The sequence below is a fragment of the Nilaparvata lugens genome, chromosome 1 (assembly GCF_014356525.2).
Source record: "Nilaparvata lugens isolate BPH chromosome 1, ASM1435652v1, whole genome shotgun sequence".
In the NCBI taxonomy this organism is placed as follows: domain Eukaryota; kingdom Metazoa; phylum Arthropoda; class Insecta; order Hemiptera; family Delphacidae; genus Nilaparvata; species Nilaparvata lugens.
Window position 1 is genome coordinate 22,267,231 of NC_052504.1, and position 144,179 is coordinate 22,411,409.

General features: G+C 34.6%; 3 protein-coding genes across 4 annotated transcripts in view; 1 reads left to right on the top strand and 2 right to left on the bottom strand.

Annotated features, from left to right (window-relative positions):
- Positions 1–54,739: 54,739 nt before the first annotated feature.
- On the bottom strand, positions 54,740–77,063 carry LOC111062150. 2 transcript variants are annotated; one of them, XM_039422223.1, is made up of 5 exons: positions 76,706–77,063; positions 75,021–75,260; positions 72,833–73,052; positions 70,625–70,745; positions 54,740–57,485 (listed from the first exon to the last, which is right to left on the bottom strand). In XM_039422223.1, the coding sequence occupies exons 1-4, from the start codon at positions 76,720–76,722 to the stop codon at positions 70,635–70,637; spliced, it is 588 nt and encodes a 195-aa protein (XP_039278157.1). In that variant the 5' UTR covers positions 76,723–77,063; the 3' UTR covers positions 54,740–57,485; positions 70,625–70,634. The 2 variants fall into 2 exon arrangements, with proteins under 2 accessions (XP_039278157.1, XP_039278152.1); XM_039422218.1 differs by lacking the exon at positions 54,740–57,485 and having other exon boundaries at positions 70,409–70,745; positions 76,706–77,055.
- Positions 77,064–77,124: 61 nt separating this feature from the next.
- Positions 77,125–120,625, top strand: LOC111062151 (nodal modulator 1-like). Its single transcript, XM_039434024.1, has 18 exons — positions 77,125–77,406; positions 81,972–82,071; positions 82,617–82,745; positions 83,193–83,353; positions 84,380–84,545; positions 85,093–85,350; positions 86,844–87,012; positions 90,026–90,305; positions 105,413–105,597; positions 107,278–107,459; positions 109,871–110,163; positions 110,956–111,306; positions 112,222–112,345; positions 112,631–112,824; positions 114,956–115,136; positions 117,495–117,619; positions 119,495–119,580; positions 119,907–120,625. The coding sequence occupies exons 1-18, from the start codon at positions 77,258–77,260 to the stop codon at positions 120,623–120,625; spliced, it is 3,852 nt and encodes a 1,283-aa protein (XP_039289958.1). The 5' UTR covers positions 77,125–77,257.
- A 7,566-nt stretch (positions 120,626–128,191) lies between these two features.
- Positions 128,192–144,179, bottom strand: part of LOC111061496 (transcription elongation factor B polypeptide 3) — a 20,462-nt gene continuing 4,474 nt past the window's right edge. The window contains exons 3-9 of the mRNA XM_039422235.1: positions 144,103–144,179; positions 139,383–139,582; positions 137,638–137,732; positions 135,920–136,119; positions 134,909–135,058; positions 133,906–134,062; positions 128,192–130,623 (exon numbers count right to left, since the gene is read on the bottom strand). The exon at positions 144,103–144,179 is cut by the window's right edge and continues 150 nt beyond it. Coding sequence (XP_039278169.1) covers positions 130,553–130,623; positions 133,906–134,062; positions 134,909–135,058; positions 135,920–136,119; positions 137,638–137,732; positions 139,383–139,582; positions 144,103–144,179 — 950 coding nt within the window. The 3' untranslated portion in view covers positions 128,192–130,552. The remainder of the gene's footprint in view (positions 130,624–133,905; positions 134,063–134,908; positions 135,059–135,919; positions 136,120–137,637; positions 137,733–139,382; positions 139,583–144,102) is intronic.

Below are 144,179 nucleotides of genomic sequence, written 5' to 3' on the forward strand. Positions count from 1 at the left end.
ATTCATAATATTTGTAGATACTGTCAATCATCGTATTCATGCTCGAAGTTCTTACAATCTGGGATCAGCGCTGTGGTATGAGATGATAACTAAAATCATCGACTCAAGCAGATTCGGTTGGAGCAACAGCTCATCTATACTGTATGATTCATAAAAAATCATGTTCGTTTTCTTGCAATCTATTTATAGCTTCCAGGGAAAGTAACATTCCAGAATCTTCCCATGAAATACGAATTGAACTGACGAATCATTTGATCACATGACCAATGGAATGCCAAATAACTGAATCATGGATCACAGAGGACAAGGAACTGAGAGAAGAGAGTTTATTGGGGAAGATCAGGATTTACTTGAGTAGAACAGAGGCAGTCCAGCATGCTCAACACGGATGCAATTCGTATCCATCAGTGTCGGCAATCTTTAGATTGCTTTCCGTCTTTTCAAATTCGCTCCAGCTGAAGCGCCAGGTACAGTATATACAGAGTAGACTAGCGTAGGTACAGTACTTGCTCGGCATCATTCCACTTCTGCTCTTGCTGTAATTGGATTACAGGGATCATTTGAAGCATCTGGTGCTTCCTCACCGTTCGAGACAGACTGAATAAAACAATCCTATTCCAACTTAATGGTATGATGAGAATCGGTCACACTCGACCTCGATGCTATACTATTATGATGTTCAACGTATTACAGTTCTTTTCTTCAATTTTCATAACTCCACTGTTAACGTCGATAAAGTTATTTAAATGTATGCCTCTCTGCTATGTCAAGCGAGCTAAGAGATTTTTCCATCGATCAACTAGCTATTAATAATGTGGACATAACTTTCGAATTACGGTATCACTGGCAATATTGACGTAATGAAAATACTTGATAGTGGAAAATATATGCCCAAAAAAATCTAAAAATATTGTCAACGCCAGTTTTTAGCTGACAGTACTTTCATGCCATAAATGAAACATTGATATTCGACTGGTTCTTCAAACTCTAGCAGAACTAATATGTGTGGCAGCTCTATGTTTTGGGGTAATATATAATGTGGGTCATAGATAGCAACACAGAAAAAACTATGGAGAAATACAATCGACAGGAGGTCAAGAACGTGCTTCAAAAGTAAGTTATTGAACTACTAGCTTTCAAAGGAGATAAATACTCCATTGTCTGAGTGCTATGCTAAGCCAGCACCTGTCAGTTGTGTGTTGGATGAAGGTTTGAGTGGAATATGAATGTCAAATGCAATAGAGATGTTCACGTTCATTATTCCAAAATAATCTTAGTATTATATTTTTGAAGAATTCTAAGTATGTAAATTCATAGTATCCTTTCTTTATAGTAGGATAGTTCAGTCTCATGTTCTAGAAGTAGTTGAGGTCTAGAGGTTTTTGATTACTCTACTTTGAATATAAAATCGAATATTGTATTCTCTTCCTTTTACCAGACCCAAACAGATGATTTTATGATAATAATTTTTCAAACTCCTGAGTTGACCCAGCTATAAAGTGGACTGTCTCATTACATCAATCGATCGAAAGAATCCACAGTGAGTACTTTCCCCTGAAGAGATAAGTGTAATAAGTCTCCTGAATGAAAATTATAGGAAGAAGCAATCGCCAGTATTTTTCCACTTTCTATTGGATCTGGTCTGCCCGGAGCTTTTATATTGAATTTTCATTGCCCTGGCCTGGAATATTTGATGTCAAAATGCCATTTAGGCATACCTGAGTTAGCAACTGGCAAGGGAGTGACACGATCTCCTGACGTGGACACTATTTATAGTCAAATAGAGCTGGAGGTCAAATAGAGCTAGAGGTCAATTGAAAATGGACTCATAAAATAGGTGTACCTGATAATATACGGTTGTGTCATTGATAGAGTGAGGCGAAATCACTTTGAATAACTTGTTGCATAATTTATCAGTTCCCAATCGTCATAACTGCTTAATAGCGCCACTATACCTTGTAAAATATGCAAAATATGAAATGTTCACGTCTATTCATCCGTATTATCTAAACAAAATCAACTATGTATAACCTAATCGATTGTTGGGATTAGAGGAAATCACCAACCCTGGCACTGAACCAGAGATTCGGGCTAGCGGCTAGTGCTTGGATAAAACTATGACTAAATTCATGTATTATTAATTTCCTTCCTATCGATGGTAATAAACTCAATTTGAAACTTCAAAATTCTGAATAAACATTGGAATCGACTCAGCTCACAATATTTTCTTCGTCAAATTTTCCAGCAGTATACTTTTCGACCAGCTCAAAAATAAAATATGATCGATATTCACTTTTTTGGTAAGGTCTACTTATTATGTAAAAATTAAAAAAAAGTAAACTATTTTCAACTTTATTTTTTTTACTCACGACATGTGACATGTAAAAAAAATATTTTTTTCATTTCGCTCCCTTGAAAATGATGTGTCGGTACATTTTGGGAGTGATAGAATAACGTTTGAAAAAGATTAGTTGGATTTTTTTTAATTTTCCATAAATATGAATTTATGATCGATGTTTTAATCGTTCTATAAATGTATATGGATTGTTTGAAATTTGAGATTAAGTTATTCAAAATTTCATTATCGATGTTCACAGATTGTCGGATATTATCGTCGAATCTTATTGCTGAATGAGTAATTAATTTTGCTTTATTATTGATAAGATTCAACTCAGATTGTCAGTATTGTTTATCAGTTTAATATCGTCAGTATTGGAATCAACGGCAGAAAACGTCCTTCAAGACAACTGTATAAAACGACTCAAACTCATAGAAGTCAGATGAATGAACCTCAAGAGAGTAAAAGATGAATTTCTATGTTCCTAAGCCGTATCCAACGTAGTTGGAGGCCTACATGTTGCATCTAATTCACAGCAGCTAACAACCATTTCAATTAACAAAGGAAGTTTAAAGAGACAAATTTCAAGAAACAAATTATTGTTTGATCAGATTATAATCAAGAGATAATAGAAGGCTGAATGGCATGAATTCAAAAACCCATCCTTCAAAACAAGAAACTCGATTTGGTGTCAAACAAAAAACGAGAAAATTGCAATCAACCCGTTGAAGGCGTAGGCGTGAGCTAGGCCTACAGATGAAGATGACGATGATGATGAATTACGACGTTAGATAGCGAATCTCGTTGATGAAGATGATGATAATGACGGATGTGTTGGAATCAGCAGGAAGATTATTTTCAATCAAATTATAGAAATAACTCAGGCCATCGCTTTCACAAGCGAAAGTCGAATATCAAAAGTGAACAGTCTTTTTTCCGTAGCTCTCATTCACTCTTCCAGCTCTCTTCTATGATTTTTCTTCAAGTAATCATTCAGGATTTAATAATCAATAATAACCAACTATGTATGTTATTTCTTAGTGTGAGCTTCTACGAGAAAGGTGGAATTGAGGACGAAAAGGAGAAAATCTAAAGAGAGTCTACATGTGTGATCTAGGCTTTACATTTAGCTTGATATTGATGGCTACAATCATTTGGTTTGTTGAAAATCTTTGATGGAAATCTCTTTACTTCTGCTCTTGCATATCATATATGCTAATAATTATGTTCATCTTCTTGTTCCAGGCTACTAATATGCACAAGGGTACTTTGATTTCAATTTTCATAGTTATTCATTTATATCTGAGATATATTATCTTTGACAGTGGAAAATGATTGGTAGAGAAACAAACTGCTATTTTTGAATAAAGAAACTATAGTTGATAAATAAAAACTAACGAAACTATACTGTGAGATCTTACTTTTATTAATAAAAGTGTTTTTTTTTTATTTCAGAGCTAGCCCAATCGATTTTGTGACGAGAATGCAGTAATTGATAGTAATCAGTTTCAACATTCTATGAACATTTTATCAACTTATAAGGACTACGGTAACCACATAATTCAAGTTTCCATCATCACAAGTTATAGATTTTCTTCTTCATAGCTGTGTTAACAATATCAAAAACCAACTGAACAATAATTATTTGACTTTCCCATCTCCTTTGATTTTTCTCTTCCCATAATACAGAATATTATAACCTTCAATGTTCTTATAGACAGCTTGCACCTCTCTTTTCTCTCTGATTACTGGTCAGCCACCATATCCTGATAATCAATTCATATTGTATATTACCTACTCCATGAAATAATTATTCCTACTTTCCTCTCTCCAAAATCTTCTATTTTTCTAACGCCCTAAATTTCAACTATGTTGTTTGTGTTCATCCACTTTCATAAGGATAAACCAGATATATTAAGCTTTGATTATGGATACGTTAAATCCATAATCAAAGATTGAAGTTTCTATTATAATTTGTTATCATACATTTTCATCTTTATAGCACTACTCAAAAGTCATATTTCAACAATATTCGATTTTTATTTCCTCTTCTCTTTCAATAATACGGTTTATTACCTTTACGCATGACATTCCTCTCTCTGATGACCGATTATTGACAAAACCCATCATTGCCAAATAATCAATCAATATCGGCTATCGACCCCTCCTTCAGATAATTACTACCTTCCTCTTTCTAATAGGCTCGAAACTACCTATTTTCACCACCCCAAATTTTAACGATGTTGTTTGCGTCTTGACCCCCTCACCATCTAATATGCTCCCTTGAACTCGACAGTTTATTAACAACATGCTTGCAGTGGGTACTCATCCAAACCTATGTTACAACTACTCGAATATTCAAATCTCAGAGTAATGGGTTTATCTGCTACATAGGTTACATAACTAGAGAATTTTGACCTTTAACAGAGCCAGTAAGTAGATGATAGATGTGCACAAAAAAGAACGAGGAAGGTGTATTGGATCACAACGTCTGTGCATATGTAAGAGAGAAATAGAGAAGAGTAGAATGTAGAAAAGTAAATGAGAGTGCGAGGCACTGTGTCATAATTGTAAAAGGTGGAAATAATTTGAATAATCACTTTACCAAACAGCAGAGGTCACAGGAGAGATGCTATATGGCGCTGGCCGTGCCAGTAAATGTAATAGCTTGTTCAACCCAACACTGGGCCTGCTAATAAAATACACACAACACTTTCACTCTCCTCTGCCTATTGCATTATTTGTTACATTGCCTAAAGCCTGATGCATTGTCATTGTGATGTTGTTTAGAGCTTGGACCTATTATTGACGTCATTTTCAAAAGTATGCTACCATATATAACATTGAAAGGTATGGGAGGTATAAAGGTTGACATGGAGATGAATTTATTGACCTGAAAGAGAATTGAATTAATAAAACTAGATTTTTTAATATTGATGGAGATGGAGAAACTCAAACTGTTGAGATTACGATCTATCGGATGATAGAAATCCACTCTATCTTAAAAAACCCCTCAATTTTCCCCTCGTGTGATAATTTCCCCTGTTAATTGCTCGTGTGATAATTGGAAATCGAAAATCTATTTTTTCAAAATACTTTTTTAGTAAATCTCACCATTGAGTAAGCACACCCAAGCATTCTTGTATGCTTATTCTATGATCTTACCCATTCATAATGATAATTATGAGTTGCCATTACTAGAGACTATGATAGAGCATCGCCGCCAAGATCCTTATTACTCCCAGTCCTGTTTGATACAGTAGGCTGAAGGCTGAAGCTTAATATTCTGGTTGTGTAGTATGTAGAAAAATGCTCTTGTGGCTTCTTGGAAATGCAAGCGTTAGCACTTTCATTACTAAAAACACTCTTCGCTATCAGCAAAGTCACTTATAGCACTTTCTTGATCAATAACAAGCTATGAAAGAAGCACTTTTAAGGCATCATACTGTTTAATATGAGGATTTGCATATAAGACCCAGGGTGTGAAGAGTCAGTTATTTTAGGGTGGGGATCTATTTAACTCACTGTCAGCATATTTTTCTGAGAGTTTGATAATCGATGCTTTGTTTCTTGGCCGATTCCAAATAATAATAACTAAGAATGAAACTGCTATAAAATCAGTGATAAGCCATGATTTAGACGAGTTCTAATTTCACGATAGTAAAATTTTTCATAGATTGGGAAGAGTAGTGGAATTATTCTTCCACAACAATGTTTGACAAAGTATCGGCCTTCTTTTCAGAACTGATTGCAGCTTATGTGTTTGTTTTCAAATGCTATTCAATCTGTTGAATAATGAAGCACTAAATAGACTATTAATCTTGCGAGATTAGTCAAGGTTTGGAAATTGTAAACAATGATGAATGATTTCCCAAATAGAATAGTTCTTGAAAAGTTTTTGAACTTTGGAAATGGCACAGTTAACTTTTTTATAAGGTTTTTGTGTAGTTGAGAAGTTGATATTGTGGTAATTATTCATATTGAATGAAAAAGACTAAGAAATTGTCAAATTTCTTCTTTAGTTTATCAGAGATTGACAATGGTGTAATAACCGAAACCGGTCTTTCTAAGTATCAATAAATCTGTGGTTTTTTGACAATTTCTTAGTCTTTTTCATTCAATATTTTTATAAGGTGTCTGTTCACAATCCACTCTATTATCTCCATCTAAATGAGAAGTTGCTTTTGCTAAGCATATGAGCTGATTGATTCTTGGAATGATAGAATAATAATTCCGTTATAGTATGATTATAATAAGAAATGTCTTGAAAATAATGAATAAGTAAAGAGAAAAAGTTTGGACATGAAAAAGGTGTGAATAGGAAAACTGTGAGTACGAATATTGTAGCAAATTCTCCCGTCTTTGGAAAAATGCTGACTTGCTATTCTCCTTTCCTCATCACCTGCCTCAGTACCTTGTTAACCCTCGAACATTTCCCAGCAGTTTTCATGCTCAGAATGTGCTGCCAAGCCGTAAAAAGCACGTTACTTAAGATCATCTCCCAGAATTCATATGCTTATACGTCTCAAAAGTTATTCTATCTTTGAAGCCAACCCTAGTCTCTGATTTGTTTATTCAGGCTGCCACATGAATCACCACTGTTCTTCAAATGTTGGATGGAAATGGTTATTCAAATGAGTATTCATAATGGAATTCATATTTCAAGGGAGGTTAACTAGAGAAAATTCACTTTAAGTCCAGATTGTTCCTTCATTTTGTAGTTTAAACACGGGACTTGATTCAAACATTATTGAAGATTCCTAGGTTGATGATTAGACTCCTAATTTGAGAATACCCTTTCAATAAGCTTCTAGGAATATCAGCTAACCAGCTTGAAATATACATTTTTGATTTTTATCAAAAAATATTCTACTTCAAATTGGGGTGAATATATTGGCGAACAAACAGAAAGCAGCAAGTTCCTCTGAATTCTTAATTCATCCAGATTTGGAATTCAAACAAGATTCCACGGAAAGCTCGAATGCTCATCCGAGTTACTCTTTGTTAGGATCTTTTATTAAAAAAGGATGAATTCCATTCTCTTCTATAAATTTTTGACTTGATTTGTAGATATTACTTCACTTATGAATTTGGAATGTTTCAAGTTGACATTTGCTGCATCGCTCCTTCATTTCAGAATTCTGATAATAATAATAGTGAGAGAATATTTTTAAGGACAATAAATAGTCCATGATTCATCATCTAGTTAATCAACTGTGAATATCAATAGTTTCCTCAGAAATAGTGTAATGGTTTCTTGGAGTAGTAGTGATTTGGCTTGGCATGTACCCAAGTGGTCAAGGTTTTTCCTACGAACTCCCAGAAGTGTGACTAATTAGTCATTATTGACTGACTGACTTCTTACGGACTTGTCGAGTGATTGATAGAATGCTATGTTGTTGATGTTTTATAACTCTTGATTTTCATATTGAATTTTAGAATCATTGATGAGAAACTGAGCATCTATTGGGAATCTGTTCAACTATTATTGCCACTGAATCTTCTCAGTTTAATTTCTGTTTGTTTCTAATTCACTCTAGAAATGGTGATGGAAGGTAATGCTCATTGCATACAATTGAAACAAGTGGAGCATTCCAGTGACTCCAGTGTATTAAAATCTTTACAAAAAAAAGTGAAACGCATCTACTCAGAATACGAAGAAAAAAGTATACAGTACTCATCTAATCAAATTGATCACGGAATGGGAAGGCGACAGATAATCGTATCTTGTTAAACAGTACGGTATTATAAGAAAGGGAATACAGCCTCTTTATAATTTCATGATTATCGATTGTCGTAACCAAATTCATGCATGACAATTTTTCGGTGAGAGGTGTTATATATCAGATATATCAGATATATCAGATTCTACACTTAATATGGAGGAAGAAACTTTCCAGCTTGAGCGAAAAACACCCATTTATCAACTACAAGTTGCTATGTGGAACATCTTGGAATTTTATGAGAAGAGTTTGACAATGACAATGAAACTTCACGCTATATGAACAGGATGAGCTCAACAATTGATAGTTGGTGTTTGCCCTAGTTTGAGAGCCATTTGCCGAGTGATTGGGAATGAATAGCTGCTCATAATAAAAGTTTGAACGGTTTGCTGTCCATTAATGCAAATCACCAGTGTGGAGAATATTGCTGTGGAGGTCGCAGAAGTCAACTGGCTGTCATTGCAGTTCGTTTATTATGTTGGAGCTTTTTCCGATGAGATTACCAGCTTGCTTCTGTGGAGCATTTATACTGGTCATTAATTCGGCGAACAGATTGAAAGAAGAACGGACGGGGATGAAGGCAGATAACTAGATTCCGACGCTAGCGGGCGGCCAGTTTGTTTGTTTGGACAGTTGCACAGGTAACGTCGCGGTGCTATGAAGGGGGAAGGAGGAGGGGCATCGGTAAACTATATTATTAAGGTCATGATAGTGAAGAGGAAATTCGGCTGCGTTGGGAATGTGTAACAGAATGGCGTGGCTGGGAAAACTGATTGCGGCTGCTGACCTGGAAACTCTTTCGCTCCATCTCTTTCCTTCTCTTTACCAAGTCCTATCTCTCGGTCTCTCTTATTCCATCTTCCTCACCACCCTTCCAACAACCCATCTGCATGCTGCTGTACTCGAGCTTCTGATTCAGCATCAACTCACCAAATCAATTTAACTGCTCGTGTGTTTGGTGAAGTACGGTTATGGATCTCGATAGCACATGGATCTCGGCTGGACTTTTGATTGAGAAAGGTCGGAAGGGGTTCAACATCAACCAGAAGCTCCTCTTTTTTTTATGCGAATTTATTGGTTCTTCATCTCCCCATGACGTTTCTGTATCAACTAAAAAATTTGAATGTGTTGAATGTAAAACAAATATCTAAAATAAATTCAAACAATACGGTAACGTAAAGATGAAAATGAAAATAATATCTCTGAAAGTCAAATTCAATCTCTCTCCATATCTATCACCAAACAATATCAGCAGTTTGATTTTTTTGAAGCTGAGAATCAATCATTCCTCATGACACTTTTCTAATTTTTTCAATGAAAAATATCTTGGCACTGAAGAGATTGCCAAGTTTAATCAGATCAATAATATAAATTTGTGAAAGGCTTATCAGTAAATGAATACCAATTCATACTCTAGTGATCGATCGTTTTTGCTAGTTGGCTTTCTAATCCTCCAAAAGAAGAAATAGAAGAATTGATGCAGATTATTCACCCTTATCGTTCGTCACACGGCTCCAGAAAGAATCTTTGACAATTATAATTACCAAATCAAAGTATCAAACTATTCTATCCACCCTTTATTCCATTTAATTTGAAGCTTCAAATAGCTAGGTAGCTTCCTTATAATTGCTTGTCAAGTACTGCTATCTATTAATTAGGACTGGTTCCCATCTTGGCAGAATTAAAATTGATGTAACCAGCTGTCATGTTTTGAGACTGGAGACCGGAAATGCTAGTCAAATTTGACAATAGTTTGAGAATGTTGAGATGAAAGGAACTGGTTATTGGCGTGAACCGGTTAGGGTGTAACCGAGCACAACGGAGAAGATTTGACGCCGCCGCCAACATAACTGGCTTCTTGCTGATAATAACTAAACGGTCAAATAGTACACTTTTACTTGTCCGAAAATAAAAGTGTTTCATATCATTTAACTGAAACCGGATCCTGCTACCTCTTTATCATCGCAGCAGACTATTGATATCCCTTTCGTTAGTTAACTATCCAAATTGCAGGCTAATCGTTTCACGGCTTTGACGGCTTCTCATTCACTGAAAATTTCCTGTTTCCAATGTGATGTCACACTTTTGTAAGAAATAGTAATTGCACCTTTCCATGAATGCATGTGTTAGTCATGTGAGACGTAATCAAAATCTAGATGAACAATTCTCATTTCTTATCAATGATTTTTTCATCTTATCCACAAGATAAAAAATACGAAATAATGACTCTCAACAGCCATGTCATAGAAACTGATTTTGTTGATGAATTTCTATTGCAAAAATTTCTATTTTTATTTCCATTAACTTGACATAATATAATTGAAATCCGAAACATCAGTTCCATTAACTCAACAATAAATTGAAGTCGCAGGCATAATGGTGATTTACCGGACACTCTTTCGGAATTCCAATTTCATGAATGTCGTTTATTCCTTACAAAGTCCCCTCATCGTAACTTGCTAATTCCTCTAATCACATAATTATAATATTCTTCTCTCCTGTAGCCTACTTTATGATTACAGTTGATAATGGATAAGCACTATTAGCATGTGATTGAACTCAGCCGAATAGCGACGATGTTGACACGACACCTTTACATTGGACAACAATGGACAATGGCATGGCTCCTGGTCCTGTAAATGGTTCACCTCAAGGCAACATGTACGTCTCTCAATAGGAGGAAATTCCTAACAGATTTGCGCTTGTTCCAAGAACTGGGAACAGTGGAGTGGCCAAGTATCAACGTTATTAAACAAGAAAATGTATCGTGTTCCAAATTTGAAATAATTAACATCAAGTGCTAGTTAACATCACATCTAAGAGTTACAAAGGAACTCCCACTTGAAATACTTACAAGTAATTGGAATATAATACTTGGGCATGTCCAGTCAATGATAGTCGAATTCAACCTTCATTGGTCAACAGCTAATGACCAATCATAGGGCTTCTCCCATACTCAGTGGCGTAACTAGTCAGACTGCGCTCCAATGCTAGTATTCCTGTGCGCCCCTATTCGTACACTCATTCACCCTCCCCCCCCCCACCCAAAAAAACCTCTCATACGAAACTAATGACATTTCTTTGCACTTCCACACTCATTAATTTGATACTGTTTCGCTACACACGGCATTTAGCCCAGTCAAAGAAGGGTTATAGAGGGAAAAAATTGGAAGACAATTTTCGACCCCGCACTCCTGTTTAGGGTAGTAAGGAGGTAAATATATCGAAGGTGGTTCAATTGTACCATTTTTTGGTCTCTTGCATATATCTCGAAAACTATGCATCTTATGGACATGACTATTTCATACAAAATTAAAGCTTAAATAATTACCTACAATATTTATTGTAAAACTGTTTCTATATTTCTTTTACTTTTCGAGATATCCGCTCTCAAAGGTGTGTCTTTTTTGAGAAAAAAAACACATTTTCCTTCAATTTTTCGCTATATTTTCTCTTATAACTTTTTGAATATCGATGGAAAAAACCATGCTGATCATGTGCTTACAGCGCATCAAATTCCTTTCAATTTTATGTATAATTTTACAAGTTCACGCATTGCCCCTCGACATTGACAGCAGCTTTTAAGTGTTGAGTGTAAAATCTTCAGTTTTGTAACAATAGACCAATTGACAAAGGAATCTGGAGGGAATATTTTGAACACACTTTTGGACTTTGCAGCTTTGTTGGGACCAGTTAGGGGGTGAACATACCAAAAGTCCCCATTGAGAAGGGATGAGGGTGGTTCAAAAGTTGAATTTGTCAATGTTTTGCTTACACGTTCATATCTTGAGAGAATGCGGTCAACCGACATGACTAACTATTCAAAAAAGAAGCTTATTAAATTTTTGTTTAGTATGGAGTTTTGTGATTTTCTCAACAGTTTTCGAAATATACGCTCTTGAAAATGTGAAATCGTTAAAATAACTTTTCATCCAATTTTTTGCTCTTTCAGGGCGTATGACTCACCAACAATGCATCGTGAAAATGAATGCTTATCGTAGATTTATAGAACATTGATTTCTCTTCAATTTTTATGTATTATTCCACTATTGATCATTTGGCAATGAAATTTGAGGGGAATGTCTGGTATAACATTTTTGACTTTGAAGGTCAATGAAGACTAGTTGGAAGGTAAACATAACAAAAATGCACATCTCTAGCCCGTCTGTTAAAGTTGTGGAACTGCTAAGTTGACATTTGTTGCAGAGTTGAAAATTTTACTCCCACACATTGAATCTGCTATAACAATGAAAGGAAAACATGAAATAGTGAAATAATACATCAGATTGAAGAAAAATCAATGTTCTACAAATCTACGATAAGAATTTATTTTTACGATGCATTGTTGAAGATTTATAAGCCCTGAAAGTGTAAAAAATTGGAAAGTTGTTATTTTAACAATTTCACACTTTCAAGAGCGTATATCTCGAAAACTTTTGGGAAAATCACAAAGCTCTACTGAACAAAAATTGAAGAGAATTTATCAAGCTTCATTTTTGAATATTTAGTCATGTCGGTTGAACGTAATTTTCTCAAGATATAAACGTGTAAGCAAAACATTGAAAAACTTTTAAACCACCTTCACGCTCACCCCCTTAGCACAGGGAGTAGGGATGGGGACTTTTGATATGCTATACCTTCTCACTACCTTGAACGGAGCTGCGGGGTCGAAAATTGTCTTCAAAACTTTCCCCTCTATACCCTTTTTTGAGCATTTATTGCTTGGACTAATTATACAATCTCTATTTAGTTGGAGAAAGATTAGTCGAAGGAATATAATTAATCAAATTATAATATAGATAAATAAATAAATATAATAAATTATAATAGTCCATGCTATGATATTGTTAGTATAACCAGGGATAAACTGAATCTATTGTTTCTGTATGGTATAACGAATACAACTCCGTGGCCAAATAGATTAGATTAGATAGGTATGATAATAGAAATTAGATTATTATTAGGTATAGGCCCATAATTTAGATAAACTAAATATATGGTTTTTCTATTGTATAACGAATACAACTCCGTTGCCAAATGATTCGATAAACTACAAAGAGTTTTGCTTCAATTTTTTTAAAATAATTTTTCTAGAATATCAGTTTTTCACGCCTCGCCAGGCCTGCGCCCCCTGAAGTGCTGCGCCCCAATGCACCGCATTGGTTGCATTGGCGTTATTTACGCCATTGCATACTAGATATTCTGTTGATCAATGGTTAAGTTTTCAGTCGAATAGAGATTGATAATGGTCTAACAACTTTACTGATATCTCAAATTTTAAAAATTAATTAGTGGTTCTGTCAATAACAAGTCGTTTTCATTCAATATGGATATTATCTTCCTCAACATCACCTTCACAGCAACCTGGAAAGTTGGATTTAAATTCTTCAAGCCCTTATAATTTTTTGTGAAATTGGTCATTGAATAGGGAATCTGTGAAAATATTAGAAATATCCTATATAGAATATATATCTTTTAAATAACTTGCTTTTCAATTTCAAAATCCCTTAAACCATGCAGTATCATAGTCAGTCATATTGCGATCGTTCAATTAAACTTCAACTCCGACAAGCTTTCAGCTTGAGTTTGTGATTTGCAATCAAGTTCAACAAGTTTTAATTAATTGAAGTTATGTATTGTAATCAGTATTCTGTAATTGGATTTGCATTGGAGCTCTTAGTGAATTCCAACAATTCCGTTCTGTTATCACTCGATTTTCTCCCACTGGATTAACATTACTTCTCGCATCATCTAGAGTCCAGACTATCTAGAAAATGAATCCAACCGATAAAATACGGAAGAAGACAAAAGCTGTTTTTGTGATCACATCCGCATCATTGCATTTCGTTTCTCCAATGCAATTCGATTGCTTGCTTCTTGCTTGGCCAATTTACATATTTATTGGATAGGAGACGACGCTTCTCGACAAACCTGCAGTTACGTAAAATTATGTCATAGATGTCCGAAGTGAGAAAAATATAGTTGTGAAAGAATAATAAAATGCAGTCACAGTTCTCTCTCTCAAACTCAATTTAGAAAAGCTGTCCAGTTCGAACAGTTCGAGGTGAAACAGTGTGATGCACAAGTTATTAGTTGTGAGAAGAAATATCATAACAATATTATTTAAAACTTTTAAACCTGGAAATAGAAATGCTTACTCAAATCTATAAATTTTGAAGTTAAATTATCAATACTGTAGCATATTATAAATATTCTCATCAACTCAAGTCAAAATAGAATTGCATATTAGCATCTCCTACTAGGTGCTATAATAATGATGGAAATAAATTTGTAGCATTATATCAATCCCAAAATATTATAATATTTACTATGAGTTTGCTAAAAACCTATTCCAAGAGAAGCGTGTGATTGAAGTGAATTGCAATTTTCACACTAAAGGTTTTTCTTTTCTTGAAACTGTTTGGGTTTTGGGTACGAGATAGGGCACCCATTCCCTCAATTTTGGTTTTCCCATAATTGGGTTTTCCAAACCCAAACTGTTTGATTTTAATAATTGTTTTACAGAGGTTTGTATCCTAGCTGAGGTCTCAGACTTAGAACCACTGAATGCTTCATTTTCAAACGATTTCATCACGCGAGAAGTATTGACATGGATTATTTAACATGTTTTCAAGTATTCAGACCCTCCAACTCCAACTCGAGCTACATGATTTTGGCGTGGAGCTTGCAATTATAGGAGAAATTTCCAGACTGTGTCTAGACTGAATTTTGCACGAAATGGAGCGATTTCCCTTCGCTACAATGGAGGGTGACGGGTTATGAAATAGGGGGTTGTGAGGCGCTGATTCCAGATTGCTACTTATGCTTCCAACTCCAATCAAAATATTCATTATAGATTGTAAACTTTACCTAGAGAAGAAATACTTTGAAGATAACTGTCTCATATCCACTGTTCACATTCACAGTTTGAAATCAAATGCTTTTTCTCCCACTTCACATGAGTATTATTGTATACAGTAAAACGTTTAAGCTCAATAACGCTGGTAATTTCTTAACAAAGTATCTTCCTGATATGTATATTATATCATGTTTAATATAATATACTCTTATTCAATTCCATATTATATTCTCCACATCATTTGGCGAAAAGCATAGAACATTCAACATAGTTATAAATAAAAAAAAAACTGAAGAACTAGTTTTCGATTTGAATAAAAGAGAATTTCATAGATAGTAAACACACAAAAGTATTGCTCTTCACTATGTACCTGTATTTTCTTCTCTTGTTTGTTGATGATACCCAAATAATCTTAAAGTTATTTTGTCAAGCCCTTGGCTAAACTACTATCGGATCAAACTAAACTCGATTTCAGTCTTGGCAAATATCCAGTTAGTAGTTTTCAAAGCCATAGAATTTTTGTAGTGGGATTTTATTTTAGTAAGCCGATTCACTAGATGATTTCATCAATAGTCCAGTACACTCACAAAAATTATTTTGTTGTATGATTTCTTCTGTGAAAGCAGTTTAACTCCTCAAAGGAACACAGTAGTTTATCGGTATCTTAGAATGCTTGTGATCCACTGAGAATTCGACTTATTTATTCAACTAAATTCAAGTGAATTCAGTAATTTCAGCTCCTTCATCTTCCAATGTTCTCAATCATTTCTATAAACTTAATGAAGATCTTGAAAAAAATGCTTTCTATCTTGTATGTGGGTGGTGTTAGAAAGGACCGTTTGCATGTTGTGAGTTCTGGTGATTTGAATAAAAATTTACGACATTTAATTTGTGAAAATGCGACTATATCTTGATTCAATTCATCAGCGGCTTCGATTAGCCTTGCTCTTACACGGTTGCAAACTGTGAAAACTCCAATCTCACAAGATTCTATCGGAACTAAAGCGAACATCTCAACATCGTATAGTAGGACCCATCGCCCAATGGCAATAGCTATTCCTTGTAAAGTGAATGATCGCGGCCAAAACTGCCGTTATAGCCTTGAGCTACTCATGTCAAGTCGATTTTTCACTCTACTTTGGCATGCGTTTACTGACCATCGCTGATTCAATCCATCATCCATTCAACCGTTGAAATTTATCAGGGTGCAGGAGGTTGGCTACGTATTGAAGCTCTAAATCATTTCCACCTAATCATTAACGCACGAAACAATTAAAATGGGAACAAATTGCTAAACAGCTTTCAGGTAGAGCCCAGCTTGTAATATCTGGCCACCAGCAAATTCTATCTAGTCGGATTAATTTATAACAGAATCCATTAATATTTTAAATCATTCCGGGAAGTTTGACATGCAGTTCGTGATAGTTAATTTGTTAACTAGATATGACGAGGGACAATTATTGAGTTTATCAGAATTGATGAAGATATCACCTATCGGCTATCACCCTACAACCTATGTTTGATGATAGAGGTAATCGATCAATTTTACTTTTGAAAAGTAGAATACAAGAGAGAAAAAGATAAATTTTGTTCAAAAGACTCTCACCAATCTTTATCAATGTGTTCTGTAACATTTTTAATTCATTATAAAAATACGATTCACTTTTAAAAAGCGAATGGTGGATGATCTCCTATCAAAATAAAATATGAACCTTCTTTCAAAATAAAATATGTTGACTCCGAATTGCGGTGATCGATTGATTTGAAAAAATGAAGATACAAACCTCAATCCAACAATTACATTTCCTAAGGAATTTTCTGAGTTGGCAATAATTTTATTCCAATGTTTCCTTTTCTCAATAAAAATATGTTGTACGATTCACAGTCAAAATAAAACCAAGCAAAAACGTAGTACATAGTGCATACTCTACGCAGCACATAGAGCTATAAATAGCTGTTGACTGTTATTATTTTATAGTATTCTGCATGTGTATGTTGGAGTATCTAAAGTTAACAATTCTCACCTAAAACTTGGTTACAGTACAACTGAGCCGTCATTATTTTCACCATCAAGCTCAAGATGAAAAAACGTTACTCAGTTCACACTCTATTTCTTGAATAGGTTTAACATGTTGCACTACACGAGTGGAGAGATTTCGACTTTCAATGGCCTATCCTCTTTCTGCTTGAATAATGTGCAAAGCTCCTTAGTTTCTTTTACTTCCATTTGTTGTCGAAAGCTCTTGATTGTACAGCGATGCAGGTAGTACATAGTAGAGCTAATTGGCTTTCAAGTTATAAGTAACAATCGTAATATTGTCCAGTACGGTATACAATCTCATGAAGAGTGACGCTTCATTTGTCCAACTACATTATGAATGTTGCAGACATTGATGTCTCTAATAATCAGTTAACTGTATAGGATGAAGCATTGGACAGGAAACTCCTATCAACTCTACCAACTTGTATCCTGATGTACAGTATAGGAAGCCTGTTGCCTGCACACAGTGCCCATGATTTGAACAAACCTTCCTTCTGCTTACTTTATTCATGATATTCGTTACGCTAAAAGTCACTGACCCACTGAAATATGTCGGCTCAGTTTCCATTATATGGAGCCTGCTCGCAATGCCAACGTCCTATGGAGGTTTTCAATGAAGTTCAATGACACAATTCTATTCATGGTCAATCACTAAACCTTGATCGTGCTTTTTGGAATGTTTGTATTGTATACCTTCAGGATTACCTCACACTCGATCTCCTGAAAAAAGGGATGATTTTGAGTTTAGAATGAATCTTTAATAAACATAGAGAGAATTTTATGAAATTAAGCTAGTAAGTAAACTAGCCTGTCAATTCATTATCTTGAGCATAACCATTGTGATAATCCCAAATATTTTCAATTATATTTACTCGAATAGCAAATAATGAAGTGAACACAAATGAAGCTTGAATGATAAAATTGTCCAACAAATTTCCAATGATCTGATTGGTGGACATCGTACGTAGATTGGTGGCTGGCATATTTGTGATCCAAATTGCTTTTGAAACAATCATTTGGAAAGAATGTAGCAGTAATCTGCACTTTAGATTCGCAATACTGATAGACTAGCCTACTGTGCTGGAGTTGTCAAGATAACAATCTATCTATTGTCCATAAACACTACAGCTGCGCGACTATTCCATTCCAAGTGAATTGCTTCTCAGTTGACCTGTCGAGAATAGCACGAAACGTAACTGCCGAAATCGATTCAATCTATTATTCATGCGAAATAATCCTGTTTTACTAACTTCTATGTGAGGATACATCGTACCATCGTGGTCATTATCGGACAATTGACAGGTTGCGTGATAAACCATGATTGTCCTATATTCCATAATTTTTTTGTTTGAATCGTTGATTGGGTGATGGATTTTCCTTTATATTGTACAGAAGATTTAACAATAAATTTAGTAGATTATTCATCCGGGAAAACTACTATTTTAAAATGTGAATAACATAAGTAATGAGAATTATCTAACATCCTCAATGTAGAATGGCGTCAGTCAAAACTACAGTTTTAATATGTGGATAAGTTATGAGAATCAGCTAACATCCTCAATGTAGAATGGCGTCATTCATATTTCTAATAATATATATTTATCTTGTAAGATTCAACCATTGAACATGATTTTAATTATGAATTGATATCTTACAATAGTCGTAGAAGAAGATACATGCTTAATTGACTGGTAAGATATTACCAGTCCTTGGCTGAGTAGGCCTCAGAATAAGGAATATCAATTTTCAGTTTTAAGTAGAGAAGATGCGACACGATGATAACAATTAAGTTGACTCGAACACCTTGGTAACTAATCAGTTTTGTTCTCTTCAGCTATAGATCACTTCTCCAGCAGATATTTTTATTATTATAACCTTGCTAACGATTGAAACTCGTCAAGCACGATCGATATCCTTTCCAGAATTTTCTATAATTGATAAAACCACAGGAAACTTATAATAGAAACAATAATTATATTTTTCGATTAGTTCCTGAATGACAGGAACAATAATAATTATTAGATAAGTCATAGTAACTACCACTGTTGTGGTTGATAGCAAACAGCGAATTTCAAAGCTACACTCTTAAAAACCAATCAAGTCACTGTCTCTTATCAATGTGGATCCAAAGTCAATCAGAAGTTGCTGTTTTAGTGGGATGGATTTCTGACTTCTGAGCCTACAGAAGTTTTTTCCTTCTTCACCATAGAGGGATATAGCGGTGAAGTATTTCCTTTATCGAACTTACGAATCCTGAGTCAAGAGAGGCCAATTGTCCTAAATAAAGCCAAAATCCAATATATTGTGCCTCTTGCGCATCTAATTATTATTTCAGTCTAATATCCACTTTCATTAATTAAGTAAATGAGCAGATATTATAAGAAATGCATAAAATTGTTATCTGTAGCCTGAGAACTATGTTATCTTGTTTCACTATTTAGTTATGGACAGACCTCAGATATTAATTTCATGGAGTTCTGTGTGTGAAAAATCTGCACTATCAGGATCCAAAAAACCCAGTTTAACTCTACTCAATTTAAGTTTAGGGGTGACTTTAATATACAGTGTTATATACGGTTTGATCGTTTGAAATATGAACGTGATGTAAGAGAACGTGGTGTACTGAATGTTTATTTCTGGAAAATAGCAATAGTAACAGTACAATATATAAATACATAAAAAGTATTGATAGAGCAATATAGAGACAAAGAGTTGTACCAATATTGTGACCTACAAAAAGTGGTCAGTTTTCTGATTCAACAAGAAGCAGGGACGTGGATTGTATAAGTTGATTGGAAAACCTTTCAACGTGCATGAAATAGTGACCTCAAAGTATGCAGGGATGAATAATTGAATAGTAGGAGGTACGATCGTACGATGAAGTGGAATCTGGAGGCTAACTCATGTGACCTAGTTACTGGCTCTTCTACCAGAATAAACATGATGTAGGTGAACCATGGTATTACTAGCGAAATAGAGGGAGCAGATGGATTGAGATTGTGTGACTTTTTGAATATGAACCGAGAGGATAATGCGAGAATACTACTACAAGATTTGAAGCTACTTCATCAGTATCAATTATCACATTAATGTTCAATATTGAATTAGATAACAAGGTAATGCACATCGCGGTGATTCTATTGAAAAAGATAGGGGGGGGGTCCTTCCAGGGCTTCTCCAAATCCCGGATTTTTTATAAAAACAATATGCTTTTACAATGTTTTAACAAATTTTTGTTTCACCCGTCATAACATCCAATATGAACTCGGACAGTCTGAAAAAAGCATTCTTAATAAATATCAAACTCGAAATAACACCTTATTAACAAACTTGACAATAGAAAATATGGAAGGGAGTAGAACGTTGTCAAGGGAAATAAAAAAGAGCAATGCATCATCACAAGTCTTCATTTTGGTATGTTCTTGAATTATTGAAAAATATTCTCAAAATTGGTGTGAGTTTTTTAAAGCCTCTCTCCAGGTTCATTTCAAATTATTCATTGAAATATCAGATAAAATTATTTTCAGATCAAGTATCAAATTCAATTTAGATTAGATTCTATGGCTATGGGCTGTCGGTTATTCTATTTTCATACTAGTAGGCCTACCTCTTCTCCAACATCATTGGTATTGAAGATGATTGAAATAGCAAGTACCGTTAAGGTAAATTTACACTGCAGAACATCCAATATGCCAACTTCCAATGTTCGGTACGGTACATAACGTTTCTGATAGCAAATAGACAGATACGTTCCAACGTTAGTTAAAGGCATCCTCGTTGCTCGTTTAGATCGGATCAAATCACATCGCATCATGAAATTGAAGTGCTCCTCCAAGAGAATAGTGCGCTCTTGAATCTATGTTCATTCTTCGCAAACAAGTACCGTATTAGCAAGGTCATGATTGTCATTGTTGGCAACCTTTGGTTTCAGACACGATCCGCCGACTGCCCAATCTAATCAACTACGGTCTTCTCTATTCTATTGAACAGTAAGCCAAATAGAGATGTGCTCCTTTTATTTCCCTTGATTAAAAAGTAATGAGTACTGTTCTCCCTTTGAACTCACATCAGAAAAGTTGGAATGAATCTTAATTCTACTTTTTCATGTATGTTCCAAGTGGTTGAATTGTAGTGGAACCATACCATGAGTTTGGAATAATGAAATGTTAATAAACTCTTTATTTCTGAAATATTAAAACCTGAAATATACGGAATCATCATTGTAACAATGTTCACTTCTCATTATCTTCACCTTTTCAAACGCTTTCAAGTAATATTTAAAAACTCAGCGAATTAAACCTCTAACTTGCAGAAGAAAGAAACTCAAATATTTTCGACCATTCCAGTCAATTTTTACTATGGTTTTTCCGGTAAAAATCGCAATATCCAACAGTGGAACAGAATATGAAATGACACTTTGACGAATGGAATTCCAATTTAAGTGAGATCTTCAATTTTGAAGTACAGTATTATTCCACTCGAGGTGCTGTTTCAAACCGTCTGAGGTAAACAAGGTATGGAGAACAGACATTTATCTCTCGGTATGAGTTATTTATTATATGAGACAATCTCTATATATCCAGCTCATGAAAAATGGCATTCTCCGTAGCATTTTACGAGCTCTGTGAATTACAATGATGCTCTCTGTATTTAAACCTTGTTTCATTTCATTCCATCACTTCGAAAAGAAGTCTGTATTGAACTTCACAATATTGTGCTGTTGGAGAACTGTTGTGAATTGCAGTACTAAATCATGATTGGATTATCTCAAGAAGAAAAATATATTTTACAGTCGGATTAGTAGTCTACCATGAAATTGGTATCGCTTTGATAGTGGCTCATAAACAAAATCAGTCATAGAGACATAATCTTTTGTCATTGGAATTCTGTCCAAGAAACTCTAAAATGTTAAAGTTTTTTCTGTTTGAAATATAGTGTAGTTAGATCAAGGCTTTTATTTTCACGATTTTTGAAAAGTTGTGGCAGAAGCTCAACTTGAAAAGTTCTCCAAGTATATAATTACTTTGAGAGAACTCAGACGGGCTCAAGATTTTAAAGCTAATTACTCATTTTCGCTAACAAAGAGCCCTTCTTTTGCCAAACTTTAGCCATTGTTCCAGTATTTTGGAGAGTTGAATTTTCTATTGCCTGACATAGTTAACATTAAGATCACTTCTCTGAAGTACAAAGCGGTTCAGCCTCCTTCCTCATGAAGAAGGCGTATCACATCAATCTCCACAGTAAATCAAAGTACTCATAAGCAAACAACCGAATTACTCACTGTCCATCGATGTGGCAAAAAAGTGATGAATTGTGAGCTTATCTCTCAACTCCCATACATAATTTCATTACTACTAATTGTTTCAGTAGAAAATGGAAGTGCATTTGTGATGTATTCCTGATGTCTATTTCAGTCTGATTTAATCAACGTTCCTTAAGTGCTGAAAGCAGTCTGTGATGTCTGATTTCATCTCGGAAATTCGAGTTGTCCAGGCAACGAATGTTCAAAAAACGGTATAGAGGGAAAAGTTTGGAACACAATTTTTGACCCCACAGCTCTTTTCAGGAAAGTAATTGGGTAAACTTACCATAAGTCCTCACTCCTACCCCCTGTGCTAAGGGAGTGGGGGTGGTTCGAAAGTACCATGTTTTGATTTTATGCATAAATCTCGAACAATATGCGTCTTACGTAAATTTTTGTCGAATTTCACAAACAATAATGATTCTCAATTAATGTCTATTTCATTACTGAGTGCTTAACGTTTTGCATATCACTTGTGAAGCTGAAACCTCAAAGTACATGGAAACCGATTATTGCCAATTCAGGCTAAATGGATTGGAAACGTTGTTCATTATCTGAAAAAGGTTTAATTAGTGATGAGATTACATCATGACTTGTCTTACATAATTTGCTTGATAATAAGAAAATATTTTAATGTTATTACAATCAAGTAATTCCATAACTCTACTCCACCATCATCACAATATTGATAGAAATTAAGGCGATCCAATTTCAATTTAAAATTGAACTTCAGATCGATTAATTCAAATTTTAAGATATAGAGTTTATTATAATTCAGAAGCCGAGGTGATATTTATGTTAATTATTATACCCTTGATTTTCATTCAATTGAACTGCAGATAATTCAACAAAATAAGTTGAAGTCGACAGATGTTGGTAGATGCTACTCGTATTATCGGAGCAGAGCAGCATGTTTTGTGCAATCGCCAGTTGCAGAATAAAAAGGGAGTCGAAGTGCAGAAAGCTTTTGTCGCACAAGAATTATTGTAGTCTCGTGCGGGGTGATTGTCAACACCTGTTTGTAGAATGCTCTGGCTGGCTCAACTCTTTCTTTCAGATTCACACCCGTCGCCCTCAATAGCCTACGTCCCAAGAAAGCAATGAAAACCCTGGTCTATTTTAATAAAATTGTGAGCGCTCGACAATCTATTTAAGAACTATGACAAATTGTTGACACTTCAAAGCAAGCCCTTCTCGGAAACACATTTGTACATTGAATGCAATGTATGGATCAATTGCAATGGAGGAAATTATGGGCAGCTGGTGTATCCCGTCCCGATCAATGATTCTGACCATCTGGGCTGCATTTTTCTATTATTCGCTCTCCAATCCATTTCATAGCTTCCTAGTTGTCGGAATATTATTCCTACTTGATTAAAAATCATAATATATACACTAATATCGGAATATACACTACTTGACCTACAACAGCTTTCAAATACCTAGGTCGTAATAGAATGGAAACGCAACTCATTTGAACAAAATAGAGAATAAATCGAGAAAAGTAGAAGAGAGAACAAAATAATATTAACTCCAATGACTTGATAGCCGGGATTTCATGTAACAGAGGGTTGGTGGAGGACTAGGTATCATCTTAAAATTTCAACAAATAGATTGCCTATTCGCTGTATTAATTTATTAAGCTTGCATAGAGTTGATGTCTCAGATAAGAATTCATCATCATAGAAACAAGAGATTCCCAAGTATTATGAAAAGATTTACGTAAATTACACGCACACAGTTATTATGAAATACACAACAAATATTATGGAAGAATAAGCCTTTCATGCTATGTCAAAATGATTGATAAAAATATTAGTAGTTGGTGAATTACAATACTCAAATCACAGTACTCTCACCTTTATTCCTGGAATTAACAATTTAAATTAATTGAAAAACTAAATGGATCTCTTGAAGGGATAATAATGTAAAATGTTGTTTCAAGTAAATTCCTGATATTTGTTGGCGAGTCTTGATTTTGCATTCTCAATAAATTTTCAGCAATCTCATTTCATTCAAGCACAAACTTTCAAAGATATTGGTGAAGTGAAATTGTGCTCGTTGAAGCCTACTAGAGCCTCCATCAGCAGGCAGGCGTCTTCCTAGTTTGTGATTCATTTTCAGCGTTGACTATTTACAGAACAAATTGACAGTTACACAGGCGTCGTCCTCTGGAAATCAGGTTGCCTTTAAGGCCTAATTAACAAGGGCCGTTGAGAACTGTTAATTCGACGAAGCTTCAGTGTGCTTCTAGTGTGATGGCGGGGTTGTGATGGTGGGGGAGGGGGAGTGGGAGGAAGTGCCATCCAAGATCCGACACTAATCATTCGAATGCTGGCGAAATTGGCCAAAACCAATCAGGATGAAACGGGATTTGCGAGCGCTATGATGGCCAACGTTTTGCATCCAGCAGGCCACTACTATCACTCCAAACTGTCATCATACCTCATAAACAACATCAATACTACCCGTTCAACGAATGCTGACAGTTTAAAATGAATCCCATCATAGGTACCGATGATGCTATTGCTGCGGTTGAAGCGCCTTTTGATTCGCCTACCATTTCAATTGTTTTGCCGGTGAAATCGATCTAATCTCAAGCGGTCTATCAATTACTGCTCCGAATTGAGCCAATTAGAATCGATTTAATCCTGCAAGCTAGTATGAATCGATCAGTATTCTGAATCATAAAAAGTTCTCCTCAGCTACCGAGAGCTACAAAAGTACCACTCCACAAATGGACAAACAATTTTCTTTTTTATCGTTTTTATAAACTATTGAACTGAGTTCCAATTGTAGTTTCGAACAAGCTGTAATGATAAACTCCTCTGAACGACCAATTATTTTGAAGAGCTAACTTAATTTTTTTAAAGCTCTCATAATAGTAAATGTTATTAGATTAGGAAGAAATGTTTTTTATCATTATTTCTTATTACTGTACTGGAAAAACAAACAGGTGATAGGCTGTGGGCATGTTCAAGAAAAGAAATAATGCTACTTTTTAAATTTTATTTTAGTAGCTGGGAAGTGGAAACAAACCACAAACGGAACAGGTTAAGATGAATCAGTGTAATTAATTCAAATGGACGTTGTAGCCTTTACTGTAGTTCATTATGGGCAGAATTGAATTTCAGAGATATCCTTCCACTAATTAAGTGAGCAAGTTATTAAAGAATATGCTGTATTTGATTGTATTGTAGCTAAATATGAAATGTGAAAGCAAGCTCTCACTTGAGGATTATCATAAGAGATTATTAACAGAATATCATATTAAATATCGGAGAATGGGCTATGGAGATCGGAGATCATATTGTAAGAGAAGTTCGATAATGACAGAGGTGTTTGCTGATTCATTCCAACCATTGAAAAATGTAATTATCGCTTATTTTCCTAGAAAATCCTTAGTTTCTCTTCTCACTGAGATTTGGCTGTAAGCCGGAAGGGCGTAGGTGAGTTCCATAGATGAAACTACGTAACATTCCTTGGTCAGTGGAATTCTCTTGAAAAGGGAACACCAAAATGTATTCCGAAATGCTAACAGCATTTTTATTGAGTCAGATTACTTAATGACTTCTTGTATAACATGCGGTGTATTCGTAATTGAGTTTGATTTTGCCTGGAATGTTTGAATATATTCCGATAATTTCCAGTGATGCCATGACATTGGCGTCGTGAGTAGTAAAAAGTTGAAGCTACTTTCCTGTCGACGGCGCAGGATGACTCATTCGTCAAGTAGGCTAGCATACTATAGTGAGAACATGTCAGCATTCCTTATTGAATGACATTGATGCTTATCGTTGGAACTATGCTGACAGTATAAAGTGAAGCTCACAAGCTTGGTCGTCCGTGGCCATCATATGCCAGATTATAGGGTATCCGCGGAACGGAACGGATAATTATTGTTATCGTACAGGTCCGCGCAGCTATCTCGGAGCTGCTAGTCACACACACGATACACGATCTCGCCATCCGCACGCGAGAGCCTGATCACTGATGGCGGCGGGGCAGCGTGGCAAGAGTGGGAAAGTTGTGTTCCATCCTCTCTGCATGGAGTCGATTCTGACTGCAATTGGAAAAACTGAACATTGTTCCGCATCTTCAATCACGAACTACAAACAAATAGAATTGGGAGAGTTTGTAAAAGTGGCAATTAGCAGTTGTCCAATTACTCAGGTACCAGGTACCCAGGATAGCATTAGTTTTGAGCATGTGTGGTGTCCAGAAGTGGAGGCATGAGCATGTGTGGACTGGTTATTCAATTGCCTATATTTGTGCATTTCCACTATTCTAGGAGAAGACATGGAATGGAATGGAATGTAATGACTGCCTTTATTTTATACCTGGGAGGGCGAAGTTAGGGCGCAGTCGGCCCTCTCTTACACTTAACCCTCAAAGACATGGTGGAGCGGCGAAGGTAGATTCAAGACTGAGTGTTAATTGTATAATATACATGTGTTCAGAATGCGCCATCATCGAATTACATCAAGGTCTATAGAAACCTTGTATTTATAGACCTTGAATTACATGCATTAAATGCAGCACTCTCAAGCTTCGCCGCTCCGCCATTTTTCCAACCTATATCATTATAGATATTCAATTAATAACTATAAAAATAATAATCATAACTATACAAACACTCATCTCAACAATCAATGTAATTATCAAAATTGTGAGTCGAAACAGGCAAATATGCCTAATTCTTGAAGGCTAAAAGGAAAAGAAAATATTCAATTCATTGAGAATTTTGAAAATGTTATTAATAACCTATGCATTCTCGCTAGTACTGTATGTATTTGAATGAAAAACTGCTCTAAATTTATGTCTGTTTTGTCTTCCCGAAGCAAAGATCGATTCTTTGTACAAAATGAAATAAATTAATGGATAAACTCTGAGATAAATAGTGATTCTTCAAACTCTAGATATAATATTACAGTTTATATATCATTCACTGGCATGCACGCGTTCTACCACCGTATTATTCTAGCCAAGAGGTCTCTCTTCAACTTCAAGGTACATTTATAGAGAAAAGATAGCATAAGAAGATATCCCAGCATGGTATAGGGCATTTATGTTCCAAATTTCCCAGTTAACGCAAGTCAATACACCTAGTACTAGATCTCCTATACTGTTGTCGATACTCCTATTCAAGTCGATACTCCTTTACTGTAGATCTTTTTTGTGGAGCTATGTAAGGCTGATAGTCTCTCATACTGTTCGTTCTTACACTCTACACTCTCATCCGGCTAAAACAGTAATAACAGACGGTAGTCGGATTGGAATTTGGAACATTAACGACCTATACCATGAGATATATTCTTATTCTATCTTTTATCTATAATACAGTATAACAAATTTTGTGTTTTCTTTGTTAGATGCTGACAAAAATGCGAAACAACACGAGGAATTTCCCTTTTAAAGGGAAAGCTGCTTCCTGCAGATCTAAACGATCGTATCATAATTTTCAAATGGAAATGACTTGTTTATTGACCTGTAGAAGTATAAGTTGTATTACTGAAAAGCATGTGGGTGGGTGACGGGAAGTGATCAGTACGTGTCGGAAAGGTATTGCATGGAAGGAAGCGGTGCTACCTCTAGCACTAGAGTGATGACAGCCAGCGTTCTGGACGCAAGTCTCGTACTTTGTCAATTGCCTCATATGGCCATGTTCACTGCTCTTCAACATTCCTTGTTCCTTCAGCTTTGAGAAGAATCCTTTCTGTGCACAACTGGAGAACCCTTACGGGAAATTGTGTTTGTGATCATGAACTCTTTCTCAGATAAAGAAAACACTTGTTATAATTTGCCACATAAAAAGAAAAGTAATTCTTATACTTTACTATCAGTAAATATTAGTAACAAATACTATTAGTAACATTCAATTTCTTCAAATTGATCAAAAGTTTAAACTGCTAGAATTGAATATTACATGGATAATAGTTATTCAGATTATTTTTCTTCTGATTATCATTATAGATACACTCTATAATCACCACTCCAATCACTTGGCATCTTCGACTGTACAACAAATTAAATTATTATTTTTTCTTCACATTATCGATATACATATATAGTACTATAATAATATATAATTTATACATAATACATAATTTATAATCAAAACTCCATGAAATCATTTAGCATATTTGATTTAATAGCAGGTATACTTTTTTAATGTCATACAAGTGGAATAAGTAAGATATCTCTAAATCTGTACCTATAGTGATAAGAGAATACATTTATAAAATTAAATCATATAGAATACTATTTATTCAAGATATATTTTAAAACACGTTATAATATTTTTACAACATCATAAATTCTTCCTCTTCCATAACAATGCATTGCGATCAGTAAGTACTCTTGATAAATGAATTTGAGAACAATATCCGTGTTCCATATACATGGCGAGTGGCATGCACGATATTACACTATGAGAAATTTAATAATTTAACCCTGGAACACACTTACAGTAATTTTATTCATTCCGTGTCACTTCTAGCATCCAGCACTCTGATTACTCAACATACAGTTATCACGTTATCAGTAAACTATTAGAATAGAGTGCACAATGGGAACAAAAACAACAAGAACGGAGTTTCTGAGTAGCAACATAGGAAAATAATTTAGTGTGCTGTACAAAGTTCTCATCGCTTTCACTATACTAATATGCTGAACATTGTAAACAAATGGACACCGTCATCTTCAGAAAGCAGGAGCCTCAACAATATTGTCTTCTTGTAACTCCTTTGTTTATTCTCAGTCTCACATCTCATTAGAGAGTAGTTCACGCTTCTTATCAGGTCACTATTCTCCAACTCCATAAATCCAGCTAGCATCTTTGACCGAGAAAGATATTGATATTTTAATGGAATGCAATGTATTGACTCTTGAGAGGCACTATTTTATTTATTTTTTATTTCATTTCACAATGAAATTATGATATATATTATTATTTCACTATTAATACTGCAATACAACGCATTACAATGATGCATTGGTAAACATGTCTACAAACAGAGAAGTGAGAAAATAATATAACAAATTCACATCTCAAGTTCACATTACAAATATAAAAAAAAAAGAAATAGAATTTTTTCCAATATTATATTGAATATAGATTGAAAATTGAAGTAAAATCTCCATCTATTACGTAAATTTAAATAGAATCGCTATTTATTATCCAAGGCTTCCCAAAAAAGTACTAGAATATTATGTACGTATTAGTCTAAATAGAAAGAAATACCTATCATCTGGTACGTATAGCAAGAAAGGGAAAATGAATACAGTTTTTAACAAGATATAGAAAATAGTATTTCTATTTTCATCCTAATGCAACTAAATATATTTTCATTTATTTAGGATTTCAATTATATTTAATCACATTCTTACTGAATATACAAAATTCAATTCAATTCATCCGTATTTCACGCAAACACAGTTTTATTTGGGCCTTTCCTCCAAATGTTCGTTGTTCTCTATAATTCAGATCTCTGTTACATTTGACATTTCGGATTCGATCTCCTCTGCTCTGTTGAACAAGGCCTGTTCGAATGCATGGAACATCCAACACACGCCACACGGATAAGATTGCTGAGAAAACGAAAAGGCAGGACGCAGGAGATAACGAGATGGAGGTCGAAAAACGAGAGTTTTGCTGAAAGAAGGAAGTTGTACAACAGTTTTGTAAAAAACCGAACGTGAGAAGGTCTATGACAGAAGGAAATGACAAGAATTGGGGAGTAGTGAGAGAAGGAGTGAGTTAGACGATGGAACATCTCCGATGTTCCTTTAAAAACCTGATATATTTTTGGCATCGACTTAGTTTCCACCAGAAGTAAACAGACTTCAAATCAACTTGCTGACAAACGCTCTCTCCTGGAGACCAAAGCAACGAACATAAATAAATAGAAACCGTTCGAATTTTCTTAAGAAAACCATGACTACCAAGTTGAAGTAGCTCATTCCTCATTATATTAACTTACATAGTATCTATTTTAAGTCTTCTTCTTTGAAAAAATCTAAGTCCTATTTTGAGAAAATCAAATCCTTCTCCTTTCTCCTTCCACCATCCACCATCATTTTCAAGCTTCATGCACCTGATGATCTGACATTCTATATCAATTTATTCCAAAGCAGAAGTGATTAGTTATATATAGTTCAGTTGTTAGTTATTTGATATTAGTTATATTTGCTTTACAGTTCATTTCAGTGAATGTGAAAATGATTTCATATTCTAAAACTGTGATTTGTTCAATTCTATTATATTTAGTACTCAGAAGTTTTAACGGATTCATCAGCAGAAGCTTCAATGATTTTCAAGTGAGTAACACAGATTTATCAAATCTTATAGGATAAAACATACAAAATATACAGTACGCCAATATCATTTGTCATTGATTGGGATTGTGTTTTCTTCTAGAAATATTATCATTGTTCGTAGCTTCTACTGCACATAGCCTAATATTCTTTGAGATATGAAACTATTATTATTTTATAAACTGTGTACTGTGTATATTTCTTTATAGTTAGAAAGAGCAACAAATGAATACAACCACAGCCTCCACAGCTATTAATGGTATGCGAAAAAATCCTTTCATCAAGTGATACAACCTGAGAATTATACCTCTCAGCTACAATTCTATGGATACAAGTTATTCTAATGAAAATTCTCTCTTGTGTATTCAATTCTATCATGATGGTATGATTCTATCAAGGTCATGGATCGAGAATGACATTCCTCATATATAAAAGAGCAGTCATTTATTAAAATGATGAGTTGGATGAGTATTATAGAGTTGTAACATGATGTGTAATTATTACGCAAAAGCTCAAGTAGTAATTATTCTTGAACGATTTTTCATGGCCTTCAAAAATTCAAGTAAAACGAAGGATCAAGTAAACGAAGGATCTTCCATGGGGGATCTAAAATCTCCGTTGTTTGCTCACATCAGCATGTTTGAGCATTTTCCAGCTACAAGACGACGATGTGAAAAAACGTTATTGTTTTGTAAGGACGCTCTCATAATAGGTTGTTCCTTGCTACCTCAAAAAGTGTCATTAGCTAGCTCTTGGCTAGAACTTTGCACATTATTGAAGAGCCCTCTACTCGACTCAGTGGAGTGCTGCTACTGCTCTTCAGTTGACTTGTCTTTCGTGTCGTCAAGAAACACCAACTTGTAGGCCAGCACATTTCTACAAACGTTGTGTATTTTTTGGGGGTCTTAATCTTGAACAAAGTAAAGCAAACTAAAAAACTATAGCAGATAGTGTCAGGTACGATAAATTTATTTCCATTCTCAGTGTAAGGAAGCAATCATTTCGTAGTAATACACATTGTAAGTGTATTTCGTAGAAATACGTAAGTAATTCTAGTTTTCTACAAACGGATAATTTCTTCTGATTGTTGGAAATAATGTTACCAGCTTGGCAGGTGAAATCAAGAATTTGATCTTTTTATATTTTTGTTAACATTTTAATAGTACAGTTCTTGAAAATATCAACTTTCAGTTGAATAGAATAATATCAAGATTGAAATTTCCAAAAGTTTATGTAAAAAAGCTTAGAACTCCCTCACAACAAGCGGATGATTCCTTGTTGAAATTACTATTATTTAACCTAACAATTAAAATAAGAAGATACATTTTTAAGTATATGATTATTTTGATATTTGTTAACATTTCAATAGTTCTTGAAAACATTAACATGCATTTGGATGGAAATATCGAATTTGAAACTTCCAAAAGTCTTTCAACTCGAAATGTTACTAACATTTTGGGTATTGGAAAAAGAATCACGTTTTTCCACAAAGTTTCAAACCTCTATATGTAGATAATCGAAACTCTGCTTCCTAGCAGATCCATACTGTTGAATGTTTCATCGTGTCTCTCTCTCTCCTGTTGGGAAAGTTTAAATTTAGTTCCGTACTCTGTTTTCCCTCAGCTCATCGTGTCTCTACTATTATATTGGTGGAGTTCCATTGTGATAAAAGGAAGAGAATCCAGTTGTGGAACCCGAGCCTGGCCAAAAAAAGAGCATAGTGGAATGAGCAAACTCATCAAAGTTTGCTAAAAAGCGCACACATCAATCGAAGCGATTTTAAAAGAGGTTTCGGCTCTATACCTCGAACACTCTATTTCAACTCAAACCATTCATTCACTACTTTTTTGTGAATCCAGTGTGGATGTGTGTGACCCAATACAAATCATTTATAACAATCACATCAGCACCGGAAGACGATCTATCGCCTACTGGTACTTGAGCGCACTACAATGCTTCTACTCACACAATCACCATCACTTTACACGCGCAAAAGCATTTGTTTCTTCCATTTAGATCGGTCGTCAATGGTAAACATAGAATGGAGGGAAGGTTATTGATTAGATACATCCTGCTGATTCAGTAACACCGATTGACACATTTTTGCCAACAATAATATTCCATTACACTACAGTATAGTCAACCCATAATTTCGAATTGATTCAACAATAGTTCAACTACAGTAGGCTATGATCAATTAATTTCGATTTCGATTAATTGATGAAATGTCTGTTGAACATTCTAAATTTCCCCATCTTTTTTGAGCATTTTATAGTTATACTTCAACTCACTTACATTGCAGGCCAACATATTGTGTGTGATTAACCATATTGAACGTGAATTATGGAATGACTGAACTCCGATTGCCTTATTCACACGTTGAACAAATGATAATTTCGAGTAAACAAAAATGACCTGGTCTTGAGAGCAGCCTAGAGCATTTGACATTCTCTGGGCGCAGCCTTGAATAAAGTGGAGGATCACCTGAAGCCATAGAACTTCCTACTTGCTACTGTTCACCTGAAGCAAGCAACTCATTGTCAACTTGAGTAGATCTTAGTGGGCTTTCAAAAATTGTTTCCTCCAAGATTTCTTACAAGAAAGAATTAAAAAACCACTAAACAAAGCCAGGTTCATTATATGACAACGAGTGCCCCACTCAGCTACATGAGGCGGTTCAACTTGACGTTCACTTCAGAACAAAGAGAGTTCAACCAGTAGCAGCGAGCGGAAAGTCTTGGCAAATTCCCAAAAAGCATTGCTTATTCACAACTAATCTGAATGGAAGAGTCTGCTTATAAATACGACGATGATTTGCTATGCTGAACTTCACTGTTGATGAAACAGCAAGATATAAAGATAGATTTATAGAATATTTTTCAAACCCGTATGAGAACATTTTCATTATAATACTTAGTTTGTTTATTGTAATTCTGTTAATGGAAATGCCTGTTTTCTGAAAATACTTTTCGAGAGTCTATACAAATTACATACTGAAAATATAACGGTTAGGTAGTGGAGTGTAGCCTAAAGACAAGTCATGAAGTTTTCACTACAGTGTCTCTCTACAGACTGCACTACAGTACTTGAGTACTCTGTGAGAGTTGTGAGAGATATCTGTCCCTGCTCTGAGAGATATTTTCTTCATGCTCCCCTCAATGAAAACATAATTATTTTTCATCATCTCCAATATTCTAAGAAGGAGTAAATTCATTCTATTGAAATTCGTCGGATTTAGGCTTAAGCATGAATTAGATGCAATCAATCTAGAAGATAATCAACTTTCATTAGCTTTGATTCCATGTCATAAAATAATTAATTAGTGCCAAAAATGAATATTCTCAAATACAGTACCTTCCCAACAATTCTGAATTTGACCATATTGATCAAAAGCGGCAGTGTTAATGGAAGTTAATCCTTGGTTAAGGGCGAAGCTGCTATGAAGCAAACCCTTTATTATTATTGATGTGATAATTGAAACCTCTTCTGGATTGATAGTCCATGCTGGGAAATGGTTTTTTATTGATCACATTCCTCAATCAACTGACAGCGAGACTGAAAACAAACACCTCGTATTTTTTGCCTGTCTTCTCCACTCAAAATAATTATACTCATTCTCCTATCCTCCATTACTTAGTAGATTAACTATTTTTAATGGCTATCGAATTATTTGTTGAATGTATCTACAGTCACATTTATATGGAACTCTCAAGGCAAGCCTCTTCATGATCACGATTTATTCAGACGCAACTCACCCCCCCAACTCTCTCATCTGAAAATTTGTCAGGAATGGAATAGAGGCTAATGAAAGTGCCGAACAACTACAAAGTCACTTCTCGAAAGGAGCATACTACTTGAGGAAGCATAGACTCAACGTCTCCTGCTACTTTTTTGCTATAATTGAGCAGGTTAAAACGTGCTTCTCTTCGGGCCGGTTCGCCCACTATGTTTGTCGGTTTCACAATAATAATTATTATCACACGTTAATCCTGCGATTTATTATAATAAAGCACTGTCTCTATTTGGTCAGGATCACACTGAGAAATATATAAAGTAGATTTTGAGTAGCATATAAAGTTAATTTGATGCGGAAAAAAGCGTTTACATAAATAAATTACGTACATGGATAAATTTAGAAATCATACGAGTATCTATCACTTATCTAAATCTATCCAATGATTTTCAAAACTTCTCATCAGCTCTAATACAAAATTGACTAATATTCCAACTATCAGCAGCACGGAAATTTGTAATGTTAATTTGAATATTATTTTTGTTTATTTAACTACACATCTTCAAAATTTGAATTTGAAGTGCTGAAAGTTTTATTTGATATAGTCCGTTTTGTTGTACGATCTATGATGAAGGAAAAGAATGCAAAAGAGGTATCTTCAATATTACTAAGGAAAGAATCGGCTTATGCATGTACGGGATAGGAATACACAAATGACGCATCATCACGTCTGAACTGCTGAACTGATTAACTTGAAATTTTGCATAACGATTCTGAATTTACAAAGGATGAACATAGGCTTATTTTCTTTGCTTGTATATGACTATAAGCATAAGCATGCTTGTGTATAAGAGTGGTGATATATGTATACAGAGTGGTGAAAAGTCCGAGAACGGCTAAATATCTCATACACAAAGGTAATTTGACGGTGAGTGTTATTGGGGATCCTACTCAAATTGAAAATATTACTTTACTATGACATCAAAAATCTGTTCCGCCATCTTGGATCCGCTATATTGAATGCAACTTTGTTTTTTTAATAGGGAGGTGGTCATGCGATAGATGATTTCGATACTGAATTTCAAGGAAAAATAAATGGCGAAAACCACATATCGATATCTAAAACCGTTTCGAAGATATTCACATTATTAATCAATAGCCTACTATTCAAAGCAGAAAGGGAAGAAAAAAGTATGAGAACGGCTTAGTATCTCATGGAAAATGTGATTTCAAGGTAGGTGTGATTGGGGATCCTACTCAAATTAAAAATACTACTTTACTATGAATTCTAAAATCTGGTCCACCATCTTGGATCCGCCATTTTGAATGCAACTTTATTTTTTAAATAGGAAGGTGGTTATGCGATACATGATTTCAATACAGAATTTGAAGACAAAATGAACGACGAAAACCTCGCATCGATATCTCAAACCGTTTCGAAAATATTCACATTATTAATCAATACCACTTATCTATTTCATTTCTGATTTGATGGTATTGATTTATAATGTGAATATCTTCCAAACGCTTTGAGATAAGGAAGTGCGGTTTTCGCCAGTGGTTTTGCCTTGAAATTCCGTATTGAAATCATGTATCACATGACCATCTTCCTATTCAAAAAAATAAAGTTGCATTAAAAATGGCGGATTGAAGATGGCGGACCAGATTTTTGAAGTCTTAGTAAAGTAGTATTTCCAATATGAGTAGGATCCCCAATCACACCCATTTTGAAATTACATTTTTCCATGATAAACTAAGCCGTTCTCATACGTTTTTCTTCCCTTTCTGCTTTGAATAGTATTGATTAATAATGTGAATATCTTCGGAACAGTTTGAGATATCGATATGCGGTTTTAGCCATTTATTTTCTCTTGAAATTCTGTATCGAAATTATGTATCGCATGATCACCTTCCTATTTAAAAAAACAAAGTTGCATTCAATATGGCGGATCCAAGATGGCGGACCAAATTTTTGAAGCCATAGTAAAGAAATTATTTCAATTATTTTAGTGGGATCCCCAATCATATCCACCGTCAAATTACCATTGTGTATGAGATATTAAGCCGTTCTCGGTCTTTTCACCCACTCTGTATATATGTCATTGTGTATTAATAATCATCTAATATAAATTCTCATTTTTTGTTTTATGCTAGAAAATTTCAACTCTCATAAAGATTATCCACGTAATTTTGAACAAGAGTAAAAAATATTATTATTATTATCTTTCCTGGACAAAAGGAGATTGTATTTTCAAAACCAAATTTTCCCCGGTGTAAAGCACGGGTTACATGCTAGTAATAATACACTTATGTATTATTCATAAGTATAATACTCAGCTATTTATGGAGACCGATTTGCTTATTATCTGTATTTGAATTTGCCACGAGAAATCTATATTCTGAGCAGCAAAAAAATCGGCAGCTGACCGGGATTCGAACAGGCGACTGCAACTCATATACCTGTTCAAATCAGGCATACATCGACTGGGAGTTGTGGCGCGCTCCTGTAATCCAGCTACTTGGAGGTCGGGATTTGAGGATGGTCTGAGGTCGGGGGTCCTGTGGCAGAGTGGCCCACGTTGACTGGGTGTCCGCACTAAGCTTGCCACCGACATGGTCAGTCTGGAGGAGTCCGGGGTGACCAGGTCGTCTAAGGAGGGGCGAACCGGGCCAGGGGGGAAACCCAGCAGCCAAAAGTCCCCGTGGTGAGCAGTAGTGGGATAGCGCTCGGGAGTGGGAGCTCTGTCATAGCCCGACCAATATGATTGGACCAAGTCCCTTTTGCTAAAAAAATAAAGATAGTTTTGAAGAAGATACCGAAGAAGAAGAAGGAATCGATCTATTAAAAATAAAATAATAGACTAAAAATAATATTCAATAAAAAATAAATTAAAAAAAATTATTTTATTTTTTTAGCAAAAAGCATTAAGAATAAAATACTATTGAAATAGAATAAATAATAATAATAATATCGAGTGACCTGGCTGGCTAAGGTCTGGTGTCAGAGTTTTCAGGTCGCAACTGCTCAATTTCAGAGCCTCTGACATGGCCTAACGACTGCTTTTTAGGCATCCAGGGCCGACGAATTAACGTGTCCATCCGAAACACGGGAGTGGCCCGAGATAAATATCTTGCCCGGGACGGGATTTGAACTCAAACGGGCCTCTGAATCATAAAGCATCTGATCCACTCGACTATGGCCAATAAAATAAATGAAAATTAATTGTCCGAATAAATAATGATAAATTCCACTGTTCTTCTCCGAAAAGTTTTGGAGAATATAATTATTAGATAGGTCAACCGGTCACAATGGAAAACTATTATACTACAATAAATTCAATACAGTAGAAAAGTACAAGGTTTATACTAGAAATGAACATTTCCAATGTTCCAAAGAAACAGAAATTAGGTCTCTTTTATAAGTATTGTACTCTTCCAATATAATATGGTACTAAAACGTTACAATACTTAAAAAAATGTCCTACTGTCCAAGTGAAGCTTGATTCTTGACAAGTAAAAGTAATTCCTTTCTTGCGTATCGATTTTGAAGCTGGGTTTTCTAATGTTTCTAATAGACTGATGAATTCAACGTTGCAATGCAATAATAGTCCAGTAAAAATCAATTTTCAGTACAATGAACAGTACTAGAACAATCAAATGTAAAGTTCCAGTTTGTTGTTTGTAACTGATTATTTAGGAAAACCCAGTTGCTATCTAATCGGTCAAGTGACGTCAATCTCTTCATATTTGTAGTGTGGTGACATACTGCAGATACAGCCAGGGCCAGGACACAGGAATATATCAATTAAAGCTTTCACTCTATTCTGTGGTAGCCAAGGCTGAGCATTGAACCTATTGTCTCTATGCTAACAGTGTAACGGTTCCCAGCTGAGTAATTTCTCTTTATCTTCACTTGTCAATCTCGACACTGGACCCAGCACCTCTTTCTGGAAATTACTCAACATTTCCGCACACAAACAACACACTATGAGCTTTTCATTTGATTATTGTCACAAGTTTCTGTACAATCCGGCTATGCATTCAGTCAGGATGCTGGATGATTGATTGTGTTTGCTACGACAGATAGGACTGTTTAGTTGTCACTCTGTGGTATGAATGTGAACGTAGCTGGAATTGATAGGAAGCGGTAGAAAAATTAAAATATATTCACTCGTTTTAAAACTGTTAGCCAGTTGAGGATTATTCTGACGTCACTTGGAATATTTATAAATAATATAAATCGTTACCGGTACAAAAATAGTGAGGAAATCAATGTGAAAAATCACATGTTATTTATAAATTGATTAACTTTAATCTGGTCCAGGAAAAGTGGGAAATAAATTTTCTATTTTCCATTGTCATACATCAAGAAAATTGATTTGTTTTACAGTTATTTAAATTCAAGAACAATTAAATAGTTTGTAAATTGGCTAAAATTCCGAAAATTTGTGGAAGATATGTAGACTCTATATTGTCTCAAGTGATATATGACTGAACTTGATACTTATTTTCTAGTTCTAGCTAATATTAATTAAAAAAATGAATGCTTTTTAAATATCTCATGAATCATATTCTTCGAAGTTGTGAGTAATAACGATTTTTTGATTAATTGACTCAACTATCATAATTCAAATTCATTCTAGTATTTCATTCTCAATAGAAAATTATTGTCAAGTTTTCAAGGAAAGTAAAAATTTGTTCAACTCATGACATCAATGTGTATATAATATAATATAATAATTATATCCCACCAATTTCGACAAAAAATTATTCATGTTATGTTCCCTCTCTCCTCCTAAATATAACACATTGACGTCATGATTTGAACAAATTTTTACTTTCCTTGAAAACATAACAATATTTTTCTATTAAGAATGAAGTACGAGAATGAATTTGCATTATGATAGTTGAGTCAATTAATCAAAAAATCGTTATTACTATCGTTATTGACATCAAGTACTAACCAAGACACATAATATGAATTTCCATCCTTTTTCCTGATACATACTGAAGTATACTTTGACGGACAACAAATAATTGAATTATGATTGACAAAACAAATGGATCTGACCCACATCATATTTCCTTCATTCCCATTATTGAAAACCACCAGTCATTTCACATGTGCAAAAATATATGTACTACTATAAACCCACCCCTAGGGAAATTGCTGGTTCATGCAATAACGAGTTTTGATGGATACAGCATATTGCCGTATAAAGTAGAACTCAGATACTTAAATATTAATTTTACGATCTATCAGTATGATTGCTAAATAAGGTTGACTGTCATAAATATTTCCTTCTCGCTACTGCAGAGGGTTGTATTATGCGATGGCTTCAATCGGAAAAATTAAATAGCCGTCGTTTCAAAGGCATAAGCTAGATCTCTTGCCTAGATCTATTATCTGTACTAGATCTGGAGAACAATAATAATTTGCAAATTTCGCTAGAGCTCTACTAGCTACTGTCGGGTTTCAGGTTTTGCATAAATTCGATCAAAAGCGGCAGTGTCAATAGAAGTTGAATAATAATCGTTGGTTGAGGGCGAAGTTGCTATGAAGCAAACCCGTTGTTCAGCAGTTGAAATATGTGAATCGCTACCGAACCATTCAACAAACGGTTACACATTGGCGTTCGAGAGTTGCGCAATTAGTTCCTGTACCCTAAGGTGATTTACATAATGTTGCTTGAGATGCTGAACAAAGAAAGAGGGAATGAAACCAACAAAGCTCACATTTATAAAGTGGAATTATTGCCACTTGATCGTTCGGAGGGACGATTATCTATTTCCTGGTTTGATATACTACACTGTGCTCACACGCATTCGTACATTATAATGTCTGTAATACTGGCTAATGATAGCTTATAGAATGATCATCAAATGTGAATCTTGAGAATCCTGGGGGATATAGTGTATATTTAGCACAAGTTCATTCATAGAAATCTATGTGCCGGTTGCACAAAAGCCGGTTCAATTTTAATCCGTCTTTTAAAAAAACATTCTCTGATTGGTTCTCGTGTGGAATTAATCATGGTTAAAATTTAACCGGCTATTGTGCAACTGGTCCTAAGAATTCCAAGTAAAACATCATTAAACAAACAAAACATTCAAATATTACATTCTAATTTCAGTTGGACTAGATACTAACTTGGGATAGCAACTAAAATATTACAAAGGTACTTTCAAAAATACTAAGTATTTTTACAGTCAGTTTCAAATGTGTTTCTTGGAATCTGTACCCACGTATAATTGTAAAATGAGAGGCTCATTTTTTAAAGAGTTCCTACAAATCTTCCAGCACCTAACATCGTGGTTGAAGTATGTTTGGAGAGAAATAAACATACTTCAACTTTACTCGTAATAAGTCTTATTACGATTCATACTACATACTTATGTATGGTCAACAAACCCCCAACTCTCATTCATTGTGATTTTTCACTATCACATTGGGATTTCTATTATGTGAGAAATTAAGATTTACTTAAAAATCTGATTTTATCATTTTTTGTGGAGTACTTTTGTTCTGTTTATTTCTCTCCAAACATACTTCAACCACGATGTTAGGTGCTGGAAGATTTAAAGAAACTCTTTAAAAAATGAGCCTCTCATGTTATACTTACACGTGGGTAAAGATTCCAAGAAACACATTTGAAACTGACTGTCCTTCTCTTTTTTCTTAGAAAAATGATATCGTATTTTTTAAGGGAGACTGACGCACTCCCTTAACTAGCCATCGAGCTTTTCCTAGCCAGATGAGTAGACTACGAGAAAATCCTTCCTATTTCATTAGAAAGCTTCTCAGGCTACGCCCTAAACTCTTTTCCCCTTCGATCATCTTTCATGAAGCTACGAGTAGTAAATTACCCCCAACTGTCCTTAATCAATAGAGCTTCTTTTCTATTATGAACACTTTTTGAAATTGGGTCAATCTCGTAATTTCTGTCGAGATTCTTCATCCAGACTAAAAGATAATATTCTATCTCTCAACTTTTTAGCTCTTCTTATTCTGGAGCTTATTATAACTGGCGTTTGGCAAATAGAATTACTAGTCCCTCCAATTAATTCTGCTCCAGTTGGCGTTGAATTTTTCTTGAACAGAGTTGACCGACTTTCAATTCGCTCAGTACCTAATCTTTCACTTAATCTGGGATAATTGTTTGAAAGCTCTGTCACATCTGCTGAGAGGGTAGTTTTGAATGTATCCACAAAAAAAAGAGTTGAAGAATTATATGAATCGAAGCTCCTTGAATCACAGTCCATAAGGGTTGAAACATAGTGGAGCGACAAAGGTAGTGTGGGGTAGCGTGGAAGGTAGTCTTCTTAGGGTGCCAATCCGTTACGAATGTTGGCGATCATCATAACGATCCGTGCTTTGTTTGCAGCAATCCGGAACAGTTGTGTAGATGTTTTGTTGAACCAGGTCCTGAGGTTTTTAAGCCACGATACCCTGCGTCTTCCTGGACCTCTTCGTCCAAAGATCTTCCCCTGCATAATTGTCTGCAGCAAACTGTATCTCTCCTCGTTTCTCATGATATGACCCAGGTATTCCAACTTACGTGCCTTGATTATGTTCATCAGTTCCAGGTCCTTTTTCACCATCCTCAAAACTTCTACGTTTGTCACCCAGGCAGTCCAAGGATTTTCATCATTCTCTGTATAGCCACATCTCGAAAGCATTGATCTTTTTGTTGTGGTTTCATTAAGCGTCCCGGATTCTGCACCATAAAGGAGAACAGAGAAGACATAGCATCGCAGGAGTCTCAATTTAGTGTCAAGGGTGATGTTGTGACTTTTGAAGAAGGCACTCATGCAATTGAAGGTAAATCTTGCCTTTCCTATGCGTGCTTTTATTTCCTGTGCATTGCTCCAGTCCTCATTAATAATGGTTCCTAGATAATTGTAGTGATCAACTCTCTCAATAGCGGCTTGGTTTATGAATAGTCGGCTTCCTGTGATATTTTGTTTGCTGATTATCATAAGTTTGGTCTTATTTACATTGACTTCAAGCCCATATTGACTGCTGTGATGGGTAATTTTGTCCACCAGGGCTTGCAAGTTTTCAAGATTGTCGGCAAAAACAATGGTATCATCAGCATACCTGATGTTATTCAGTCTACATCCATTTAGCAGAATTCCCTTGTCCATGCCATCCAGGGCTTCACCAAAGATGTGCTCCGAGTAGAGGTTGAAAATAAGAGGTGAGAGTATGCAACCCTGTCGGACACCTCGCTTTATTTTATGTAATCCGTGTGTTCTCCTTCCACTCTGAGGTTAGCGACCAGGTCCCAATAGAGGTTCCCGATTATTCTCAGATCTTTGTCATCGATACCTGCTTCATTCAGTATTTTGACCATCATTTCATGTTTTACTCGGTCAAATGCCTTTTGATAGTCAATCAGGCATGCATATACATCGCAATTCATGTCACGGCATCTCTGAAATAAGACTTGCACTGCAAATAGTGCCTCTCTAGTGCCGACTGCCTTTATAAAGCCAATTGAGTTGGGGATATTTGGCTCTCACACACACTATATATTCTCCTGTGGATGACCTTGAGGAACACTTTTAAGAGGTGACTCATAAGACTTATTGTGCGATACTCTTCACACTTCTTTGTCTTGTTTTCTTTGGAATAGCAACAAATTCAGATTTCAGCCATTCAGATGGAATTTTTCCAGTGTTGTAGATGTTGTTGAACACTTTTGTGATAATGCAATTGTTCTGTCATCAAATAATTTGAGGATTTCAGTTTCAATGTTATCTGGACCTGATGCTTTACCATCTTTTAACTGTGCAATGGCTGCTTGCACTTCATCTTGCAAAATTTCTGGCCCACTTAGAGTTTCCTGTATGTCAAAGTGGTCCTTTCTATGATCCTCAAACAGTTTTCCAAGTATTCTTTCCAGGTGCTGATTTTGGCTTGTTATCTACCACAATTTTACCATCTGAGTCTGTGAGGTTTCCCAGTTGCTTGTTCTTGAAATTGCCGGTAAGCTCTTTAACTTTCCGGTGCACACTGTAGCTGTCATACTTCTTTTGCAGTAATTCGATTTCCTTACACTCTCTACCGCCTCCTTATCGTTAAAACCTCATTAAACAAACAAAACATTCAATATTACATTCTAATTTCATTTAAATTCAGTTGGACTAGATACTAACTTGGGATAGCAACTAAAATATTAAAAGTACTAAAATATTAAAGTACTAAAGTAAAGTACTTTTAGTACTTCTAGTACTTTATTAAAGTATAAAAATAGTAAAAGTACTTTCAAAAATACTAAGTATTTTTACAGTCAGTTTCAAATGTTTTTCTTGGAATCTGTACCCACGTATAATTGTAACATGAGAGGCTCATTTTTTAAAGAGTTTCTTCAAATCTTCCAGCACCTAACATCGTGGTTGAAGTATGTTTGGAGAGAAATAAACATACTTCAACTTACTCGTAATAAGTCTTATTACGATTCATACTACTCATGTATGGTCAACAAACCCCCAACTGTCATTCATTGTGATTTTTCACTATCACATTGGGATTTCTATTATGTGAGAAATAAAGATTTTACTTAAAAATCTGATTGTATCATTTTTTTCGTGAGGTACTTTTGTTCTGTTATTTCTCTCCAAACATACTTCAACACGATGTTAGGTGCTGGAAGATTTAAAGAAACTCTTTAAAAAATGAGCCTCTGTGTTATACTTACACGTGGGTAAGATTCCAAGAAACACATTCGAAACTTACGGTTTCCTTCTCTTTTTTCTTAGAAAAATGATATCGTATTTTTTCAGGACGCACTCCCTCAACTAGCCATCGAGCTTTTCCTAGCCAGACGAGTAGACTACGAGAAAATCCGTCCTATTTCATTAGAAGCTTTCAGGCTACGCCCTAAACTCTTTTCCCCTTCGATCATCTTTCATGAAGCTACGAGTAGTAAATTACCCCCACTGTCCTTAATCAATAGAGCTTCTTTTCTATTATGAACAATTTTTGAAATTGGGTCAATCTCGTAATTCTGTCGAGATTATTCATCCAGACTAAAAGATAATATTCTATCTCTCAACTTTTTAGCTCTTCTTATTCTGGAGCTTATTATAACTGGCGTTTGGCAAATAGAATTAACTAGTCCCTCCAATTAATTCTGCTCCAGTTGGCGTTGAATTTTCTTGAACAGAGTTGACCGACTTCAATTCGCTCAGTACCTAATCTTTCACTTAATCTGGGATAATGGTTGAAAGCTCTGTCACATCTGCTGAGAGGGTAGTTTTGAATGTATCCACAAAAAAAAAAAAGAGTTGAAGAATTATATGAATCGAAGCTCCTTGAATCACAGTCCATAAGGATTGAAACATAGTGGAGCGACAAAGGTAGTGGGTAGCGTGGAAGGTAGCTGAGAGTTTTGAAAAGTAATTCATATATTCAAATGTTCTAAAACAGGGAAACAGCGAAGGTAGAGTGATGCAGTGACATTTAGATACATGCATTATTTTCAACACTCTCAGTCTATCAGCACCTTCCACCAAGAAGATGTATGATCTGAGCAATAATTCTAGACAAAGTAAATCCCATGAATCCTAAGCAAACGCAAGTATACTGCAATATAATTTTTGACGTAGAATGGGGTGTGGGATGCTTGTATTCCTGATCTCTTTGCCTCTACCAACACCGGCTCACTGTATTTGACCGTTAGCCGCGTCCACACTATGTCGATCGACTCTGTCGACCCGGTCGATCGACAAAGTCGCTCGACACCTTCGACTGTGTCGATCGACAAAATTGCCTCAGTACATGTGGACGAGTCGATCGACAACCATCATAAATGTTCATACATAATCGAGTGTTTTAAGTGTTTTAGTGTTTAGTGTTTAGTGTTTTATCTTAGTCAGTTTATATTAATCGAGTGTTTTATTTTAAATAAGAATCGAGTTTTTATAAATGAGTGATGATGAAGATGCTGGAGCAGCGGCTTCTGCTGCAATTCTTATTGCCATCTTGGGAAGCCAAAAAGATCGTCGCCCGCGGAGATTTTGGGTACGGCCTAGCCTTGTTCGAGGCAGAAAAAAGTATAGTATGGAGGAATTTATGGAAGATTTATTGCTGGATGATGTTGACGAATTAAATCTAGAATATAGATGTGACGCGGGCTTTAAAAACTTTTTTAGAATGAAAGGTCCGATTTTGAAAATCTTTTGAAAATGATTGCGCCTAACGTGATTAAAAAGACTCACCATTCAGAAAAGCAATCCAGTAAACCATCGCCTTGCAGTAACGCTGCGCTTTTTGGCAACTGGCGATTCATACACTTCATTGAGCTACCTGTTGAAGATATCAAACAAGCAATCTCATTCATTGTGATTTTTCACTATCACATTGGGATTTCTATTATGTGAAAAATTAAGATTTACTTAAAAATCTGATTTTATCATTTTTTGTGGAGTACTTTTGTTCTGTTTATTTCTCTCCAAACATACTTCAACCACGATGTTAGGTGCTGGAAGATTTAAAGAAACTCTTTAAAAAATGAGCCTCTCATGTTATACTTACACGTGGGTAAAGATTCCAAGAAACACATTTGAAACTGACTGTCCTTCTCTTTTTTCTTAGAAAAATGATATCGTATTTTTTAAGGGAGACTGACGCACTCCCTTAACTAGCCATCGAGCTTTTCCTAGCCAAATGAGTAGACTACGAGAAAATCCTTCCTATTTCATTAGAAAGCTTCTCAGGCTACGCCCTAAACTCTTTTCCCCTTCGATCATCTTTCATGAAGCTATGAGTAGTAAATTACCCCCAACTGTCCTTAATCAATAGAGCTTCTTTTCTATTATGAACACTTTTTGAAATTGGGTCAATCTCGTAATTTCTGTCGAGATTCTTCATCCAGACTAAAAGATAATATTCTATCTCTCAACTTTTTAGCTCTTCTTATTCTGGAGCTTATTATAACTGGCGTTTGGCAAATAGAATTACTAGTCCCTCCAATTAATTCTGCTCCAGTTGGCGTTGAATTTTTCTTGAACAGAGTTGACCGACTTTCAATTCGCTCAGTACCTAATCTTTCACTTAATCTGGGATAATTGTTTGAAAGCTCTGTCACATCTGCTGAGAGGGTAGTTTTGAATGTATCCACAAAAAAAAGAGTTGAAGAATTATATGAATCGAAGCTCCTTGTATCACAGTCCATAAGGGTTGAAACATAGTGGAGCGACAAAGGTAGTGTGGGGTAGCGTGGGTAGCGGCGTGGGTAGCGTGGAAGGTAGCTGAGAGTTTTGAAAAGTAATTCATAATATTCAAATGATCTAAAACAGGGAAACAGCGAAGGTAGAATGATGCAGTGACATTTAGATACATGCATTATTTTCAACACTCTCAGTCTATCAGCTACCTTCCACCAAAGAGATGTAGGATCTGAGCAATAATTCTAGACAAAGTAAATCCCATGAATCCTAAGCAAACGCAAGTATACTGCAATATAATTTTTGACGTAGAATGGGGTGTGGGATGCTTGTATTCCTGATCTCTTTGCCTCTACCAACACCGGCTCACTGTATTTGACCGTTACACATTTTCCGTTTAAGCTCATTACATGTATTTTGATTGCTATATATAGGTCATACTATTTCCACTGCTAACAGAAATAAAAAACCACTTTTCAAAAAATAGTTTAGATAATAATGTGGTTTTGCCAGATCTCAACAAAATTATGATGATAATGTTTTATTTTTCAATATTATAAAATGTTTCGTTAAATGTAATATCCTGAATTGAGAATGTTAACGGGGCGAATAACAATTATAACAATATTAAGAGCCGGTTTTCGAGCTCGGGATTTAGCTAAGTTCTAGACTTAGCTAAAGTCAGCTGGAGTCAGAACCTTTTTTTTCCGAAACGGGGCGTAGTCGCAGTTCTTATGGTAATCTTTATTTTCTCATTTCTATAATTGGAAACGTTTTTCCTTGACGAAATGAAACATTCCTAAATAGTTCAAAATAGCTGACTAATAGCTAATAGCTTTACGCTATTTTCTCTTCATTTTATTTTGTGATAAATTTTATAGTATTTCGAAATTCAATTTAAACGTAGACTGCGACTACGCCCCCATTTCGGAAAGACAATTTTCTGACTCCAGCTGTTTAAAGTCTAGAACTTAGCTAGACCCGAGATGGGAAACCGGCCCTTAATGGTTTGTTTAATAATATATATCTCCATACAATTCTCAAAAATTACATGTTAATTGAGAGTGCTAGAATTTCAAAAGAAACGCTTCAAGGGGTATGTGAAATGAGACATAATAATGAGCACGATTAATTAAACAAAAAACTGCAAACTCCAAAAAATACAATAATCTTCCATCACGATTTTTCTCATAAGAGGTGGAGAGGAAATTCACTCAAAGATATATACGCACCTATTCACTCGACCGGAGTAAGGGAAGGATAAGCTCATGATTTGGGGTTTCGTTTAGACGTGATTGAAGCTCAAGGGAACATCTGTTGTGATGTGACAGACACCTTATCTGTGTCGGTCGGCCTCTTCTGCTCTTTGCCCCTGTGATCGATTTCCGGACCACATGTTTCTGGCCGGGGAAGTGGAGGTGCGGATGCGTCCGGTGACAAAGACTGGTCCACATCCCGCACCTATTACAGAGCAGGAGACTCAAATGAAACTCGCACAGTGCTAGAAAGACTGCATCGAGCCGCAGGCTGCAGTCAACAGTGTGTCATTCTAAATTATTTCCGGCAAGTAGTTCACATGCAGGCATCAGCACCCTTTACACTCATTATCCACTGTTGCCGCCATTTGAGCTGCGCCTGCGCCACTGCTTTCAACTTGACACCTCCAGGCACGTGTGTGCGTCAATGATTTAGTATCGGTGCAAAATTTCCCAAAAACCGCATGTTTCCGATGAACAAAAATAAACACAAAAACCACATGTTTCCGATGAAAGTAAGGGGAAAAAATAAACTAATCAGTAAATCCAATGTACCTAAAATACAATGTATTCTAGGTACCTTGAGTAAACCTATTCAATTCAGAAGAGTTATGTGACTGAGGCCCGGTTGCAAAAAGCAACCGGTACTGACAGTGGGATTACACAATATGACACTGCCACTGATGGGCTAACTTCTGTGACTCATCAATGTTATACCATAGAGAAACAATAGCGTAAGTAGATATCCCATGGTATAGGGAATTTATGTTGCAACTTTTACTGTTATCTGAAGCCGATTACTGTCGATTATTGTCAATTTTTACTGTTTTGTTGGGGTGATAGTGTATGAACGGCACAATTTGAGAGACTACCAGCGTCACACAGCTGCATAGGAAAGAACTATGTGAACTATCGGCTTGGGATAACAGTAAAACTTGCGACATAAACGCCCTATACCATGGGATATCTATGCTATCGTTTCTCTATGGTTATACAGAGTAATCCAGCTAACAATAATAGGTAATATCATGTGACCTTACTGGGGCAAAGGTCTGGTGTTAAAGTTTTCAGTTCGCACCTGATCAATTTCAGGACCTCTTACATGACCTAACGATTTTTATAATCTATAATACTATTTATAGTAATTTATGTTAATATTTTATAGTAATTCACTTACCTCAATGGTAGTGGAGCATTAATAGCCTACGTTTTCTAAATGAGATGAATTGTAAGACCTTTCCTAATAAATAGATTCATAGAATGAGATAATGCAAATAAACAAAACTGGAGTAGAACAACTGATCTTGAAACAATACTATAGAACTACAAACATAGTACCAGAGAGAAAAGAAAGCTTCTATTCTTTCTTTCACGCAAAGAGAGGATATTCGTTTGTCTCTGATAGTACACTGAGTTTTATTCACGATAGAGCTGGCTAGGAATTATGAAGCTATTCCTTCCAGGATAAATTTAGATTATTTGTTCACTCAGAATGAAGCAAGCTTTCTTACTAAGGGCCATTGACAACAGTTCAACTGTTAAGGCTTTGCATGAGGCGAGCTAATTAAAACCTGAGACAAGAATTCAGTTTGACGCAACCTTTCCCCTCAACCATAACCCACCCTAAACCACATTTCCATGTAGAGAGATGGGTGAATCTCGTAGCAGAAAATCCATATTAGGGTTGAAAATCGATGTATGAATTAATATTCAATCATCCCATTCTATATGGTCTAGTTATTTAATAGATGATTCAGTTCACGAAAATGAGTTATTCCCCCCTAGAATTTCAAGGACGCAGGTTGCGTCCAACTCCCCCCCCCTGTTGGCACATCTTAAGCTGCGTCGTGCAGACATTTAATTGTATCTGAATCCCGAACAGTAAGATACAGATTTAATATGAGCTCAGCAGCATCAGCTGATGGAAAGCAAAATGCGCGTGTTCGTGACGCAAAAGTCTGTACGTAGCTTCAAGTAGAAGAACGAGCTGAAATCTATACGTATAGACCTAACCGCTCTGTTCAATGACGTTTCCCGAGAGATTTTGGGAGTCATTTTCTCCCAAAATAAAATAATGAGAAATCAATATCGTATTGATGGAATCAGAATGGAATTAATTACAAAAAGCAAATAATAGTTTGAAAACTAGGTAAAAGGGCAAAATAAATCAACACTGATTTTCAAACAGGATATTTAAACAGTATTTTTTATGATTTTATTGAGCTTGATAAATTGTTTTCAATTCATCTAGCTTCCATAGTGCAGTCAATAAGTGTACATAATATTAATTAAACAATAGCAGTAAGAGTTCCTAATGAGAAATTCACTGTTCAAATTGTCAAGTAGTATTTTAGGATAGAAAAAAATAGCTCATTGGTCTTTAGACTAGATGACTATAGTATTGACCAATAGAAGAAAAATTACAATTCTGGTCATTTGAAAACTTTCATTTCAAACTCATATTTTTCATTGTAATAATGTGATTTTGGTAAAAATGTCTATGTTTAATCGATTGTTACTTTATTCTATTATGGTTTAATATTTAATTGTTGCAAAGAAAGCGGAACTTGAAGCTGCAGAAGTCACCGTGATAAAAATATTCTCTTCCATTGATATATTATGTTTATTCCTTTTATCTTACATATTTAGTTCACTCATATATATTCATATACAGGGTGTTTCAGAAGTAGTGTCGAGAATTTTAGGGTATTGTACCTGGATGCTAGGAGACTACAAATGTCATATTTGAAGTGTCCAAAACTCAGCGGTTATCCTTATAGCTGCCATTTTGTTTTTTTCCCTTAAAAATTTTTATCTCAAGAACGAAATGTTGGATTGATCTGAAATTTGGCATGAATATTTATGCTATAAAGACTCAACTATAAAAAATAAAAAAAAATTTTTTCGTTGAAATTTTTCAAAATGGCGGCCATTTTAAATTTTTTGATGGCGAATATCTCGAAAACCGTCCATTTTACAGAAAACTTACAAGAGACAAAAAAGTTAGCAAATTTTTTCACGATTCCAATGATACCTAATTTATTAAGATTGGTCGAAGAATAACAGAGAAATTAATTTTTTTCGTACTGCATGCATGGCCGCTTTCTTGTTCTGGATACATCTAAATATTGGTCGTGGTCTCTAGAATGGCTTTCTATACTGTAGTCTGGAACTAGGACAACGTCTTTGCTCTGCTTTGGATCGGTTGTGATGAAATGTCTGGCTACTTGTAGGATGGCCTCTCGCAGATCGACCAAAATTTCTAGAATAAAAATTACAGAGGTTACTGTGGAACCTTAACGGACAGTTATGAGCTAATTCTCTCGACTGAATAAATTGAACGATTGATTTATTTATTTTCTTTATTGAGAGCGGAGTGAGGACTCCAGGACCTCTCTACCACATAACCCTTAACTAGAGTCTGATTGAAATTGGTAGATACCTGAACCTCTAGCTGGCAAGAGATTTTAGGAATCTCAAACTTATCAAATAGGCAACTAAACTTTGAAACCGTATGTTTCAGTACATTCAGAATTCTATAGAATTGCAGGTTACCGAGAAAATTCAACTTTTCAAAACAGTCAGCAGTCACATAAACTATAATTAGGGAAGAAAATTTACAAGAGACAAAAAAGTTAGCAAATTTTTTCACGATTCCAATGATACCTAATTTATTAAGATTGGTCGAAGAATAACAGAGAAATTAATTTTTTTCGTACTGCATGCATGACCACTTTTCACCATTTAAAGATCAATATTAATTTTTTAATTCCAGATGTATTTAAGATGAAGCTTTGAAACTCGGTATGGCTCCATATGGGCAAACAGACGATTTTACAATGGTTTTCAGATGATAATGTTTGTCTTGTAAAAGTATTGTTGTTTCATTAAAAGTAAAGAACCAGATGTAGTGCTTCCTATTTCTTAGTCTCACGTTTCCTAGGTCTTATTTCTATCTTAAATTTCCAGTTTCAATATTTTCTTACGTTGCTTCTACACAAATATTTAATTATTGTAATGGAATTTAGTTCGCTGGAGTACACCGATATTCACTCCATGTATGGAGCAGCTCTTGGCAATGCGACCGAAGCAAGAAGAATGTATGCAGCTGCATTTCCAAACCGCCGTCTCCCTTCCGACAAGGTGTTCACAAGAACTCACAATCGGCTGAGAGAAGTTGGTTCATTTGAACGGAACAGGGTAATTGCTGGTAGGCCTCGAGCAGTTCGAAATGTTGCTTTTGAAGAGGAAGTATTGCAGAAATTCGATTTCAATCCTAGAACGAGTACGAGAGCAGTTGCAAAGCAAATCAATTCAAGTGCTTCTTCTGTGTGGCGTGTACTAAACAAGGAAAGACTTCACCCCTTCCGCTTTCAAAAAGTTCACTCATTGGTTGAACGCGACTATGAGCCAAGAGTAAACTGTGCCCGTTGGTTTCTTCAGCAAGACATTATCCAACCAAATTTTCTAGAAAATGTGTTATTTACCGATGAGTCCAGCTTTACAAGAGAAGGAATCTTCAACTCTCGCAACAGTCACGTCTGGGCCTTAGACAATCCTCATGAGGTCAAAGTGCGTGGTTATCAGCATAGATTTTCGCTGAATGTTTGGACGGGTATCTTAGGTAATCGCGTGATTGGACCATACATTCTTCCTAATCGTCTGAATTCTCCCACGTACATTACTTTTTTAAGAGACATACTACCAGAACTTTTGGAAGATGTGCCTCTTGCAAACAGATATAATATTTGGTTTCAACATGATGGTGCCCCTGCTCATTTCGGAAATGTTGTTACGGACTTTCTGAACATGACCTATCGTCAGCGGTGGATTGGGCGGGGTGGACCAGTACCGTGGCCCGCACGTTCACCTGACCTCAACCCTTTAGATTTTTTTTCTGGGGCCATATGAAAGACCTTGTTTACAGCACGCCAGTAGAAAACGAAGAAGACCTTGTGGCAAGAGTGGTTGCTGCAGCAGGTGCCATTCAAGATGATGAAAATGCTTTTATAGCAGTTCGACGGTCCATGATTGAAAGGTGCAGACTGTGTAATCAAGTTGAAGGACGGCATTTTGAGCAATTGCTGCATTAGTATCAGTGAACCGATTTGAGTGAAATTAATATTTTTCAATGTAAAATAAAATTTGGAGGAAAGTTATTCTTGTATATTTCTGTAATAAGAACGGTTTTCATGAAATTATAAAAAAATTAATATTGATCTTTAAATGGTGAAAAGTGGTCATGCATGCAGTACGAAAAAAATTAATTTCTCTGTTATTCTTCGACCAATCTTAATAAATTAGGTATCATTGGAATCGTGAAAAAATTGCTAACTTTTTGTCTCTTGTAAATTTTCTGTAAAATGGACGGTTTTCGAGATATTCGCCATCAAAAATTTAAAATGGCCGCCATTTTGAAAAATTTCAACGAAAAATTTTTTTTATTTTTTATAGTTGAGTCTTTATAGCATAAATATTCATGCCAAATTTCAGATCAATACAACATTTCGTTCTTGAGATAAACATTTTTAAGTGAAAAAAACAAAATGGCAGCTATAAGGATAACCGCTGAGTTTTGGACACTTCAAATATGATATTTGTAGTCTCCCAGCATCCAGGTACAATACCCTAAAATTCTCGACACTACTTCTGAAACACCCTGTATATTTTACCTATGCACTCATATTTATATTGTATAAATTAATAATTTTAAATAGAATTGATTAAAAATATTATATATAATAGCATAACTGTATGATCAAATACTGTTTTGTCGTCCCAAATACACGCTGTCTACTCTACGCTATAGTCAGATTCACTTCATTCTGTCAGCATTCAACGTAAGTAGCATCAATGCTTCACGTTCAATCAATGCTGACAGCTTGAAGTGAATCCCTTTGCTCCATTCAACTTTCCACTGAGTCAGTGCCATTCACTAGAATCTGCGCGCATTAAATATATTTATGCAACAACTAGAGTGTAACCATGCTCCGTTATGGTGTTCCTGGAAGTAAGAGTGGAGACTATCTCGGTAAAGGAGCAATTTATTTGAAATAATTTGGTGGAAATTTTTCAATTCCAAAAGATTTAGTTTGATAATATTGATATGTAATTATGACTCATACACTCTTATGCTGTTTATTTGTGTAAAAATCAATTTAGTTATTTTAATACATTATTTATTATTATGAATTATTATTAAACGAAAATCCAAATTAAATGCTGCAAACCACCCCGAGGACTTCTGCTACTGCAAATATTGACAACAGGGTAAACAGCTAAATGGAAATTCGATGAGCGCTACTATTGTATTCAAAAATTATTTGTCAGCCCGGGAATCGATCCCGGTATCTCCTAATTGCCGGTCAGGAATGCTTACCCTTACACCAAACTGACAATCTCTGGATAGCAGCGCTCATTCTTATACGAAGCCATAGTATATTGTGGCATATACCATATTATTATTATTATTATGGTATCCCTTATTTTTTACACCTTGAAATAAATGAATGCCATTCTTATGCTGAATTTCAGACGTTAATTATTTAATACTGATAAATAAGAATGTTGTTATGATAACAAACTTTTGAAAGCGGTTTACAATCGGGGGTATTGGGAGCAAAAATGAGGGTGTTGTTTTAGTGTGGTACGAATCCCACACTACATAGGTGGTTCCACTACCACCTTGGTGCCTTTTAGAAGGTTTTTCCACCTCCAAAAAATCACACTTTCGAAACGTGGACTACTAAAACTAAATACAGTAAATGAAATTGAAAAAGTATATTACTGAAGTAATACAGTAATTGATATAAAAGATTTTAATGCTTTGAAACGGTAATTTTTGAATTTATAGGAATTTGACAGATATCATGATCAATTCAGATGCATCAGTATTTCAGTATCATGGTGCATCACGTGATAATTGTACTATTATTACATGCCTCCTCACATAAGTGTAATAATATTGTACATGACTTGAATAAATAAATAAATATTAATATAATGTTTCAGTCTTTATTGCATTAAAACTGTAAAAATTACGATTACTTGAAAAATAATATACATAGATTATAAATTAATATGAAGGCTAATATTATTCTAGAAATTCAATTATATAATAATTATTCTCTAGAACTATTGTAAACTACAAAAATTTTGACTTTTCAACATTATCAAATATCTTTCTATTGTCAGAATTACACTTTATTAGGCTTTTGATTTGACTAATACAAGAAGAGAGTTTGGTAATGATAAAAATAACTGGTTTTATTAAATTATTCTTCTTCATAATAACAAAAATCGGTATACTTTTTATTTCGAACAATTATTTTTTGCAGGGAAACTTATTTTGTGCATTTCTTTACAGATTAAAGGTGATAGGGAGCTTCAATCATATAGTCTATATTGAGAAAATCCCATTATTTTATTGGTTACTAGCAGGTAACACGTGCTCCGCAAGGGTCTATTTTAAAACTTGACAAACTGAAAACTTGAAGAATTGAAAATAGGCCTACAACCATCCTCGGTTAATTAAGAATCGATATGCAAAATTTCAAGTTAATAAGTCCAGTACTTCAGACGTGATGGTGCGTCAAACATAATTTTTCTATCCCGTACGTGTATGAGCCAGTTCTTTACTTTATTATAGTATAGATCACTTATCAAGTCTCTTCTGGCGAGTATCTATAGCCTAGAGATCTGGAGCTTCACAGCCTTTTTACCTACTTCATCTGGAATTTATTATATTATTCCTCCCCATGTACCATCCACAAATGGTATACACATAACTTACTATTATGATTAAGAAATCAAACATCTACAATAATACAATATCAACCCAGTTATAAACTGTATCTGCCTAACGTTTTGGATCAACTGCAATAAGACCGTTTCAGAATAATAAAAATAATTCAATTCGAGTGATAATAACAATAAAATGATGTAAAACGTTGTTGTGCACTGTGCTTATTACACTCGTAGTTGGTGGTTTATCATGTTGGCATACGCGAGTGCCTTGAAGGTAACAAGGTGAGATTACGCAATAAGGCCCAGGCAGATCGCATTTTGAGCGTTTTTTCGGTCAGCCTATTACGCGGCGACTTTCTTCCATTGTCTTTGGTCTTCTGCCATTTCCCAGAGCGGCTGCCATTGTTCGACCCACCAGCAGGCGACTCGCAACAAGGAAACGGGTCGCTCTGTGTTTTGAGTTTGTTGATGGGGAAATGTTGTGGTTTTTAGTGTAAAGTTGAGAGCAGTGGCGGAAGTCACCGGCCCGGCCGATTAGTAGCAATCAGAATCGGAGCTCGGCCAACTAACACCCATAAGCAAGTTATGTAACCGAAATTAATAGAACAACTACTTAAACAAAACAATTAGGATGAGAATAGTTTGTTCTTTCACCAAATAATGAAGGGGATTTTATAGATTTGAGGTGATTAATCTAGATCAAACTATGAAAGGAACATAGTAAGAAAGAATATGGTGGTTTGTTGTTGATAATGAGCTGATGATGAATTAGAACTTTTTATATTAATAAATTCTATTTTTTTAAGAAGAAAAATTTACATGCAGTAGAGATTGATTTTCATATCGCTTGTAAAGGTACGGTACAGTACAAAAGTATAATGAAAATTGTCTCACTTTCTAAAAATCATGAAATTTGTAACCGTGTTGTTACCATGCACATATCTGTTTATTATTTTTATGAATCATGATAAAACATCAAAAAGTTCTATTAAAATCGACAATTATATAAAAAATAATGCGATTTGAATTCCATTTTTGATGGTCCTTTTTTTTAATTGAAAATTTATTCATTTAATTTACAAAGAGAAATATAATAGCACCATAACTTACTGAAGTTTATGGCGTGTGCGTGAGTGAGGAGAAGGATGATAAAATTGACGGAATAGAAACTATGATCGCTAAAGTTGCACCAACTTGCGACGTTCCAGACCACTATGCTACGCTGGCTGACTAAAATTTCACGTTACTTCTACTGTTTTTATTCTGGATGAATCACTATTCAAAAAATAAGTAACAAGAACGTTCTGTGTTACAGCTTCTCGTGAATGGAATGCTCTGCCACTTTATATCATCCTTTCCCCATCCTTATCACTATTCAAAAGAGAGTGCACCGACACCTAGCTCTTGCTTCTGGGTATTGACTTATGGCTGGTAGCGACGAGAAGTTGTATTTCTTTTCTTTTTCTTATAATTACTTACTTAAGAAATGTAGATGATGATTTTTGCATGGGTTCACGAACTGCATGACTTTTTTCTTTTTCTTCTAATTTTCTATTTATATATTGTTTTTGTAGTAATCTACATTCATTTTTACTGTGCTCATCTATTATAATTTTATTTTTACATTAATGCTTATAGTTTATTCATGTACAGTGCTATTTTGTTTTTGTACTACTATGGGTCTTGTTAGACGCAGTGGAAATTGTCATATTGTATAAATAAAAAAAAATAATAATCTAGAGAAAAAATAATAGATGTTCCAATATTAATCATGCACATCCTCAGATCTCTTGTAAATTGATTTCAAATATGCGCATCACTTTTGACCTTTAAATCTGATTTATGAATTGTATTGTATGGATTTATTTTTATTAGTAGTAGATTGTAATCGTTCCCAATGCCAGCCAGTTTTAATGGCTAATAATATTCTGAAGATGCGGGCACCCATGAAAAGATGTCTGTTCACAAGTTGTTGAGTCATATGCACTGGCGAATAACTGTAAAATAGAAGGAGAATGAACTTCGCAGCAATTGAATTTATGTATATATTAATAATTTATGTGGTTGTTGGTTTTTTAACATGGAAGAACGATCACCAATAGAAAGCTCGAAAGGGTAAGTTTCATTACCACAAATGTGTATCACATCATGTTGCTGTACTTGTTATACGGTACGATAATACATTGTTTTCTAGGAACATTGGGTACACGTACAGTATTCATCTGATGCTTAAAATTCGAACATCTTATAATATGAAGTTGTTGAACTAATTGTGGTAATGGATACTGGTATCATTAAAACCACACTAGATCCCTATAAACAAATCTTAAACACTCTTATAGCACACTTGACACATCCAAAGTTGGATTGATAATTATTATCAATGAAGTTGAGTTGAATAAATAATTCTGTATGCTATCTATTGAAAATGCTACATAATTGAGAATAATACTTTTTGCATATTACTTTTATTCTAATTCGATCCTGGCAACAAAATAAATAAGGTATCATTTTTTGGTTTCTTGCATATAACTCGAAAATTATGCATTTTACAGACATGACTACTCTATAAGAAATTAAAACGTACATAATATCACAACTTTTTGTATATCTCTTTCACTTTTCGAGATATCCGTTCTAAAAGATGTGACATTTTTGAAAAAAAAAAAACACATTTTCCCTCAATTTTTTGCTATTTTTGAATATCGATGGGAAAAATCCATCCACGAACGATCAAGCTTCATAAGCTTGAAGAGCATAAAATTCTCTTCAATTTTATGTATAATTTCACAAGTTTACGCACATACCCGCTTCATAAGCTTAAAGAGCATCAAATTCTCTTCAATTTTATGTATAATTTCACAAGTTTACGCACATACCCGCGACTTTTGCAGCAGCTTCAGTGTTGAGTGTGAGATCTTCAGTTATGCAAAAATAGACCAATTGACAAAGGAATTTGGAGAGAATGTTTTGAACACAATTTTTGACTTTGCAGCTTTGTTGGGGCCAGTTAGGGGGCTAACATATCAAAAGTCCCCATCCCTACCCCTTATGCTAAAGGGATGATAGGGTGGTTTAAGAGTTGCATTTTTCAATGTTTTGCTTACACGCTCATATCTTGAGAAAAATGCGTTCAACCGACATGACTAACTATTGATAAATGAAGCTTGATAAATTCTCTACAATATTTGTTCTGTGGTGATTTGTGATATATCCAACAGTTTTCGAGATATAAGGTCTTAAAAGTGTAAAATTGTTAAAATAAAAGCTTTTAATCCTATTTTTTGATGTTTCAGGGCCTACAACTCTCCAACAATGAATCGTAAAAATGAATGCACACCGTAGATTTGTAGAGCTTTGTTTTATCTTCATTTTGATGTATTATTTCACTACTTAATGTTTTCCTTCTATTGTTATAGCAGATTCAATGTGGAGGGTGAAATTTTAATTATGTAACAATTGATCACTTGACAATGAAATTTTGAGTCTAGAACGTCTGATACACAATTTTTGACTTTGTAGCTTAATGGAGACTAGTTGAGAGTTAAACATAGCCAATATACGCATCTCTAGCCCGTGTGGAACTGCTAAGTTGACACTTGTAGCAGAGTTGAAAATTTCACCCCCACATTGAATCTGCTATAACAATAGAAGGAAAACATTAAGTAGTGAAATAATACATCAAATTGAAGATAAAACAAAGCTCTACAAATCTACGGTGAGCATTCATTTTTACGATGCATTATTGGAGGCCTTGAAACATCAAAAAAATAGGATTAAAAGCTGTTATTTTAACAATTTTACAATTTTAAGAGCTTATCTCGAAAAATGTTGGAGATATCACAAGTCACCACAGAAAAAATATTGTAGAGAATTTATCAAGCTTCATTTCTGAATAGCTAGTCATGTCGGTTGAACGCATTTTCTCAAGGTATGAGCGTGTAAGCAAAACATTGAAAAATGCAACTCTTAAACCACCCTATCATCCCTTTAGCATAAGGGGTAGGGATGGGGACTTTTGATAGGTTAGCCCCCTAACTGGCCCCAACAAAGCTGCAAAGTCAAAAATTGTGTTCAAAACATTCTCTCCAAACTCCTTTGTCAATTGGTCTACATTTTGCATAACTGAAGATCTCACACTCAACACTCAAGCTGCTGCAACAGACGTGGGGATGTGCGTAAACGTGTGAAATTGAAGAGAATTTGATGTTCTATAAGCTCATGATTGGATTTTTCCCATCGATATTCAAAAAGTTATAAGAGTAAAAATAGCAAAATTTAAAGGGAAATGTGTTTTTTTCAAAAATATAGAGCGGATATCTCGAAAAGTGAAAGAGATATAGAAAAAGTTGTGAAATCAATATTGTAAGAAATTATGTACGCTTTAATTTCTTATAGTCATGTCTGTAAAATGCATAATTTTCGAGTTATATGCAAGAAACCATAAAATGGTACCTTTGAACCACCCCCACCCCCTTAGCACAGTGGGTAAGGGTGGGGACTTTTGATATGTTTACCTCCTCACTACCCTAAACAGAACTGCGGGGTCAAAAATTGTCTTCCCAACATTTCCCCCTATACCCTTTTTTGAGCATTCATTGCCTGGACTAAAACTAGTAGGCGAGTACTGCTATTGGTAAAATGTACATTCATACTGAAAGTTTTTTTGTACTGAAAGTAAATTTTGTTATCATGGCTGCGAGTGGGAGGAGACTGTCTAGCTGGGCCAATGACAGGCGTTCTTGACCAATTCTATTGTTCTATTGTTCTATTATTAATTCAGGCGTTCTATTGTCCTTGACCAATAGCAGTACTCACCTACTAGTATAAATTATGCTGCTCTTGTATTTAGTTTTAGTTTATCAGAGATTGACAATGGTGTAATAACCAAACCCGGTCTTTCTGAGAATCAATAAATCGGTGGCTTTTTAACAATTTCATAGTCTTTTTCATTTAATATATTAGTTATTATAATATGAATATAATCATACAAAGATATTTAAATCAGATATTGAAATCGACTTCTTCTTCGTCAAATGATAAAAACAATTTTGAGACCCCGAATACGAATACGATATCAAATATGAGAATGCCCAAAAATATCAATAATCCATGCTATTCATGGTTTCCACTACAATCAATAGTAAACAGTTTTCAAAAGTAGTCTAATCTAATGGAACTGAAAATTTTTATTAGGCTTTCACAGGAATCAGATTATCATTCTAGTTAATGAAATCCACTGTCGATAATTATGTACTATCTTTGTATAGCATTGTCTAAAACCTTAAACAGAGCAGTTTTTCTTTCGAAGTAAATCTGTTGATTGGTTACTTGGGATAGAGCAAGGAATACCGAAAAATATTTAAATATTACATCTGATAGGCTCTGTGGTCTTGTGGATAAAAGTTTCACATAGCTCCTCATTGAGTTTCTTGTACAATTTTACTAGAAGTCAACATCACTATACAAGTCCAAATTTTAAATTATACGTTTTCACGTTCTTGAAATTTTACATACAAATAATGAATGTTGAGAAATTATAAGAAATACTTCCACTATAAGGATTGCACTTAATTAGCTTAGTGATTACAGAATAGAACTAGAAAATTGAATAGGAAATCGGCAGAGCAGAATTCAGAACTATTATATATACATCCATTAAACAGTTTTATTGGTTCGATTCACATAAATTTGTTGATTGTACAAGCACTGTCACGTTATTCTTTATATTAAAATAACGATTAGCCTCCTGCTTGGCATCAGTCGGTAAAGCATGAGATTTAATATAATTAGGGCGTGGTTTTCTAATAGTATTCAGTCTTAAAAAATCTTGATAGGCCTAGATATGGGCTTCTCCAATAACTCTTGTAATTCAATAATAATAAATATATATATAAATGATACTTATACTATAGAGATGAGGAATATAAAATAAATTGCACACCATGAAAATTTTACACATATATTACATAAATAATGCAAAGATCAGTCGAGGCAAAAAATATATATAGAGCGATAAAAAATATAATATAAAAATAGAACAATATTTGAAATCAATAAAAATATCACAGGCTAACTTTATATTCTAGATTTATGGCACGAATCATTACCATGTGCCTTTATCTTGAAATCATATGCATTCTTTGGCATGTAGCTGTGACATGTACTTGCTAATACTTGTCTGCTTGGATAATTCAATCATAAATATGTGCTCTAAGATCAGCTTGATAAATTAGCCACTAATAATCCCAATATATATATAACTAAAATCTCTAGTATTTAGTAGATTTATTTGTATCGAATATATATTTTTATCTCAGGGTGCAAGATTCGGCACCTGACGGAATAGGTAGAGCCATTCATCTAGTGAATTAGAACTATGATAAATTATCGCAAATTGTATTGCAAAAAATTAAATATTGTATGCATACGTTTGATAGCCTAGATTTCGTACTTCTTTGATTAAATAGAAATTTCTAAAATATTGATCTATATATTTTTCTTTCAATTAAATACCTTTAATACTAATTTTTACTTGCGCAAGTATTACTCTTATTAATTTCTCAATTTATAATAACCCTTTCGGCGAGCTAGCTTTGATCATCAGATTATTTCGAAGCACTAGGGCGCCCATCACTAAATTCAAATTTAAATCACTCACGTGTCGAAAATCTTCTTGTAAGCCGCCGATGTCGATCCAACTCCATGCGGTCCGGGAATATGGTAGCCGGAATCGTCTCCTCCAAGGGGTTATAAATTTAATTAAAATGAAAAATGACTTCTGCTTCACAATAGCATCACGAAGTCTTTTAAGAAATTTAATAATTTACTTTAACTTTAAATTTTTACAAAATTATTAATAAGGTACTTCGCTCTAAAATATTTGGGGTCCTCTTATGGTGGCATCTGGCTGGCGAGTGCTGGTTCTTCCTTCTCAAGTTTTACAGATCCTCTTTCCGACTTTCAAATTAGCATAAAATTTAAATATCTCAATCCTCCGCCATTAAATTCAAATAGATCTTACAAAAAATGCCAAAATATTGCTTAGATTATATGATTAATAATTTCTTTGCATTCGAGCCATATTGATAACATAGATTACACAAATTTTTACACAAAATCTACTACAATTATATAAATATATATAAATATTTTTGAATCGGCCTACAGTTGCCGCCTATTAACTGCCGTTTTACTATTGGTGCATGCAAATTTTATTAGGTATTCATGCGCCTGGTAACTCTTATTTCCTGAATACATTAAATTATTTTTATTTGGTTTTTATTTATGCTCTTTGCATGCTAGTTAATATTATATATATTAATATTAATTCCATGCTAACTAATAATTAGCCACGTGGACGGGTGTTTTTTCACATTGCACACCATCCGAATGCAATAAAGCTCTGCCAAGGGGTTTTGGTCAGATTCTACGTTCTTCGGTTTGATCGATCTCTAGGTCACCGATCTGTGAATACATCTACCTAACCTCAATCTTCAAATATTTTATAAATAATCTATTTATGAGTAATAAACTTCCTTCAAATCCTTTTAAGTTCTTGTACCATTTAGCCAGAACAAGCTGATGCTATCTTATCTTGATTATTATCTGCTTGGCGATATTAGCCAATTACTTTATTTTTAGACCTATTACTATTTCTGTTAGGGCTTTTCATCTACCCAGATTTAAATATGTTACACGCGCCCTGGGTTTGAATTCAAAATATTTGAGAATCACAATGTTTTTAATGAAAACCCACCCTTCAAATACATTGATATACACTATACTTTATTTATAAATATACTCTCCTACTTCTATCACATTTCGCAGACATATTTGCTGCATCTCCTTTATACCTTATCAAAAACAATAACAAATTCTCCTCCTCAACACACATAAAAATATCATAAATATAAACTTCTAAACGTACTCCTCCTGACACCATTTACAACACAGTAATTTTTGAATTCGCCGCTTGCAGGGCTGCCAACTTAACTACACACATTTCATAATTCTCATAAATGATTCCTTTTAGACAATAATTTCGATTCATAAACTTCTGGGCTTATATCTTATAGTATTTCTTAGGTCTTAATATAAATAATTTTCTATACATCAGGTACAATACTTTCTTTTGCTAATGGCTCTTTGGTTTTGGTAACTGGTATTCACTTTAAATCTTTTCAGGTAACAAACGTGGCATAATTAAAAGTAATAAATATAAAAACATATAAATAAATATATCGACATTAATAAATATAATAAATAACAATAATAAATAACTCTTTGGGTACAGTACTTCTTTTTATAAACATATGTTCAACAGATATTACATTCATTTGATTTGGGTGGCTTTGGTCAGCTGTTCGCTGTTCTACAATTCATAGTGTTACATGTTACATCAGAATTTGCTATCGACTTTCATAACTAACCTAACTGCTCAATTTTTCTCTTAAAAAGGTAATTAACAAATTTTAATTTTATTATCCCCGCTTGTGTCCTTTTTTATCTGATGTATATAATTTAATTACATATTTAAAAATTGTTCTTTTCCTTATTGCAGGCTTCTAACGGCTGGAAGGAATTAAAACATTGGATTGTTGCCACGAGGTCCTATACCAATATTAAATTTATTAAGGAAGGTTAGTAATTGGCTTGATAGTGTTGTTTTCCTTTGACTTCTTATCATATTTATTTCAAATTCTGTGATATGGTATGTAGAAATTTCGTAGCTTACTTGCATCTTCTTGCATTCTGTTTGTAGATGTTGTAGGCTGGCTAGGTTATCTGCTGTCCGGTTGTTGATTGTTGAGGCTGTCCTATTATTAACTTATCTTCATGAATATAAAACCCCGGTATCTTGTGTACTCTTTCAAACAATTTCTTAATTCATTAATGGTAGTTCCTTTCAATCCATTCTTATTCCAATTATCCTGTAGTCTTAATGCATCTGCATCCTGCTTATTTAATATTCTTGATTTCAGTTTGTCATAAATCATCATGCCCACAACAATAAACATTTTTATAATATTAAATTTCCAATTATCAATCATAGATTCATTTAATAATAACAATAAAATATTTTTCGTCCTATCAACAACACAGTCTTTTATTAATATCACAGCCATTATAACAAATAGTACACATATATAAAACATTTATTATCTCCTTAATAGTATAACCTCTCAACATATAGCCAGGTACTTCCACTTTCTTAATATTATTTTTTAATTCTTCCAATCTTATTAGCTTTCTATCCTTTATCAACCTCCATAAATAGTCCACTTTATTTTTATCCAGGCATGAATCAGTAGTAGTCATAGTAGTAGCTCCGTTTTTATCCCATTCATTCGATCCATTTTGCCGGTCACATCGCTGATTGTAGCCTTTAAAGCGTATGTGCCACGGATGCACGCCGTCGGTGGTCTGTTCTCCAACCTGGTCCCGGTCCGGTATCCTCCTCGGGCGTTTGAACCGTGCATGCGGCCGGTATGCGCGCGCGCGGTTCCTCCTTTTCTTTCGCCTCCGGGCCTTGCGATGCATCTTCTTCTCCCGAATGCCGTCCTCTCGTTCTTGATGCCGGTCGGGTGTCCTCGGGCGCCTCCGCCTCCGGGCCTTGCGGTGGTCGCTCCTCTTATCCGGTAGTCCGTCCTCCCTGGTGTCATCCTCTTGGTACTCTATCCTGGGTTCATTGGGGTGCCTTGGTGGGGTCGAATGATGCACGGGTGCGGTGGCGGTCTCTTGATGCGCGAGTGTGACGTTCAAAGCGGATAGTATGGTGACGGTCTCCTCCTGGCAACTGTTTATTTTTAGCAGTGATTCTTCGGTGGCAGGTTGCTCTTCGGTGGGGAACAGGAAACTTAATAGAGGCTGATACTTGCGGCTGGCTTTAATTGCATGTTGAGCGGCGGTTTTTGGTGGTGATTTATCTGGTATTGGCTTTTGTTCTTCTAATAGTATTTTCGGTGGATCATTTCTAAAGGTGGTGTATGATGTTGAAATATCATGATTTTCTTTGTTTGTTTCATTGGAGCTTATAGGTGTTATATCGGGGGAATCATATAGTCCTGGTTTATCAGCTGTAGCTTTCTGTGTATCTGGTGGCGGGTTGTTGGGTGTTGGGTTCTGTGTTTTTGGTGATCTGATCTGGACGCATGCTCTAATGTGTAGTTTGTACTTATTTGATGAGGTGGCGGTTTGTAATTTCTATTATAATTATTCTGAGTGTAATCATTATTTGTGTTAATCGATCACGGCCATAATAATAATTTCTTTCATAGGTTTGCTGTGGATAATGGTTTGTTTGACGATTCTGAAAACTTCTATTATTCCAGCTGTTATTTTGATTATGATTATAGCGGCGTTTAAATTGAGGGGTAGATCGTGAGCAATCATATGGTACTGATTCATAATTTTGGCTGTTATACTGATTAAATTTTGAGTTATGTTGATTTTGTGCGTATCTCTGGTCTGAACGGTGGTTTGATATTGCCATCACAGACTGTATGCCATATAAATGATCTATCAGCTGTTTGCAATCAGTAATGGGTTGTGTGGCGAGAGCCATTCTAACTTGATACGGTAGCTTCTTTAAAATAATACTTGCTAATGCCGATTCATTAATGGGCTCGCTCAATTGAGAATTTTTAAACTGTAGGGCAGTGACGAAAGTGGTACATGCACCGTCTAAGTTAGGGTTGAAATCGCATGATATAATGTCCGCTAGCACGTCCAACTGTTTACTTCTGCTCCAATACTGTTCCAGGAAGACAGCTACAAACTCATCCAATGATGTAAATTCATGGACTCTACTCCGAAAGAACATCAGGGGTTCGCCAATCAATAAACTAGTCAAACGAAGACGCCAAAAATTCCAAGAGGTAGGTGCAAGAGTTTGTACTAATTTTATCTGATCAATGAATGGTTGAGGTTGCAAATGGCGATCAGTGTTATCAAATTTTCCTAGTCCTTGTAATATACTATGTACGTTGAGGTTGTCTGTTTGAATTCCTTGAGGTTGTTGTTGAATATGATTTTCCAATGCTATTATTTTTTCCTGTGTTATCTGCCATTGACTATCATGTGTAATTTTATTTGCGTTTATTTCTTGATTTAGTTGAGTCAGAGTGGATTTCTGAATTAGTAGAGTTCCATTAAAGCTTTACAGGTTTCAGTGTTTTGATTGATGCTACCTTGCAGTTGGTTCATTTTTGTGGACATATTAATCTGTTTGTTTTGTATTTCTTTAATATTGTTAATATTTTTGTCAACTGTAGTTGTTAAGTTTTGATTGGCAACGGTAATTTGTTTGTGGATTTCTTGGTGGCAATCGGCCTTAATGTTATTTGTTATATCCTGAATAGGTGTAGTGATTTGTGTATTTAAGTTGTCTATCCTTTCATTGAGTTCACATGTAACCGTATCTAACCTTTCCGATAATCCTGCCGTAACTTTATCCTGACTTTCTTTTTGTAGGGTTATCATTGCTTTTAACTCTTCCCTATGACTCTCTACTTTAGTTTCAATATTATCCAACCGTTGTTCTACTGATTTTATAGCGCCTGTGGTCTCTTTCATACCCTGTTCCACTGTCTGTTTATTTTCCTCTTTTACTGTAGCAATCTCCTTTTTAATCTCCTGCATCATACTATCCATTGTTTTTTGTAACATAATGTTGAAAGTGCTACTCGTTTGTTCCATTATTACCTTTTGAAGCGGATCTAGTTCTGTGGTTGAAAATATACTTTGTTTGCCCAGGTGTGACTCGGCCTCCGGCGATGCGGGTTCTGCAGACTGCTCCTCGCCCCCTTCAAAGTTGATCTCTACTATCCGTTGATTCAAGGTGTGTCAGCGGCGTCGATTCGAGTGGAGGATAGAGGTTGCAGACCTGGTGGATCGAAGACTATCGACCCGACGCTTCCTGGTTCCCTTTCTCGTGGCGTATTGGCATCTACCGTGGTGGGGTTTGATGTGCTCGGAGTCGACAAAGTGGGATCTGTGCAACCGCCGTACATATATGAAACTTCAGAGTTTGCGGGAGTGTGATTCATTATGTCAAATGTGATAAATGCTAATTAAACAGTGATAAAAATGATAAGCGAAAATGCTTAAAAAAGAGACACAACCGGGACTTACAGTGAACAGTGATGTGTAAAGTGTTTGGATACTCTTACAACCAGGTATTTATACTTAAGTTTTTTACAATGCTCTAGCGCCCTCAATGTTTTGTTGATTTATTTTTGGCTAGTTTACAGCTGCGACTTATTTTCCAACCGGCTTAAACACCTAATATATTTTTGACTAGAAAGTAATAGCAGTTTAGGCTTATAAAATATAATCTCTCTCTATAAACATGTAATTTTTCACAGTACTAATAATATAAAATTTTCTTTAAAACATATAATTTCTCTCTACTTAAAGCTCTTGTTTCCCCAAAAAGTAATACAAATATTCCTTCGCCAGTTTTCCTCACAACTCGTATAAGTTATCTATAATTTTCACTATGGTTATTGACCTAATTTCAAGTAATTATTCAATGAGCTTGGCTCTCATCATCAGTCCCACGTTGGTACGACATGTCTTTCTGTCACGTTATTCTTTATATTAAAATAACGATTAGCCTCCTGCTTGGCATCAGTCGGTAAAGCATGAGATTTAATATAATTAGGGCGTGGTTTTCTAATAGTATTCAGTCTTAAAAAATCTTGATAGGCCTAGATATGGGCTTCTCCAATAACTCTTGTAATTCAATAATAATAAATATATATATATAAATGATACTTATACTATAGAGATGAGGAATATAAAATAAATTGCACACCATGAAAATTTTACACATATATTACATAAATAATGCAAAGATCAGTCGAGGCAAAAAATATATATAGAGCGATAAAAAATATAATATAAAAATAGAACAATATTTGAAATCAATAAAAATATCACAGGCTAACTTTATATTCTAGATTTATGGCACGAATCATTACCATGTGCCTTTATCTTGAAATCATATGCATTCTTTGGCATGTAGCTGTGACATGTACTTGCTAATACTTGTCTGCTTGGATAATTCAATCATAAATATGTGCTCTAAGATCAGCTTGATAAATTAGCCACTAATAATCCCAATATATATATAACTAAAATCTCTAGTATTTAGTAGAGTTATTTGTATTGAATATATATTTTTATCTCAGGGTGCAAGATTCGGCACCTGACGGAATAGGTAGAGCCATTCATCTAGTGAATTAGAACTATGATAAATTATCGCAAATTGTATTGCAAAAAAATTAAATATTATATGCATAGGTTTTAATAGCCTAGATTTCGTACTTCTTTGATTAAATAGAAATTTCTAAAATATTGATCTATATATTTTTCTTTCAATTAAATACCTTTAATACTAATTTTTACTTGCGCAAGTATTACTCTTATTAATTTCTCAATTTATAATAACCCTTTCGGCGAGCTAGCTTTGATCATCAGATTAATTCGAAGCACTAGGGCGCCCATCACTAAATTCAAATTTAAATCACTCACGTGTCGAAAATCTTCTTGTAAGCCGCCGATGTCGATCCAACTCCATGCGGTCCGGGAATATGGTAGCCGGAATCGTCTCCTCCAAGGGGTTATAAATTTAATTAAAATGAAAAATGACTTCTGCTTCACAATAGCATCACGAAGTCTTTTAAGAAATTTAATAATTTACTTTAAATTTAAATTTTTACAAAATTATTAATAAGGTAATTCGCTCTAAAATATTTGGGGTCCTCTTATGGTGGCATCTGGCTGGCGAGTGCTGGTTCTTCCTTCTCAAGTTTTACAGATCCTCTTTCCGACTTTCAAATTAGCATAAAATTTAAATATCTCAATCTTCCGCCATTAAATTCAAATAGATCTTACAAAAAATGCCAAAATATTGCTTAGATTATATGATTAATAATTTCTTTGCATTCGAGCCATATTGATAACATAGATTACACAAATTTTTACACAAAATCTACTACAATTATATAAATATATACAAATATTCCTGAATCGGCCCACAGTTGCCGCCCATCAACTGCCGTTTTACTATTGGTGCATGCAAATTTTATTAGGTATTCATGCGCCTGGTAACTCTCACTTCCTGAATACATTAAATTATTTTTATTTGGTTTTTTATTTATGCTCTTTGCATGCTAGTTAATATTATATATATTAATATTAATTCCATGCTAACTAATAATTAGCCACGTGGACGGGTGTTTTTTCACATTGCACACCATCCGAATGCAATAAAGCTCTGCCAAGGGGTTTTGGTCAGATTCTACGTTCTTCGGTTTGATCGATCTCTAGGTCACCGATCTGTGAATACATCTACCTAACCTCAATCTTCAAATATTTTATAAATAATCTATTTATGAGTAATAAACTTCCTTCAAATCCTTTTCAAGTTCTTGTACCATTTAGCCAGAACAAGCTGATGCTATCTTATCTTGATTATTATCTGCTTGGCGATATTAGCCAATTACTTTATTTTTAGACCTATTACTATTTCTGTTAGGGCTTTTCATCTACCCAGATTTAAATATGTTACAGCACAGAATAATCTGAAAAGCATTTTGAAGAGCACCTTATCATGAGGATCTGAATTTTTGGAAAGTGATATAAAATAAAATATTATTTATTCAAACGAGGTCTCAATTTGATTCATAATTTAGATCATTACAATCAATCAGAAGCCACATCAGAGGGATACTCGGGCACAACCTATCAAAATATAATTTATCTACAACTACAAGAGAATTGAGTAAGGAGAATAATAATAAATAGGACATTTTCTCCACATAGACGAATCTGTGTGTCGGGAATTAGTTCCATGAATCTAAATCAATTGAAACAAAATGTAGATAGGATAACACTAATATTTCCACAAAGATCAAGTTAAGACTTAATTTAATACAAAAAAGAAGTTATGGCAAAAATTACAAAGACATATCTCTCATTCGAGCCAGATATGAGTCACGGAATCTGGATTCACATAAATATGAATTCATACTGTTTAATCAGGAGACTAATAAAAAATAATGCATACTCACACATAAACGCAATTTAAATAAAAATATATAAAAATTAAAGATGGTTATTAACTTACATACAGTCTTTTATCTTTTACTACTTCTATAAACAGCAAATATGAGAACAGCTACAGCAGTTGATATAGTGGTGACTATACCAATTTGTTTCTTGTTCAACAGTCTTTCCGGTTTTGTTTTCTGAAAACAGAATGACAAAGAATAATAACAACAGTGAATATTTTACTTTTGAATAGGAGAATTACTTTACAATAATGAAAACAAGATAAGAAATGTTCGGTAATAATGCGCACATGTGTTGAAGTTGGAAGTTTGGATGAACTTGAACTATGGCTGACAGATTAACAGCAACAAAAGCAAATATTACAGATGATGATTTCTTGAAATATTATAGAAATGCACTCTATAGTACTGTACTATAACTAATGCAGTACGAATGCACTGTAGGCCTACTATAGCAATACCTATTATTACTTAATAGTAATAGGTATTGACTATAGTATAGTGAGGTCCACGTTATAATGACAGTATTTGATTAACATTGGTGTTGCTATCCTTGTCTATCATTCGACAAAGCCGGTTGTACTATCCTTTTCTAGCTCCACAACGATGCCAATTATGTTTTTGACAATGTAGAAATATAATTAATTAAGGCAGCGAATCGGCAACGCTATTCTCCTATCTTCATCCACTGCCATTATAACGTGAACCTCACTATAGATACTTTAAAATCATGTTTTAGTGACTGACTATTCGTCGTAATACGTAGGCTACTCGTGCAAATGTGTGCTGCTAATCTGTTTCGAAAGATTTGAAAAAGTGAATAAGTACGCTACATTGTAAAATATCCAAAATATATGCTGTACAGAATTTTTTCAAGATATGGTTGTTTCATTATATTAAATTCAATGAATAGTTATCACATTTATATTAGGTTGTTGATCCACATTTTCGTTTACTGATCACAAAAGTAAGATCAGCAATAAAGGAAAACATAATTGTTGAATTATATAGGCATTATATTTTTTATAATGCATTACGATTTTTGGAGTGAACCATTGAGAAGGTTTAGAAGCTTATTAGAATACCAACCAGTGTAACTGCGTAACCAAATCAAACCAATCTTGTTTCCGTCTAATTTTTCAAGATTATTCTGGGAACACAAATATTTGTGTTGACGGAAATGCTGACGGAATCTCTTTTGGACTAATTTTCAATCAAAATTCGGGAATGGAATAGTAAGGGCTATAAGCCTGTTTTTCCATTTCCAATCATTTTATGATTAGGTTACGTGTTTTTGTCTCTGTTGAATACATAAATAATAAATTAATAAATTATTGTTTATGAATTCTGTCAGCTTGACTAGTTGAAAAGAACATACAACTTGAATAATTTTCACCTATACAAAAATTAAAATCCTCTTGACTGAAAATTGCCAGCTTGAAAAATCGAGAGGGAACAGAATTACCTTACTTTGTAAAACATGAAATGAATTTGATCAATTTAATCGGGAATCTAATATAGCAACTTGATATTTGTTTGATTAGTATAGAAATAACTACATAGTACCCTTAAATATATATATATATATATATATATATATATATATATATATATATATAGGCTAAACACTAAGTTACTAGTTTCTGGTTTCAAGTGTTTTTTCAGAATTCTCAAATTCAAAAGACACTTTAAGATGGCTTGAAAGCTGAAACTAGTAGTGTTTACAAAAAAAAGTTTTAAAAAGGGTCCTATGTAGTTATTTCTATATTAAAACAATTCAAGTAGTCCTATTGGAATACTTTATTTGATATTTGTTACTAATTTTCAGAAAAATTAAAAATATATTTGAAACTATTATTAGGTATGTAAATTGGAATAATTTTATTTATATCTTTATAATTCACTCGCTTTGAATATTTAGAGTAAAGTTTGTAAGTGAAAAGCTCCAAATCATGTTAATCGATAAATAAAAACATGTAATCGAGTTTCATAAAAAATACATCTTTAACAGATTTCTTTGGTTCAATGTTGATTTCTGTTAATTATGATATCATGGTAATAATGAAATCATAATAAAAGAATTTTGATAGTGTAAAAAGTACCCTAAGTACTCTGATCAACAATTAAGTACCGTGTTTCACAGTACAGTTTCAGATAACTAAAATCAATTAATATGATCAGTAGAGATCATTCAGAACCGCAATCCAGGAGTAGTATGATTTGAGTGATACCCGCTTGAATGAAAAATGAAGTTTGAAAATTACCAATTTTGTGTGTAGTGATTCAATCCGCTTCAGAAGAATGCCATTCTGGGTTTCAGCATCTTTGCAGAGGTCTTCTATGACGCTGGCAGTGGTGAGTTTATCAACAAGCATATTGCGAACGCCTTCTGTTTTCAGTCGAATCCTCGTGTACGCCAGAGCTGCATGTAGCAGACTCAATTGTTTCAATGTATTCGTGCAAAGAGCCATGGCGTCTTGTTGGCTGTCGAAAAGAACATGAAAAAACTTGTAAAAAACTGGCATGTTGATTAAAAATTATCATATCATTGGAATATAATGAATAATTTATAAAATAATTAATCTTTAGAATATATAATCCTATTTCTTCATCCTTAACTTGTTACAAACAATTACAAAACTAGACCATTTGGATAAATTTAATTTACTTGTTCTAAACACCGACTAGACAATAATATTTCACAAGTAAACACATTCCCCTATTTTACCATACCTTTTACAAATTGCCATAACGTCTATACTCCATTATTGAAGTTTTATTTTGTCTGAGATCAATAAATTTAATAGCTGATCCTTATCTCATCTAAAATGTGCAATATACCAATCCAATGCTTAATTTTGTTTGAAATAATCAATAACAATTAAACTTTATATATGGTATTGAACTTTTATATAGCCTTCAATATTGATTTTGACATTTAAAAGTGAACTTTGTATCATCCTTATAAAGTTATTATTTTATTTGCAAGTATTCTATTGTATATTTTATATTGTTATACAGTATTGTACCTTGTGTGTGTAAATGAATGAATTGTAATTGATGTAGTGGATTCACAGTATTGTAAATTAACCATGTATGATTGTATGTAAGTTGTGTTTCTTTTCTGGCTCAAAACTTTTTAGCAAAATTACTAAAAAAATTTTAATTGGTAGAGATTTGAGTGAAATATTTTTGTTTTTAATTAGTTTTTGAATATCAACATTTTAAATTTTTAGTTTTGAAGTGGAAATTGAAATTTTTGAAGTGAAAAGTGAAATCATAACCTCATTCTTTTTTGAAACTTTTATTTGTAAAAATTTGGGAGAAGACAGTTTTGGGCTATGCCTGTTGTGTTCTCCCAATCATATTATATTGTAATTATGATTTGTAATTGTCAATAAAATAAATGAATGAATGATAGATGAAAATTTCTACTCTTTTGGAAGTGATAGATATTTTTGATTTTTTGGGATTGGATCAACAAACGCTATTTTTTTTTTAATTGGAATTAATAGTTCTACGTCTATATGTTTTAAATCTGCAGGTGCTTGATATAGTAGCTGCACTCAACTATCTATATGTACTAACAGTTAGTATTTATATAGATCGTTGGCTGCAGTAGGAGATGGTCAGTGCGTTAGTGGCAGGAGAGTTTAAAGCTCACAAATCAATCAGAACTGCTGTTTCTCTTACCTAATACTTTATTATGAAAAGTTGTCAATTTAAATCTATTATAAATCCTAACCAATTCAGTACTTCTTCAGAATTAATTTCAGTTGATTAAATCTTAGTATTCATTTTATTCTAACCACATACATACTTTGGACAAAATGCCTAATTGCAGCGATATGTTGGTATTATTTAGTGAGCTTGAAACCCTCGACCAAGCACCATCTATAGCCTATAGGTGAGCCTACTAAAGCATATTTTAAAATAGAAAGTTGCAATTGTTGATTTTTAAATGAATTGATCCAAGAAGATTTATTTCATGATAGAATAAATCAAACGCGAGTTATAAATATCATCTACTTTTAAATAGGAACACACTAATAATTCATTTTCCGTTTTGATTTACACTGGGCAGTTTTAAGTTTGAAACTGATGTGTGTCAGATGTAACAACTCCACATAGTATATTAATTTATATGAAAAGTAAATTTGAGAAGTGCGAGATCTGAGAAACATCCATTATTAAATATTTGTTGAAAACAACTGGAAATTTCTTGGAAAAAAATGGTCTTATATTTCTGATGAAATCCTCATAAAGTCTAATTTTAAAGGTTGCCATGCAAAATCTTTATCAGAGCAACAATCCAATTTACTAGGAGGCCTTACGTGCTCAATGGCCACTGAAAAAATACATAACAAAAACACGTTCTCATACATGAAAAACATTATAGAACTCTTGAAGGATATTTCAAAATAACAAAATTAAATCTAAAAAATCTATTACCTGAATGTAAGATTTAATTCCTTTTGGGTGTGATTTTTCATCCTTATGTTTTTGAACTCTTGTATTTTTTCAGCTATACAATGACAATCATGGTCATCCTCAACGCCAATTTCTTTTATGTCTTCTAATGTCATAGATAGGAGAACTTCTAATGTTATACCATGTTCTTCAAACAATGCCACATATTGAGACTGGCTGAATCCATGCAAGAGCATAGTCACTTCACTTGCACTGCTTTCCCTGAAAAAAAAAAATTACTCAAGGTATAACACCAGTATAAAAAACCTCATGACATCTATGTGAATCAAACTATCCTGTTTATGTAAAAATAAATTCAATTCCAATTTTTATTAGGTATTCATTTTAAATTTAATCAACTCAAACAAGTTGATATACTCATTAATGCGAAGAACACAAATCATCACTTCTCACATCACAAGTGATAAGTTTTGATACAATTCTTGGAATTCTTTGTTCAATTTTACTTTTGCAGTTACAGTAGATTAATGGTTTAATACTCAATACTCAGCCAATATCCTAAAGCCTAGGCCACACCAAACTCGCTCCCGCGGCGGTAGCGAAGTTAAAAAATTCGCTTTCCATGTTATTAAATTGAGCAGGCCACACCGAGCTCGTTCCCGCAGAGGGAGTACCTCGGCGGTAGTTTCACTTGGCCGTGCCAGGCGAACTTTTGAGACGTCTGCTGGTGGTACTACCGCCGAGGTAGCGAGCTCGGTCTGGCCTGCACAATTGAATAACATGGAAAGCGAGTTTTAAAAGTTCACCTTCGGTAGTGCGCTGTGGTTGCCGGCCTTCTCCCACTACTAGAGAACCACACTCATCAAAACAAAAACAAAACCAAACTACCGCTAGCGGACGTTTTTTGGAGTGGCCTGAATTACCACCGCGGGAGCGAGCTCGCTACATCTAGCAGACGTTGGTGTGGCCAGTGCTTAATTAGCTATGAATATAAAGAGCTTCTTCGGAAGATTTTTAGAAGAAGAAACTCTAGATATTTAAAATCGTGGTTTATCAATTTAACAAACATTAATAGCATTAAATTTTTCACCAAAATGACACTTCAAATTTTCAACATGAAATTATGCATCAATGTTTTAATCGAGAACCTCTCTTTTCAAAAAAAGTTATTATGTAAAAACTGATATAGATTTATTACAGAATTATCATTGTGATACATATTATCTTGCTGTAATTATGATCTTCTATTAAAATGTGATTCTCTTTCCTACTGATAACTTAGTAGCTAAGTAACGGTTGACTGAAATACTTAATTAATATTGTATTGTTCTACAAATTAAAATAGAACCAAAGTTGAGTTGATTAAACTTATCATCATTACTTTAATTTTTATCATAATTTTACAGGTACTTGCACAAAAAAACTGGAAAAGTTTACAGCAAGTAGTTGTTTTTGGCCTAAAACATAAGTTACTGAATAAGAACAAATTACAGATCTTATTAATAATAATTTTTTTAGATAGCCAAACGTAGGTTTGACAATCCTCGGTTTTTAAAATTACAAATTGTTTTGTGATTAAATTCATGATGCATATAAATGTTTAAGATCTTTGAACACCGGTAGTTGTCAGTGCTACTAAGTTATAGTGATACCTATATTTTATCTACATAATTATTAATTGAATGAAAACCAGGATCATAACTCACAATATAGGTACATCCATTATTTGTAGAGGTTTTGAATATTTTCTTATACGATTGATAAATGATTAATTAATTGAGAAGCTGCATGATCAAAAAGTGAAAGCAAGTGTTAATTATTTAGGTTAACTCTTGTTTATTTATCAAGAAGTTACCGTATAACTTTTTTCAACATTAATCTAAAGAAGAATTAAAATAAAGAGATACTTTAGAGGATCAACAAATCTTTTATAAAGTAATGAGAATGATTTGTTATTAATTATAATTTAAAATATCACTTAAAAAACTCTACCACACAAACGATTATAAACAGAACAGCAACAAAAAGCAGAAAGTTGAAATTGGAACAGAAACTCACAAAATCAGCTGTCTCAGACTCAATGCCATTTAGATGAATATTGAGGTCAATGCAAAGCTGATGGCACTGACAATATGGCTATTTCATAACCTAGAAATTCTGTATTTTTTGCTACTCACCGTATCAGTCAATCAATTTATCATGTTCTGTAGTTGAAGACTAATTTAATTTACCATACCTACACATTCATATTTTATAGAATGAGTGAAAGTAGTATTCGTTTCCTTTTGTATATATTCATCACTTTTAATTCAATTCTTGGAATTTCTTCTGTTGAAAATATTATTGGCTGTAATGGCTTCGTGAAAAGTGAAATCGCTGTTGATTACTCTCAGATTGGAATCAAACTGTAAGTATAAGAACCCTGTGTTCTAATTAAAATTAATATATATTCTACTATAATATTGCTTTTATTGCACAGGTTATTGTTTACATTCTTATTTTGGCTTTGAGAGTGTCGTTTAGTTACCCACCTAATCTGAGTCAACAATTCGATTTCAATTTTCTATCATTTCAGGATGTTATCCTAATGACAAAATCACCAAAATTAGCCGGCTTCCATTCACAATTAAATTTCAAATATTACTTGATAATATTTCTTTGCATTATAGACATTAGACGCCTTTATAACGCTGCAACACTCTTGCGTACAAATGAAGTCGGGTGTAGTTGTGCAGAGTGTGGATGGCTACTATGCCACCGCTCGCCATCATTCGGCCCTTAATAGATGTATAAACAGCTTGGCAAGACCCAGCAAGAGGCTTGTGGCGCTGGCACCATGTTTGCTTGTCTAGTCATCAAAAAATTAAGCGAAGACAAGCCGTGCTTATTGTAGGAGAGCGGTGGCCTAGAATAGTGTATAGCTATACACTATCCTTGAGCGGTGGCTTGGTAGCCATCCTCACTCTATCGCTCATCTTCATTATTTATACGTACTTGGCAATAGTGTAACGCCGGCATCAAAATTATTCTTTTTATATTCAGTCAACCTGAATAAAAATATAATACCAAAGTTAAGTTAAATAGTTAAGTTATGTTCCGATCAATTCCTTAGCAATGACTGTAGCCGCACGACTATAGTCGCCGGGAATCGGCTGCTATTGCTATAATTGTCAAATATATACAGCAATAGACTGCAGCCGTTTGTACTGTCGTCGCACGGCTGGAGTCGTACAGTCGTCGTTTAGGAATTGGACCTTTAGGGTCAAGCCATATGAGGCGTTATCCTGACGAGTCAGCAGGGAAGGAAGCTCTCCGATTGACTGATTGGGTTGCAGTTTGGGAATTAGCTGATAATCTACGTTTATTCCAAAGTGGTTTAAAAAAGAGGGTGTAGGTCTTTTAGAATAAAATGTCAGAGAGGTGATTTGAGGCGAATTGTCGAAGATGCCAAGGTCCACGCCGGGCTGTAGCGCTGTCTTGATGACCTACTTACCTGAAGACAAATTTCAGAATTATAAAATCGATTTAATATGTTACTTGGGCCTTTAACATTTATGTTCAGTATGTTTAACAAAATCACTAAAAATAGCTTGGCCACCTAAGGGCCAAGCCACATGAAGCGTTTCTCAGATGAGTCGGCAACATAAGATCATTAGGGTTAAGCTATGTTACGGTGGAATTGTATTTAGTATTTAATTAATTAGGTCCATAAAAGGGATCACTAAAGTGAAGTCCACTGGGACACGTCAAGAAAAGTAAAAGAAAAACAACTGCCCTAAGGCAGAAATCAAGTAAGAAAATAGGCACTCACCACATTGCTCTCCAACATAAAGAACTCATGGAGTGAGTACAGAGGGTGATCCGTCAGCAGGCTCTTCAGAGCCCCTCGAAACCGCACAGCAGGCAGATCCCTGGTCAACAGAGGCAGCCTGTTATAGAGGCTGATAGACATATGAGCCAGACCAGTCCGAGTTCTGCTCAGCCCCTGGTTGGGTAAATCCAGCCTGAGTCTACCCCTAGTTTCATACGGGTGGAAGCTCTGTCGGGTTACGAGCAACCCCACGTTTGCCATGCGTTCTGCAAAGGGTATGAATAACATAGAGGGATAGGACGGTGAGGATCCTCTCTTTGATGAAGAGCGGGCGACAGTGGGCCAATCTACCAGCCCCACAAATAATCCTCAGGGCCTTCTGGAGACGAAGGACACCGGCGACATCTGTGGCTCCTCCCCAGAGGGGGAGGCCATATAAAACCAAGCTCTGAAAAAAGCCAAAATAACACATTTCAAGATAATGAGGTGGCACACTGTATTTAAGACCTCTCAGCAGGAAACCCACTCTGCTCAACCTGGCGCAGACTGTCTCAATGTGCTCGCCCCATGAGAGCTTCCTGTCAAGGGTAAACCCTAACAGTTTGACGGGGGAAAATTGTACTCATTCCCATTTCTGAAACTGAACACAATAGACTGTGTTTTGTCTTCATTGAGGAGGAAGCGATTGCCAGAGAACCAGTCCAACGCAAACGCCCCAGTCTCCACCATAGCTGCCCTCAGCCCTCCCATCTCGCGACCAGCATTGAAGAAGGTGGTGTCGTCCGCATAACAGACAACACACCTGCCATCCACCTGAGCTATGTCGTTAACTAAAATCAGAAACAACAGAGGCCCCAGGACAGAGCCCTGAGGCACTCCACAGTCAACACAATCCCTGATCTCAGAGAGTACTCCATTAGCCAGTACCGCCTATTTGCGACCCCCCAGGTAGGCCTGAATCAGTTTGAGAGGAGACGGTCCCACACCATAATGCCTAAGCTTGTCCATGAGAATAGCATGATCCATTGTATCAAAGGCCTTGCTGAGATCACACAAGGTGAGCCCAGCAATTCCACGTGTCTCAAAGCAATCAAATATTATGGAAAGCAGGAAATATACTGCATCAGTGGTGGATCTCTTTTCCTGAAACCAAAATGGGTGGTCGCAAACAGGAGGCACTGGTCACAATAAGTAAGGAGTTGCTCAGCAATAAGGATTTCAAAAATCTTCGACGTAACAGACAGGATGGAGATAGGCCTATAATAGGATAATGCCTATCACCCTTCTTAAAGACAGGCACCGTCTTAGAAATTTTAAGCTGAGAAGGAAATATAGACTGCTGGAAGCACAGATTAATACAAGCAGTCAGGGGAGCAACAATAAGAGCTAATACACCCTTAATAGTAGCACTGGTCATACCATAGATTAATGTCTCTACTAACCGATTTGCTCAAACAGTTCACAACTCGAGTGACATCATCACAAGTAATATGGCGTCAGGTCAAAAGCTGAAGAGCGGGAGGCCGAACCGAAGCTGAGAGCAGATCCGCCTCCACCACAGGGGAAGCTCGGATCCCCTCGCAGATCTCGCGAATAGAGCTGGTCCACGCGTCGTGAAGATCATCCGCAGATACCGGAACAGCACCAGGAGTTGGCACACCTGCAGCGGCCCTGATGATACCCCAGGCAGCTTTGCACCTATTGGGTGCCCGGTTAATCAGCTCAGAGTTGTAGCGCATCCTGGCCGCAAAAACAGCCCGCTGGTATGATCTCCTAAGACCCATGTAGGTCCGTTTAGAGTACAGAAGTCGATCATCCCGAAACCGCTCATATGCCATAAGAACCAGGTCAAGAAGGTCGTCCGTAATCCACAGTGCATCACGTTTACCAGGCCTTCCAGAGAGGAATCGTTTCAGTAGAAAGCAGTTGTTGAAGCCAGTCAGGAGTCTATCAAAAATCGCCGTGAAATTGGGCCCATCAAGATGATCCTTCAGGAAGCTCCAGTCAATCAGGGTCAGATAATGCAGAAAACGCTCGCGTCTACCCTGTGTGATGGGTCGCACCCAAGTGAATCGATCACGCACTGCAGGTACAGAGGCAGGGTTGGTGGAAGTTGGCGATTCCACATTGCAGCCGAGTGCCAAGTGGTCACTGAGGAGAGGATTTTATGTTATTGCCAATGTTCAGATTTGTAATCACATTATCGAGGCAAGCATCCAATCTAGTGGGCTGCCAGTTAGCCCAACTTTGCATGCACTAGGGATACAAATGCGAATTCATGCTCTTTTTCAACACAGTGCATAGAAATGTGAATGCATGCAAAGTGGGCAATCACAGATGTGTCTATATAAATAGCAACACCATCACACTGGAACTCACTTCGACAGAAGTAGGCTACCAACTCACATCCAGCAATTTTAAAAAGTTTTAGATCATCCAAGCACATCCAATGCTCAGACAGACACAGCAATTTAAATTTCATGTTAGAGCTAAGAAACAATTCCAGTCCATTCACTTTATTTTTAAGGCATTTCACATTATAAAAAAGGATGTCAAAAAGCAGTTTATCACAAGGAAAATCATACATGGAAACACAATCGTCAGAATCAATTAGTCTCTCAGGTGAGGAGACTGTTTTGGACTGCCTAAAAAAACATTAGATGATGGCTTATTTTTCCTGTTTGCACGGATGTATTTTTTAACTTCGGTCCCCTCCGTCCAAAATTCAGCAGACAGCACACTATCAAAGAACTTATCGGCTACAGCCAACTTGAAAGAGGAATAGGAGTTCAATTTTTGGCAGTCAAATTCCGAGCTGGCTATGCCAGACTGATCCAGATACGTAGTAGCTTCAGACACCGTCACTTCAGGCTGTAGCCTAGATACAAAGATTGACCTACGCTTAACAACCGTTCTCAGAGGCAAAACACCACTCTCAACAGTCACAGTGGAAGAACGTTTTACTGAGCCAATAATATGTTTTGACTTTTTCCTTGTATTGTAATTATAAGTATTTTAAAACATTAGTAATTTCTCTTCTTTGATTAGACATTGTTATAGGAATACGTCTATTTTAATCAATATCTAATGAGAATCAAAATTTGAATAAATGAAATTTCTCATTAATTTCCATTTATTTTAATCATTTTTTTCTGTTATAGGTACACGAAGCAAGGCAGTCTAAAAGATCACACAGAATGTGCACCGAATAATGGATATTACTTTTTACCTTTATATGATAAAGGTGGATACTTATTGAAGGTATAATAACTTACTTAATATAAACTTACTTCATTGATCTTTTAACAAATTTGTTTTCAAATTTTAGTCTTCCAATTACAGTTTTGGAGATACAGGCTACTCCTTGTAGGACTTGAGAGTATTTAAAGAGGATAAAATTATATTATTATTAGGCTATAATGATAATATCAGTTGACCTCCAAATTACGTCTTGCGCCCAACCCGCCATTACAAAAGGTGGATGGTTTATCCAATAAAATGGATTATCTAGCTTATGCTAGAAATCTTAAAATCGAAGTTGATATGTTTTTTATAAGCCATATAAAACAATTATATTTTGACCACTTACAAGGTATTCAAACTATGCTCTGTACTATTTTTTCTGCGTAAATATTGAACAAAACGAGTAATTAAAATACAAGACATACGAATTCATTCTTCACCTTCTACACCCTACTAAATTTTCTCTGGACAGTAACAAATGTCAGTTACGTCAATAGAAGATTATTAAAAAAACATTTTAAACTGTGATAGCGACGTTGAATAAAACTTGTTGTCTATTTCAGATTGATCCACCAAAAGGCTGGACATTTGATCCAGTTGAAGTGCCTGTGAATTTTGATGGCGCTACAGATCTATGCAGTCTAGGAAAGGATATAAATTTCCATTTTAAAGGATTCGCTGTGACTGGAAAGGTAATACATTTTAATACTTATTAAATCGTATTGCTTTGTGTATAAAATATACCACATTATATCAATAACAAGCGGAATTTTTGTATAGTCTAGAAATGATAGCTTGTATGATTTTTAAAGCTACTAATTTGCCCTATCCTAATGGATCTATCCAATTCTTCCATTATTAGAGTTCACAAAAGCAAATTCTACCATTCAGTCACGTCACAGTAGCTGTATTTGTTTTCAGTTTAATATAAACCACCAAACAATAGTTTGTTTCATTTGGTGATGCCAAAGCTTATCTTACGCCATTTTTCATCAAGCGTTTGCAATGTAAAAACAAACACAATAAAAGTCAATTAGCTAAATGGTGTGGTGTGCTGAAAAACAATTACCTTGCCAACTATGGTTTGCCATGTAATGGGCGTGATTTTTTTATCTTTTTTATAAATTGTGTATTTCCAGGTTACTAGTGCTGGCAGTACTGCGGGCCCGGCGGGAGTTACGCTTCAATTGCTCGATGAGTCGGGAAAGCCTAAACTTGAAGTATCAACAGGGAAAGATGGCAATTTCATATTTACACCGGTGCTTCCAGGAAATTATATCATCAAAGCATCTCATTCCAAGTAAAATATTGTTCTTGTTCTTTTTCTTATATGATTCTTGGAAATTCTAAATATGTAAAATAGATCAGGATGGCCGTCACTGTTGAGTTCATTTAGCCAAAGACAACATTGCAATTCTAATACAGAAAGTAGTTTTGTATTTAATAGTTTTGTTCGCTAACCTCGAACGGCGTGTGACTTCATTCTAGATTTTTGTTGTTTGCTTGCAACATAGTTTCACTTTTTTTAATGTTAATCACTGTTGTATTTCATCTACACTACTTTTCAATTTCTATTTCAGTGGATTGTTTATCTGAATACTTGTAAATTGTTGAAGAATTGATTTATTTTTCTCTCAGATGTATTTATAAATAATTTGTATTTAATTTATATCGGAATGAGTTTTGGGTTTATATGCCTGTTGTTTCCAACCTGATTTCGTGTGAATAAATAGTTGATAATACCGTATTCTTTATTCTTTGATTATTATTCAAATAAAACTCGTTGTAAATAACCTTAGAAAAAATAAGGAAATCCTTGTGCTAATTTTTTCCTGAATTTCAGTAGTATGAGACTTTCCGAAATAAGGCTAGTCTTTCACGCAGAATATATTTAGCATAAATTATATGTTTGAAGTTTTGGTCTTTGTATATTTTCTCTCATGTAATTATTATCTTTTTCGCCAAGAATGATGCCCACAATAGGCTTGTGTAAGAGTAGTGAGGGGTAAAATTATGAGATGAGTGGACCTAAAGCTTAGGTGGTTCCGAACCACCGGGAAGCGATTTTCAACCTTATAAATGGTATTTAGAGGAGTTCGGCTCTTGAAGTGGTCACCCTTTCAACGGGAGTAGCCGGCGCATGGAGCTTAATTTATTGATACCTTATCAAAACCAATCTATCTGTTTAAACCAATCTTGTCTATCTGTTGCTTCAATAATTAATATTTTATACTTTCATCGCCATGCTTTTTCATATTATTTTCACCAACTAATTTGACGATACTTCAGTGTAAATCTCAATTTGATAAACGTTTGTCTGTTTCAGATGGATGCTCTCCAAAAAAGAAGTTGCAATCTCAGTGAAGACAGGCAATGCCGTTGTCCCAGCAAACAGTCTTGTTGTTACTGGCTATGAGGTTTCTGGATCTGTCACCAGTGACAAAGAACCCATCACTGGAGTCACATTCATCGTTTTTGGAGACAAGAAACCTGTAAGTCGATTATTAAATCATAATTTATCTTTTTTATTTGATATCTGAGTACATTTGTTATCAAGTTTTTATGAAAAATTACATTGACTTCATATAATTCCTAAAATAATACGTTTTTCAGAATATGTAGAAGCTATAATGAAATGTCATCCAAAGTTAATATAAAACTGACTTAATGTTGTTGACGAATTTCCGTCTATGCAATCATGATTATTTTCTTTTCAAGATTACCGTCCAAAACATATTTATGATAGATCTTATAAGTATTAGGAATATAAGGAATTGAATGATGTAATATATAAATCACCTTCTTCAGTCTATGTAGTCAAATTATATAGGCTAATTCCCTTAGTCAATTTAGAATTTCTAGTATTAATTTCAACTCCTAAATAGCTTTAGTCTTTTACCCTGTCAATAAGCTTTATACCTTGATCAATCGCGACCTTACAAAAAAATACTGTATGTTTACCTGTAGCAATCACTTGAGAGTTGGAAAATTATCCAATTGAAAACAGTCAAATAATAAATTATCCAATGCAATTTTTAGGAGAAACCACTGATGGGATGCGACCAATCTCACGTATCAGGATTCAGCACTACTAGTCCAGAATTGAAAAATAAGTTGCTTATTTGTCACGTGGTGTCTGATGCGTCGGGACGGTTCTCTTTCCCGTGTCTGCCGTCGGGCAAATACGTGGTCATCCCGCATTATAAGGGAGCTCAGAATATCAAGTTCGATGTCCAGCCTCCGCTGCTCGAATTCGCTGTTGAACATGACAGTGTGGCACTACCAACTCCTTTCCAGGTATTTCAAATGAAGCATTTCTGAGCAAATGTGATATCAGCTTAAGTCTGAAATTATGTGTAGTCTGGTGAAAGTTAGCTTCAACAATGTCATACCCTTACAGTATAAACAAATTGAAATAGAAAATGACATTGGTTTTTTTGACTAATGGTTTTTCTAATCTTCTGCGCTGTCAACCATTTTATTATTTATTCAGTGCATTTATTATTTTCTAACTTTTTATCATTCGTTTGTTTTGATTTTATTGTTCCAGCCTTGGTCATACAACTTGTCTTATGACTTGAAAATTGATTACTTTAGAAACTTTAAAGACAGGGAATTTCAGTGGGGTTTTCCTGCATGCTAGTTCTTGTTTTGGGGCCCTGGAATATAGAAATAAATGAGTATTTCTGTGTTCTTGATAAAAAATATCTCCATACTGTTCTCGTTTATTTCCAATCATGAATTTATTCAGCAAAGTAAATTGACAACTCAAAACAGAGAAATAAGATGAATTGTTGCGTTTAAACGCATATTATGACTGATTGAAAATTTATTTTTATCGTAGTCATTCAATTTCAGCTGTTTTACATCCATGAAATCAAGCCGGTAAACATCTGATTGTAGAACAAATTAATAAACATAGGATTCTCATTACAGCATGCTATACTGTAATAAAATGATGTTTTCTTCACAGTCAAGTATGTTTCCTATTTCCGAATTTGGAACAGCAAAACTGGTACGAAAACCGCCTTTTAGCGCTCCAGGTGGAAGTTTTGTCAACTACAATCAAGAAATTCCTGATTCGAAACTTGTAAACTAACTAGGTTATGTTTATAGAATGCATTTATAGTAATGTCAGCACTTAGACCAGTTATAGAATAGACACGCTGGGAAGTCTAGCCTCTGAAGCCATCATCTACTGTCATATCTCCAAATCGTGACGTCATCATCGGATAGAAAACTTTCAGATTGTGTCTATTTCAGAAGGATGTAAATTATTATTCATTAAAATGGTAAACTCCAGCTGCGCTCCCGCAGAAATAGACACAATCTGCTATGGAAAACAATGTAAACAAACTCTACAGAAAAGTTTTTTATCTGATGCTGACGTCACAATTTGGAGATATGGCAGTAGATGTTGGCTTCATCGACTTTCAGTATGAATATACAATAGGCCGTGTCTATTCTATAACTGGTCTAAGTGTCAGCACAAGCAGGTAATGTTTACTGTTTCTCAATTAGGCCTATTATTTTCTAGATTATTATGACAAAAAATAGTGTAAGTCACTTGGACGTGAATGTCTTTTGCAGTGCTCGAATGAAATTCTAGTCTCGGCTAACGCCTCAACTAGGAACATCATTCTCGCCTGCAAAAGGGTCCTTCCCGTCCTTGTGACTCAAGATACTATTTCAAATAGCACGTTAGCTGCAAAGCTGTGAATATAATAATATAAATAGAAATATTCAACTTTAAAAGAGTTCTCAGCCATTTTGCATTGTTATTTTTGTAGGTGAAAGGATTCAGTGTAAGTGGCAGAGTATTGTGGAGCAAAGATGGCAGACCAATGGCAAAAGCGAGTATATACATAAAGAATAAATTGGTCGCCACAACGCAGACTGATGGCACCTTCCATCTTGATAGCATGAGAGCTGGCACTTATCTTATCTCAGTTAAAGCTGGTAAGCTGTTATAAGCTGCTTCTCTGTCAATGAAACAATCTCTATTAATGGTTCAAAAATCCAATTTTTGAATAAAGCCTTGAAATATCATTTCATTTCAAATAATTATTTGAAAAAAATGATTATTTGTGTCTCTACTTTTGTTATAAAGCCTTTTCGTTTCAATTTCTAGTTATTTTAAGGATTTTTTTCAAGCAACTCTCACCAGCGGGCAAAGAGTTATCTTTTTGCTGGTGAAGCCTAATTCAAAATTCAAATTCAAATTTTATTTATTCAAACTCACAATATTCACATTCAGAATCAATAAGAAAAACAAAACACTCAGCTCAGTAAGATAAAAAATAATTAATGGAAGATTAATAAAATAAATACTGGTATGTTTTATTAGATATACGGTAAATTTGTGAATCGGAATAAAAAATACTACCTGCTGGAAGTATACAATACTCCACGTTTGCAAGCAGGAATGAATATCACTTCAACTACTTTTAAATGCATGAATAAAAGGAGAAAGAAAAAGAAAAGAGAAAGATAAGACTAGCAACCATTCACTCTCACATTCACACACCTTGCACACTTTCCAAAAACAGCTCATCTTACTAATGCTTATTGCCAGCCACCAAAATTACATTTTAACTACGAAATAACATTGAATAAGGATTCTAAATGGTCAGGCATAAGACCTCTGAGCCATCTAAGAATTCTTTTTTGAAAACAAGTTGATTTTGAAGCCTCTTGATTTCAATTGGGATATTATTAAAAAACTTGGGGCCAAGAAATACAAACGATTTCTGGAAACAAGTGGTATACGATTTGGGAAGTCTCAGTAAATCAGCTGTCACTCTCCTAGTTTGATAGCTGGGAACATCCCTGAGCAACGTATGACCACCGTTTCCAGACATTACAAAGAACATATACAGGACCTTAAACACATACATATATCTAAGAGGCAAACATCCAAGGCACTGAAATAGAGGAAAAGAATGTTCATATCTACCCTTTCTATTTATAACACGGACTATCGATTTCTGCACCGTTATCAATGGCTTCAAGTGACAAATATAGGTGGAGCCCCAACAATTAATACCATAACTTATTTTTGGATCAACAAATGCAAAATATAACTGCCTAAGAACATTTAAAGGGAGAAATTTATTCAAGAAATAGAATTTTCGCAGGACGAGTAACAGATAGTTTTTTATGATAGATATATGCTGAGACCAGTTAAGCTTTTCATCAACAATCACACCTAAATATTTAATGGCATTGGTCTGACCAACGACCTCACAGTCACAGTCATTCCGATCACAGGCACCATGAAACTTCAGTGCAGAAGGCAGTGTCCATGGTGTTGTTAATGTGAACAATATATATTTTGTTTTTGTAAGATTGAGCTGTATTCTATTGTGCCTGAACCAAAGCAATAGCTTATCCAAATCATCCTGCATCATTCTCTCTAAGTTGGGGCCATCCAGTCCACAATATGCCAAGGCAGTGTCATCTGCAAAGGACACAGGCATACCATTGAACTCACACGAATAGAGATCATTTATAAAGATGAGAAACAAGATTGGTCCAAGGACGGAACCCTGTGGTACACCACAGTCCACTCCCCGAACCTCACTCTTCACTCTCCCAATAGTTACATATTGCTGCCTGTCCTTCAAATATGAAGAGAACCAATCCAGAACCATGCCCCTGATACCAGCCTTAGATAATTTATTCAACAAGATTGAATGGTTAACCGTGTCAAATGCCTTTCTGATGTCCAAAAACAGTCCTGCAACACAGCGCGCTGGCCTGAAGTTGAAGCCACAGAAAACAACCGACATGAATCTTTCAAGAGCCATTTCAGTATTCATGCGTTCACGAAAGCCAAACTGTTTATTATAGAAAAAGTTATATGAGTTGAGGAAATTGAGAAGTCTTCTTTTCACTATCTTTTCCAATATCTTTGAGAAGACAGACAGCAGAGATATAGGTCTATAATTGTTCAACTTAAATCTAGAACCGGATTTGTAGATTGGCACCACTCTTGCTAGCTTCATCCTAGAAGCCTAAATTTCGTGCCTAGAAATTTTATAATTTTTTTCTTCTCTCATGTATATGTAATTGTATTATGAACTTTTTATTTTTATTTTTGCTCGTGTATGTATGTGTATGATGTGTAAATTATTGTTTGTTTCCTTTTTGGCAATAAATGAATTTGAATTTGAAAAAAATGAGAAGTCAGAATGTGAAAGTGTGAGAAATTGAAAATATTTGTGAATAAGAGTGCATGAGCCTTGCTCTTAATAAAGTTGAAAAGCTGAGTGATTGTCTAATAAACCACCAATGTGTGAAATTCTCTTTTAACTTGAGTTAGAATTGAACTGTTCATCAACCAGCGTGTTAAATTTTTTATTTATCTCGAATGATGCCCACATGAGTTTTTTGTTTATGCGTGGGTGATGGAAAGTGCGAGAATAATTTTATGAGATGATCGACAAACTTCCATTCCTTCCGGCGGGATTCGAACCCACGACCAGGTAGCGCTAGCAGACTTAAGGGTGTGTAACGCCTTAGTCGTCTCGGCAAACCGGACCAGCAAATCACTTTATTGAAATAAATTGATGTATTCATTTTTATTGGAATAAATCTTTGAATTTAATGTATATAATAAACCCGTTTCTCTTTTATAATAACTGTCAAATAACTAATAATAAATCATGGACTTGTTTACTTTTATTCGTTTTTTCATATTGCTTGTAGATTACTGACAAGCCTGGCAAAGAATCATTATACTCCCAAGTAATCCAAGACTTCACTGTCATACACATTCCTTATAGGCAGCACAAACATTCTTCAGTATGCATTGTTTTTACACCTTATTATTTCCCTCCACAGATGACTATATCCACAGAATCCTAATATTCTCATGTAATCCATAAGTTTACTGTCATCTACATTCCTTATATTCATCAAACCTTCCCCAATATTCATTGTTTTTACATCATGTTATTTTCCTCCACAGATGATGTACTATTCAAGGAAACTGAAGTGAAAGTGACACCAAAAAGTCCGGTGCTCGATGACATAGTGCCCGACTCGTACAAAGTGTGCGGCAAAGTGAAGCCTTCCTCGCAGTCGACGCCGGTGCAGTCACGTGACGTCCAGCTAGTGGCGAAGGAGTCGGGTGCTGCGACTACTGTGAAGGTGCAGAGTGCAGCTGGCGACTTCTGCACGTTTGTTGCGCCGGGCGTCTACCACGCATCTGTCCCTGTTACGGCTGACGAGAAGAGCAAGGGACTTCAGTGAGTACAACTATAGATAAGATAGCATAAGAAGATATCCCTTGGGATTTGGCGTTTATGTTCCAAATTACACTGCTACCTCGAGCCGATTGTCCTTGTAGTTCTTCGTGAAGCTATGTCACAGTATACATACAGTATGGAAACTCGGCTAGTACCCTGGCACAAAAACCCGCCATCTTGTTTGAAAGTTCCGCATTGTAATAGTATTGATGGGAGGTTCGGATCACTTTACTGATCCGGATCAATTGATCTCGTTCACGCGAGCCTATCAAAATACCAGGATTGGAACTTTATAACAAGATGGCGCAGTCACGTGACGTGTCTAGTATTTTTGTCATGTAAAAAGTATTGGTTGGATAGGCGTTTGATTGATAGTTTCCATTCTGTGGCTATGTGACATAATTTCTCATACATGGTTTATGTTCCAAATTTCGCTGTTAACTCGAGCCGATAGTCCTGGTAGTTCTTTTTCGTGAAGCTATGTGACGCTGGTAGTCTTTCATACTGGTAGAGAGTTAGTGGGAAGGATATTTTGAATATTCTTCCCAAAGAATGGACATTGATATGCTTTTAATGTGCTTTTTATGCTTTTAATTGATAAAGCTCCGCCAATTTATGTAGATGCATAACAACAATATTATCTATAGTTATTCCAAATTGCTTTTTTCATTTCATATACAGTTCAATAATTATTTTATTAGTCTATATTTATAGTTTATATGATTTGTGATTCTGTCCACGAATAAATAAATAAATATTATGTAAATTTATCTATAATTTTGCTGTATTGTAAGCTATTGTATATAAGTGTATAAACCAATATATATTTTATTTACATAAATAAAGTACTTAATCAATCAATCAATCAATAGTGTGTCGTTCTTAAATTCTCACCCGGCCAAAACACTAATAATAGACAGTAGTTTACAGTAATCGGCTTGAGTTAACAAAGATTCGGCTTGAAATTTGAAACATAAACGACCTATACCATGGAATATCATCATATACTATCTTTTCTCTACGGTACAACATACTTTCTGGATTGGGTAGAGTGAGATTCATTTCTAAGTGTCAGCATTGGCTGAATGGAGAGCATTGATTTTATTTGTAAGGAATGCTGACAGATAGATATGTTATTTATTGTAAAAAATATCATGGATTTTAAACGCATGTAAAAATTTTATGTTGAAATAAATGTATCATAAGTCAATACTGGCTTTTGATGTGTAAAAGGGTTGAGAAGAAAAACGAAACTTTGGCGAGTTGGTAGCCTATTGTCTAAAATTAATGAGTCTATTTATAGTTTTGCAATTATTATTGCTAGGTTATTATTAGTCAATAATACATGAAACATATTACCTGTCACATAATACCATAGAGGAAAGATGAAAGAAATTTTCAATAGATGAAATATATAACAATACTAGCCGTCAGGCTCGCTCCGCTCGCCATATTCGTCTAGCCAGGGGGCTCCGCCCCCTGGACCCCCGACTGGATCGTCCGAAAATGAGATCAGCGGGTTAGCTTCGCTCGCCTGCATAATGTAAACATTTTCCCTCTATTACTTGATGAAAGAACTGAGAAAAACGCAAAAAACCGCTAATATTGGGTGTATTACTTTTTTATTACTCCGTGGCTCTACAACCCATTGAGGGTCTTGGCCTTCCGCAATATGCCTCTCCATTCGTCTCGGTCTTGCACCTTTCTCCTCCAACCTCTGATACCCATTTCTTTCAGGTCATTCTCTACGTCATCAATCCAGCGCATTCTCGGTCTTCCCTTTAATCTTCTTCCACCTGGATTCATTCTGTGGACTTTTTTCGCACTCCTGGAGTCACTCATTCGTTCAAGGTGTCCCAGCCAGCTAAGACGCCTAACTTTTATCTCACTCACAATGTCTGGGTTTCCGAAAAGCTCTCGTAACTCCTGATTAGTACGTATCCTCCATTCTCCATTACTGAAGATAGGTCCATATATTTTCCGGAGGATTTTTCTTTCCCAGACATTAAGTAGCGCTTCGTCTTTTTGAGTTAGGACCCAAGTTTCTGCACCATAAAGCACTACTGGTCTAATAACGGTGATATATACTTGTATTTTCACTTTCCTAGTGATGAGCCGGGAATTCAAAAAATGTTTCATGGCATAATAGCATCGATTACCTGATTATAAGGTAATATTGGGTGTATCTTTGGCGTTATTTCAAATTCCTTCTAACACATCATTATTACACCCCAGCTGAGCTTCTGTACTAAATTTGAACATTTTCTGTTCATTTGTTCTCGATAAAGCTGAGAAAACGCTGGAAAAACGCAGATTTTGGGCATATCTTTGGACATTTTTCCAAATCCGTTCTTAGTGCGCCTCTAAAGGGCCAACTGAACATACCTACTAAATTTGAACGTTTTTGGTCCGGTAGATTTTTAGTTCTGCGAGTGAGTGAGTGAGTGCCATTTCGCTTTTATATATATAGATGCTATCTTTTCTCTGTGATAATACTTAATATTTTCCAAAATTATGTATGAAGTATGCATTATGGTTAAGTTTGTCTTCTTTGGTTTCCTATTGTGACTAATTACTAATGTGAAAATAATGCAATTATGACTAATTCTAAACTAAACAAAAACTTTTATACTATTCTGTGCCGGGCACTGTCTTTAATTCAGGCCTTTTCCCAAGTTATAATAGTAAATTTAATACGCAATAGACTAGAGCCATTATTGTAAGTGAGTTAGCGAAATAAATTATTTTCTCTCTCTATTATGAACGGCCATGACTTCGAGTTTCCCATGATAGATATTTAAAAATTGTGGCTCCGAGTCGTCGAGGAATGTAGATTATGGAATTATCTCTAAAACTTAGCCTTCTTGTCGCGACATAAAATGCGATAAGTTGGAAAACAGCAAGCATTGAAATTATAACAAACTACCGATTTTGCAGTTACTATTTGGTCCAAAGGCTGTAGAAGCCACGCGACGATTGGTCAAATTGATTCCATTCGCCCAATAGGAGACCTGTTTCTAAATACAGTAGTGGGGATTCCCCAGTCGAGAGACCAGATTACGTTCCGGAGGACACTTTGCTAGGAGCACTACGAGAGTAAAGATGTAGTCACTATGTTTCCCCCTTTTTGGGCAGGTTTATAAGTTTATTTCAGTAGTTAATGTAGGAGCTAGTTTTATTTTTTATTAATGTTTAAATTTACTAGTAGTGCCATGTCCTGAAAGGTTTAATTGTGTTTCTTCATCATGTACGAATAATTGTTTCTTCAAATAACCGCTAAGGTACGTAAAATAAGGTTAAAATAATTTAATTGATTGAAACTTCCATAAGAGTATTGAATTAATTAAGCCTGTTATTTTTCAAGTTAATAATATTGATTGAGAATAATCCTTTTGATTTTATTAGTGATGGAAGATAATTATAAATTTTTTTCTACAGAAGTATAGAAAGTTTTCAGTTACGTTACATTTGAGTTATTGTTTCTGGAGATATATTATCGTAGAGTATTGCTGAAAGTCAGGAAGATAGCCTTTAAATTGGAATGAAACTTTTAAGAATTGTTCATATTGAGTTTATGACATTTTTTAATTTATATTTTTCAGACTCTGTTTTCTTATGTCATTAAGGCTTTTGAATGATTTAGTAAATTTTTTATGATAGAAATCTTAATAGATGAAGAAGAAAGTTTTTCTTCTCCAGGAAATTAATATTAATGAATGTTCAAATTTTAATACAATTTAAATTATTTTCTATGTGTCTACTAATTTTATTTAATTAAAGGTGAATCTTATAAGGCAAACATTATCTTTCCTTAAAGTGAAATTTTCAATATTTTTTTCTTTTATTGTGTTATAAAGTGTCTTGTTTTATTAGGTGATAAATTCATAATTTCAGTTGATACTAGTTTTTGGACTTGTATTTGTAGGTAAATCAAATCATAAACTCTGGAATGTTCATTTTTAATTAAGGTTCTGAGCAGTTTTGGGCGAATGCCCGTTATTTACACTTGGATTGCGTCCTATAGTTCATAAATAATAAATAAAATAAATGTTGGCTGGCGCACAAGTTTCCAACAATACTAGCCGAGCTACTATATGAAAAATTATATTTGATTTCGCAAACCAAACGAAAAATATCATATAAGTTAGCATCATTTCAATTTGAATTATTTGTGAAGAAAGATCCATTAATTCTGATAAAAAGAATCAGTAGTTTAAAGATAAAAATCTATATAAAATGAGGATTCAAAGAATGAAAGAATTTAATTAATTGTAATCAATAGATAACTCCTGTTTTAGCTTTTGATGAATTGTAGGAAGAGTTAGAAATTAATGCTGTAATACATTTATTTACAGCGGTTCATGTGTGTCCCCAAACCAACTTCTTGTACTACCACCCCTTTGGTTCCGCAACTTTATGTAAAACCGCTTCAAGACACCCGTTCAGACGACAGGTCTAGGGACGTAAGAGGACGTCGCCGTCAAGCCAAATTCAACCGGTAAAAGCTCACCGCCAAAAACAAGGTACTGTAACCCCGACGATAAAGCAACGTACAAACCAACGAAAGTGCAGTGTAGTGAAACAAAGGTTCATTCGAGAATGTCAATCAAAAGTGGGGATTCAAAATTATTATGAAATGGGTTATATGGGTTACTATCGACGAAACTTGGGTTCAACGGGCTTTTCTTTCTTGAGTAATTTTATGTTGAAGTTAATTATTTGTTATTTGATGACTGATATTGTTTGGTTTTGTGACGTATTGCTATCTAAACGGGGATAGTAATGCGCCCCCGAATCAGATGAAGAATGTCAACAAAGTAACATGAAATTGTTGTTTCTGTTGTTCGATTTTAGTTGCCAATGTTTATTGAAACTGTTTGTATTTTTCAATTATTTCAAATTGTAGTGATTTTCTATAGTATAAACCTATTAAATCAGGCATGGCAAGATTAATTGAAGTTTTCTTGACTCTAGCCCGTTCACCTGCATGAATTAGGTATAGACTCAGGTATTTTCTAGATGTGTCGGCCTATTTCTAAATTCTAAATTTTATTCAAAATTATCTTCTCAGGCACACAACTGCGCCACTCTGCTGTCTAGAGATATTTAAATCTCTGGAATTCAAATTTTCTAAAAAATTAAATTTTTCATAACTTACTCTAATAATACTAGATCAATTTTTCTGAGTCTATACTTAATAATTCATTCTGTGAACGTGTTAACTGTCAATATTTTGGGTTTGGAGTTGAATGAATAATTTATTGTTGCTACTCCAATTTTTCTGAAGTTTAAATAATTGTAGATGAAACAGGAAAGTTATTCAGTTATGTTAAACCATTAAAATGATAATCTTTTGAAGTGCTTAAAGATAAAGTCAAGTATCATTGATGCTTAAGTTGAAAGTATTCTGAAACTTCATATTGAAATTGATCATTGATATTGAAAGGTTTAACGTTAGAATAAAAATGAGTAGAAGAAACTAGGACATGTGAGAAAAAACTGATTCTAAGTGCTGAATAAATTTTTTGTATTCTGTAATTCCGTGAATGATGATAGAAATTATTGTAATGTCAACGTACGTATTCTGGTCTCACGCATCGGGTACTTGAGTATCATCATAGTATAGTAGAAGGGAAAGTGAATATTGAGAGATTTTAGTTTAAAACCTGAATAATAATTTATTAGTTGGAGAAATTAGAAAACGTGAAACTGATTCCAAATTAATGCTAAATTTGTGATAAGGTTAATCTTTTGTAAGTTTGTGCGAAGGGATTGAAATCGTAACACTATGGCTTCCAGCCCGCGTTCCCCGGCCATCAGCCCGGTTAAGGTTAATTTTTGGGATGTCAAAGAGGACATAGAAAAAAATTTCGATCTTGGTCTTTTGTATTCGCGTAGTATCAATCCAAACTATCTGCTAAAAGGGGAATTACTTTTCGAACTCAATTCATTCGGTTGGTCTAGTAATGTTGATTGTGATGTCGCTAATTTGAGACAACAATACCGTCAAATACGCGGTGAGGGTAGTGGTAGAATCCATCGCGCGGTGTATGATGAAGACAGGTCCCGACTCGAATTAAAGAGTATCAATGAAATTACTGCTAAAATTGATGAGTGGTTACCTCAACTGAAAACTGGTTCCGATGCTGAAAAGAAAGAATCGTTCAATCGAATAGTGAACCAATTCTTACACGTATTGAATAGAATTATTCACCTGTCTCATTATGCTCAGGAGAGGTCTGATTCCGAACTGATTAACGAAATCCAGAAACGCCTTGCAACCCTGGAGGCGGCTTACCCCGTTATGTTGCAAGTACAAAAGGAGGTCAAAAGTCGCGCCCCGTCCCCAGCTCCGGTAGTATTCACCACCCCTGTCTTAAGTCCATCGCTTTTTGATTTCCCGGGGACAAGTGGTGTAGATAAAGTAGATGTAGGAAAAGTAGAGGTCCCCGCCCCACCACCAGTTTCTAATGAACACGGCGACACAGAGCACATTCCACCTGCATTGGTTATCGCACCGAAAGAAACTCAAACTTTTGATTCATGCTTGGGACTGAACCCTAACAGTATACGCATTGAATGCCCCCGTCAATTTGTTCCGATTAGGCAATCAGTCAGTAATATCACGTCTACTAGGGCGCTACCTCAAAGTGTACCTCAATCAGGCTATACACCGGTGTTCAATACGATTTATAATCGTCTCCCTAACCCGATCGAACATTTATTGCGTGATTTGCCACACACTGATGGTTTAGTCGTGGACAAATTGTTGAAATTCATCGCTCTGTCATTAAAAATTTCAACTCAGTTCGATTTGCCGGATGTACAATTGTTCCAGATCCTTCAACCTTTCTCTCTAGGACCTCTAGCCGATCGCATAAATTTTGCTATTAATTCTAATTATACATTTGATCAGTTTCATGCTGAGGTTCTAAAATATTTTGTGCCGCAAAGATTATTGGCCGTCATTGAAAGGGAGGAATTCTACCGACTCCAGAGAACAGGCGAACCGTTGTCCGCCTACATAGTATCAATTAAAGAGGCCGCGAAATTATTACGTTTAAATTTAATCGAATGTGAAATTGTGAATACCATTTGTTCGGGACTTAATCCTGCCGAAAGATCCAGACTTATCTTCCATAGTCGTCCTCAGACATATAAAGAATTGATTGATATGAGCGTACAAGCTCAAAACTTGAGTTTCGCCGATGAAGAAAGAAACCGAGTTGAACGGCCTAGGAACGATAATTATAGGTCAGGTCCTAACCCGCCTAGTAGGAGTAATGAACAACTTGAACAAAGGTGTTTCTATTGTAAGAAAGTTGGTCATATTGCTCGATTCTGTCATTCTAATCCCAACAACTCACGTTTTCGAAATAACAATAATGCCCAAGGTCAAACACAAGTTTCCTTTACTAAGCGTGACAATGAGGTGAAATGTTATACTTGTAATAAGATCGGTCATTATTCGCGCGATTGTAGAAACCGGAAAATATGACTAGGACAAACAAAAGAAAAACGTACCGCTTCCATGATAGTTAACCAGTCTGACAAAAATTCCACCTATTCGCCTCAGTGTTATATCCAACGGGCTAGACGACATGGTGTTAAGAAAAGCACTAAGAAAAGGGTTAGTAGGTCAAGAAAAAAAAGACACCCTTCCCACGGAAAGATTAGAGGTTTGTGCAATAATGTAATTCCTTTTATTTCCTGTTATTTAGGGTCTCCTAAAATACGGTCTGTTGCTTTAATTGATTCTGGAGCCATACGCTCGATTATTTCAAGAAAGGTTTATGATAACCTAGTGTCGAAAATTCCAAATCTCATTACTCAGAAAGAAAACATTAGTTGTACAACTGCCAACAACACGCAGCTATTGCTTCATGAGTCGGTAATACTAAAAATCAAGGTAGAAAATTTCAGCTGGTATTTCAAATTCTTCATTACCAATGATGTACCTTTTCCAATGATTTTAGGTTGTGATTTCATAAGTTATTCCAAATTAATACTTGACTTGTTTAATAGAAGATATTTCTTTGGTTTCAAACCCAATTACAAATTCAAATTCGAAGAAGATTGGAAAGCAAAGTGCTCTGAACCTGTAAACTCTATCGCCGTGACAGAAGTTGCTGATAACTTATCGCATCTTGAACAATCCCAGTTGGAAGGAGTTCTTAATGAATTTAAAGATGTGTTATCCAAAAAATTAGGCAAAACTAATCTTACAGAATACAAGATTCGGTTAACTTCCACCGAACCCGTAAGAAGACCCCCATATCAATTAAATCCAATAAAGATGGAAATTGTTGAAGAAAAAATTAAGAAGATGTTAGCTGAGGGTGTTATTGAGCCAGGGATCTCAAATTATTCATCCCCCTGTTTCCTAGTAAGTAAATCCAGTAAAGACAATTTGAATAGTGATTCATGGCGACTTGTCGTTGATTATCGTTTCTTAAACAAAAAGGTGTCGTTAGATTCAGTCCCATTACCAAACATCGAAAATTGCTTCCACTTTTTCAATGGTGCTAAATACTTCTCAGTACTGGATTTGAATCAAGCGTATTATCAAATCCCCCTTGCTAAAGAAAGTAGACACTTAACTACGTTTTGTACTATGCGAAATACTTATCAATTCAAGCGTATTCCGTTCGGGCTGGCTACCGGTGCACAAGCACTTTCTTCGGTATTAGACCGACTGTTTGGAGATGTGAAATATAAGTTTGTTTTTCATTATTTGGACGATATAGTTATCTACTCTAAAGATTTTGATTCACACCTGGCACATATTGAGGCCGTACTGCTCCGCTTACGTGAAGCTGGTTTCACCGTCAATCCGGAAAAGGCTCTATTTGCAAAAAAACAGATTTCGTTTTTGGGTCACCTGATCAACCAAGATGGTATTTCTATTGATCCTTCTCGCACCAAGAATATTCGTGAATTTCCTACTCCCAAAAATCAAAAAGCTATCGCTCGTTTCATCGGGATGGTGGGCTACTTTCATAAATTTATCCCTAGATACGCTGAGATCGCCGCACCGCTCAATGATCTTCGAAAAAAAAATTGTAAATTTATTTGGGATGAAACTCATGAGCAAGCCTTTCAAGGGTTGAAAAAGGCCATATCTTGTCCTCCTATTTTGAAGACGGCCGATTTCTCTAAGCAATTTGTTCTCCAAACGGATGCCTCTTCAACGGCCATATCTGCTGTACTTTCTCAGGAATTTGACGGTATTTTTCACCCTATTGCTTATGCCTCAAAGAAACTGAGTCAACAGGAGTGCAAATATTCAACCTACGAGCTTGAATGTCTAGCGGCGATTTACGGGATGGAAAAATTTAGATTGTACCTTCAACATTCCAAATTTAAATTATTGACTGATAATTCTGCTCTAACTTGGATGCTCAATAACCCCAAAAATACGGGAAGAATTGGCAGATGGATTTTGAAATTGTTAACCTACCAATTCGAAGTCACCCACATACCCGGGCGATTAAATGTAGTGGCCGATTGCCTTTCAAGAATGTATCAGGATGAAATTAGTACCGAAGAAACTCCAGAAAGTTCAAAATTTGAAATCGAACCTTTGTTTAGTATGGTGAATTCGTTGAAGTTGTCTGATTTCCCTCTAGTCTTCACCGATATTAGAGTTCATCAAGACAATGACCCCTTTTGTAAAGATATTCTCGAAAAAATTGATAAGAATGAAGAACAATTCCCGTACAGTTTACGGAAAGGTGTTCTAGTTACTGAAGTTAGGACTAGCGATCAGCTGAAGATAGTAGTTCCTAGAATTCTCATCCCCCTTGTATTCAAGTATTATCATGAGACCTCCATTGGTGGACACTTGGGCCTTGCAAAGACCACACATAAGATTCTAGAACATTTTTATTGGCCCGGACTTAGAAAGGATATTGCCCAACTTGTAAAGTCATGTGATATTTGTGGACGTAGTAAACCTTCCACTAAACAAAATTATGGTTTTCTTGCTTCTAGAGTTGACAATGAACCATTAGCTCGTTTCTATTGTGATTTAGTAGGCCCGTTAGTCAAAACTACTGAGGGATATACTCAGATTCTATCTTGCGTTGATTCGTTTACTAAGTTTTGTTGGTTAATACCACTTAGAAAAGGAAATACTGCAGCCGTAATTAGAGCACTGAAATCAATCTTTGTTAATTTTTCTGTGCCTAGAAGACTGGTGACAGATAATGCGACCATCTTCACTTCGACGTTGTTTAGAAATTTTTGTTTCCAATTAGGAATCCAACATATCACAACGCCCCCTTATTACCCCTGCCCCAATGTAGCTGAACGCGTGAACCGAAACTTGAAAAGCGCTCTGATTGCTTTTCACGCAGAATCGCAAACCAGATGGCATGACTGCCTAAGCTGGCTGCCATTGGCCTTCAACCTGGCTTCACATGATAGCACAGGGTGTACCCCTTTTTCACTTATGTTTAGGTATAGTCCCAATCACCCATTGCTTAATGCATGGAAGTTGGATGAGATTTTCCCCGAACGACTAAATTCGGGAACAGTTCAGATTTGGAGGAAGGCTCGAAATAATCTACTTCGAGCACATACGAGAGTGAAGGAGAGATATGATCGGCGTCGTGTCGATGTACCTTTCAAAACGGGTGATTTGGTATTATTACAAGCACATGTACAATCCAGCGCCGTTAATAAGATTTCTAGCAAACTCAGTTACAGGTGGAAGGGACCGTTCGTTATTAAGGACTGGTTTTCTCCGGTTACCGTATCGTTACACGACCCCGCCACCCAAAATTTTGTACAAAAAGCTCATGTCTCTCAAATAAAAATGTTCAACGGTTGAAACCACCATAAACAGCAATTTGAAAGATGACTACTTGAGTTATGTTGAAAAAAGGATACAGATCAGTCTATTGAAGGCAAGATTTTTTGTCGTGAGTTATAATTGGATAGGTTTTTGTGAGTATGGCGCCACTCTATAGCCTTGTCTCTATACACTCAACGAGATGATTCCTAATGAATGAGAAGGAGAAAGGAGAAAAAGAGTTATGATAAAGATATTTACCGTATTTGTTAGAAGGATTCATTACGGGTTCATGAAGGGTTTATTAGTCAAAGATTTTGTTACGTGACAATATAATGTATATAGAAGAAATTCCGGAATGTAAATAACTTGCGCAACTAGATTAGTCATTAAATTATGTTATTAACTTCGTAATATTAAATATATTTAGGTAGGTGAATTAGGTTTAATTTTATTTCATGCACGGCTGCATACTCGCGGTAAATGAAATAATTGTACAGTTTTCCCACGGTAGTAGATAATTGATTGTTTGGTAAATCGGGTGATGATCAATTTTTGAAGTCATCAACAGTCATAATATCCTATGTAGCAATGTATGTATGTGATGTCTCTAATAATAATAAGTTATTTAGCATAAGACGATTTATCATAATATTCTATACTATACCCATTTTCAATAGCTTAATACTCATCCATTCATAGTTAAGAATTATACATTCACATAGTTAGGAGTTAGTACATATAGATAAAATATATTCCATTCATAAAATAATAAGAATAATGTCTAAGGCCTCATATTTTATATTCTATTCGCTTTATATTTCATATTATTTTGTTGATATCCCTATTCTTTATTAGTTTACCTTCCGTGATTAATACAATTATAATCTTATCATAGGTTTATTCAGTTCAACTGATTCCGTTTTAGTTCACTTTAATACAATTCAGTGATAGAGATTTCCTGCTGGAATACAATAATGGATAGAAATTTTCATAGCTACGGAATGTACATCAAGCGTGTGTCATTGCTCTCCGATGACTCGCTAGCGTTGCAGTTTCAACCATTATTATCTTTGAATCGTAGTCTATGTAGAATAGTATTGCCTACTGAATTGCTTTATATTGTTAAAAATATATTGCACTCTCAACTCTATAGTAATGATAGTTAGATTTCAATACATTCAGCTGAGTGAAAAAGTTTCATCCTTTACTATTATGATCAAACGTACTTCATATTTTACAACAGCAGAGTAACATAGAACCAATTAAAACTATGATGTCTTTTAAACGTTTTCCCTTGTTAGAGTTTGCCAAGAAAATAACCAGGGACTCAATAAAGTGATTGAAGTATTCAAGATTATTATACTCGGTCCGTCTTTAGTACCTACTTAAAAGGTGGACACGTCCATATTGTTTTGTCCTGACTCTTGCCACAGTTTTAAAGACTCTTGCCACAAATCTCAATTAGTTATACATTTTGCTGAATTTCGGAATGATTAAAGAGATTTCTTTTGAAGAGGGCCCGCTTCAAATTGGATCCTACTATCAATCCAGAAATTCGACTCTCCAAATCATACAGAATGCCTCTATGGTAACATATCCTGATTAGATTTCTTTTTGCGTGTTTCACACCGGAAGGAAGGGGAGTGTGCCGGGCACTGTCTTTAATTCAGGCCTTTTCCCAAGTTATAATAGTAAATTTAATACGCAATAGACTAGAGCCATTATTGTAAGTGAGTTAGCGAAATAAATTATTTTCTCTCTCTATTATGAACGGCCATGACTTCGAGTTTCCCATGATAGATATTTAAAAATTGTGGCTCCGAGTCGTCGAGGAATGTAGATTATGGAATTATCTCTAAAACTTAGCCTTCTTGTCGCGACATAAAATGCGATAAGTTGGAAAACAGCAAGCATTGAAATTATAACAAACTACCGATTTTGCAGTTACTATTTGGTCCAAAGGCTGTAGAAGCCACGCGACGATTGGTCAAATTGATTCCATTCGCCCAATAGGAGACCTGTTTCTAAATACAGTAGTGGGGATTCCCCAGTCGAGAGACCAGATTACGTTCCGGAGGACACTTTGCTAGGAGCACTACGAGAGTAAAGATGTAGTCACTATGTTTCCCCCTTTTTGGGCAGGTTTATAAGTTTATTTCAGTAGTTAATGTAGGAGCTAGTTTTATTTTTATTAATGTTTAAATTTACTAGTAGTGCCATGTCCTGAAAGGTTTAATTGTGTTTCTTCATCATGTACGAATAATTGTTTCTTCAAATAACCGCTAAGGTACGTAAAATAAGGTTAAAATAATCTAATTGATTGAAACTTCCATAAGAGTATTGAATTAATTAAGCCTGTTATTTTTCAAGTTAATAATATTGATTGAGAATAATCCTTTTGATTTTATTAGTGATGGAAGATACTTATAATTTTTTTTCTACAGAAGTATAGAAAGTTTTCAGTTACGTTACATTTGAGTTATTGTTTCTGGAGATATATTATCGTAGAGTATTGCTGAAAGTCAGGAAGATAGCCTTTAAATTGGAATGAAACTTTTAAGAATTGTTCATATTGAGTTTATGACATTTTTTAATTTATATTTTTCAGACTCTGTTTTCTTATGTCATTAAGGCTTTTGAATGATTTAGTAAATTTTTTATGATAGAAATCTTAATAGATGAAGAAGAAAGTTTTTCTTCTCCAGGAAATTAATATTAATGAATGTTCAAATTTTAATACAATTTAAATTATTTTCTATGTGTCTACTAATTTTATTTAATTAAAGGTGAATCTTATAAGGCAAACATTATCTTTCCTTAAAGTGAAATTTTCAATATTTTTTTCTTTTATTGTGTTATAAAGTGTCTTGTTTTATTAGGTGATAAATTCATAATTTCAGTTGATACTAGTTTTTGGACTTGTATTTGTAGGTAAATCAAATCATAAACTCTGGAATGTTCATTTTTAATTAAGGTTCTGAGCAGTTTTGGGCGAATGCCCGTTATTTACACTTGGATTGCGTCCTATAGTTCATAAATAATAAATAAAATAAATGTTGGCTGGCGCACAAGTTTCCAACAATACTAGCCGAGCTACTATATGAAAAATTATATTTGATTTCGCAAACCAAACGAAAAATATCATATAAGTTAGCATCATTTCAATTTGAATTATTTGTGAAGAAAGATCCATTAATTCTGATAAAAAGAATCAGTAGTTTAAAGATAAAAATCTATATAAAATGAGGATTCAAAGAATGAAAGAATTTAATTAATTGTAATCAATAGATAACTCCTGTTTTAGCTTTTGATGAATTGTAGGAAGAGTTAGAAATTAATGCTGTAATACATTTATTTACAGCGGTTCATGTGTGTCCCCAAACCAACTTCTTGTACTACCACCCCTTTGGTTCCGCAACTTTATGTAAAACCGCTTCAAGACACCCGTTCAGACGACAGGTCTAGGGACGTAAGAGGACGTCGCCGTCAAGCCAAATTCAACCGGTAAAAGCTCACCGCCAAAAACAAGGTACTGTAACCCCGACGATAAAGCAACGTACAAACCAACGAAAGTGCAGTGTAGTGAAACAAAGGTTCATTCGAGAATGTCAATCAAAAGTGGGGATTCAAAATTATTATGAAATGGGTTATATGGGTTACTATCGACGAAACTTGGGTTCAACGGGCTTTTCTTTCTTGAGTAATTTTATGTTGAAGTTAATTATTTGTTATTTGATGACTGATATTGTTTGGTTTTGTGACGTATTGCTATCTAAACGGGGATAGTAATGCGCCCCCGAATCAGATGAAGAATGTCAACAAAGTAACATGAAATTGTTGTTTCTGTTGTTCGATTTTAGTTGCCAATGTTTATTGAAACTGTTTGTATTTTTCAATTATTTCAAATTGTAGTGATTTTCTATAGTATAAACCTATTAAATCAGGCATGGCAAGATTAATTGAAGTTTTCTTGACTCTAGCCCGTTCACCTGCATGAATTAGGTATAGACTCAGGTATTTTCTAGATGTGTCGGCCTATTTCTAAATTCTAAATTTTATTCAAAATTATCTTCTCAGGCACACAATTCCATGTTTCATATACAGAACTGTATTTCCATGCTTGAAGAAAAATTTCATCTAAACTATTGATGAACTTAATAAATTATCAGAAAACCCCTTGAAATGTAAAATCGACATGAAAATAAATAAACAACATAAAAAGATAGATAAAAATAAATAAAGTACATGAAATAAATAGTGGTTATGAAATCTGATTAGTCCTGTTACTCATGTTATACTCTCTTTACAGGTTTGCACCAATTCAGAGAGAGATAGTTGTGAAAGATAGTCCAGTGTCCGGCATCGAATTTTCTCAGCTCAGAGCCATCATCAGAGGCCAGGTGGTCTGCTTGTCTGAACAAACATGTTCTGGAATAACAGTAACTGTAGCTTCTCTAAACGGACAAGATCATTTCACCACCACAACAGCAGCAGGTTTGTTCATTCTATTTTTTTAACATAGACAAAAATACTGTTTATTTCAATCTCTCGAAACTTAGATATTATTTCCTCTATTCTTATAGAATTATTGTTTTTGTAATTGATTACGTAACTAAAGAACTACTGGTTATCCATTCAAAAGATTGAATTTATTCCATATAATTTTTAGAATATTACTTCAGCAAAAAATATTTAGTTATGAAAGTTAATCGATTTAAGGAATGATAGGTTTGTTGTATCATTTACTTCGAATAATTTAGCCAGAAAAACCTTAATCTACATTGTACCAAAAACTTTCAATGATTTACCCGATAATTGTGCTGAGTTTCTAAATATGCGCCCATTGAAAATAAATTTAAAAATTTGGTTGAATAATTACACTTCAGATGTAGCATAATGTAATTCATTACTAATGTATTGTATTGTTGTAATTCATTCCGTTCTATTTTTTGTATGTAAGTTCAGGTTGACTATAAAATATAACACTTTTGAGAGCTGAGCCAACAATTAATTAGTTAATATCATGATGATTTTAACTGTTAAGTAAATTCTTCTGAAAATAAAGTTCACTGATATATGTATATTTATATTTGAATTTACATGTTTCGTATATGGTACCTTGTCAAGCAGCCTCTTTGAGGTTCGCTTAAGGTAGCTTATTTATTCAATAAACGTTTTTTCTAATATATTCTATAAAATTGCCCAAATTCAATGTACTTTTTGCAAATGGTGCTTTCCCAATTTCACTCTTCCGGATGAACTTCATAAAAGTTAACCGTTTTTATTCGTTCAAGCTTTAATGTATTGCTTTAGTTGTAAATTATGAACAGAAACTCATATCAGCATGAAAACAAACTTATTTATTCAATAAACGTTTTTTCCAATCTATTCTATAAAATTGCCCAAATTCAATGTACTTTTTGCAAATGATGCTTTCCCAATTTCACTCTTCCGGATGAACTTCATAAAAGTTAACCGTTTTTATTCGTTCAAGCTTTAATGTATTGCTTTAGTTGTAAATTATGAACAGAAACTCATATCAGCATGAAAATTTCTTCATTTATGTTGAGAAGTTCACACTGAACTTCTACATACTTCTAGATAATATACTGTAGAGGTAAGCTTTATACTATAGAGTATACTAGAAAGATGAACCACTACATATATATTGGGCCTAGTGATTTTAAGCCCGATTCACACGCTCAAACTTATCGACAGTGTTGCATGATTATGCCAGGTTTGACAAATGAAACTGAATTGGATGGTTGCGCGCTCACGTAAGTTTTAATGAACCATCTGTTTTATTCTGTTAAGCGTTTCACAGTGAAAAAGTTTATCAAACTGTTCTTGGACGTTAAACCTTATCAAACTCATGCAAAACGTCAAATCTTCTGTTCACTCGCTCAAACTTATCTGGCATACCTAATCAAACTCATACCACATGTCAATGCTTCTGTTCAACCGCTCAAACTTATCTGGCATTATTATGCAAGGCTGACGATAAGTTTAAGAATGTTGACCGTGCTTTTTAGTGGATTTTTTTAGAAATTTCTCATGCAAAATATTCATTTCTTCCTTATGATGAGTTTTCATAAATAATATTATGGTAGCCTAGGTCTAGTAGATCTAAGGTAGAATTTTAGTAGATCTTATCTTTAAATTTTTCAAATACAGGTGGAAAATACAGACTGGACAACGTGCTACCAGGAGAGTACAAAGTGTCGTTGGACAGAGTCTCAGATTGGTGTTGGGACCAGAGCTCTGCTCCTCTATCAGTGAACTCCGCCAACACTGTTGGCCCAACATTCACACAAACTGGCATCAGCATCACATTCGTCTCCTCTCATAATACCAAGGTAATTGTTCAGTTGAACAGTTGTTCATTATTCATTGCGGCTGATGCTCACATGAGGTTTTTGCCTGTGTGTGGGTGATTAATGAGACGATCAAACGCTCATGCCTACTGGCGGGATTCGAACCCACGACCAGGCAGAGTTTAGCAGGCTGAACTTGCAAACCCAGATCACTGCAGTACGCCGGCAGGGTTGATTATTGTTATAATAGATATACAATATCGGGGCACCGAGCTTCGCTCGTTATTTATTTATTGACAAACAGAACACAATTCTTTAAAATGATTGGGGAAGGACTAACAGGTACAGCCCAAAAATGTTTCTTCCCCGAATTTTGATTTATACACTATAAATAGTCCAAAAAGTAGGTTATGTTCCATACACTTGAATTCAGGTCCAATTTTCAGTCTAAACATTTGAAAACAGAAAAGTTCTAATTTAGATTATTTACAAACCAAATTGAATAACAACATAACACTCATTAATCACTTAAAACTGTAAAATAATGATTAACTTTGAAAATCTCTTATGATATACTCCAATTTAGAATGGTTGAGTTCAAAGCCACTGATCGGTGAGTGAACGTGGCTCTGAACGAACCACTGATTGGTCGTTGAACGATGCATTGACTCACATGCAGCGCTAATGTACTTGCAATTGAAATCGGCCATTGAGGGGACAACCTGGAAGATTATTACATACTAAAGATCTTGGAGCTTTTTGTGATCTATAATATTACAAAAAAATAAATATATATATTATATAATATCTCGCGCTAAAATACCTCAATGGAACCTTTAATTTGAAGTAAGAGCATTTCATTGGGAAGGCATAGGCATTGTGCGTTTATACCTCTTCAAGGTCTTTGGTCTAACCGATAAAAAAATACGTCATATCCGGTTCGTTCACTGATCAGTTAATCGTACTTTCCACCGATGGAAAAGAACGTAAATAGAGTAGCTGAACGTAAACAGACATGGTTGAATACGAGGTTGTTTACAAAAATAATGGACTCCATTATAATGTATTTGGGAGCAGAGAAATGCATGATTACATTTAAAATATCATATACAATATCATATACAAAATATCAATAACATTTAAAATATTTTACAAAGCATTTAAAACAACTCTAATCACCTGATGGTTTTCCATTTTATTTGATTACAATGAAATAGGTTAAGTTCTAGTTTTGTTTACAAAATATGACCAACAGGGGAAACATCTGTCAGTCATGACTCATGAGCAACCGTTCAGCCACAGAATACACACAAAATGGAAGGTATCAATCTAACCAAGATTTGAGAGCACCAAGACCACAACACATGACTGCATCATCTTGTTAGAAATAAAAACTACTGCTGTATTAAAATGCTACACTTTCTTTCAAGATGGCAGATTATGGCGTCAAGATACTAGCCGACTTTCCATTCTGTGGTTCAACTGTGATCAGGTTTTTTACTGAAAGTAAACATGACAGACATGTCATGTCAACAAATCAGATTATTTTGTTCAAGTCAATTAAAATTTCTAGTTAATATTTCTCGTGAGATAAGCTGATTGATTGCAAATAGTTTAACAGCTGAACATAATTCTGTATCTCTCCCACACAGGCACTCCCATCTTCCGTTATCAACAGACGACGAAATTATCATGTATTTTTTCAAGGATGAATAATTATTATCCTTTTCATGTCCTTCAGCGAGTTTTCCTAGGGACGAGACCTAGTGCAATCGAATTTTTATATCATAAACCTACTATGTTCCAAATTTCGTGAAAATCGTTAGAGCCGTTTTCAAGATCTGTTGGACATAAATAACCAAATATATAAATATTTACAGAAATTGCTCTCTTAATATAATAGGATTTCTTATTCAGGAAAGCAACCTTTTTTGACTAGATGATATAAAATATAAATATTTTTGTATCATACTTCATACGTTTTCAATATTATTTATAGTTTTGAAATCGAATTATCTCTTCTGAAGAGTGAAATGGATATAAAATTCATTTGGAATTGGACTGTAGTAATAATTAGAAAGGGAAATGAAAATGTTATTTATCAGGCGAAGTTAGAAATTTTTTGTGTCCTCTCTACCACTCAACCTTCAACATTCAGACAGAGACAATTTTGGGTATGAGACTGGTGTGTCATTCAAATTCAAGTTTTATTTCTTCATTAAGTATAGTAAGTTATAGCGTTTGTACATGACGATTAAATGAAAATAAACGTAATTGTTGTCCTCTCTTGTTCAAGTTGTATATTCTAGTAGATCCAATAATGGTTACTCAGGTGAATAAACCTACAATAAAATCCAAATAATCAGAACAGAATACCAGAATACATAAGGCTACTTCACAAACAAATAATTTGATGCCACTTTTTCCTGATAAATTCTTTCTTCTTTCTACAGATTCTTTACAAATCGCTGAAAAAGAACAAGGGTCCTAATGAAAAAGTACCGACTAGGGAAATGGAAATATCGACAGGCAAAAGTAAAGTGTGTTTTCCCGATGAAGGGGAGTACGAGATTGAGATGGCTGGCTGTCACCAGTACATCGTGCCAAAGGTTCATTGGAAGGGCGGCCCCGTTGTGCTGACTGCTATCTCGCATGCCTACACTGGCTACATAATCACACAGGAGCCCGTCTCTGACCTAGCTATCACCTATTCGACAGCTGACGAAGCACGTCAGACTCCCAAAAGGTAAGATAATTTCTAGACATTTTCTATTCATTTAGGATTTTACCTTGACTGTCATAAGTGATCTTGAATAACATAATTCAAGAATGATCTTATCAGGTGCTAAAGAACAAGGAACATTGCTTTTTGAATAAATAAATAAATATTTTATTGGTCATGAATATTTCCAGAATACATGAACATTGTCAGACATTAACTGATATGAAATACGACAACGGTGATATTGCTGCTTTCTACAATAATTATACGCTACTATAATATTGATACTCATGATCCCTTCTTATTTGTATGTTTATAATTGTGAACAAATATCACGAGTCCTAATGCTTAGCAAATATATATACAGGCTTATTCTAGCTAATAATATGGGCCTATTTTTGTGAAACAGAAAAATAAATTTAATTGCATAAGTGAAGAACAGTGTTACTGAGTTCATGAACTTTTTTAGTTATTTATTCATTATGATCAAATAACTCTGGGAGAAAGTAGCATTCAAGTGTGAATCAATTGAAATCCCAGAATTGATCGAAGGGTCAAAATTATCTTTGTTTCATATTGCCGCTATAAACGTTTATCTTTCCCCACTTTTTTCGAAAATTATGCTCGCAATTTTGTGTTACAAGTTCTTGTTGTCTATTCAACTTCCAGTGTATATTCATTCATTCAACTATTCATTCATTCATTCAATAGATATTCACCATAGATATAAATATTTATATTTATATATCTATATTGTTCGTATGTATTTGACCTGTATTGCTTGCATACTAAAATTTCGAATTCATCTCATCACAGATTGGGACCGCTAGCAGGTGTGAAGAAAGATACTTCGAAGTACTCGTACAACTTCAGTCTGCAGCTTGCAGAAGGCGAGAAAGTGACAGTGACGCCGACTGCCAAGTCGCTCCTATTCTCCCCGCCATCCTACAACATTGTCGGAGGTGTGGACTGTGAGGAGAATGGCATCACATTCGATTCCGAAAAAGGTAAAATCATGAAAGGCAGAGTGCTGGGTGCCGCGAACACGCCCCTTCGTGGTGCAGCCGTCACCCTGGCTGATCTCGAGGATAATGTCATCTCATCTTTAGAGAGTGGCTCTGATGGATCCTACATGTTTGGACCGCTAAGCGCCGCTAAGAAATACAAGTGAGTATTTTAGGTATTCATTCATTTGTTGCATAAAATTTAGAGGTAATTCATTCTGGGACGTATGGCTTTTGTTGGTGGGTAGTCCTTTGGGCCCAATCATTATGTATGAAAAGCTTTTTGTAAACTAATGACAGGTGTGGACCTTACATTGGATCAATTTACATGCGGTCTGCCGTCTGCATCAAAACCCAGTTAGTCCTCCTCTATGTACAGGCTTCATTTGTATTTTGAAGAAAATACGTTGAATGGGTCAAACAAGCAAATTAAAAAACTTACACCTCTCGCTATTTCTCGATTTCTTGAAAGTTATTTGAACTGAATTACTCAATACAGTGCTACCACAGCGAAAGCATGGGAGGAGTATGCTTATTCTATGGCACTACTCACTACGGCCAATCTGAGTGAAGCAGGCAGCACTCTTCGCTGTTCGGTTTCAGACTTGAGTAGTTCAAAAAATGACTGAACTTCTAGTAGGTTTTCAAATTTGTTAAAATTCCAATTTTATAAAATTTTACTTCATATTATAATATATTGTAGATTCTAAAAATATCATGTGATATGCTAAAGTAATTTTCATACTTCTATTCTTCTCAAGTCTCATAAAATTTATCTCCTTTCTATATTGCTGTGCAATAACATAGCAGATGTAACATGCATGAATAGAGCACAGTAAATAGGACTGAGCACAGTTGAATAATCCGTCTTTGTAACATTGACTGGATCTCCCGGTGATCTGTACCTCAATAGAAGTGGAGTACTCTCCCTTACTGTTCCACGAGAAACAGTGAAACAACCTTATTATTATAACTAAATAGCTTTATTATTATAGCCTTATTATTTATAAGTAAATGGCATTTCTCTTTAAACCACTGAATGAATCGGTTAATTGTTCTAATTGTTGATATTTTTCAGATTGACTGCTTTGAAAGAGGGATATATAATTTCTGGTCCATTGGATAATGGCGACTTCAGCGCTCACAAAATGGCTGAAGTGAATGTTGAAGTGAAGGATCAAGCTGATAACTCACCCCTGGAGGTAAATAAATGCTGAATCTTAATAAACTTTGTTCCGTTAATACGTGATAGTGACTCTCTGACCTTCATTCCGATTGGACTGTATTATAAAAATTTGAAAAGGAATAGTTTTTTACATCAGTCTGTTTTGCATGATAATTCAAGTATAATAATTTTATATGATTAACATTAAAATTCGAAAAAGCTTCTGATTACAATGTTTATGTTTAAAAAGATCTTGTTTTGTCTGTAAAACTTAAGTTTTATTACCGAATATGTTATTAGCGAAAAATGATGATTGTTTTAGTCTGTGTTGCTGTCGCTGTCCGGAGGCCAGAACTATCGTCGCAACAGTGCCACGGGACCAGACGGCAAGATGAACTTCATGTCTCTGTCTTTGGGCCAGTACTACCTGCGGCCGATGATGAAGGAGTACAGGTTTGATCCGCCCTCCAAGATCATCAACGTTGAGGAAGGAGCAACTGTCAATATTGTTCTCCAGTAAGCTCACTTTAATCAAGAAAAGTTGATTCACAATAAAGGTTTAACGATAATATTACAAAATAGATAATAGTACAAGGAGTATCCTCAGTTTTTCTCTCCCGAACAGTGCTTCTTTGTAAAAATTATGAATAAATAAATACAAAAAGTAACAAAATACAATTATGAGAGAAAGCTTATTCAATCTTTGTGAGCGCTGAAATAACCATGAAGGTTTTATTGTTGAGCAATTATTTATCATGGTGCTTTATTCTATTGATAGTGCGTGATAGAAGTCGGTCATATTGAATACTATCTCATAATATCAATGTAATATTTTGGTTCACAAAACACATAGAGCCCTTATTTATGGACAGAAATTCACATTTTATAAACTATATGTCATTGGAAAGAAAATTCAATTTATTATTCAGGGCAATATATTGCTTTTCATTTTATTTTTTAATAGTTCAATAATTGAAGCAAGAATAAACTACTTAGAGTTCCAACATTTTTATATCATTGACATTTGAGAAAGCAATTACCCTGCAACTTTAGGTAAAATGAAATTTTCATCCAATTACATTTTTTTAAGAAGATCCTATGTAATTTGTAGAAGAGATGTGTTCCGAAAGAATGCACGATTTGACTTTTTCTACAATGATCTTATATGACCCGACTGCTGTGGCCGACCGCTACTGCATACTCTCAAGCGAAAACTACATTGATATCTAATCAGTTGAGAACTTTTTCTATTTGCTACTTGCTAAAAGGAAGACTAGTGAAACAAATAATTCTGAATCAAATACATTAGAAACTGGTCAAGTCTTATTGACATATACTGGAGAAGAATATATCAAGAGTTTCTTAAACTTTAAAATCTCTAGAACTATGCATTAACACAATTTGAAACATTATAATAGATCTACCAATATTCAAAGAAGATAATGCATAATAATATTTGTTCTATAATTGTGTTTTAACAATATGCATTTTCAGCCCAGCCCAGTGAGTATGACTAGTTCAATTAAAACTTATGAGAATAATATTTCCACTGTACCAGAAGCGTTCACTGATATGTGGGAATCCAGCTTTAATATTAATATCTCTGTTGCAGTTTAACAATGTTGATTCTGAAAGTTTCTGTAGGCTGAAGTTGAATAAATATCAACCGATCTATGCAAGTACTGCAATAGTTATTTGTGCAACTAGTGCGCAAAGTGACACTTTGCTGCATCGAAAGAAACGTTTACGCACAAGCCGTAGGCGAGTGCGGAATGGTTTCTTGAGTGCAGCAAAGGAAATTTGCGCACGTATTTCACATAAAATTTTTCCTACAGTTACCATTGAATATGAAAAGTGAGTAATTGTGGGTAGAATGTCCTGAAATCCATCCAATGTTTGTCTATGATTTTGTAATTAATAACAAATTTAATTTTTAAATTGATAATTCAATAAAAAATTGTTTTCTTCTAAATTTTAAAATTTTATAATTTTTCATTTATAAATTTTTAAATTTTAAAAATGTTAATTTCAAATTTTTCAATTTTTTTAAATTTTCAAATTTTTAATTTTAATAATTTATTAATTAGTTTTAAATATTTATTTTGTCAAAATTATATGAATAATTTTCATGGCGTTGTCATGCTACAAATCTGGAGTACGCAAAGTATTACTTTGCGCACTAGAGCGAAAAATGATTCTTTGCGGCCTGCAATCAGTGCAGAAATTGTCACTTTCCAAGGTACCTAGGTAGGAAAAATATATATGTCTGTTCCTACCTTAGACTCATTCTCGCACACAGGCAGTAATGCCTCTGCGAGAGTATTATTATATTATTGTTTTATCTGCAGTCATTTCTGTGGTGCTGACATTATCTTACTTTTTGTAAAGTGTATTCTTACTTTATGCTGTACCACTGAAAGTGCTTGTGAGATTTATGAAATAAACAACTTTGAATTGAATTGAAATAAATGAATAATAATGTATAGTAATTAATAGATTGTAATAAATTAATATTCAAATTGTTATGTTTTTGAAGGAAACCCACTATTTTGTTTTCTTGAATAAGATATTTTATTGATAGTAATAAATTATAATTCAATTTATGAATGAGTTCATGATAAATAGTGAATGGATGTATTTGTTTCAGTGGTAAGCGAGTGGCGTACAGCGTGTTCGGCAGTGTGACGTCACTGAGCGGTGACGCAGAGGTGGGGGTGGTTGTAGAGGCGGTGGGGGTTGGGGGGCAGCACGAGGACTGCGCCCACCTGCAGGAGGAGAGCATCAGCGAGAGCACCGGCCACTTCCGCATCAGGGGTCTACAGCCTCAGGTAACTAATGAAAACTTCCATTGTAATATTCGATTTGAAGCTGTTCAATGCTCATAAATTTTATATAGTCCGGGTTGATCCAGTTCTAGTGGTCTGCAGCGCTACAAAAATGCAGTCTGCTAGCACCGCCTGGTTCGTTTGGTCGAATCCCGGCGGTGGCATGAACGGACGTTTAATTATGTCATCAAATCACCCACGCACTTCCACCCATGCAAAGGCAATTCGCTTATGTGGGCATCATCCAAAGTTAGTAGACAGAAGGTTGGTCACACTCATCTACTGTACTTAAGTTGACATGCAATTGGAGTGGGGGGAACTGCAGTCATGACGTAGGCTGTAGTACAGTTGGGCAAAATATCGCATTCTTGAAAATCATAAGGTGACGTATAGTCGAATTATACAACGCAAACATGTTCTGACATGCAAGCTTTCTGTTTCTGCTTTACAATAATATTATCAAAACATTTGAATAATACAAGCATTTCGCCATTTAAAAGCAAAAATCTAACCTCCTAACCTACCCTTTCAAACCCTTAAGGTTTTTTCATCTTCTAGGTCGTGTTTATATTTTGTAGTTTGGCTATGCATCACCTTATCCCTGAATTTCGGGGATGAGATATTTTGATTTTCGTAGTACAGTTGTAGAACATGTGCTCGATTCCAGCTTGTGTTCATTGCATTTATATGAATGCAATGCATTGGATTTATCGGGATCGGTTTATTGCAATGCATTGGTTTATCAAGATTTTTTTATGAGTTAATCTGAAATTATAATAGTATATCGATGTCTACTAACGCTTTACCAGCTTATTAACTTTTTCATGTCACGTTTTTAGATTCTTGAAAAACTTTCAACTTCATTTTATTCATACAAGTTGAATGAACTTGAAATATGTAAGAATATCATTACAAACGGTGATTCATTCGCTATAAGTACGGAGAATTAAAAAGTTCTAGGTCAATCTTAAGGGGATTAAACGACGATGTATTCTAGCTACAGTGAATAAACTGTATGCTCAGTGTGGTTAATCTATCAACATTTACTACACGTGACGTCATGCTGGCGTTCCCCCACCACTTTGAATCTTACACCTGTGAGTGATCAACCTTCTGTCTACTAACGTTGGGCATCATCCGCAATATTATTCTTTATATTTTTCATGGAAACATCAGGTGTAACCTAAAATGTGCTTCCTCAACTTGAACAAAATCTCCAAACACCATGCACAGTCAAAACAATAAGTACTAGAACCATGGAAAATAGGATTGAAGTAAGCTACAATTCATGGAAGTAAGTGAAGACGTTGGTGATGGGCGAAGATGGGAGGTAGTAATGATAGAGAGAATGATAAGAAGAGAATTATCACGAATGAGAAGAGGATGATCATGATAGAAGCTAATGAAACAATGAAAATACTATGTATGTGTTTTACAAAATCAGTCTCTCCTTGCAGGTGATCTTATGAGTATCAATTAATCGATAAGTGGATCTAACAAAAAAAAATTATTTCTGATATTTCTTAAGGTTTTATCAAGGTAAATAAAATACTTACGTAATGTATGTGTATTCTAGTTGCAAGAATTAAGTTATAAGAATTTAGTATAAAGTATTTATTTAGTTATAAGAATTACCTAATAGTGTACAGATACTTTAGTTTTTCGATCAATCTCCCGAAATAAAATAAAATAACCTCCAGCTTCACTCTCAATATTACTCCTTTTTCACTCATCTAATCCATACTTTTGAATTGATCGAAAACTTCAAGATGTTTGGATGCATTACTATTAACTTAGGGTATATTACTTATTGGGTATATTATTACTTATTCTACTGTAGGGTATATTATTCAACTGGTTGATACTTTGTTAGTAGAAATTTCAGTTTATTCACAATGACACGTGTCTCGCTATGTTATGTGGCGTTTTCAGGCTGACTGTTGGGGCAATTTGGTGATTCAGTCCCACACCAGGGTGTACCATTTGCTGTGCTACTAATTTTATCCAAAAAGATTTAATAGTTTTCACCTATCACCCAAGGAAAGTCATCGATTCCAATTATACTAAAATCTTGAGAAATCATGAATGGATTTAATGCCTATGAATAAGAAGTCCAGTTCAGAGCAAATCAAATTATATTTTTTCATAAAACTTGGTCAATTGAAAACGAAAAATTACTGAACAGAATCATTTGATACTTAGAACAGAAAATTCTTACAAGCTAAAATACTTATCTGTTCATATTGAACTCATTTATTTGGCTACAGTCTTTCAAAATTACACAAAACATTCAACACAAATTGAGAAAATAATAAAAATATTCAGATAGCAATTAAAACATCTTAAACTTCATTTATATAGACAAATTTCAAGAGGACGAAAAACACTTCTACAAGCCAGCAGCCATTTTTCTTGAGAGGCTTGCACATTCCAAGTGACGTCCTAAACACGTCATCAATTGCCAACCTCACGAATAAAAAATACAAGTTTACAAATTAAATTTATTATTCTCAATAAAACTTTATTTTTAATCTGTTTTGAATTTATTTAACCTTTATGTTGTTTAGAACTATTTGTTTATTCAGAAATAGAACTTTTTTACAGTAGTTTATTCAACATTAGAATAGCTGATAAATTCCAGGCAATGTTGAGTCCGCATATCGATTACACCGATATTTACTTTCAAGTTTTATTGATATTTTGAATATCGAATTGAAGATTCGATTTTTTATTTAGAAAAATGTAATATTACACTGTATAGTGCATTACAGTATAAGTATGAAATGAGGTTTAGGGCCGGTTTCCAAGCTCGGGATTTAGCTAAGTTCTAGACTTTAAGCAGCTGGAGTCAGAAAATTGTCTTTCCGTAACGAGTCGTAGTCCACGTTTAAATTAAATTTCGAAAAAATAGAAAATTAAACACAAAATGAAATAAAGAGAAAATAGTTTAAAGTTTCAGATGTTTTGAATTATTTAGGAATGTTTCATTTCGTCAAGGAAAAACGTTTCCGATTATAGAAATGGAAAAAATGAAGATTAGTATCATAAAAACTACGACTACGCCCAGTTTCGGAAAGCCAATTTTCTGACTCCAGCTGTTTAAAGTCTAGAACTTAGCTATATCCTGAGATCGGTAACCGGTCCTTAGAGTGTCCTGACTGATTTTCATGGTGCTCAGAGTCTTTTTCATGGTTTTTCCAATTCAGGATAATAATTCAATTTATGGATTTGGAAATCTGTCCTGAATCACTATGATCATACAGATGACTTTTTCTATAATTTTCTATGAATTATTCAAAGATTTTCTTAATAACTTCTGTTAGTACTTTTTATATATTTTGCACTGTCAGATAATCTCTTCCTCTATTTTTTTTTTTTATTTATAGAGGCTAAATAAATATACCTTATACACAGGTTTCGGTCCATGCCATAAATATATTCTTAGATACTTAACTAAGTCATATTCTATGACTTATTATTTCTATTCAGTTAACCTCATTGATATACAGAACCCTGCCCTCTGAAAAACGATGGTATCCACATTTTTAAATAACTGCGAAGTGAATCAATTGATCTTTATTAAAGTTGTTTTTTATTATTCTCATTTCTATTAATTGGAAACGTTTTTCCTTGACGAAATTAGACATTCCTAAATAATTCAAAATAGCTGAAACTTTACACTATTCTCTCTTTATTTTATTTTGTGTTCAATTTTCTAGTTTTTCGAAATTTAATTCAAACGAGACTTTATTTAATAAAATAAAGAAAAAATAGTGTAAAGTTTCAGCTATTTTGAATTATTTAGGAATGTCTAATTTCGTCAAGGAAAAACGTTTCAAATTTATAGAAATGAGAAAATAAAAACTACGACTACTGTTATAAAAGCTGCGACTACGCCCCGTTTTGGAAAACCAATTTTCTGACTCCAGCTGTTTAAAGTCTAGGACTTAGCTAAATCCCGAGCTCGGAAACCGGCCCTTAATCTGCTTATAAGCTAAGCTAAAATATAATAAAATAATCATTTTTGTTTAGCAATTTAACATAATTATTTATATACAGTAACATATAACTTACAATATAACCACTCCAACATCCTGAATCGCAATCAACATTGAAAAGAGGGATTGAATGAATGAAACGATGATTATTAAGTTCTCACTTTCTCAATTTCTTATAAACAATTTCTCTCAACAAAGATGTTGTTCACAGATTCTTCGTATTCATTCATTGTTTGTGAGAAAATCGTGCGATTAATTAACCCATTCAAATACCTTTCTCCTTATGCAAATGAAACAAAAATATAATATCCAATATTAATTTTTGAAGCAAATAATCTATCGCAGCTAAATCTTCGTTTCTAGTTGCGACAATTTATCTTATAATATTAGCACAATAATTAGGCTCTTAGATGTTGTATCATCAAGTCTCGGCAAAGAGGACCCCTCTGGTCTGTAAATAAAAGCCACAACAATAAATAAATAGGAGAATAAGAAATACGGAATACCACACTTCTATTCTTCAGAAATTCAACAAATAGTCAAAATGGCCACTCTGCATTTATTTCGTCCAATGTATTTTATTTATCTAATTGTCTGGTTTTTTGTCACGTTTGATGTTTTCTCTGGGATAATAAAATATTCTATCCCAATGTGTTTTTAATGGGAATCTCGGTTAAATTTTAACCGTGATTAATTTCACGAGAACCAATCAGAAAAGCCGTCTTACCAAAAAGGCCTTTTCTGATTGGTTCTCGTGAAATTGATCACTGTTAAGATTCAACCGGCTTTTGTGCAACCAGCACTTTGAATTTGAAATACCAAACAATAAGAATAACGCCCCTCAACCATATTGCATTTTGTTTGCGTGTGCAGGTAGTGAACAAAGACGTGGACAGCGTGCGCCTGATAGTGCTGAGGAAGCTGGCACAGACGGACGTGACTGTGCTGGTGGAGGCGGACACAGCCGAGCACCTTCGCAGCCTCAAGGCCAAGCTGTACCGCGACGAGGTGGTTGTGCACTCGATGCGCCTCGCGCACCTCAAGGTGACGCCAACGTTCGCACTGACCTCGGTGGCACTCGCCTTGCCGCCGCTGCCCCCCGATGGCCGCACCTACACGCTGCAGCTGGAGTCGTCCCTGTCCCAGGCCGCCTACACCTACTCCACGCAACCCGTCCGCTTCAAGGCCGACTCGTCCTTCCGCTCGGCCCGTCTCTCCTTCTTCCCGCAGCCGCGCACCCATGACAGTGAGCTGTCCCACTCCTCCTACCTCCTGGTGCCTTTGCTTGCCGCGCTCACCCTCCTCTTCTACAACCGGAGCGCTGCTCTGCGAGTCCTCGAGCTGTTCAACTGGTGCGTGGCCAGCCTGGCCGCTGTGCGCGAGCATAGTGCCCGAGCGCACCACACCCAGGATGCGGGCCTCAGTGACTCCGACGCCGCTCTACTGGTCGAGCCAGTCGGCGGCAAGCGCAAATCGAAACCGCGTAAAACGTAGTTGAACATCAACCAACTGCTTAGCTTGTGCATCCATAGAGTACTATGTACAATTACGTTAAGGGGTATTTGAAATGATTAGGTAATGAAGATGTTTTATGGTTGACTGTATTATTACAGTACTAAAGAGAATGGTCTCTCGTTAAAGGCCGCGTAAATCATAGTTGATCATCAACCAACTATTTATGAGCATTCATAGAGTGTCATGTTCAATTACGTTGAGGCATATTTGAAATGATTCGGTAATGAGGATGCTTTTTTTATTGTATTTAACTGTATATTGTCATAGAGAAAAGATAGCACAAGATAAGGCGTTTATGTTCCAATTTTCACTGTTAACTCAAGAGGCGATAGTCCTAGTAGTTCTTTTTCCTGAAGCTATGTGACGCTGGTTGTCTCACATACTGTGCCGTTCTAACACTCTACCGGCCAAAATGATAATAATAGACAGTAGTCGACCGCAATTTGAAAAATCGGCTTGAAATTTGAAACATAAACTACCTATAACATGGGATTTCTACTTATGCTATCTTTTCTCTATGGTAATGTAGAGAAGGGTCTCTCGTTTAAAGCCGCGTAAATATAATTGATCATCAACCAACTACTTATGTGCATCTTATAAATTCATAAACTGAGAGTGTTCAAACCCAAGGTTGTTCTAGTATAGATTTATTTCTAGATAGCGTAGTTTCGAATGTGGGACGTAATTGGTTACACTAGACATAAATTATCGCTAATTACTGTATAAAAATATACAGGTGAACCTCAATGAAACGTATCTCAAGTACCATGAGAAAATCGTTGTATCGGGGTAATCCAAAAAACGGGTTTAATTTTACGTAGAGTGGTATGTACAATTACAATTACGTTAAAGAATAAGCATAAGAATAAAGCATAAGCAAACAAATGCTTGAGCGATTGTTTCATGGCACTACACTTCTATCATGGAAAAGTGTATGCGTTTTTTATTTTAACAAATCTTGCAACAAACGAATGGTATTAAGTTCAGAGTGGACATCTTGTGCTATAAAAGTGGATGATCGTGGTTGGATGAAAGTATCGTGAAACTGTGCAATTTGTGTAAATACTTTCTCCCTTTTTCAATTTATTAGACTGAGATGAACAACATCGACTATTGTTACTTTCAAGTTCTATCAGGGTACATAGTTGATGTGTTCTAATTCATTGGTAGGATAGAGTGTAATGCGTATAATTATTGCCACTCTCTCTCTCTCTCTCTCTCTCTCTCTCTCTCTCATCAGCCAGTTTTTCATTGTCAATTTTTTTGGGATCAAACTATTTGCTTTCCGAGTTGTACTCTTTCAACGCTTTTTTGAGCGATCATATTGATTCTTGTTTTCATTTCATATTGGTAGAGCTGTTTGAAAAGATTATTCCTGGTATCTTTCTTATTTCAATATATTCTATGTTTGAGTGTGGTACTTTCTTTATTAAACTAGAATTGATTTATTCCTAACTTATTGTACATGATCATATGTATTGTAGTTTATAATAATTATTCACATCTACTAAAGTAGATTCCTATTTATCATGTTCAAATATCGTTATTGGTTGTGGAAATCTTTGAACCAATCATTGGAATACATTAATAACGGACTTTTGAGATTAAATGGCCACATATTCCTTGAATGAGCAAGCATTCATCAATGAACTGCCAATAGGTGTTTATTGTTTTATTTTCCAATGTATCTATATTACTTGTGACAAAAGTCGGTCATATTATAAAGTTGTGTTGTTTATGAAATCTCTTCATTTTTTTCACCTCCTGAATTTTAATCCGTGTTTAAAATTTAGTCTCATTGTAATTTTATTACTTTCCTTGCCCTATTACCATAGGTAAGGAAAGTACGGTATTGCTTTCCGAAAAAAATTAAGGTACCCCAATTTCTTAATTTCTATACGTTTGAAGGTCCCCTGAGTCCAAAAAAGTGGTTTTTGGGTATTGGTCTGTATGTGTGTGTGTGTGTGTGTATGAGTGTGTGTGCGTCTGTGTACACGATATCTCATCTCCCAATCAACGGAATTACTTGAAATTTGGAACTTAAGGTCCTTACACTATAATAAGGATCCGACACGAACAATTTCGATCAAATGCAATTCAAGATGGCGGCTAAAATGGCGAAAATGTTGTCAAAAACAGGGTTTTTCGCGATTTTCTCGAAAACGGCTCCAACGATTTTGATCAAATTCATACCTAAAATAGTCATTGATAAGCTATCTCAACTGCCACAAGTCCCATATATGTAAAAATTTTAGGAGCACCGCCCCATCTATGCAAAGTTCGATTTTAGATTCCCAATTATCAGGCTTCAGATACAATTTAAACAAAAAAATTTCAGTGGAAAAGATTCAGCATGAAATCCAATTTATGTTCAGTAACATTTTCACCCAAAATTGAAAACGAGCTCGAATTGCGAGAAAATAAGATTATTCAATTGCAAACTGTTGGCAACTGTTGATTCTATTAAATCATTCTCTATGAAGAGATAGCAGACTTCGTGTTTCTGCAGCGCTATTGTCCTGTCACCAGCTGTCTCAGATCTTAGAATAGTAGATTTGATATGCGCGGGAACACTAGCGTCAGTTGATCAATTTTCATAACGGCAAGGAAAGTTGTGTGAGAGCGCCACACCAGATTTTTTTAGAAATTGTTATGGCACCCTATTGTATTTTTCTGAAATATTATGTCAAAATCTCCAATCATGTCAATCAACCAATTTTATAGAATTCAAACCGAATTATTAGTCCAATTCTTTAATGCCACTTTTATTCTGTTAATTTTGGAAAAACATTAACAAGTAACCCCCCAACACAATTAAATCACAATAAACAAAACAAAAATGTGGTACTAAATAAATAAATAAAATGTTTATTCTCAGTCAAAAAAATACATAACATAAAACATCTTCATACAAATAAAAACAAGTTTTCAACTGAAAAATAATACACATATGCAAAGCTCAAATAAGGAGCTTGTCCGCATATGGGAGCACAGTACTAATGATATTACACTGATTATATTTAAATTAAAATAAGAAGTAATAGATTCAAAAAACCGAACAATCAACTAACTTATCAAGAAATAACCGAACTATCCCTATAATATTATATTGAAGCATAATACCATTACAATGTACTCTATGTATGCCATTCACTAAATATATAACTTGGTTTACAATGTGTTAATCTATGTGTCAAAACTATCAATATTCATTATATAATAATAATATGCTTCAAATATGTTACTGATTTTTTATTGATTCAATTGAGTTGTGGATTGCTTGTTAAATTACAATATAAATAAGACAAAACAAAAGTTTTCATCTCATACGGTACCGTAAACATTTTTCAACAGTTGAATGAATTCATGATTCATTCTCAAGATAATCAGAAATCCCCAAACCAAGCAGTTTCATTATTTTGTTAGCTTGATGGTCCAAAGATCAAAAACAAAACGAGTGGTGTAGGCCTACTCAACAAAATATTGACAACATTTAACCAGCGAATTAGAAAATAAAAATTATGAAACCCCATCATCATCAACAATGTTCTAGGAAATTTACGGGAAACCCCAAATTTTGCAGGGGTTACCCAATTCTCTGAATATCGTTTATGAAAGACTCTCAGATTCTCAAATATAAAGCTCTACAACATACATCAGAAGTCAGTTGAGTGTGTCTCCACATTACCGAAAGTAGTTCTCGTTTGTATCTGCAACATGAACTCTTCAGTCTTCTTTCTGCTAGCTGTGACATTTACATTCGCACTATTCACCACCCAAGCGGACAGTAGACCAACGACGTTATTGGAATTTCTATTTCCAAAGTTTCAGGAATTCGAAGATGATCAACCGTACTGGCATAAAAATGCTTTCAACTATTACCTATTAGATTATTGACAACATTAGTTGGAAAGAAATTAGAAATTTCAAATAAGTTTTTTCTTTATTATGACTGTTCGCTTTATTAGTAGTTTGGAGGTCGCGTAGTAGATAGGCGAGTTTGCAAAACACTGATCATCGTTTGACACGAGTATTAGTAGTGAAAAAACGACCAATGATAAAAACGAGCACATTGTGATTAATAACATTAAGGAAAGTTTCACAAACAAAACCATTTTTTATGGGATTTCCCATTTTGCAAATTTTGTTAATGAACTGTTTTCGATCTCGAGTATAAAACTGTACATAATATAGCTTGTGGGTGTCAGTTGATGTGAACAGTTTACTTGGACATTACCAACAGCAGTTCTCGATCGCTTGTTAGCTGCATATTCCAATCGCACCATGAATTCTTCAGCCTTCATCCTGCTAGTTGTGACATTATTTGTGATCGCTCTATTCACCATTCAAGTGGACGGTGCACCAACCACATCGACACCAGTTGAATACTTTTTCTTATTACCGGGTCAGGAATCGGAAGAGGCCCTACGATTAAGGAATTCAGATCAGTATTACATTTATGGAGTGGAATATTGAATCCAAGCTGGTCAGACTAACTTCAAATTGTGTATAAACTTTACTATTATAAAATCAAATTCAAGTTGTCTAGTTGAAGTTTGATAAAAATAGACTGAAAATGTGATATGTAGTTTAACTGAATCGATAGTTTGAGAAGTTTTGGAGCATGAGTATGATTATTTCCCAACAGTAAGTGTTATGTTGTAATGTATTTAATTTTACTAATTACAAAAATTAAAAAGTAATTTTTATTATTTCTATTATCATTTACATATTGTATAAACTCTTACCACCACTTACTTTTACCACTCTCTTCTATTGTGTAGTCTACTTTTTGCATTTTCGTACCAACCTATCTAAGTTTTCGTCTTAAATGTAATCATTTAATCAAATACCGTTATTGGTAAATTAAAATTAAACTTACAATAATACTTCATTAATATAATGAAGATTGAATCCTGCAGATAGGCCTATATGAAAATAGGAGTAAAATCTACGAAGAAATACATTTTTAAACTCAGCCGAAATTTTAATAGTACCGTATATTTAATTACCCACCAAGACTGTAGGCTTGCAATGTGTAATACCTTCTTAAAATGTACGTATGTATGTATTCAGGGCTACCTATTTTTATTAATTTATAAAATAACATCATAGTACCCTTTTTTGAAACGTTTTTAATATTAACTAACAAATTAAAACAACCAGTTTGATGTTTCACATCATCTTCAGGTTTTAAAACCTGAAGAACATCGAAACTAGTTAGTTGTTTTAATCTATTATTTTAAATTGAAAACTTTAAAAAAGGGTAGCCTACTATGATGTTATTTTATAAATGTGTAATACTTTAATCATTACTTTATTGTGTTTTAAAATTTGCAATGAAGTAAAAATCGGTTCTTTGGTTTAATTTAACTCGTTTTATTATGATGTCGCTACTAGATTTCAATCCAAAAAGGGTGCTAGAAGGTTTCTATTTTTCAGTTTTTGCAGTAGTACCACGTTTTCTAGACACAATTAATTACATTGCCTACTGTACTATATTTTTCCATTGCCAGAAATATTCGATATGTGAGTTTTAGATTTCTGTAATGTGATAAATAGCCATATCAAATGAAAACAATGATATTGTCAAAACCACTGGTTTAGTAAAACAATGTGAGATACTATACACCACTATCAATCTCCAGTACACAGTTATTGGTATTAACCAGTGGTTTTGACAAAATTATCAGTCGTTTTCATTCAATTTACAGCTTTGATTGAGGAAACTGTGGTTCCCTTTTATACAAGTGCATTTGAGTTAAGATGATTGCATAGGCCTATTCATATTATGATAGTGTTCATGTCATGTCTTACATCAAATCAATAAAATGCTTCAGAAAATTTCACTTTAATTTATCACATTAAATATTGAGTTTTTCTCGTGAACATTCAAGAGGAATTGGTGATGGTAAACAATTACCTAAGTAGTTATTTCCTTAGAGCGGGATTCTCCCAATAGCAGTATGCATCCTGATATCCTTTCTCCTTTCATAGGAGAAAGGTCGATTTCGATTGCACAGCTACAGAAGAGCAATGAGGACTACTATTAAATCTCAAATTTTCATATATAATCAATGTAAATCTAGCATTGATAAGATGAAAATACAATAATGGAAAATTGAAATACATATTTTTGAAAAGGATTTCTGCCATTCGCAGTACAGTATTCAGTTTTTCTCCCTAATTAGTCCAGTCAAGGAAAGGTTATAGAGGGAAAAGTTGGGACACCGCAGTTCTGTTAAGGGAAGTAAGGAGGTAAACATATCAAAATTCCTCACCCCTACCCCCTGTGCTAAGGGGGTGGGGGTGGTTTAAAGGTACCATTTTCTGGTTTTTCGCATGGAACTCAAAAACTATGTAACCTAAGGACTTTACTCTCAAATAACAAATTAAAGCTTACATAATTTCCTACAATATTCATTCTACAACTTTTTATTTACCTCCACTAGTTTTCGAGACATCCGCTCATAAAGGCGTGACATTTTTGGAAAAAACACGTTTGCCACCAATTTGTTTCTATTTTTGCTCTTATAACTTTTCAAAAATCGACGGGAAAAATTCTTGCCGACTTTGAGCTTATAGAGCATTAAATTCTCTTCAATTTAATGTATAATTTCACAATTTTACAAATTTCCTTACACCTTTTGCAGCAGCTTTGCTGTTGAGTGTGAAACCCCCATTTTTCAACAATAGACCAATTGACAAAGGAATTTGGAGGGAATGTTTCAAACAAAATTTTTGACTTTGCAGCTTTGTTGAGACTAGTTAGGAGGAGAACATATCAAAAGTCCCCATTCCTAACCCATGTGCTAAGGGGATGAGGGTGGTTTAAAAGTTGCATTTTTCAGCGTTTTGCTTCCACGCTCATATCTTGAGGACAATGCGTTCAACCGACTCAAATAACTATTCAAAAATAAAGCTTGATAAATAATTCTCTACACATTTTTTTAGTGGAATTTTGTGATATTCCCAACAGTTCCCGAAATATTCGCTCTTGAAATTGTGTAATTGTTAAAATAACAGGTTTTTATCCAATATTTTGGTCTCTCAGGGCTTATAACTCTCCAACAATGCATAAAAAACTGATGCTTATCGTAGGTTTGTAGAGCATTGAATTCTCTTTGAAATGATGTATTATTTCACTATTCCAAGTTTTCCTTTCATTGTTATATCTGCTTCAATGTAGGGGGTGTTAGTTTTAATTTAATAAAGCTTTAATTTGTTATATGACAGTCAAGTCCTTAGGATACATAGTTTTTGAGGTTTATGCGAGAAACCAAAATATGATAGGTACCTTTAAACCACACTCACCCCCTTAGCACAGGAGGTAGTGGTGGGGACTTTTGATATGTTTACCTCCTTACTACCCTTAACAGAACTGTGGGGTAGAAAATTGTCTTTCAAACATTTCCCTCTAAAATGCCTTTTTTGAGCATTCATTGCCTGGACTAAATTTTGATAGTAAAATAGTCTAAATGAGGTTATGTAGCCTAATCACTTCTTGAAATATCAAAGAGTAAAGTATGAAATAAAAATACAGCATTTCAAAGAAACAATTCGTATATTCGAGATGAGTTGTACATAGTGTGTAATGAAAGTATATCAGCGAAAATATCTTTTAAACAATAAACCAACAATGAAAAAGAAGACTGGTTATTTATATATTGAGCAGAGATTTTATATAATGAAAAATGAATCTAAAGAAGAAAGGTTTGTTTATTTTCTGTATAGTTGAGAGTCCGATCTCACAAAGTGTCAAATATACAGACTGACCCAAAAATTACTACCAATGCAACCAAGTTTATGATGAGCAGTGATGATTTCTGGGTCACTCTGTATATAATTATATTAATATAACTGCACAATTGGCTTGGTGAATTGATAATTTGAAGAAACTTAATCAACGTTAGTAGATTGATGTAGTTTCTATGTAGTTTGGCTTCCGATATCGCACAGCGACAAATGTCATCTCAATATCAATATCTCAAAGCCTGTTGAAAAGTTTGATATAAAAAAATGGATAAGCATTTATTCACTAAATAATTATCAAGAAGATTGTGATCTACTAAACGTGGTTTTGTACTAAACAGTAAAATTTTTAAAATCACTATACAGTGTGACACTAGTTATTTGAAACAAGTTTTTTCACCCAAAAGTCATGCAATTCTGTAATATTAAAATATTTCAACAAACAAATTTCAAGAGTGAAGTACTATAATACAAATTGGAAATAATGTAATTTAATAGTATTAATCAATTCAATTGCAAATTGTGCACAATTCATTGAATTTTTTCTCAATATTAGTTTAAGAAGATGCTTATATCACAAGAAAGTGCATAAGATGCACTTCAGTGTATTTGTAAATCAAATTAATAATCAACTACAAAACTAATATTTCTTTTATTTCTATAACAACTGTATCGACCTTCTTCTTAGAATATAAAATCACAATGTTTAGCGTTCTCAAAGTAGAATGGCTCTTTATTGCAATGTCGATAAAAATTATTAAAAAATATCATTTTAGCAATAAGGGATATTTTTCTACCACGCATGGTATAATAATATCGAGATGGTAGAATAATATCGAGATTAGACGTCAAACAATGACAGAATTATTACAAAATGAAGGAGATGAAGTTCCAAACAATCAGATTAATAATAAATAGAACTATGAATCACAAAGAAAGTCAAATAATATGGGATGTTATGATACAAAGAAAAAAATTAAAAAAATTAAGAAATATACTAATATAATTGGAAAGTCGAATAATAGAACAATTTACCACTAAAATCCTTATTTATTAAGATGATTGTGCAAAACAGATGACAGTCGAGTGACAGCAATAATAAAATATTAGGCTAGGCCAATTCACATGCATAACAAATAATTAGAAGTCTAGTGTACCTGGAAATCTATTTGAGATAGAACGGTCTACATGGACTGAGATTGTACAGCACAAAATTACCCCCTCATAAATTTAAATTGCGAAAATCGGAAAAGATAATCCATTAAAAACGGAATTTCCCCCAAGTTTCGATTTTTACGAAAATTCGAATGTTTTTGAAAAATTTCAACTCGGGACACTCAATGAGGATAGAGAACTCCAAATTATTTAATTATCATTTTGATCGAAATTGTATTATATAAAGAAGGTAAGAGTGAGTTTTTCTGTCAGATTGCTTGATTTGACAAAAATCGCAAAAAAACTAGAAAAGGAAAAACAAATCAAATTTTCAGAGACCGGTGTTTCTAACCGTTCACATAAAACAAGGAATAAAATTGGTTTACATAAACCAAGTAATAAGTTTTAGTGTTCTCAAGAACCATGCAGCTGAATACAGAGGCCAGCAAATTTCGTTTTACCCCATTAGACTTTCCTTTCTGGGCGTTTAGAATTCTAATCCCAAGCGAGGCAAGAACAGCACTCGCGCTAGTATTGAATGTGGACATTATGACAATGTAATAAAAATAACTGGATAACTAAGCAGTATGTTGTATGATATCGTACTCCGCATTTTGCTGAAAATACTTATTATGAACATGATCACGCATGTATGTCAAATTATAAAATTTAAAACTATAGAGACATTCGGTCATAATAAACATAAAATTTCAGAAACAAAAGTGAATGCTGTTTGACAAAAATTATAAACCTAATTACGTATATAGATGTCTAACATTATAATTATTATAGCGTAAATTTGGCCAAATTGAAATAAAATTTCAGAAACAACAGTGAAATCAACACTAAAATTAAATTGAAAGTTAATAGCCATTCTACGATGGAACTCCTGCCAACTCTTACACACTTAAAAAAGTTGGTGCATTCTACACAGACATTGTTAAAGGATAAAAAATTCAGCCATTCAGTCTAAAACGTTGGTACAGTCTTATTCACTCATTACCACTTCTTTCGGTTTCCTTTCATAAATTGAAGTGTTTTCGCCATCAGCGGAGCTTTCTTCTTTTTCACTGGAAAAACATATAATAAATTAATAAAATCGCAATGAATTTGCGATTCAAAACACTTTGAATTCCGCGGGAGATCAACATGGATTCACAGAGTTCTAGCTTAAACAGCTGCGTGAGACCATTGTGTAACCACATAGTGTGATGCCTAGTGAGTCTCCTGTGATATCACAGATCCTATTCTAATGCATTTCACATGGAAGGGCATGACCAATAGTCTATGAAACACGCATTGGCCGGCTAATAGTGGGACCACACTGGTCTCACAAAGCGGTAAGGGCGGTTGCAGATGAATCACAATCGCATGAGGGATGTCGGACTGACATACCACAGAACAATACGACTAACGCAGAGAGTCTTTCACACTACATTTGAGAAAACGCTAATTAGTGCAATTGTGGTACAGAAGCTAGGGGAAGCGAGATGATCAAACCAATGGTACCACAATCGCAAGGAAAATAATCGCTACCACAGCGCGCAACCAGGACTTCCTATATACCGGACCTGCGTCTACAAAAAAAAAAAAAAAAAATGTCCGCCGTATGTGGTGGCCGGCATTGATATCTTAAACGGGAACTAGACGAACTGAGATTTTGACAAACTGAAACGCTCTCTAACAGCTGATAAGTGATTTTTTTCTCAGTAGGAATTTCTATAAGACCACCACATACGGCGACCATTTTTTTTCTAGGCTCAGGTTCGTTAGAATATAGAGGAGGTCCTGGCGCAACGCCATGTGGAAGTATCGGTGGTTTCAGTGGCACTGTCAATGCATTCCATATGCGCTGCGTTTGTGGTACCACAGAAGGAAAATAGTAGCTTCCATATCCCACATGCGATTGTGGTTCGTCTGCAACCGGCCTGAATGTCTGTATTATCACAAAGGTCTGAGTATTTCAAATAAATGAGTATGAGGTTTAGTGTTGCAGCAATGATAATATAGGTAATAATAACATAAAATATGAGCAAATTCATGAAGATCAAATAAGCAATGTAATAATGATAATAGTAAAAATAGTGTTTTCTGTTGATAAATAATTCAATTGGCATTACTTCAAGATGTTCAAAGCTCAAATGTATTTGGTTCAGATAGTTCAAAACATTGTCATTCTAAATGAGATATTTATGAAGATAAAAAACATATTCTCAAACACGGTGATGTGGTGTCACATTGGATTCACACGGCCTATCATATTTTATATTGAGAAACTGTTACTGGCCGTGTGTGACCAATGTGTCAACACAGATATTTATGTTTACCGACTTATTTTTCTCAAATTTTTTTTTGTTATTATAATTGTCACCTGGTCATATGGGACATATATATGAATCATATATTTATCTCATATTGATCAGGATTTTAGTTTTAAATTGTAAAAGTTTAATGAACAGTGTTTTTGTCCTTGAACAATTTTTGTCATCGACAGAAAGATTGTTTATTTCATTTGTTGTCAAAATTAATAATAGATCTATTTTGTTTTTAATAACAAACGTGCCGCTTGTGCGACTGATAAAAATATGTAGCCTACTTGAAATGGCTTTCATGTTTGGCATTGACTGAGTTATATTTAATACCCAAAATTTTACTTTTGGGTCAGTGTGTGAGCTCGTTCGTTAGGACTGTGAGTAAAGTCCGGCTGTTCTGGTGAAGGGGATAGATTTTGCTCTTGTTTTTATAATACAGTTTTCCTGTCGCAGTTCGGGCAGTTTAAAGAGAATTGTATTATTGAATAGGACGGGATCTGAACGCATTTCATTAGATCAGTTATTTTGATTTTTAATTAATAATTAACGCCGCGAAATACCAGTGGATGCCAAAGTGGGAAGCTATTTCAAAAAGGTAGGTGACTACTGAATCATTGTTCTTAAATTTTTCATAACCACAAACATTGAATCCTCATTAGCAGCAAGAGAGTGTTTCCCCATTAATTCATATAAAATATTGTTTTATAATCAAATTAATCTTGTTTTGTTCAAATTTAATATGTTAAAGACTCATTAAAGTTCTAGTTATTCTGTTCATTTTTTGTATTCATAGTTCTTTTTCCCTTACATATTGGGTGTAGGCAAATATTGCTTACATAATTAATATACATAAGAAAAAAATGGCTCGAATGGAACATTTTCATTTGGTATTTGTGGCACTTAAAATACTAAAATCCAGACCGCATCAGGAGTTTTTCAAGAGTTTTTTCAGGCGTCAACCAAATCAGCCAATAGGAGAGCTTCCTGCCCTGCTGACTTTATTTCTAGTGAAATTTCAAGATTTTTCAAATTTCCTTGATATCATTGACTGACTTGATCAATTGAGATTTTAGCGGGCGCAGTCTTGTGTTGTCGTATTTTTCAATTAATAAACATGGAAATGATATAACACTTTTTCTAATTCGCCCATCTCAAGTGGGTAGAAGTGTGGTAACACATAAAACTCATGTATTTACTATTACTATTACAGTATTATTATACTACAGTACTTTTATAGTTGGCGTTTTCACGCCTTTGTGGGTGATCTGTTTCTTCATCTGTTTGTTGGGTTTGCATGGGAGGGGTACGTCACTTATCAGGGGCGGGAAGGGGTGTCTTGATCTCTAAGGGGTGGTATAGGGATAGGGGGGAGAAATGTAGTTCCTTTCTTAGTGGGGGGGGGTGTAGTCTCATTATTATTATCATTATTAAAAATGTCAACAAGTTTAACCGATCTATTCAAGTACTGCAAAGTACATATGCCTATTCCTACATTAGACTCATTCTCGCACACAGGCAGTAATGCCTCTGCGAGAGTAAATATTCCTTAATATATATTTGTATATCTGCTGTCATTTCTGTGGTGCTGAAAGTGCATTGTAAAGTGTATTCTTATTTTTATGCTGTACCACGGTAATCGCTTGTATAACTTATGAAATAAACAACTTTTGAAATCATAAACGAGAAATTAGCAGATTTTCAAGGATTTGCCGTTTTTAATCTCATTAAAAAAATAATTTAAATTTGAAATTGATGATACTACATCAAGAGCAGGTATAAGGTGAGCGATAAATGACACTACATCAAGGGAAGATATAAGGTGAGCGATATGTAGGCTACATTAAATACAGTTTAAATAGAATTTTCATTCTGTTAAAGTGGTATGAACAGACATGCTACACTCAATCAACTCTTCTCAAATGTAATGTGGACATTGGTTAATACCAAATTTATTGTCTTAAATCGAATACGATTACCAGATATGGCGTTTTCTGTAATAAAGTTAACTAATGAAAGCTTGAAATAGGATGAAAGACTTACGTAACGCAGAATTAGAGTTGTTGAAACGTGATGCGGCCTGTGGTGGGGGAGGCACCACAGCCTTGGCAACTTCGCCTGAGCTTGAGTGGCCTCCAATCATAGCCTTGGCAACCAGTTCGTGCTTTTGAGACGATGCAGATGATGTTCCAAATTTTGCCTGCAAATTAATGTCATTTAATCAGTTTTTGAGATTTATGCTATAGCAAGCGCATAATGAGAAGGCACCTGGTTTTTATTGTTGACAATAGTTTTCAAATGACAGCCAAGGGCCTTTTGTTATGCGCTATGTATAGCAAATTCTAACACTGGACATCCGAGTTAATAAAATAATGAATTTATTATAATACTATCACGAATTATTATTTAGTTATAACAACAACAACAGAGAGCAACATACTTAGCCCAAAACCGTTTTTCTATCGAATTTTATTAACAGTAACATGTCCAAAAGATAGGTAACATTTCGCTTCCAAGAATTAAAGTTTCTATAGTTCAAGAGACCAACTAGTTTATCTATGATTTAAATAATTCAAGTCAAATCAGATCAACAAATAGGCTAAAGAAACAAAAAAACAAATAGAAAGTAAATTAATAGCATATAGAAAAGATAGCACAAGAAGATATCCCATGGTGTATATAAAGGGTAGGGTGTTCATGTTCCAATGAACATATTGAATCTATGTGACGCTGGTAGTTATATATTGTGTTGTTCTGACATTGTCACCCGGCCAAAACAGTAATAATAGACAGTAGTCGACAGGAATCGGCTTGAGTTGACAAAAATTGGTTTGAAATTTGGAACAAAACTACCTAATACCATCGGATATCTTCTTATACTATATTTTCTCTATGTTAATAGGTAGTGAATTTATTTGGCTTCTATAGAACCATTCCATAATAATATCGAATCCAAAAAAATGCGGAAAAATTGTTACAAATGAGCTGTTTACTACAAAATTATCTATTGATAATGAATTAAATTAATGTATACACCACTACAAACCTGTTTCCTTGCAATGTTTCGAGGAGGCTTGACAACTGAGTCCACATATGCTAGTTTGGTCTTTTTTATAGGAATACTTTCAATTATCTTCTTTTGTGTTACTTTTTCAGTAAGCTCTTTAAATTTTTTCTCCCTCTGATCGAAGCATCGCTGAAAAATGACGAAATATTGTAATTTTACAGTTGTTAAATTTTCAATTATAAAGCAGCATGCACATAGGGACAAAATTTGCTTACACTAGCTTCCGGGAGGGCGGAATTGGAAATGTCCGGAACTTGAATGTACATGACATTCCTAATTCCGTGTTTTGCTTCAAAGGCATGGTTCTGAAGTGTTAAGCTTCCGGTTGAGTGTCCACAAATAGACAAATGGTGTGGGTTCATTCTTTTTTCTATTGCGGAAACTAATATACTCATCAAGTGACTTTGTAAGAAGAAATTATGCTATATGTGATTCTAAGACTAAGCAGCCAGTCTGAAAATGCCACACAACTTAGAAGAACACGTGTCACAGTGAGTACACTATCATTTTGTGATTCTCACAGAGAAGCTCAACTAGTAAATCAATAAGACAGAAATTTCATATAACCGAACAAATAATTTCAATAGGGGAGTACTTAAACATATACTTCAGCGTTATGCATCTTAAAGAAAACCAGGGGCATATTTTATGGAAATTTAGAAGTCCTTCAATACAGGGATAATTGACTACGTTGCCTACACAGTACACGTACACAGCTTATTGTATACTCGCCGTTATGAAGCGAGCAATTTCAACAGCCAGCTCTTCTCAAGTTTGAAATTTGAATGGCTAGAATTGATATGATCAATATTAAAAAAATTTCATTTCAATTAGCCATTTTCATAGGCAATTTTCAACGAATACATGAAACTCTTCACATAAATCTGCCATCTAACAATATAATCATTTTTATATCATTACTTGATTGGATTGATGAATTCATCAATTCATTAATTTAAAACTGAATGTAATTGATGAATATAACATTACCAGATAGAGATCTCGCCAGGACTCCATTTCTTCGCGATTTTGGCCACGAAAATCCTTTTTACAATGGAACTCCCACAGCTCGTCGGAATCGCCTATCAGGTAGGGATTGTGATGTTCCAGTTGGTACAACTGTTCGGATGTTGCTCGTTCCAGAACTGGCTTCAGCAGGTCATAAGGCACTCCTCCAGTATACTCCAACGCTAAATATTAAAAGACAAACCATATAGCTGCAAACTAATAGAGCCATTAACCATATATGTAATCATATACCAACCTAAAACTCTTCATAATTTGACAAAAAGGGCCGGTTTCCGAGCTCGGGATTTAGCTAAGTTCTAGACTTTAAACAGCTGGAGTCAGAAAATAGGTAGTCTTAGTTTTTATGATAATCTTTATTTTCTCTTTTCTATAATTGGAATAATTTTTCTTTGAAGAAATGAAACATTCCTAGATAATTCAAAATAGCTGAAACTTAACACAATTTTCTCTTTATTTTATTTTGTGTTCAGTTTTCTAGTTTTTAGAAATTTAAATTATACGTGGACTACGACTACACCCCGTTTCGGAAAGCCAATTTCCTGACTCCAGCTGTTAAAAGTCTAGAACTTAGCTAAATTCCTAGCTCGGGAACCGGCCCTTAGGTGCTATAGTGAGGTTCAGGTTACAAAGGCAGTGGAGAAATATAGGAGAGTGTCTGTTGCCGATCCTATGTCTTTCCACTGACTTCTATAGAGGATAGCAGATAGCAGTACCGGTGTATTTGATGTAATATGAACTGTTCATTCTTGTTAAAAATTATCAATTATATCCAATTCAATAAAAAATATTTTTCAATGATTGAAAAATAATTTTTCTTGATTTAGATAGATAATTTGTTACTTAATTGTATTTCTACATTGTTAAAACCGATCTGGAAACGTTGCGGAGCTAGAAAAGGAAAGCGCTATCAGTTTTGTCGGTTGATAGACAAGAATAGCAATACCAAAATTAATCATATACTGTCATTATAACGTGAACCTCACTATAGGAGTTGTAGTAAAAGGCCAATTCTGAGGGGAAAAGTTTTAAAAATATAGAACAGAAATTTGACATAGATATATTTTGCCAGAGCTCCATTTATCACAGACTTTCAGGAATATTTTAAACTAAGTATGTAATATATAGAATATTTCCAAGTTTGCTCTTGATATCAGTGGCATCTTGATATAAATTTAGCTACACGAGATTTTTTCTAATAATTAGCATGGAACTAAAAACGAAAACAGATATGAAAATGTTTATTGGTGTTATAATGTGAATTTACAACAATAGGCCTACTCATAACATCCGGAGACCGAGGCTTTAATAACTAGGAATGCAAACCACAAGATTAGTTTAACCACATAGGTCAACAATTACTATTGATATTCAATGTTATTTTTCATAAACAGTAAGCATAAACTCTACCCTTGAATCAGAATGAATAGAATTTTCAAGTCAACTCGAATAACCCAAGTTGACTATTCAAATAAAGCAGCACAAAATAGAAACATTCTCAGCAAATTACCTGTCTTAGGCCCATGAGCACAATCTACGTTTAACGCTAAACTAGGTTTACGAGAAGATATGGTCACATTTATTATATTGTGTTACATTTCAAGTTTAAACAAAAAGCTTTGAACGTGAATAGAACATAGGGGGCTTAGAAAGAGAACCAGAACATTTTCAATAATAATTACCATCGATATTTTCGCGTAGAACATGCACACACAACGTAAACAGAGAAGGTATTTTGGTGTTTCCAGCACCACGATTACCGGAGAAAACCTTCATTCTGAAATGGAATTGAGAATAGATTAGTTAAAATTAAAGCACAACAGAAATCATGATTGATATCAATGATTATGCAACTACACTTTCATGTTATCTACAATGCATTCTCGCTTCAATATAATTTGGTGAGTATTGATTAGTTATGGTAGGCTAATAGATTGTTTTTTTTTCAATTTCAATCTGTTGGTGAGGATATCCTTATTCGTAAGGTGTTCCTGTTCGACCCAAATACATGGGGAATGTTGTGAACAAACCGTTTATATTACGGTGGGCTAAATACTATTTTATTTGATTTTTTTTTCAATTTATCAAGTCCAAGAGAGTGTAAAATCCGAGCACAGTTCAATCGTTTACAGCCAGCTTCTAACAATAATATCATTTCCTTGTTGATATCTGAGGAATTTGAGGCCTGATCAATACAAGAGACCAACGTTTCAATATCTTCTTGAGGCCAACATCTCACTTGTAGAGCCGACACGAATTATCTTTGAGAATTTTTAACTACAAGCCATCGAAAACAATCATGGGCAGAACATAAAAGCAGATCTGACACAAAACACTTCAACAAAAAATACATTAATGAATAGATATATAGTCAGTCAACAAACTATTAAAAAACATTATGAATTTGAGATTAAGAACTGACACCTAACCAAAGACTCATTTTCAAAATAATCTGAACACTTTCAAAATGTACTACACCAACTTAACGTATTTGGTACGAAAAACGAGTGACCCAGAATAACGGGAACTTTTAAAAACGCCATGAAACAAAAGTGGAAAGGGCAAAAATGATTTTATTCAAACTAATGTAAAGTTCAAGACTTGCCATTTGAGAATTATTAATAACATCTTTCACTTTTTGATAATTACTTCATTAAGATGGCTTCCTCCTGCACGAATACACTCTTGAAATCTGTGTTGAGTTTCCTGAAAGATTGCTGCAACATTTCAGCTGGGATATTGTTAATTCCATTCTGAATTGTCTGTTATAATTCAAAAGTTATTGGTCAAGTTGTGAAAACTTGATTTTGAGATAGCTCCAAAAACAGAAAATCGCAGGAGGACAGTTCGCCATGGGACCATAAAACGCAATCTAATCGTGAGATTACACGGTTACCTTACTTGCACAGTTGCCATTAAGTGCCGTGCAATGTGGATTTCGCATACAATTTGAGCAATAATTTTTAATTAATTAAAATTAAAACAAATTCAAAATTTAATTCGCGATATCCCAAATGAGATATTGCAGCGATCAATGAGGAATCGTCAAGACAGATTTGAACAATCAGGAGGAAGCCATTTAAATGAAGTAATTGTCAAAAAGTGATAGATGTTATTAATAATTTCTTAAATGGCAAGCCTTGAACTTCACATTTGTTTAAATTAAATCATTTTTGCCCTTCCCACTTTTGTTTTATGGTGTTTTTAAAAGTTCCCGTTATTCTGGGTCACCCGTTACAAACTCACACAAAACATTTTTGGAATAAGTTCCACCAACAGCTGGAAATGAAATGAAAATTTTAAAAATCTTTATCTGGCACAAGCTCACAGAGAATGAATAGCTTGATTTATAATGTCGAGAGCCTAAAGAATAACACGATACACGCAAAAAATACGGATAACAGTGTATGATTGATGATAGGCCTACCTTTGACCCTTGGTTGAAAGTATGCTAGAGAGAGCTTCTTCTTGAGTGAGCTCCTTGTTGGTCTTGAATGGACTGACTTGATCGGGGTAGGAAGGCGAATAGGAGGGCATGGGTCGGTAATTGGCCGAGATTTCCGGTAAGGTGGCCGCCAAGTCCACATCCAGTGGCTTCAGCTTGATATTAGATGACAGAAGATCTTGCTGAAATACAAGAGGTCAAGTTCAGTATGTACGTGGAAAATAGTTGATCATTTACCATGAAATTTGTTAAATATTTTGAACAGCTATTTCAATTGTGATTCTTTCAGAGTTTTAATTGAATAACCAGAACCATAGACAAATAATGAAGACATCTTTTCTCTACATAATATTTTCTCTATGCCAGAGATTAGTTCAGAACTATCAAAACTAATAAATCTTCAGAAAAATATTATGACGTACAATATCATTGTTTTTATTTAAATAATTTTGTCTGGAAAATTACCTACAAACAATAATGAAAATATCTCTGTGATTGTGTACAATGGGAGATAATTCCTTACTTGGTTGAGTGTTCCAATATAATCGAAAATTATTTTCACCTATTTTCTACCAATTATTGTAATTATTAAAAGATCAGTGATCCAATATACAAGGGAAGATGAACTAACTCCATTAATACAGCACTCAATATCAAGGTGTGTGTACTCGATCTGTATCAATCAATCAAATTCTTTTATTGCTGTAACATTTTTTCAAAATGCATAACAAAGTCAAAACATATAAAACAGATAAGTTAAAACAGTCAAAAGATCACAGATTATGTATCACATATTATCTAACAGTTTATTTTTATTATATGGACATTTTTCAACAAGGAAAGTTTTTATTCTATTCTTAAGACATTTAGTCTCTAGACATTTAAAATTATCAGGTAAATTATTAAACAGTCTGATGCCATACTCAATAAAACCATTTAGTGTGTATGAATAATTACATTGATTCACTCTAAGAGCAGACGCATTCCTAGTAAAATTATTATGAACAGTAGCCTATTATTCAAAGGAATAAATGCCAAATTCTTCTTAATATACATTAAACACTCAAAAGCATAGATAGCAGAGACAGTTTATATTTTCATTTGTTGGAATAGAGGTTTACAATGTGTTTGACCATGGACATGAGCAATCACTCTTATTGCACGCTTTTGCAAAACAGTCTCTTAACGTTAGTGTCATTCCCCCAGGCAACAATACCATAAGACAAATGGCTATGTACATACGCATAATAAACAGTAATTAGTACAACTGGGTTAACAACGAATTTCAAACGGTTCAATAAAAATAAACCTTTAGATACTCTCTTAAACTAGTAGTTATGTGAACAGTAGACCTCGCGCTCAGTGAGTTACATTGACCTGTTGTTATGTTTTCTCAACTCTCTTAAACTAGTAGTTATGTGAACAGTAGACCTCGCGCTCAGTGAGTTACATTGACCTGTTGTTATGTTTTCTCAAAAATTAATAAATAATTTATCAATTAAAATGTCTAGAAAAAATCCTAAATAAACATAGAGCTTTCTGTCCTATATCGTACCGTGACGTGTCGTCCCGGAATGTGAGTGTGAGCGCTGTTATCAGGTCTGGCTGCAACTGTCTACAACGTTAATGGAAAGATACAATTTTCAAGATGTTGGATGTTTTTGAACGGGTAGTATTATAGTCAACTGTCTACTAACGTTAATGGAAAGATACATTTTCAAGATGTTCGATGTTTTTGAACGGGTAGTATTATAGTCCACTAGACAGCTGATTTATGATGAATAATTCTATAGTCTGATTTTTACGGTCATATTGGCGTATGAAGGAGGCTCCTTTTTCCTTTTATATTATCCTTGAATTGCAAAATTTCCAAAAACCTTGTATATACGTCGACGCACAATTTAAAAAGGAACATACCTGTCAAATTTCATGAAAATCTATTACCGCGTTTCGCCGTAAATGCGCAACATAAAAACATACAAACATTTAAACATTAAGAGAAATGCCAAACCGTCGACTTGAATCTCAGACCTCACTTCGCTCGGTCAATAATAAGTTTACATGAGTCTCCCACTTAAGATTATACTGTAAAGTGATGCCCAAAAATTTTTTATTGTCACTACTAGAAGTGAAGCCAAAATCCAACATTTGGGTTTTGTCCTTGTTAAGACAGAGTGAATTTGCAGCAGACCAGTCTTCAACAATTAAATTAACACAATTTTGAGAGTAATTTAACAATTATTACATTTGATCTGAATAGCCAAGTCATCAGCAAACATGAATGACTTAAAAAAATCATTGCTTATGGCAGCTGGAAGATCATTAACATAAATGATAAAAAGAAGTGGCCCCAGTGTAGAACCTTGAGGGACACCAAATCTCACTTCAGAAAATTTTGAGAAGCAGTTGTTATAAAAGACTGCCTGAAATCTATCATTTAAGTAAGAGGAAATCAGATTGACTGCATTATTATCAAAGCCATAAAACCTCAGTTTCTGCAATATCATGCTTTATAGTATTAAACGCCTTGGACATATCAAAGAAACTGCCCTTAACTCTATTCCTCTCATCAATGGAATACATGCAGTGCTTCATAAATTCAGAGATAGCCATTCCAGTTCCTCTAAAAGGTCTAAACCCATATTGACTATCACTGAAAAGACTGAAAATTGATAGAAATAAATCATCTGGTTTTGATAATATAAGGTTAAAAGAAATATTGTTCTTGAAGGATGACATGGTTTCATTTTTACAATTGCTTATAAATTAATAAAATTATCAAATCCCGAAGTATACCTGACCTTATGAAAGTTTCTGTTGTCCGACCCATCCATAAAAATGGTGAATTCTCTAATTTTAAGAATTTTAGGCCAATTGCCATATTAGCAATTTTTGAAAAAAATTTCGAAAAATATATTGACGAGAGGATGAATTTATTCCTGCATAAGCATAATATCATCAATGATTTTCAATATGGTTTTATGAAAGGGTTAGGTACAAATAAATTGTTGTCAAATTTGTCTAATTATATATATATGGTAACTTGAAGGATAATGTTCATAACCTGTCTTTTTATAGATTTTTCAAAAGCATTTGACACTATAGATCATAAAATTTTATTACAAAAGCTATCTAGTGTTGGTATAAGAGGACCTGTACTCAGCTTATTTGAAAGTTATCTGGAGAATAGAAAATTTGTTGTTAAAATTGGGAACTATTTACGTCAAGAAAGGACTTCAAATGTGGGAGTGCCTCAAGGATCAGTCCTGGGACCTTTGCTGTTTTTACTTTACACAAATGACTTACCTAGATGTTTGATTCACTGTAAGATTTTTATGTTTGCAGATGATATATTGTTGATTTCCTCTCATAAATCGTTAGATGTGGCCGAAACCCGGTTACAACATGATACCAATACTCTAGCTAAATGGTGTCATAATAATTGTCTAAATATAAATGTCACCAAAACCAAGGTGCTACATATAACCTCATCCTACATGAAAAGAATTAGGGAACTCAAAGTTAAGCACCATTGCTGTGAATGTTTCCAACTGCAGGAGCAAGATATTTTCATATGTACAAGAGATTGTCAGTTTATATCGAATTGTATAAATTATAAGTATTTAGGAGTAACAGTTGACAGTTATTTTCGTTGGGATATTCATATAAAAAATGTTTGTAATAGACTCAAACAGGTATTGGCCAAAATGTATTATATTAAAGATTTAATACCTAATAAAGTGAAGAGGATGATGTATATAGCCTTGGGAGAGTCTGTTATGAGATATGGATTGCAAGGGTGGGGATTTGCTAGCAATGTTTATCTTAGGAGAATATCTTCGGTACAGAGGAAGATTTTACGTTTGGTCAGCAATTCTCAGGGAGATATTTTATATGAGAACCTTTTGAATAGATGCAAGGTTTTGAATATAAAAGGTATATTTCTGTTTACTTTGATTTTAGAAAATTACTTCTGCAAAAAATATTTAGTTATGAATGTTAATCGATATGATTTAAGGAATGAGAGGTATGTTGTACCATTTATTTCAAATAATTTAGCCAGAAACACCTTAATCTACATTGTACCAAGAACTTTCAATGATTTACCCGATAATTGTGCTGAGTTTGTTAATATGCGCCTGTTGAAAAGAAATTTAAAGATTTGGTTGAATAATTTCACTTTAGATGTAACATAATGTAACTCATTATTAATGTATTGTATTGTTGTAATTCATTCTGTTCTATTTTTTGTATGTAAGTTCAGGTTGACTATATATTATAATACTCTTTAGATTTTTGAGAGCTGAGCCAACAATTAATTAATTAATATCATGATAATTTTAACTGTTAAGTAAATTCTGTAAATAAATTTGACAGTGTAATAAACTGATAAGTGAATTTAACTGTTAAGTGAAAATAAAGTTCACTGATATATGTATAATTATATTTGAATTTACATGTTTTGTATAATAGTACCTTGTCAAGCAGCCTCTTTGAGGTTCGCTTAAGGTAGCTTATTTATTCAATAAACGTTTTTTCTATTCTATTATATTATTTTTTCAAAGTATTCAATCATTTGCACATACAAAATCAGCGCATGCTCTGTAACTCTATAAAGTAACACTAAATTCCACAAAAAATTCATAGACCATGTTCTCAGAAATAAGAATGAGCATTGGATGCTATCAGATGAGTGTTTTACCTCGTTATTTGACAAAAACGGTGATGAGGAATTCGACATTATTCTTGGAGATGGTGATGAAGATGCCCTCGATTCTT

Excerpts from the sequence above, each read along its gene's own strand:
- LOC111062150 (XM_039422223.1), bottom strand. Across the intron at positions 73,053-75,020 it reads GAATTAAATCTTACATTCAG|CCAACAAGACGCCATGGCTC; the intron begins GTAATAGATTTT and ends TCTTTTCGACAG. Across the intron at positions 70,746-72,832 it reads AATCACTACACACAAAATTG|AAAACAAAACCGGAAAGACT; the intron begins GTAATTTTCAAA and ends TTCTGTTTTCAG.
- LOC111062151 (XM_039434024.1), top strand. The coding sequence starts at position 77,258 with ATGAGTGAAAGTAGTATTCGTTTCCTTTTGTATATATTCATCACTTTT. Across the intron at positions 105,598-107,277 it reads CACCACCACAACAGCAGCAG|GTGGAAAATACAGACTGGAC; the intron begins GTTTGTTCATTC and ends TTTCAAATACAG. Across the intron at positions 111,307-112,221 it reads AGCGCCGCTAAGAAATACAA|ATTGACTGCTTTGAAAGAGG; the intron begins GTGAGTATTTTA and ends GATATTTTTCAG.